Here is a 125567-nt window from a genome sequence, read left to right on the forward strand (position 1 = left end):
ACTTAAACGATCTCAGGAGTCCAACATCTGTCCATCCACCTCTTCAGTCCCACTCATCACACATCATCCATCATACGCTCATACCGAATGGTGTCCCTTTTCTAGCCCTCAGTTTAGTCTTACAGGCGGCGTGGTGGTTAACTCCATTCTCCCGACACCTACTGAGTTCCTTTTGTAACATTTTGTCTCTTTTGATTGACAGTTAGAAGGGATACATGAAAGATGTCAGGAGCAAGGAGCAACAAATGCCCATCAGGCTTTGCTTCCTGTCTGTAAGACACAACTAAGGGTGGAAAAAGAAAAAAGGGGAGAAGAACATACAGTAATTGAAGTTCATCAATCCCTTGTGCCGAGGAACATGATTCCAAAGCTGAGTGGAATAGAGAAGAACAACATGGATCACATCAAACCTTGTTGGACTGATTTAAACCAGGGTTGCCCCAAGTTGGGCCCGAGGGGCCAATTTTGGCCTGCCAAAAGGTTCAGTTCTTCCACCCAGATGTATAACGGATTACAAAAAAACCAAACATAACATTTTACATAGAAAATTATGCTCATAATAATGCTAATTACAGGCCTATAAATAAAAGTGTAAAATCATCCATCCATCGTCGTCTTACGCTTATTCCTTACTAGTAAGGGTCGCGGGGGGGGGGGGGGGGCTGGAGTCTATCCCAGCATCTACGGGCGAGAGGCGGGGTTCACCCTGGACAGGTCACCAGTCCATCACAGGGCCAACATACAGAGACCAACAACCATTCACACTCACATTCATACCTACAGTCAATTTAGAGAATCAATCAGCCTAGTCCCCAAATTGATGTCTTTGGACTGTGGAGGAAGCTGGAGTACCAGAGAGAACCCACACAGGAACAGGGAGAACATGGAGACTCACACAGAAAGATCCCGAGCCGGGGCTCGAACCCGGAACCTTCTTGTGAGGCCACAGCGCTAACCACTGCACCACCGTGCAGGCCTGTGTAAAATCATTTAAAAAAAAATTATTCCTTGCAATTTTATTATGTTTTCTTTTGGGGGGTAAAAAATGTTTTTTAATATGTAGGAGCTCTTGTTATTGTTATCATAATTAAATCAGGAAGCAGAATGACTGTAAAGAAAAACTTAACTTGGTTTTTTCAATTGTAAAAATTACAATATTTTTAAGTGGAAATTGTTACCGAGGTTCTTTTTTTAATGAGTAAATGTTTCTCAGATAATGTAACAATAAAAATCCAATCTTTTAAAAGTTTTGAAAAAGAAATTCCACAATGATTTATAAGTTAATGTAGTGTTGGTGTTATCACAATCATCTTTACTGAAAAGACCTGAGTAAAATTTACTTTGGAAAATGTAAATTTGCTTGTAAACTGTTTTTGTTTTTTTTAAGAATTTATTTGTAGGACTTGATGCTTATTGGGATGTAAACTTTTCTTTAGAACATCCTGTTCAATTCACTTGGGATTTATGTGTGGAAATTGTTCTGCATGTTTTTCTGAGTAGATTTCCAAAAGAAATCTTTTGTTTTCGGAGTATCAAATACCGAAGCTAAAACTAGAAGTAGCTTCCGCTCTATCAGATAAGCTGCAGATACTCATCAAACCCTCAGTGTATGTTACACAGTCATTGCTTATCAGCTCTTTGTGTGCTCCATACTGTATGAGGTACCTGTTGTTATTGTACTGTTGTAGTACTGCAAATAGTGGAATGCACTAGAGCTGGAATAGAGGAAGCTGCAGAACAAGTCCCACAGGAATATTACAGAAGTGCGTGTTTGTGTGTGTCGCGTTCAATTTTACACACATTACATGCCAATTTTATTAATTTGTAATGTAATCCACTGTTTTCCAAAATACTTTCATCTGTAAAATTAAAAGCCCAGCTCTCATGTTTTTCATAATTTTATTATATATATATTTATAATATGTACAGAAAAAAACAAAAACATGATCAAACTCAGCAGGGAGACAGCACCAAAGTGAACAAGCAAAAACAGAAAAGACAGGAAGTGACAGGCGAGCTGCTGCCGGGTGTTTTTATTAATAACCTAGTGAGTGCCTTCAATCAGCCCAGAAACATAGCATGTGCAGCTGAGAAACTCCTGCTCAACCCCAGATGAACACAAAAAAATAAAATAAAATAAAATAAAAAGAACCAAAGAAGAAAAGTCAAGCAATGTTTTCATCAGAATTACTTTCAAAAGCCCCGCTAGACATAGTTTTACCCTGCCCACTTCAGATTCCCCAGTCCCTCGCCCATGTCCCCTCATACATATGTGAAGAACACAACACAGTATACTGTAGTATTCAATGAATACATGAAATCAGCAGAATATCAAGACCTGTTGGAAGGAAGGTTAGACAATAAAAAAATCAGTCATTGAAGCACTAAACATCCAGTATATTATATATATATATATATATATATATATATATATATATATATTATATATATATATATATATACATATATATATATGTGCATACGTGTGTGTGTGCGCGCGCGCTTCAAACGATAACTTGTTTTGCATCAACTCAAGTGAGTGTGGTGTGATGCCTGGAAACCAACATGTGTGTAAAAAGCTCAGCAACGTTACACACAGCCCAGTCCTTTTTCTTTTTCTCTCTCTCACACACACACACACACACAGACACACACAGACACACAGACACAGACACAGACACAGACACACACACACACACACACACACACACACACACTTCCTTCCCTCCCTATTATTGTCAGATTGCCACACAGCCAGATGCGACGCACCAGTGTAGCATGACAGGGTTGGAGAACACGTCTGTAAGGAGGACCAGCCCTGTGTGAGTGATGCTGCTGTGATCAGAGGTCACATGGCTCTGGTCAGGTGCAGCTTCCTGGATCAGCAAAAATCTGGGATTGGGGTTCTCTGCTTCTCAGCCAAGTTCCACTTTCAACCACAACCAGGAGTGCAACTGAAGCCTAGGTGAGATTCCCTTATCTGAGTGGAGGGGTCAGTAAAGGAGGATGTCAAGGAATTCACTGAGTTGTGTTGACATGGTCGGAGTGGAGGGGAGAGTTGGGAGTTCATACCCGGTCTGCAAACCAAGACCAGTCAGTCCCTGAACCTCCAGAACCCCTAAACACAAAAGACTGCGGCCTGAAACAGAAGGCACTGAGGCTTCCGTTCAACATGGATTACTAAGAGAGAGTTATATCAAGGCTCTAATGCTACAATATCCTTGTCCATCTGAGCCTTCCACTGTCGTTGGATTTTCTAGTTCTTCATAAAAGAGGGTCAACTGCTGTGGCTCCGATCGCTTTGGCAAGACAAGACTTTTTAATGCCACATTCAAAGCCCCAATAAGGCCACGGGGATGCTCCTCTCCTCACATTCTTTCCAGATTCCTTGGAGAAACTGCTTAGAGCAAGTTGCTGCTGCAGCAGCGGCACAGGGAGCTGATGGAGCAGAGCTGGTTACTGGACTGCAGTACTTCTTGGTATGGCCCAGAATTTCTCTACGACTTGAGTTTCACAAACCTTCAAAACTTAAGAGATTTGATTAAAAAAAGTGGGGGAAACACTCTAGTGTGTTTCTCTCCAGGAATGCATTTTTTTGTCACATCTAATTTCAGGATCAAAATACTTTTACCAGCTGTAGGTGGGATTTTATTTTATAAGGCAAAGATGCTTCTTGTATGCTATTATTTAAAAGTTTTGAACAGACCTGATCATGTAGAGTCCAGTCAAAAAGAACTTTCTGTTCACTGTGACGCCATCTCACGAAACCTCACAGTCTTCGTAGTAACCAATCAGCAAGTTCTTCCAATCAGAAATGGATCTCATCAATCCACCAGGAGTAGTGTGGAAAAAAAAAGGGGATTGGACCAAACTACACCCTCTTCACCAGGTTTTGTTACAGTTAGCCTTGTAGTTTTTTTGTGTAATCCTGTTGACAGACAAGCGCCACTGACAACGCAACCTGTTTGGCAGCACTAATTCAACGGCAGGCACAAACTGAAGCCAGAAATGCAAGCGGACGTAAGCTTGTGTCCAAAAGTTACACAATGTTTGGTTTCTCAGGGAAGGAACAGCAGCTTTTTGTCAGAGCCAACAGACATCCCCCCACACCACATCTCCCCCCAGCTTCATCTGCTAACAAGCGCTAACAACCGACTGTCACGTCCTCAACAGGCGAGTTTCAGCACATTGTAAAAGTATCAATGGGAGAATAAAAAATAAACAAAACAATAAAAACAAACATTAATAAAACAGTAAGGATCCATACAGACATTGCAATTGCTTCTTTTTACCAGAACAAGTTAATCTGAGTGTGAAATCATGTCCTCCCTGTTAGTGTAGTGTAGTGTCATTCCAGGAATTCACAGAATAAAAGTTGTGTGATGTTTGCAGACCTGACTTAAAAAGAAAAAGTGAAACCTTATTTGACAGTTCCCATGGCGCCGCCTCCACACCGGCTCTGACATCTGTGCGTAAGGGTGGTGTCACACTCGGTCTCTTTCAGAAGCAAACTCTCGGTTCACTAAGCTGTGCAGCGTGAATACAGAGCACTCCCAAGTTCACGGCCTCTAGGGCTGAAGTGGGCTGTGGAGAGTCCCTTTTCTGTTGGTCCACTTTGAAGAGGACGGAGTTGGGTTTGCTTAAAAAGGACTGCATGTGAAAACACCCCCGCTGAGCCAGCAGACATGGTCCTCTACATCTCAAGTGTTGAGCAGGGAGTTTGGTTGAAGAATGGCTTGGTTAATGCTTCTGCTGAAACCAACTACAGCTCATCTTTGGATGTTAATCCCCCATACCCCAGGTACGGTAAGTAACTGGTTCAGACTTGAAAAAATGAGGGCATTGATCAAACAGACTGTGCTCACCTCTGAGGGAACGCCAAAGAGTCCAAAATGGAGGAAGCTCTCCGACCGCGTCCCAACATACCATGACATGGAGCTCTTCTCTGTGGCATTTCCGTACGGTTACTTTAAGCATCGCTACAGATGGCTTAAAGATACTGAGAGTTGCTTTGTGACCACCTGGGGGGAGCCGGCCTCAAAAAAACACCCTGTTCTACTGTCTGACTGTTTTTAAAAATGCACAAACGTTATCAATCAGTGTTAAAGTGGACTCGACATCCACATCAACTGTCAGCAGACCAGCCCGGTTTCATCTGTGAACCGAGCAACAATATGGCTGCTTATGAGGTGCAACTGTCTGAGATCTTTAAATTGTGGGGGTAGAAAGTGAAAATACCCTAGTCCCTTTCAAAAACTGCCGAGTCATAATCCAGAAATGAGGAAAAGGGAGAGAATGAATCGATAGCATACAAGTTCCCGGTGAGGTCGGACATCTCCATCTGAGCTCCCGTACACTGCCAGCACCCGATAGCTAACTGCCGACACTGCTCCCCTCCCAGTCTGAACGCGCCCTCGGAGAGTGAGAGGGACTGGGGAGGAACAGATAATTGCTGAATGGGATTACAGGGATCTTCATTGTTTTACTGCAATGATGGGTCACTTCCTATTGTGTACAAGCCATCTAGAGTGTATGACTCAAACACGCTGAACGTGTGTTCATGCCATTTAGGGGGACTTTTTTCTTTTTTAAAGGGGTTAGTGACCATAAGATGAAATAAGAAAAGACAGATGCAGCCCCAGGAGAAAGTAGACACTCAAAAGACTTAAAATCTCTTCAGCCATCCCCATACAGTGCATACTGTACGTGTGTGTGTGTGTGTGTGTGTGTGTGTGTGTGGATATGCTCACTGGTATCTAAACCTAATATTCCACTACCTCTACTCCAGTCTAAATCAATGCCAATCTTCCCCCATATCCCTTCTTTCCGTCCTCTTGGCAGAAAGTTCAAGTCGTCTCAGTCTCACAAACACACTCTCCTCTCGGTTGTTTGGTGGGTGAGCAGCCCTGAATTAACCCTCGCCAAGTTTCTACCTGTTCTCTCATCTTAGCACTCTGATGGTTTACTCCATCTACGCTGGCCCAGCCGTCTTCGGGTCTTCAGGCAGGCTGACAGCGGAGGGGTCAGGGAACTGGGTGTGGGCTACAGGGTGTTATGGGGGAATGGTCGGATGTGGGAGGGGCAACAATCATAGGAGGGAACACAGAGGATAAAAGAGGGAGATTTCAGTGGAGGTGATGGTTGAGATGGCAGGCCGAGGGAGGGGTCCTTTAACAGCAGCCCCCTCCTGACTGCCTGACAGGGGTGCTCTCAATTTTCAAGTTGGGCTTGTCGCCGCCAGCTGTGGCCCCGGGCCCCATGCGCTTCTTGATCTCTGCTGCCATGGTCATGAAGGCCTGCTCTACATTGGTGGCATTCTTGGCGCTGGTCTCCAGGAAGGGGATGGCCAAAGAGTCAGCAAACTCCTGCCAGACAGGAAGAAACTTGTAGTAACTCAGCCTTTCAAAACACTCAGAGGCCATGCTGCTAATGTGATCATCAAGTGGTTTTGAATATCATTGAGTGATTGAACTGTTAAATTGGTGTAAATTCAAAGAATTTGGGTTGAGAAAGTTAAACATTGAAATTGTCTTAGGTTGAGATTCATATCTATATTCAAAATCAAGAACATCCTAGGGGTGGGACAAAATATCAACACTGCAGTATATCATGATGTAATATTGATACACTGGTGCCAAAAACTTTACAACTGTCCGCTCAGCAGTGCAAAAATTCCATCAACACATGCAAGTGAAAATTAGCATTGGACGCAGCAGTGCGAGAGAGTTCTGACTCCAGGGGCTGGATGAAAACAATTTATTTGTGCAGCGAGGCCACGACATCTCTTTTGTATTGATGGAATCGTAATAAGTTGCAGTCATCATGGGGGGTAAAGATGGTATATTTTTGCCTTTCATGTCTGATCTAGTGCAGAGAGGAAATATACAAATAAAATATAGAACACGTCTGAGGACTGATGCACAACAGGGAGGCATGTGAGGAGACTTCAGTGCATCTGGCCTCTAGATTGGCAAAAAAGCCCACATTCCTGAATTCTGACACAAGCTTCTTATGAAAGCTTTTCTCTCTCTATGTTGGTAAAGTGCAGTATATAAAACACACAGCTTCTCTGTTTTAATCAACATTACAAGTAATGTTAGCTTATTTGTCACAGTTTGAGCGCCTGAGCACCAACTAGTCCGAAAACCCTTATGACATACAAAGAATTATTCATCTACTCATAATGAATGAATCACCTTTTTGAGGGTCGTAACCTGCACAAAAACTCATGAAACTTGGCACTCGGATCTAACCTGATGAAAAATGACCTATCTTATGGGTCTTGCACATATACTTGCAAAAGTGCCTCGGCACCACCTTTAAATTTGTGTTTCATGTACATGTCTGAAATTCAGTAACCACGTGTAACATGCTAAGTCCTGCATGGAATTACTGCTGCTCGCAGCTTTCTCATTCCCAATTAATCCTTTAAGTAATTGCATTACAGGTTACAGGTTTGCGTGATTGAGGTCAGAGTTCACTGGAGAGGGAGGAAGCTCCACTCTCTTTACATGACTGCAACCAGAGAGAGGTTATTTCAACGGGTTAGGAATATTGTTGAGTACAACACAATCATATTGGGATGAAAACAGTTCACGCTGGCTCCTGAGCTGTGAGCTGGGAAGCTGAAGTATTAGGAAATGTTTTTCCTTGATATCAGTAAGGAAAAGCATTTGACATGATGTCACTCAGTTAGGATCCAGTCAGTTACACAATCATAGCGGATGAAACAGAGTCTGATTCTGTTGCTTAAATACCTTCAAAGACTCAGAGCTTTCAAGTGTGGGAGTACTTCAAGATCAGTACAGCAAAAGTACAGTACTTCAAACACTGTCCTGTGCACTGTGCAAAGCTTCGATAGTGAAGCACAGTTGCACAGGCACAGGCACAGAAACACACAGGCACCATTTAGGAAGGCGCAAGGCCTGAAAAGACCAAATGTCCATAAGAGTTGTCTGTTCCAGTTTATTAAATGACCATCAGTTAGGAGAGCGCTGGTTATTCTGTATCTGCACCTCACCATTATTGTGTGTTGACTGCAACATTTCAGCTGAGAGCCATCATCTCTTGCATGTTGCACTCTGTTAAACACACAGATCTCATTCTCTATCTTTAATGAGGAGCTTGGTAGTAAAATTTAGAATCTTGGATTTCTTTTGGTGTTCCACTACTGGCCTAAATAATATGCCCTCCTTTTCTGTATTTTTAATCATATCGAAGATGCTAGTTGAACCCAGTTTTTCACTTTTAATGTTAAGCATGTTGACATAGTGTTGTCAAACTAAAACCAACTTAAATGTAATGATTGGTCGGATTAGTTTGGAGGACAATGAATCAACATGTAGCTTAATGTAATGATACATTAATTACTAGAAAAAATAGTCTGTGGTGACAGATTTAACTCCCATAGTACAGTAATTGGGGCACATAAATTGACATCTCCAGGGCTGACACTTTTTTTGGTATTGGGCTGTTCATTTGATGCATTACTAGAATGAAAAACAGAACAGTTTAAAGAGACACTCACCTTCAATCTAATTTCAAGGGTTAAAAGCGAGACAAGTGGCCTCTCCAGCTAATAGAACTAGTTAAACAAGAGCTTCGCTCCCTCATAGAGGCCAACAGCATCCATCTCATGTTACTTCATACCTTAGCTGTTGTGTAGTCCACTACTTTCTTAGTGGTCAGGTCACACTTGTTGCCCACCAGAAGCTTGTTGACATTTTCACTGGCGTAGCGGTCGATCTCCTGGAGCCACTGCTTAACGTTGTTATAGGACTCCTGCACAAGGAGAACATCAGCATGACTGAAGTCATTGCAGGTAAGATCACAGTTCGATTCCTCTGAACTAAACTCCAACTCTCTCTAAACTTGAACTTGGCATTCGCCAACTCTATCACAACTATTCAAGCAAATCATGAGTCACACAAAGCAACATATCAAGAAAAGCTGCACAAAAGGAATTTAACATGAATATTTCCAAATATCAATATATGAGTCAGTGAGGAGTAAACAGAAAAACAAGCCACATGGAACACATGAGGACAGAAGACAAAAAGTGATGAAAAAAACAAAATAAAAGCTTTAAAACCTGGTAGGCTTTTTCCCGTCCCAGAGAAAGAAGTATGAAATGCTGACCCACCTGATCTGTGACATCATACACAACGATGATGCCGTGGGCTCCACGGTAGTAACTGGAGGTGATGGTGCGAAACCTCTCCTGACCAGCAGTGTCCCACTGAGAGAGAGGGCGTAAAAGACAGGAACTGTTAATAGCAATGAAGAGTCAAGAGTGGATTCTCATTGAAAAAATGTGGCTTTGTGTATTCAATATGTAAAATCACAACCTCTCCATTTGTTTTAGAATCAGAGGCTGTTTAAACTCTTACGTCTTTGTTGACTTTAGCAGAGTTATATATATATATAAAATGTAGAGTCTGCTGCTGCTGCTGAGGGGTCCTGCTTGTTAGCCTGTGTATGTCATACAGAGGCATTTGTATTAAATGGATGCAGCAAAATAATCTGCTGAAAATTTGCTTAAATTTGCTTTGGATCCAAACTAAGCACTTCCAATGTTGCCTGTTGTCTTAAAAAATTCTATATAGAGCTTCGACAACTTGGAATTTGGGCGAACAATTTCTGAGTTGAGAGAAGTTTATTGAATAGTGTCCTGCTCAGATGTTGCCAGTCACAAACAATGTAAATACTGCCTTTGTCTTTAATGATGTGAGTGTAATTTTTATGCATGTACTGACATTTCATCCTCCTCTTTGAGTATTTTAACCAAACATAGCACTATGCCAAAAAGTACTGGGGAAACCCCAGAAATCAAAAAGAACATGACCTCCTTCTTCCTCTCTTGACCAACCTGGTCGAGTCAGACATCCAGGCACCCAAGTCTGGTCTTGCTCAAGGTTTCTTCCTGTTAGGAGTTTTTCTCTGCCACAGTTAACAAGTGCAGGCTCGACGAGGTACTGTATGATGAATCACTCTAAATTCTGTCATAGAAAGTCCAGACCTGCTTGTGTCCTCAGATAACCCTTGTATTGATTTGCCAGTATCTGAAGCAATTTACCTGGTTGACATGATTCAGTGCACATGTGATGATTCTGACATAACAATTTGAGAATGAGTAAAATAAACTGCTGTCACTGTTTGAGTGTCTTCAATGATCCACATGGGTTAAAAGTCCTGGGAGGGCTAGCTGAGTCAACATTTGTTGATGACTAGAAGAGCAACTGCTGCTACTGATGATGGCCAACTTTGTAAGAGAGGATGAGGAGGATTACTGCTCGACAAACCAACATTCTGAGCTAGCTGAACCAAAAAAACGCAGATGAGGACCTAGAGGTTTTGGAAACCTGCACACCCACAACCATTCATTTTGCTAACTAGCGTGGCTCTCTCAGCTCCCTAATTCACCACAGAGAAGAGAGCTAGACTCTTGTCTGACTTGAGGGACAATGGACAATAAGCATAGGAGAAGATTCTGGGAGATTCCTTAATGCCAATGATTTTGGGTTAATGTTGCATAATTACCAGTTCTTGTCTATAAAATGGTGCAATGTAACTGAATTTCAAGTTTTATTCTCTAAAACAACAAATTTCGATGATCAGAAAAACAATATGTTTTTGTTTTGCTGCAAACATAACAGGCATGATTAGTCCTGCTTTCTTACTTGGAGGAAGGAATGGCCTTAGGTCTCATGTAACTTTCAGTATGATGCCTTGGGGGATTGTCTGATGGAAGAACAGGTCTTACATACCAATTCATACCATGTCATGTGGCCTACTTAGACGCTTTTTTTTAAGTGATTTATGAAATAACATATTGATTTTTTGGAAACTTTTATATTGACAACATGAAGAGGTTGAAAATGATAAATGATGATGTATCATAAAAAATAATAGTCTATTTCTCTTGACAGCTGTTTGGAATTATTTACAAAATGAATGAGAAACTGTAGTTTTACTTTAATCTGTATTTATGTTGCAGAGCAGTCTGTGGATCCACCAGGATGACTGAGAGATTGCCTGTGTCCTGAACTAAAGCATCCAGTTACAAACAAACCAAGCCTCTACGTTTTGGTAACAATGGCTGAATGTTGTCACTGTGCGTTACAGGGTGAGTGTGTCAGGAAGTTTCACATGCGCCCTCACAATCTGCAGTTTGATGGTCTTGCCATCCAGCTCAATAGTGCGGATCTTAAAGTCCACTCCAATGGTGCTGATGTAGCTCTCTGTGTAGGTGTCATCCTGCAGGAAAGGTGAGGGAAGAGAGGACTGGGTCAGGCTAAAGTTCTGAGCAGAGGAATTGAGACATATCTTCCAGAATGAGACAGAACTACTTACAGCAAAGCGAAGCAAAAGACAGGATTTTCCTACTCCAGAGTCTCCAATGAGCAGGAGCTTGAAAAGATAGTCACTAGAAGAAAAACAATCAGGTCAGGGCAGGAAATATGCCTTTTAAAACACACACACACAAACAACCACACACACACACACACACACACACACACACACACACACACACACACACAATTTCTTAATAGGATACATCCACGTTTGTGGTTTTGGTCTTCGTCCATCTAGAAATACAAGAAATGGCTCAGTCTGGGACTCAACAGATTGTCTGAACAACTGTTCATCTGATCAACGTTGAGGGTCTCAAGTTGTGAGTGAGATGACAGACAAGCCTGTGATGCTCAGGCAAAGAAGGCAGAATTTGGGCACTGCGCTGATTGACCTCAGTCAGAGAATCTGGGGAGGTTTTGTGACCCACAAAAAAGAGGCAATTCTGGATAAACAACTTTTTTCAATCAGCACAGTTGTTTTAAAAAGCAGTCTCAGTCAGTCAGTCAGTCCCAGATGCCGCTTTCTTATTCAAACACATTTGAATGTGCTTTGATGTCTCTTAATTTAGATGTAAATGTTGTGTTTTTCTTAAATGAAGCTTTTTCTTTAAATAAGTCTCAGTCAAATTTCTGCCTTTATTGATCAACTTTATTTCTCTCCTATTCTTGAGATGGAAAAAAATCTAAGGACCTGAAACCTGAAGTCACATTTTACAGTGCGTCAGTAGGTTTAACCTTAGTCTAAATAAAAATGTGTTTGGCAATATACAAATCTACAGCACATCATCACCAGGAGTTAAACAGCATAAACCAGCCCCGCTCTCGTACAAAATCTAGATTTAGATTAAAAGTTCTAAAATAAAAAGATTGTTAAGTTCTTTTTTGAGAGGTTAAATTGCAACTTTAGGCCAAATAAAGAAAATGGACTGGATTATCCAAGATTAACAGTGAATTCTAATGCATATTCGTGGTATTTAGCAACTCCATGGGACTAACCTAAGATTATATATCCTCAATTCAAGCTGGCAGCAGACAGTGTTTTTACCTTGCCCGACTCACAGGTCCTCACAAAGTAACAGAACGACATTCCCACTCAATCACTGAGAGGGAAAACAACATCACATGAATTTGACGCACGGCAGAGACAGCTGTTGAGAATTGCCCAATGCCTGTGCTATTCTCGAGTCATAGGAAAGTGAGATCTGCCAAGCGTCACTTCCTGAACCTCAATAAACCGACAATATCCCACAAACACAGTAAGCAACAGCCCTGTTGCAACAGAGCTACAGCTTGTGTTGGTGTAGCCTGATGCTCAGGGAGTGGGGGGGCATCACGTCAGAACATCTTATGATACGGAAGCTGTCAGCAAGCAATCAGAGCAGCATTCGTGCCATTTACAGCCATATGCAAGTGATTGCGATACTTCCTCTTGTCAGACGATATCAACAGCTGTTGATATTTTCCCTGTTGCCATTTTGGCACATTGTTTAAATGTAACTGCGGGTTCATGAGGCATAAAGCTAAGATTTGCACTGTTTTTTTGAAAAATCCCATTTTGCTATTGAGTCAAAGGTATTTGCCACCTTCAAATGGGGTCGCGTTTCAGAAGTTCATGAGAAAAGTCTATATGAAAATAAATACATTCATAGTTAGAATATGAATAAGATGCTTATAAATTATGCATTATTTATTAGAGTATAATATAATTAACTGCCGACAAAGCTATTTGGTTCAGAAAAGAAATCACAAAGTGTACTTAATCTTGGCAGACCAGGCCTGGCCATAACAAAGTGCACTCACTACAAGAGAACATGTACATGGTGTACTGAAATGCAAACATAATTACAAACATTTCCTTTCACAGGTAAACAGGAATGTCACCTCGAGATGTGTAGGTGTTTTCTGTTAAGACACAGTTCCTAAGAAATGATAGGGAGGTGGCACACAGCTGTCGGCCCTGAGACCACAAGAACAGGAGACCGTTTGTCTCAGGACAGCAGGTCAGACATCAAACATCTGCTACCTACACTATTATGTAATGTGTGCAGCAAATATCTAGTAAAATGTTCTAATTTTAATGGAGGATTTACATTTTTCATTTTACATTTCATCAGTATCAGTGTCAGAGGAGAAAAACTCACTGTTGACACATGAACATAGATGTATCATAAAAAACAGAGTGGTAAACAAAAACCGTATTGACACATCATAATCCTGTTTATTTTTTATAGTGGATATGTTAATTTGCTTCTTCTTTATTGGTATATTCTTATCAGCCAGATTTTATTCAATAACAATACATTACCAGAGGGGAAAAAAAACAGACACTGAATATCATTGTTTTGTTTTTTTGTTCAGTTTCAAGAAAGCCTGCCATGAACCCAAGGTACCTTACTGCTCATCTAAAAATAAAACAATTTAAAAAAAATCTATGTTTCAGGATTATAAGCATATTTGTAATTTGTGTTTAACACAAGATAAAAGTTACATTTAAAAAAATCTAATCATTAACTTCAATTAAACGTGTTTATTTAAAGCCAGCCTGGTGTTGGGGTTTGCTTCGTAGTATTGTCGTGATATGCTGCACTTTCATGTCGGCCTCAAGTATCAGACATCGGCCTTTTGGACTTCCCAACAAGCTACATCGGCCCTTAGAAAAACAATATCGGTCATCCGCTAAATTCAATACTGAGCAGAGGCAGGAAACCGATAGGCTGCGGGACGAGTGACATGACTAATTAACGCCGTGTAATGTTACTGTCAGCTGCCATTCGAGTCCAAAATTGTTTCTAGTGAAACGTCAACTCCAGACGTTTTTAGTTGGGGTTTTTTGTTGTTGTTGTTGTTTTTTGCTTCTTCTGTTTTTTCGGTTTATTCATCCGGCGACCCATCCAGTGCCACAACCGATGTGGTGGTGAGACACGAGCCACCGGTCAGCTGACGCATGAGAGATAACACATCCGCGAGACTGACACATGAAAGAAGCTGTCCGCGCCCTGTTCACGAGACCTGCTAGCTAGCTGCTGTTTGCCGTTACCAAGAAAAAAAAACCCTATTCAAGCGGTTGGTAGTTTTAAACCATTTAACATATCAATACGCCTCCTGGTTGAACACAAACGCTAAAGAATGGATTGTTTAAGTAGAACTTACTACTCAGGATTCATGGTTCCACTCTGGATCTGTTTTTCTGTCCGCGACTCGTCTCTTCCTTCCTACTCCGGCACAAAATGACTTGAAGGTCCGGGTATACGAGGCACTTAGATGGCTGCTTTACCGTGTCCGTTTCCGCCCCGTGATCGTTTCTGTGTGTCCAAGCTTTATTATCTCATGTAGTCTTGATTCTAACTGACATATCCCTATTTCCTTGAGCTTGTTCAGTATATTTTACTCCTTTTTCTCTGCCGTCTGTGTCCGTTGCCTGGTATAGGATCAAGATGGCTGCGCAGGTGCGGTAGTGACGCAGGATGATGTGGCGTTAGAGACAAACGAGAACGCTACAGAGCAGAGCAGGGACTTGTAGTTTAATTACGAAAAATAACTAAAGCGTTAAGGCCACTGCTCCCGACATGACTCACTGGGGTTATGATGTCGTTTTGATGTCAGTTACGGAAGAAGAGAGTTCCTTTATTTTTACAAGACAAAATAGTACTTTGGTAAAAGTAAAAGTCTCCATTCAAAATTCAATTTAATGTAAAGAAGTATTTCATAATGAGTTTCTCTAGAATTGTTTGCAATGTTCCAAGTAAACCTGAGATTTATATAACCCCCTCCCCCCCATAAATAGATCCAACCTGTTCTGCTACTTCTTTGGGATTCATACTCATTCTGTTGTTCATTTTTAATGTAGCAATATTTCATATTAGCAATAATGATATACTAGTCTGAAACCTGCTGCTGGATGACACACTGTTTTGTTTATCTGTGTGTCCTTGAAAAGCTGAGCTGTTGCAACTAATGAATCTTTGCTGTATATTTGCCATCTGGTATTTATCTTTATTGTTGCATTGGTACAATTATACCATTTAGAAAAGAGTTAAAGGTCCCATATTCATAATGCTACTATATCTAGCAACACCAACAATTTAAACCAAAGCCAAAAATCTAATTAAAAAAACATGGCGGAGAATTTACAGAGATAGATTTTTTAATTAAAAAATTCCAAATTAGCAGTCTCACAGACAAGTGCAGTGAAATTACACTTATAGTCTTATAGTACACCTAACAGTCAAATAGAATGTGTGAAACAGCAATCTTCAGGCAATTGATGATGTATTTTCAAAACAGCATTCAATATGAAACATGAGGAAAAAAACATACAGGCCAAGGAAATGAGCTGATACATCGTTCAGGACCTTTTCCTCGTTTTGACACAGGTGCCCATACACGCAAAGAAAATCAGACAACAGATTGCTTGACCGTGACTCAGCACCTCACTTTACGGCATTTCAGTTGCCACCGCAACAAAAACATCCATCCATTCATCCATCCATTTTCTAACCCCTTATCCATTAAGCCTGTGGACCTTAATCTTTAAGATTTGATCTTTGACTTAGATCTCTAAATTCTCTCTCTCTGATCTGACTTTCATCTCAACTTGACCTCTGACACCCTGATGACATCACAAAGCATTCAAAGCTATCTAGAAAGAATTCTGTGTCATCTCAAGATGCTTTCCAATCAAAATTCCACCTACAGGCAGTAGGTCATGAAATGATCACCTCCTTTTATGATGTCATTATGCATACAATCCCATCCCTTTATCTATTGCAGTGTCTCATTCATTTTTATTTTTTTGTGATTTCTAACTTCACACGTCCGTGCAGTGGTTTACATGAGATACACCATTTTGGTTCTCAGCTATGGGTGGCCACACACTGCAGCTTCTCCACCATTTTCTTCTTCTTTGTGCAAACCGGTGGGTGGCAGCTAGCTTAACAGTGCATCACCACCACCTACTCCACTGGGATGTGGACCTCCATTGTCTTTGATTACATAGGAATATTGAAGGCTTACCAGAGCTATTAACTGCACACCTAGAGCTCTGTGGTCTGGAAAAAAATGCAACTTCCTGAGTACTCCATCACTCGACTATACTGAGAAATATATGAACATATTCTTTTATGTGGAGAGTGCAAAATGTACTTGTCAATGGGGCTTTTACTGGGAAATGTGATCTTTTGATGATCGATTGTGGGACTTGCAAAGCATCCCCCAGTGACCTACACTCAGTGAATGACCTAAACTCGCTATGGCAAAAGTGCAATATAAAGAGAAGAGTTTCTGTCACTATTTTGTTCTTTCGCAACTTAGAAATAGAGACAGATCCCGTTCGGGAACCTTTCCGCCTTTGGATGACCCCTCTCACCTCTGGAAATATCCCTAAATGTTTTATGTGCCCACTCAGCATCACACACACACAGTTCAAAATGTCTAATTTTAAAAAAAGAATTACATTTTCAAACTTATGCGCACACTGCTTTGTGAAAGACTATCTTATTACCTAACTGTTGTGCCAGGAATAAACATCAAGTAGCCATCTTGTTCGTCTGAACACTCATCTCTAGCTGCAGCAGCACCCACAGGAGCAGGCAGGTAGAGATTTCCCCATTCTCTTGCAGAGTCTGTCTGTGGATCCTCAATGGCAGCAGCTGCAGAAGCAACCTCCAGGCCCTGGTTAATGTAGTTAGCTTCCTGGCTGGCTTCCAGGACCGGCAGCTCAAACAGAAGTCCTTTCAATTTCTCACCCAGTTCCTTGAAGTCTGGCCTTTGGGCCGGGTCCTTCTCCCAGCAGCTTTGCATAATTGAATACCTGTGTTTGGAAAGGATGGACAGGAGATGAACGGATAGGTGAATAAAAATACACATATAATTAAAAGAAAAATATATTATCAGTATTCATACATTCTAGAATTAACATATTTTATGTATAGAGTGACTCCTCTAGGGTGTACCCGGCCTCTCGCCCGAAGGCTGCTGGGATAGGCTCCAACCCCCCCCATGAACCTTAACAGGATAAGGGGTAGAAAATGGATGGATGGATGTATATAGTGAACATATAGATATACAAAAATACAATTGTTTAGAAAACACTCTAAATATCGGGAGGAGTTGGCGATGGTTTTATCTTTACAGGAAAACATGAATATTGCTTTGTGGTTGTATGCCTCCGTGATGTTTGACAGTTAAATACTCTCACTTCATCCTTGAGTGTCAGAGGACATCTGAACCAAAGTTTTAGCTGTTATGATCTAGTATTACCTTTCCACCTCAGGTTTTCGCTAATGGGGCTCCAAAGCTGCATGTATCAAAATACATTGCCTATATCAGGGGTGTCCAAACTGGTCCAGTAAGGGCCGGTGTGGCTGCAGGTTTTCATTCCACCCAGCAAAAGCAACACCTGATTCTGTTTAAATCAACTAAGCTGTGTCCACACAGCTCATTTGTTGGATCAGGTGTTGCTTTTGCTGGGTGGAATGAAAACCTGCAGCCACACCAGCCCTTACTGGACCAGCTTGGACACCCCTGGCCTATATGGTCCAAGTTTAGTTTGACATGTTTAGTTAAAATTGAGAGGAAGAAGCTTACAGTTTCTGGTCACATTCCTCATGTGGTTTGAGTCTGTGTCCAGACAACAACAGGTCCAGCAGTTCGTGGTTGTGGACCCCAGGATAGGGAGTCCTACCCCGGGACACAATCTCCCACATCGTCACCCCAAATGACCACTGCAAGGACAGGAACAACAAATATTAAGTGTCACATCCAATCAGGAATTGGGGGCTTAAAAGTTCTCTTGCCCATGTGCCTCTAACAAACAAGATTCCACATAAGACCCAACTCACCACATCACTTTTAGTGGTGTAGATGGACTCGGACAAGCTCTCCAAGGCCATCCACTTGATCGGCACACGGATCGCTACTTTCTGACGATAATAATTGCTGCTGTAGTTTTTTTTAGACAGACCAAAGTCAGCCACACATACTCTAAAGTTATCAGCAAGCCTGTGGATTGAGAAAGAAAAAGAATATTGTGATAAGGCCATTAGGTTCAACATGTTATTTGAATATTTGGTCCCTAAACCTACAAGGTGAGGCCCTGATTCTGTTTCATTTCAAACTACACAGCTTCTTCTCCTGATACAAGCTAAAGCTGAATACCAATGACTGAATACAGAGACCCAGTCATATATATGAACAAGGGGTCCTTGATTTCAAGGTCCCCCAGGCTCAAGCCTTACTTTCTCTCAGTAGGGCCATCTAGTGGACTCACATGCAGTTGCGTGCAGCCAAGTCTCTGTGGAGAAAACCCTGCGAACTCAGGTACTCCATCCCAGCGGCGATGTCAATCATGAAGCGCAAGAGACTCTGATGTGGCACAAACTGAGAGAGAGAGAGAGAGAGAGAGAGAGAGAGAGAGAGAGAGAGAGAGAGAGAGAGAGAGAGAGAGAGAGAGAGAGATTAAAAATGTGCAATATTTTTCATGGGATGATATAGGACAAAACAAGACAAGACAAGTTGCGATAAGATAAGAGATTAAGATAAGACAAGGCAAGACAAGTTAAGATAAGAAGAGGCGAGAAAAGTCTTGACAGATAAAATGAGATTACATAAAAAAAAACAAGTAAAATTACATTAAATCAGGTAAAGTTAAGATAAGCTCAAACAAGATAATAAAAGAAAGGAGTTAAGATAAGACAAGGCTAGATAAGTTAAAATATGATAAGACAAGACATACAAGTTAAGACAAGACGGGCCGGACAGGACAGGACAAGTTAAGTTAAGTTAAGTTAAGTTAAGATAAGATAAGATAAGATAAGATAAGATAAGATAAGATAAGATAAGATAAGATAAGATAAGATGATAAGATAAGATAAGATAAGATAAGATGAGATGAGATTAGATGAGATAAGATAGGATGAGATAAGATAGGATGAGAAAAGGCAAGATAAAATAAAGCCAAACAGTATAGCAGTTAGCATATAGATTATGTAATTACAACTAAAATAAGGTTAATAGATTTAAACTTAAGCACATTTATGGGCTCTGTCCTCTGTGGTAAATTGCACTGCTCAATATAGTCTTTGTTTAATAAGAAATAAATGATGAGTGATATTCTTGGAAGCACAGAGAAGTGTATGAGACAGCAGCCCTGCCTCCTGGTTCCAATTCTGGGTTGTCCTGGTTTAGGTTCTGTAAAAATATGAGAGCTGCTCCAGCTTGCCTGGGATAAGTGCTGTCTCTCCTCAGGATTACATTATAATGCAGGACTTCATACAGTATCTCACCATCGGAATATCACCGTAGCGTGTAGCAATGAGGAAGCGACGCAAGTCTCCATGTTTCATGAAAGGCAGAATGACTAGTGGGACAGGAAGGGGAGAGTCCTGTTCTCTCTGTAGTGTGACCCCTGTAGGACGATCACACCAAACATGTGTTATTATTTCACAATGCTGTGACTGATTGTAGTGGTAAAGCGCAACAGTGAGTAATCTAGTAAAATATAGATTTGTTTGGCTTTGATATTTCTTACCAAGTAGCCCGACCACGTTATCATGGTGGAAGCTCCTCATGAGCTCTGCCTCTCCCAAAAACTCATTTAAGTCTTCTTGGCTGTAGAGTCCAACTACAGGACATAAAATAATGAGTTGCAGCTCAGAAAAGATCCGATGAGGTGCACTCATTCAGTACCAACCTCTCATGGTCTTCACAGCAACCTTCATATCCATGCCTTGCTCTGACGTAAAGACTCCTTCGTAGACTGAACCAAACTCTCCTGTAGAACAGCAAAGGACATACTGACTCTCTCTTTTTAACCCCTTGACTGATGTCTGTATGTTCATCCAGCTGAGTTGTTCGCGCTGAATAAGTCCACGGTGCTGAAGTGGCAGGCAGATTTGTAGTTGTACCTTTTTTTCTCTCAATCATGCAATAATGTCAGTTTTGCCTTGAACGGATTGTATTCTCGGAACTATATGAGTCAGTTCAGTAGCAGGAGTACCCCCCCCCCCCCCCCCCAATTTTAAGCTTATTTTTATTCCTTGGTTTTTAATCCAGCATGAGAGTTGTGTGGTCTGTGCTTGTCTTTAGTTTTCTGAATCACTGGATTTTTGTGTTTTATGTTGTTTTTTTAATAGGACTTTAATATTATTTTCTTATTTTATATAACACTCCTCTGTTTTTTTCTTAAATGTCTTTTTAAAGAGTAATAGCAATAAAGTGGATTGGATTTGTTTTATTGCTAAAATATCTACAAGACACAAACAAGGCAGCTAATATCTCTGGAGAAAAGAGAGACGCAAAAAGGAAAGAAAAACATTCAATTCTTATGTAAGTGTTCACGTATAGATTGGATTTAGAATTCAATCCACATCCAAATGCAGTTTAAAGGAAATGAGCAGAAATCACATAATTTCTTGCTTTTTTCAGTTTTGTTTTGTTTTTGTGGTCCACATTGTCTAAAATGTGGATAAGACTGAGGCCAGAGCTGCAGAGACACCCCGCCGCTGCCCCCTGTAAGCTACTACAAAATTACATCCATATTTATACGACCATTCTGTGCTGCTAACGTTGCTACTGTACCTGTATAGTATATATTTTTGAAACAATTGCAAATACATATTCAGTTTTGGAAAGGTAAAACTTTGAATTATGTAAATTGAACCACGGTTGTACTTCAACATTTTAAGATGATGATGGGATCATTATTGATAAAGAGAAACCAGCAGCTGACCTTTGCCAAGCTCCTTGCCCAGCGTCAGCCTGTCTCTTTCAACCAGGACTTCATTCAGACTGGCCAGGAGCCTGGGACTGAGGCTTCCCAACAACTGGACCACCCCCTCTTCCTCTGGTGCACCTAGAAAATCACAACATCATAAAAACGTAAGAGCTTCCTGAAATAAAGCAGTCTTTAGCGACAAATATTTTTTCGCGTAACATAAAGTCATGTTTGGGGTAAATAATACTTGTTGTACTTTTGTGTTTTTTCTGTGTTTAAACCAAGGGACGATCAGTTTGATGTCCAGCTCATCTCAGACCTTTGTGACTTTGTGGAAGAAAAACATTTTTTTTGAATGGCAAATAAAATGTTTTGCTGTGTCCAGCATTAGTTTGTTCCTAGTACACTGAGGTGATGAGGTTGCGAGAGAATCATTTTTGATGGGTCTTTAAACCTGCAGCAAGTATTTCCAGTCCTTACTTCCTGGTGGATAACAACAAACATGTCTGTTAAATTCAGGGACAATGAAGTTAAAGTAATAGGACACTTACTACTATTGTATGAGTCTACAGCCTCCAGCTGTGGCTGATATCGGTAGGTGACAGAAGGGTTCATTGGCAAAAGCTCCATATCCAGATTAGTTCTGTGGGAAAAATGGGAAAATTATTCCTTCTATCTTTATTTTATCATAATGGGCATTAAACTTTATGTACATCAATATGATAATACCTTTTAGTCAAGTGTGATGTTGTGGAAAAACAAACCACTCTATTCTATTGAATTAATGAGTAAATTGCAATTACAATAAAACAAACTTTTTTTGGAGGGGGAGGGGATATCTGGATAATTCAGAAATGCAGCACCACATCCCTGTTGTTCTGACAGTTTCTTCCGTGAAAACAGGGCTGTTTCTCTGAATTAACCACTGAAATATCCAATCGATTCAGTAAATTGTTATTATTATTCATTATTATTATTTGCTGCCTTTTTTTGTTGTTTTGAAAAAAAAACAGCAGGTTTTTTCAAATGCAGTAGAAATTTAGGTTCATATTTCTTTTAAGAATAGTTTTCTTAGTAACTCACAAAAGCAGTTTTTTCCCAGTTAATTTAAAACATTAATAATAATAATAATAATAATAATAATAATAATAATAATAATAATAATAATAATAATAATGAAAGGAGCAGAGACGGTGGATCTGTTTACCTGAATTTACGGGAATTTCGGTGTACACACACAGTGATGGGAATAACAATGGAGAGCAGCAGGCTGACCAATATAACTGCAAAAATCAGCCACAGATTGAGGTTTCTCTGGTGCTGAGGAGCTGGATTTAACTCTCTCTCTGGGATTTTTACCACCGAAATCTCTTTGATCACCTCAGGAAAGGCCTTCGCTGTAAGAAATAGATAAAGTGAGACATGCAGTACTTTAGATGTGTATTTATACTACCCTACAGCACTTCAAGAATCCTAAAGCTACACTCGTCAATATATTCGTATCTATTACTACCAGTTTACAATAGATCAGCTGTTGAGATTCAGTCCCCAGTTGGAAATTTCAAACAGAGCCTCCCCCCTGAGGTCTGACTGATGTCATTTGGAAACCTAGAGACACCTGACAAACCCTGAGATCACAATTCAAAATGGCTGCTCCATGCATCAGTCATGTGAACACTTTGAAAATATATTGTTGGGAGCCTAATTTTGTACATTACATCAATCGCATACACAGTGCTGTTCATATTTTATCTGTAGACATGTTGGTACCATGTTAACATACATAAAATACCACACAGAATGTGGCAATCTTACTTTCTCTCTTTGTTTGCAAATGGATACATTTTCAAAGTCTTGGTCAAAATAGCTCTCTCATGTACAAAGGCCATAGCAACATTTGAGAAATTTGGTGGGCTGAGTCAAGTCTCTCTGTCCTTATATATTCTTATTCTTATGTATGTAAATACCTTTTATTTTTATCTCTCACCTCATCATGTCTCTGAACCGACACAGCTTAAGACTTGGGCAGAGTATATGATGGTCTGTCTACAGGTGATATTACATGTCCTTACTAGCTTATACATTTTTTTATACCTCTTGTTGTTTTCTTTTTTTTTGCTTTGTTTTGTATGGTTTCTTAAATGATTGTCATTCTTCTTATCTTTATTTTTTTCGTACATGGACAAAAACAAAAAATACACTTTGTACACAACTAACTCACAGCGACTGAAACTATGCAAAGTGATGTCATGCCCTAGTTCACTTTTCTGCTGTGCAGTGTAATTCACATTGATGATAATACAGAAAAATGGGGAATAAAATGTTGCAATCGTCTGCTGTCGCTGCTAACAGTTGTTTCTTCTTTTCCCTACTTCTTCTTCCTCTACTTGGCTGTGGTAAACTCAGGCATGACCTAACTCCTTGCTCTGCCCTCTAAGTTCCATGTCAAGTCGGAAGTGTCATTCATACCACCCACGACTCACCACCAGTCCCAGTTCAATGATGGGGAGAGCATTTGGATTCGGAAACATTTTGGATTCCCAAAGAAAAGTTCTGGACTTGCCTCAGTACATTATTAATCTCAGATTTATTTGCTATGCGATAAATATCATTTGGATTGTAGGTTGTTGTTTTTTTCCTTCTCTATGTTCCATCTCTTTCCCACACTTGTCTATAACATGTCAATATTTTCTAGCGGCGCTAACGTACATCTTTGGATAGTGATAGAGGCGCTGGATGGAGGCAGCCCCCCCAGCTGGGCGGATAGATGATTCCAGGCCTGCACTGACAGCCTGTAGTCATTCTGTGGGTTTAGTCCTGTGATGCTGATGGATGTGCCATTCAGTTGTGCTGAGTCAGGAAAAAAAAGCACGTCACCCCCGCACGACTTCCACCGACTGCCAACCTCTGCTTGTGTCTCACACTTGACTCTATAAATCACTTCCTGTCTGCCTCCCCAGTCATGAGGTGGGTCCCACATCACATTTAGAGTGGATTCATTGTGGGGAAGTGCTGTTACATTCACGGGGGCAGATGGAGGCTCTGTGGAAGACAGGAAGTGAAGACGGTGACGTTCACAAACTCAGACATGCATCCTTTACATCCTGACAAGAAGCTGAAATAAATCCAATTCAAATCTTTCATATTCAATCTCATGAAGTAGTTTCATATTTGGGTGACAAATGTTGCTTCCCGGTATTTTCTTACTGGTGCAGCCGAGGTCATCGGGGTCATGTGGTAAACGATTGAAACCTGAGAAGCAGTCGCAAGTCTCCGATCCCTCCATTTGCGTGTGGGTGTGAGGTGGGCACAGACGGCATCCCCCGCTGTCCTCAGCTGGTTTGTAGAAGCCCATCACACATGCTGTTCGCATAACATAAAAACTCAGATTCTCAAAAATACAGTGTCTGTACAAAGCTTTTTTATATACTTTTTGGATGTGAAATTAATTTTTTTCACATTAAAAAACATGTCCAGCCACACATACACACTCATGAATATCCCTAAATGATGAGTGAAATTAAAAAAAAAAAACATGCCTTCATAATTTTACATGTATGATGTTTTTTTTAAAGGTTTGTTTGTTGTTCTGGAATGACTGGTTTCTTGAAATCGAGCACACAAAGGTGCAAGTGACTGTGTAGAGGCAATGATGCAGTCACAGCCAAGCAACCAAGAAAACAAATTGGTCCTTCAAAAACTGCATTTCCCATCAATGTAGCAGATACTTGTCATTTCTTGTCGTTTCCATTAGTTGGAATAATTGAAGTTAATTTTGTCTTTGTTCTCTGTCTCTTACAGTTTAATCTTTATACAGTACTTCCAATCTATCTATCTCTAGTTAGTCCATCATCAGTATTTTTACTGATTTTATGTTACATTTGACATTTTTCAACAAATTATAAAAGTTTGGTTTATTCAACTCTGGCTAAACTTCTGGGGTCTACTAGCATGCTAGCATTTCTCTCTGTTCAAAAACACACAGGAGTAAACAAAGCCTCGTATTAGCGAGCGAGAGAGTCTGAAGTGTTGCTTGTTCGATCCCTCACTTCCCCCCGAATTGTTGTTAATGAGGTAAGCGCCGCACGCGGTGGCCTCCATCATCAGTGTCATATACGTCGAGTCCTTTTACCAAACACGTGTCAGTACTGAAGGGTAAGATGAGCAGGTGAATGAAGAAGTAAATGATTGGTTTCGTTTTGCTTCTGAACATCCTCCCGCTGGATCATTTAGACCGTGAAACACGTACAGCTTTACATTTTTGTCACCCTTGCTGCGATTATGAAACCAGATATTAATCATTAATTCAAAAGTTTTTCCATGAACAAATCATTTGGCCTTACTTATGTTTTTTTTTGTTGAAAATGAGGAACAATGATGAAAGGCCATATGTGCACATTGTCTGATAATGCGTATTGAAGCCTATAAAGTAATAATTGTTTCATTTCTCAGTGTAACTGAACCAGTAATTTAATACCTTTTTGCCTTTCATGGAATGAGCTGTTAAAGTATTATTGCATTGTAGCTACATAATGTAAGAACTGCTTCATTCTTTGGTGTAATAAATGCCAGTAACGTGGTAATAATCGAATAAACTTTCTGAACTAGTATCATTACATTATAGCTGCAACAGTTTGCTTGAAGAAGAGTGTTTAAAGGGTTAATTCATTTGAGAATACAAAATCCTCAGAGAGCAGCAACTGTAATGGTTGGTGTCCTGACACTTTATAGCCAATTAATCAAACCTCAATCAAGTGAAATGAGGGTTGGGCCGATATTACAACATAATGAGACCTGAAAATGTGTCTCTATGAGTTTTTTAAACTTATTGATTGAGGATAAAACAAATCAAGAGTGTGTTTCTCTAGTAATTAAAGGAGCCGTTTACCTTTACAGGCGTTAGTCACGTTCTGATGTCCAGGTTTGCATGTGCACCCCCCCTGCAGGGGACCCCACACTCCATCTGCCCCACACTCCTTGAAGGGTGGAGAGACCTCTAGAGCCCCCTCCACGCAGGACCCTATTGAGGGCTCCGAGCCAGCTTCCGTCCTCCCAAACCAGACGAGGTCCTCTACGATCTCAGGACACATCTTGTAGTAGAGTCTGATGGACGTGACCAGCACACACTGGGCCGAGTAGGAGAAACCCAGATGGAAACCTTTGTGGCTGATAGGACCCAGGTCCAGGGCCCTGCTCCAGTTCAGATGGCTGGGGATCTGGGCAGTCTTGACTGTGTCAGCAAATGGTCTGGAGGTCTGGAGTTTCAGGGCCGGCCTTCCGTTTCGAAATATTGAGAGAGAAATATCTGTGTCCATGACGTAAACCTGCAGCAGGCCGAGCTGTCCTGATGGTTCCTCTTCCTGAGCAAATGCAACATCCATCAGAAGATGGCGAGCAGCTTGACGCTCCATCCACGGACTCAGAATAGTTCTTGTTGTGCCCCCCGTGCAGGTTTGGAGCACCGGAACGAGACCTTTACCGTCAACTCTCAGAGAAATTTCATTCCACTGCAGGGAAAGATGCAAAATCATCAGTGAAAATGTATTAGGATTCTAGTTATATTCGAACGTGATGAGTCCTGTAGACTAGGGCTTTTTAGCATTTGCTGATTTGTACTTACACAAGTAAGAATTGTACTTATTATAAATTACTTATACATTCTCATTATTACACACTTATACTTAATATTCGTATGTAATTATACGTAAAGCCACTGCTATTACATACTTATATTCACTGATATGTATGTATTTATTATTACGTACACTAACATATCATAGTTATACAATCTTAGAATTCCATACTTATACTTATTATTATTACATATTTACACTTGTTATAACTTACTTGTTATAACTTACTTACACATACTTATTATAACATGCTTGTACTTACTTGTACTTACTCATTATTACTTTGTTATACATTATTATTAGTACTTTCTTATACTTACTCTTATTACCTACTAACACTTACATATACATACTTACTACATACTTATACTAACATACACTTACCGACTATAAAATGCTTACTGTGCCATCATACTTACTATTATTACATCATTTTACTTAAAGTTACTGCTAGTAAGTATTATACTTGCCTGTTCTTTCTTATATTAATTTCTTATACCCTCTTATAACAATCTTAAAATTCTTATTCCATAATTCTACTTACATCAAGTCACTATTATTACACAATTCTACTTACATGAAGTTACTTTTATCACATACTTATACTTACGTAAATGTGATAATGCCATACTTATGCTAACTTATTGCTTACTTATACCGTATATACTTATCATATAATATTTACACTTACTGGTGCTTACTTATTTTTCCCTACTTTTACAATATGATTACTTAGGATACTTATAATTACTTTTATTACATTATTATACTTAATTAAAGAAACTAGTTTTGCATATTTGTACTTATATTTACTTATCATAACTCGCTCATACGTTCTTATTATAGCATACTTATACTTACTCTTACTACATATTTATACTTGCTTGTATTACTCATTTATACCATCTTATTATAACATAAATATACCCTCTTGGGAGGGGGGTAATAAGAAAAATCCTTTCAAAATCCATATTTTGATTTACAAAGTTCTGAAACTATACGAGTTGGAACTTAGCTACACCTAAACTACTCATGATGTTGCACTGCTGTACATGATTGATGATGATGATGATGATGATGATGATGATGATGATGACAACGACGATGATGATGATGATGCCGATGTGATGGGGTCAAAACTCTCTTACGCCCGTCGTACCTGTTTGCGCGGTTGCGACGTCCATCCCAGATGGTTGTGTTTGTCAGAATGAAATATCTCCACTAAACAGAGAAGAGAGAAGAGCTGGTGAGTCACTGGAACTCTTCCTCACTGCAGCAGAGACCTTTATCTTCTGTTTCTCAGCTCAGCAATTCTGCATCTTCGCCTCATCAGGGTGGAATCTGACTCTGTTCCTCTTTCTAAATATAAGACTGTTTCTGAGGATGTTTGGTTTTCAGAAAGAGGAATGTGCTGATGTTATCTTTCATTTTAGTTTAAAAAAATAGGTTAATATGCTGATTTTGTTATTTTAACAAACACAAAGATTCAACTTATTCCCTTTTCTCTATTGTCATTTATGATTGAATAGGCTTTTATTTTTATGTAAAAACAGGATTTTTTTTCTTTTTTTCTAACAAATGTAAAATTCAGTTAGTCAATTGCTGTTTGTTAGAAATATGTAAATTAAACTTAGTATCAAGTTTGCAACTGTCGGTGTCACTTCATAACAGATACTCAATAGGTTGTACCTAAAAGAAGACAATTAGAAGATGGGAAGAAAAAGAGTTCCGTGTTTTCAAAACACTTTAAATCTACTTTCAAGAATTCAATGTCAAAATTCCATCCAGACTTGGAAAAAGGGATAAAAGCAATATTACAATTATGCTAATGAGTAGTTAATTTAATCATTTTTGTTTTGGGGAATTATGCATTTGCTCTTAATCATAGTTTCCAACTATTACTATCCTAATAATTATCCTGTTATCAATATTCCAACTATTATTATTATCATTGGAAGAAGTTGTAGAAGTAGAAGTAGTAGTAGTGGTAGTAGTTGTAGTAATATTTTTTTAAGAACTGGAAAAAAAATAGGAGACAGGATGTCTAAAACATGCCATTTCATGTAGTATAAGTATTAAAATGACTTCAAGGTAGGATGATTATTCTCTAAATGCTTCCAGTGAAGTACATAATACTACCATGACAAGAACCTTTTCACAAATACTTCTATATTTTTAATTGAAAGTGAAGCCTTGAACACTCACCCTCCTCTGCTCGATACTGAGTGTCACAGACGGTGTCCAGCGTCCACATGAGCAGCAGGAATAATGTCCAAGCAGCCATATTCCCAGTTTCCCTGTGTTATGATCTCCTGCTGTCGCTCACCCCCTCAGAGGGTCACGAAAGTCAGTGTTTACATGTAGTTATGATTTGACTGAAGAGGAATGTCAGTAATTAAAGTGCCGACACGAGCCCTCCTCCTCTGGAGAATACGCCCATTTAGTTCAACCCAGCTCCTCATCCAACCTGCTGCTACTTTAAAAAAAAATACTTCTAAATAGTAGTACAATTGAGTGGTAGTAGCCCTTGATATATGAAAGATGAAGCTAAGCTGTAAAAAGTTGATTTTATAATTATTTTTGTCACTGAAGGCTGTTTTCTCCAGAATAAAATCAACCCATCAGAGCACTGAAGCCATGTTAACTGATGCCAAATAAGGTCAGACATACACACACCAATTCATACAAGAAGTGAAAAATAAAAGGCATGTATTAATTTCTCTACACGTTTGACTTTAACGTGGTAAATATGATCCCTTCAAATCATCATAAAGAAAAATATTATTCAGCTTTTCTCTTATTTTCTTCATGAAAGAACTTCTAGTGGCCAGTTGGAACATTAAACTCCACAGATGTTTGCATGTTCGGCTCATTATTGTACAAAAGATGCAACAACAAATTGTTTCGCTGATACGCTGCAGATTATGTGATTTCCGTGGTGAATAAATTCATTCAGTCCAGCAGTGTTCAAGACTTTCTCACTTCCTCTTTCTGTCACTTCTTATATTGTTGTTTTTTTTTTAAATGTGGACACATAGGAATTTTTTCTTTTAAAAGAATTATTAGTCACCTATGAGTTATATGAAATACAAGTAACTTTTCCCACCAAATGAAAAAAAATGTGTCTTTGGCTTCACAAACGTTTAGTTCAGCATAATCGAAGAAGTCTTGTTTGAAGTTTAAGCATAAAATAAAGAGTTCTGGCTTCAGATGTTAACTATGGATGGAAACAAAGGAACCAATATTAGAAATAACTCAAGTATTCTGATCTTCTATCTCTGTTGTGGCCGAACGGGACAGAGATTATGCTGTGCTTCGTGGATGTGGCGGGACCATACCATTATTACCCAGAGAGAAGTCTCCAAACCAGACAAACCAACAGCTGGAGCCTATCCCATCAACTTTCAGGTGTGAGGAGGGGTTCACCCTGGACAGGTCACCAGTCCATCGCAGGGCCAACACATACAGACAGACAACCATTCACACTCACAGTCACACCTACGGTCAATTTAGAGAATCAATCAGCCTCGTCCCCAATTGCATGTCTTTGGACTGTGGAGGAAGCTGGAGTACCAGAGAGAACCCAGCAGGAACAGGGAGAACATGGAGACTCACACAGAAAGATTTACATGGAGCCGAGGCTTGAACCAGGAACCTTCTTGCTGTGAGGCCACAGTGCTGACCACTGCACCACCGTGCTGCCATATCTGAACTTATGTTAATCAATTACCCTACTGTACATATACATGTAAACTAGTGAGTTTGATTAAGCTAATAATTATAATAACAATTCACATCAAGTGAACACAATCAACCCAAAAACATAGGCCTCAACACCAGATTTCCACTTGACACTGTGTTGCTTAAACTATTGCAATCGATCCAATTAAAGCAAACGGAAATACAAGCTGAGTGGAACACAGGTTGATGAGGGGAGAAAATCCAGGAGACCTATATGGGCATTCAAGTCTTTTTTATTTTCCAAACTTTACAAATTGTGCAAATGTAACTTAAAAACAACAAATAAAAAGTTTCCGACAGATGAACTCTTCTATCGCATGAGTGACGGTTAGTGCTGCAAATATGGCAACATGAGAACTGCAAACTTTTGCAAACAAAAATAAAAACCTCTCAGGCCCACACAATGAAACTAGGTCACACAACTTCCTCATACTGAAGTAAAACACACAACACTTCAACACAAATGCTGGAAGAAGGCGATCTTTAACTCTGCGAAGACATGGAAGTAAAAATTCACTTTTTTGTTTTTTGCCAACGTTAACATTACGCTTGCCAACAGTTGATCTTCTGTTTTCCCATGCATTAACATTCAAATCTTCACCTTCAATGTTCAATTACAGACAAACTCATATATATATTTTTTTCTCAATATGTCAGTTAAAATAAAAGTGCAGTGCTATTGCAGTACAATTACTACAGATTCTGCAAAAAAGGACAAGTTTGGGGTAGAATATATAAAAAGAAACAAAGATGTATCTGATTTTTTTGCTGTTTCTGATGTATCTTAAAATAAATAATAACACTTGTATATGATAATTATTTTAATTACAGATTACTTAATGCTTTTTGCATCTAAATCCCATCAGCCCCAGAATATCGCCTGACTTAGGCTGCTGGCGACACCTAAAGAGCCTGAAACAATCACACAAAGTTGCTGTTGTGACTTGTTTTCCAATTTGTTTAACTGTTAACAATTATGAAACTAGTCCTCAATTAACTGTGGCAAACTATCGACCACAAGGCAACCACTCTTGCTAACTCGCTAGCCTGCGCCGCTATTCTCCATCCTCAAGGTTAAACTTACTTTCAAAAATCAATAAAAGGCAACTTTGTGTTATCCTTTGTGAGTACATTTGACTTTGTGATCAGAGGTAGGATAAACGCCAAAAAATGAAATTGACTCTAAATATCAAGTTTTTAACCAATTTTGGGCATCTAAATATTTTATCACAAGTGTGGCTTCAATACATTTGATATGCCAAGAGAGTTCCATCATGCCCAAGGTGCATTTTTTGAACAAGCATGCCATCTATGCCGCAAACTTCATCGTCACCATAGGGGGGAGGGTAGAGTACAAAAGCCCTGAGATTGTTCTCTGACCTAACTGAAAATCAGAATATTTCCACAAAACTTGCAGAGCTCAAATGTATGGCCCTAAAATTCCTTGATCTATGGCAGCATGGCACACCACGGCTTTAGCATGTTAGACACAAGTCACAAAGCAAGCTTCTCACCTTCAGACATCCTCTTTCTTATGCACAAATGAAAACATTGTGCTGGCTGTTATCTGCGATGAAAACATGCAGTGAAATTGTTTTTGATGCGACGTAGAAGCAAAGCAGAATATCTATCAGGCTGTTTTGAAATGGAAAAACAATCCATTTTATTGTTGGTATCGCTTTGATTTTATTGTTTTGATTTATGGGAATGATAGTCTCTGCTGTTGCTATACAAGGTTAATCTGCCAATTAGATAAATAATATCAGCATTTCTCATGCAGGCTTTACAATCGCAATCTGCAACATTTTCACTTGCTAACTTTGGCTGCTGAACATGCTGGTTTACAGAAGAAAAAAGACATTGACTTTGTGAATATTAAACCAGCGCTTTAATCTTTGGTCAAATGGAGTCTAGCGGAGTTCATCTCATACTGGTGAAGAGTAGAAATACCTTCACTGGTTTCCTTCTTTCAGCTCATTTCTAAACACACCAGTCAAAGAGGACTGAACACCTTGGACAACATCCTTGATGTTGTCTTTCTGGAAGTCGTACTTGGAGGTGGAGTGTCAGGAGGGCTCAATGGAATCACTGCATCACACATTTCTCTTTCTGCTGTCTAGCGTACTTCCTCCTGCGCTGCTCCAGACCTCGTTCCAGACGCTCATCTTCCTCCAAAGCTCTGAGGACAACAAGAGAGGAGGAGTGTTCACAACCAACCATGAATGCTCATCACGCCAGCCTTATGCTGGATACAGGCGTACGTAGACCAATCAGCTGTCAGTTTAGGAGTAACAATGATGGCAGCTTCTACAGACGTTACCATCTGTCAGTAAGCAGATCTGTACAAATCAGTGTTTCCTGGCCCGATTCAGATCTCAGGCCCAGTTTCCAAGTAACAGACATACAAAAATGTGAAAACTTATTTTATCAAAATTTTAATGAGTTTGCCACTGTATTTTTTTATGATCCAACCACTTTACAAAAGACGTTTAAAATATATGTCCTCCATAGCAGAATGGATACGCCCATACTCTATGTTTCTGTGCTAGCCGACTGATTTATTTCTAGGTAGAGTATTTCCATGTATTTTTTGGGGTTAAATACCATTTTTTTGGACTATTTGCACTATTCAGTAGTCAATGTTGGTGGACTCTCAGCTCTCACAGAATGATGCTTTCAGACAAAAAGCTCTAATATCACAGTGTGCACTCGTTTCTCAGCACCACAGTGCAATGGGCTGTTGAACACAAAAGTTGTAGTACAGCAAAAATACAGTGTATAGAACTTAGATCCACTGAAGGGACCAAAACATGACTCTAATAAATACCATTGTTGTTCCATTACTAATGGATGTGTAAGTAATTGTGTCTTTGACACACCAACTTTTAGGGAAAGTCTCTGTAGAAGAATTTTGTATGATGAAGGAATTCGTCGGACACAAGAGGCAGGCTGGAGACTCAAAGGCGGCTGACGCTGGACACTTTGCTGGACATTTCCACCACAGATGTACAAGGTTGGCTGTGAGATGAGGTCAAGTCAGCTTCCCCAGAACATCTGAGTCCAAGCCCTCATAAACAGTCATACCAGTAATGTCAGGCACTACCAGTAACACCTAAGTGGAACATCCGGCACAATGTGACCTGCCCTAGTAGTCTAAACACAGCTATGCATCAAGATAACGCTGGGGTCGCAAGTGTCAGCTCTACTGTCAGTAAGTATTCTAACAACAAATTTACTATTATAAAAGAATTTATGGAAGATGCATCGGGTTCACTCCCAGCCCCGGGTCAGGGCCCGGGGTCTGATCAGCTCTTATCCTTCCAGACAATTTACCAGGATGAGGCTCAAGGAAGTTCAAATAAAGATAAAACTCTTTATCAGTCTTTTATTGTCCATTATCCTCAAAGCCAGAATTGAAGATAGAGACCCTTCTCTAGGGAGCTGAGACCAGTGCTAGTTAGCTTAGCACAATGAATGGTATGGGGTGGGAAGTGTTAGCATGGCCACATCAAAAGTCCTCACACACACGGTTCTCCAAAACCATCCTCATTAACACAACAAGGATTGTGAGTAACATTAACTTGATTTATGCAAAGATTCCATTTTATTACTAGATATCATCATTTTCCTATCAGATATCTAGCCAGAACTACTTTTCTGACTGGGTGTGGGGATTTGATGCAGCAACTGAAAAACTTCAGCCCACAATTTAATTTGTTGAAAACCAGCAGAGCTAGCTGACTATGTAGGAAAGGATGAGGAGGGTTACTGCTGGATAAACCAACATTCTGAACCTGAGCTAGTGGCAACAACCTAGCTGCATACAAGAGGACAGGCGCCCACCTCTTCAATTTACAGGAGGACACCTGACCTCCGTGGTGGAAGTTGTTATCGTCATTGCACAATCCTTTCATTGTTGAACCGGTTTTCTCTACTACGATGTACATCCTTCCCTAAAGAGAAATAAAGCCCTCAACCAGCACCCTGAGTGTGTCTCACCCTCTCTCCTTAGCGTCTATGTTATGGACCAGTTCATCTCTTTGGTTGACCAGTGACACCAGCTCCTGGAGCAGCAGTTGCTCTCTGTGTTTATGCGCCGCAGTCTTCTGCCACTCTGAGGAACAAAAACGAGGATTATTGTCAGAAAATTATTGTCCACAAAAAATTTATTTTCAAAAAGCTGAGATTCACATGACTATCAGTGTCTCCTGATATTATCACACAAGTCAATACCTCCAGACTTTGAAACCCCAACCTGCCTAGTCCACATGAGGGCTCTGCCCCCTGACTTTTTCAGTCCTTTACCTTCTCCTTTACTATAAGTCTGCATACACCTGAGGGGATAACCAACAGTTCATAGTGTTCTGGCACTACATACTAGTTACCATGGTTACCAGAGTGTCTCCAGGAAGTTTGAAAGAAAACGGTCAAAATTTAATGCCAAGCAGGAAAATGTGCCTTTTGTTTTCTTATGGATTGACACATTACCCAGAAAACACTATTTTAAAATCAATCTCACTACACACACTCACTTATGACCAGTGGAGTGTTTTTTTCTTTCAGGTACTTAACTTTAGTGCAATGTTGAGGTACTTGTACTTTATTTGATTATACAAATTTTACGGGGGACTGGCGATCCTGTCCAGGGTGAACCCCGCCTCTCGCCCAAAGGCTGCTAGGATAGGCTCCCGCCCCCTGCAACCCTTAACAGGATACTTTTGGTTAACAGCATTTCATAAGAAATATTATTCTTAGTATTTTCAACACAATTGCAAACGTCCTACAGACGATGTACTTCCTCCTTTAGAGCCTGCTAGCTTCAAAAGGGCACAATGAGAGCAACGTGACTGGAACACATACAGCTTTAACATGAGCTTCAGAGGTCATCATTTCAAGGACCGAAAGTTAAACATGCAAACATAAAGTAAACTATGTACTTTTACTTTTGATGCTTAAGTAAACTCAACATCTTATTTTCCTCTATGTGTATTTGAGGAGAATTTTGAACGGAGACATTTGCAAGAGTTGTCTGGATATTTCCAAATTTACTTTAAGGAAATGTCTACTTCCTCCACCTCTAGATAGTACATGTACGTACATTTACTCAAATTAAACTTCATTTTTATGTTTTCACGATTGAAAGTGACTTCCAGGGAAAAATGCACAACTGTAAAACAGTGCTCTAATTTCATATTCTAACTTTTCTTTCTTTTTTATGTTGAGCTAGCATGCGTTATCTTTTACATTTAGTTCTTATTTCTATAGTTACCTTTTGACTGTATACCAAACATATGCCCAGTTGTTTCTTTATAAAGTTGCCTAACCAACCAAATTTTGAGTTTGTTGTGAAACATGGACTTGCTGTTGTCACAGTGATGTGAGAGTGCAGTCCTCCTCCTATCATTTCAAGGCCTTCAAGCCTCTACCATTCAATTAGGTCTGTGGAGACCTCATCTAATATTGTTGGGAGTGCAAAACATTTGGCACCAAGTCCTGCTCCTCTGTATCGCATGGTATATTCTACATGTAAGAAATGTGATGATATCACAGCCTGGTTGGGTTTTCATAGTTTAAACATTCAAGTCAGAATATGTTGTCCACAGCACCTGAATCCTGTAGAAGTCACTCCATCCTGAGGTGGCTGGAAGCACTACATGTTCAATCACGCACAACCAGCAGATCAAGAATTAAAGTCACAGATTAAATTTTAATTTGTTCCAAAGTTCTCCAGTTCATGCTGGTGAAGTCTCCTGCAACTCAGTGGATGGTAACACTCTCAGGTACCACACAACAGATAAACATCATGATGTTACTGGGCAGCATTGCGACTGCAGTAGCCATCTTTGGACTGTGAGAACCGTGTCTAGTTTGCCACTTCAGACCTAAATTTTTGTATTCTCATGTTATCTGCTTATCTCAAGGTCCTATCTTATAAAACACTCTTATCTGCCAGCTACAGTGTCATTCAGAATGTTGCAAAAATAACAATAAACAAAGAACCCTAATCTTCTTCCAACTGGAGTTTTTTATTTCATCATTTGTATAAAATGGTTCCACATGATATAACAGGACACAGCCAATAGGCCGGCTTGTTAAGGGCCTTCTCACACTTGGCAGACTGTATCATAGCCCAGCACGATTGCCCCCAAAATTCTGGTTCACAGCATCTGTCTAGCAACCGAAGGGTCACTGGTTCGATCATGACTTTCCCCAGTGACTGTGTCAGAGTGTCTTTGAGCAAGATATTGAGCCCCTAATTGCTCTTGATGAGTACCGTAAATTCTGGACTATAAGCCGCGACTTTTTTTCGACGCTTCATGCCCCGCGGCTTATACTCCGGTGCATCTTATACGAGGACTTTACCTTCACCCTGGGGTGTGGCGGGCAGCGGCAGTGGGCAGTCATTCCCTATTGTTCCTGATGGTAGCTCCAAGTACAGTACTTAGGGAAATTCCTAGCCAAATGTTATGGTAATTTCTCTAAGTACTGTGCTTGGAGCGTCCAGTCCGTGCCGCAGTGCAGTGTAAAAAGAGCATCACGCGATATTTTCAGTCATTTGTACTCACCCTCAAGATGGAGAGCAGAAGAAGGAATGCTTATGATGCAGCTTTCAAGTTAAAGGCAATCAATGTGGCGGTTAAAGATGGAAATAGAGCTGCAGCATGTAAGTTTGGCATAAACGAATCGATGGTGAGACGCTGGAGGCGGCAATATGACGAACTGACCCAATGCAAAAAGACAACAAAAGCTTTCAGAGCTCATAATAGCAGATGGCCCGGACTTGAAAACGCTCTGGAAGACTGGGTCAACACGCAGAGAACGGGCGGCCGAGGTGTTTCCGCCGTGCACCGCGGCTTATTTACCGGTGCGGCTTATACGTGTACAAAGTTGATTTTTTCCCTAAAATAAGCATCTGCAGCTTACATAACGGTGCGCTCTATCGTCCGGAATTCACGGTAGGTTGGCGCCATGAGTGAGAGTGTGTGTGCCTTGTGACACACCTGTGATGAAATACAACCAAAATACCAACAAATATCAGTGAGAACATAAGCATTCTCAGGCCCAGAGCAATGTGGGTACAGGTCAGGGGTTAGTGGAGATGGGGCACAGTGGTGCGTTGGCACGGTGCAGGGAGACAAGACCAAATGAGTGGCTGTCAGAATTAATGAACGGAACTGCAATTGTGTTCTTGGGAGTGATGTCAGACAAAGATCCTAAAGCCATACCTTCCAGAGCCATCATGTCACGCAACTCTTTGTTTAATAGCTCAAATCTTCTTTCCAAATCGTGTTCTTCCAACCTGTCAATCAAAAGCGAGAAAGAGAGTCAGCACAAGATTGGTAGCGTCAGCCACTGTGTTTACCCAGACATGGATTCTTCTGTGCGGATAGAATTTCTACAACAATAAAGAGCAATGCTTGGAATATGTGTAACAATGACCTTTAAATAAATTATACTATAAACTAATATTTCTTTCTGTTCATGCTCTGAAGAATGTAACAGCATTTGTATTAGTATCTTTGTTTATTAATACACCATTTTCAGAAGATTTTAAAAAAATGTTATTTGATAGGTTTTAAGTGTCTTTTTATTAGATGCAGCAGAAGCGGTAAGAGCTGATAACTGCCAGAAATGCATTTTGCAGATTATGATGGAGTCGCATAAAAAGTGACCTTTGACCTTTTTGCATATCACATGTTGTCACTTAATTTATTCTGTTATAATTTTATTGTCATGGACACCGTGCCCACATTGTGTGGCATTTTGTCATTATCAGTCTGTTCCCTGAGTTTTGGTTAAAAATATTTTATGTGCGTTTTGATCTTTGACCATCAAAATCTAGTTTGTCCATTAACATTCTCCAAATGACATTTGTACCACATTTGAAGACACTGGCTGCAGGATTGAGCTGAATGAAGAGCTAAACCATGTTCCATATCTGTAAAAACATTAGTTGGTCTTTGTTTTATACTTTGATACTGGGATTATTTGGCTACAGGACTGTGTGATCATGCTACAGATTATTAGGGCCTGAGCCTGAGGGTACTTCAGGGTACTTCAAGACCCTATTATGTTTGCTCGGCAGAGCAACACATTAGCAGCACTAAAAACACACACTAAACAGTGTCCCAGCCCGGAGCCGGTTTTCACATACACACCATTCAAAACCTGGTACTGGACTGTTCTTGCTCTCAATGAGTGTGCGCAATATGAGCATTATGAGCATAACGCGCATGATCTAATTTCACCCCCTGAACATGCATGAAATTCGCTGAAATTCTGCACAATTGTCCAGTCTGGCTAAACATTCACTAATCAATAAACAAAAAAACAAAAACGTCTATAGCGCCACCTAGGGAGCCACACAACTACAAGATAATTTTTTTATAATTTGGAGCGCTATAACTCCTCCCACGAATGTCCCACAAACATGGGACCAAAACCGTTGTACTCGTCTCCTCAAGACAAACAATTCATACACTCTGACCCCTCACCTATCTCCAACAGAATGTCCACAAATTGGACAAAACTGTCCAAAAATGACTTTTTTTACTCCCCGAACAAAATCTATCTCCTCCTAGGGCATTAATGGTATCGCTTCCAAACTTTGCCACATTAATCACACAACTCTGCTCTTCAAAAATCTTTAAAGGTTTTTATATGAATTACTCGGTTTGGATTTTATAAGCCCTCAAAGTGGGGGAGACACGTTTCACCTTACAAAGAAAGTCTATGGGGAAAGCGTGTCCTCTCAGGGTACATACTGTCAAACAAACACTTCTCACGTCTACACCATACATCCCACAGCTTTTACAAACACACCACTGCATTCCTGACAAAAATCCCTACAAAAATATGGTATTATGTGTCACTCTTGACCAACGTATGCCGACTTATTCAGCTTTTCCACACTCCAATTCTGGTGCTCCTCCACTCTCTCCACTCTAGCACAGATCAAAGACAGAGCAACGGGGGAGGGGTTCTTAAAGGGCCAGCTCTCAGCTCTGCTCTCCACTCTAGCACAGATCAAAGACAGTGCAGTGGGGGAGGGGTTCTTAAAGGGCCAGCTCTCAGCTCTGCTCTCCACTCTAGCACAGATCAGAGACAGAGCAGCGGCAGAGGGGTTCTTAAAGGGCCAGCTCTCAGCTCTGCTCTCCACTCTAGCACAGATCAAAGACAGAGCAACGGGGGAGGGGTTCTTAAAGGGCCAGCTCTCAGCTCTGCTCTCACTCTAGCACAGATCAAAGACAGTGCAGTGGGGGAGGGGTTCTTAAAGGGCCAGCTCTCAACTCTGCTCTCACTCTAGCACAGATCAAAGACAGAGCAGTGGGGGAGAGGTTCTTAAAGGGCCAGCTCTCAGCTCTGCTCTCACTCTAGCACGGATCAGAGACAGAGCAGTGGGGGAGAGGTTCTTAAAGGGCCAGCTCTCAGCTCTGCTCTCACTCTAGCACAGATCAAAGACAGAGCAGTGGGGGAGAGGTTCTTAAAGGGCCAGCTCTCAACTCTGCTCTCACTCTAGCACAGATCAAAGACAGAGCAGTGGGGGAAGGGTTCTTAAAGGGCCAGCTCTCAGCTCTGCTCTCACTCTAGCACAGATCAAAGACAGAGCAGTGGGGAGGGGTTCTTAAAGGGCCAGCTCTCAGCTCTGCTCTCCACTCTAGCACAGATCAAAGACAGAGCAGTGGGGGAGGGGTTCTTAAAGGGCCAGCTCTCAGCTCTGCTCTCCACTCTAGCACAGATCAAAGACAGAGCAGTGGGGGAGGGGTTCTTAAAGGGCCAGCTCTCAGCTCTGCTCTCACCCTCTGATCAGACTCAGGCTTCTAACTCCTAAACTACAAGGCCCAGGGATTTGACCAAGACACCCTTGGATTGGGGCTGGTGTCAACGACGCGGCCGCAGGCTCAGCCCTAACAACGCTGCTTGCAGCTTTAATTTGCAATGTATTTGATAGCCTTGCGGAATATTTACCTAATCATGTATACACACACGTTCTTGACTGCAAATGTGTCAATCGTCCAGAGCTACCCAGATCGCCTGCAGCCTTGGTGTGTCTCTGAGATCTCACTTGTTTCTACAAGCCCTGATGACGACTGAGTAGAAACGAGTCTCAGCAAAAGCTTTTTCATTTTAATTTATGACTCATGATCTAAAACAACATACAAGTCTAGTCTCTTTTTTCGAGACTACTGCAGTGAAATAGCACTCCTCGACTAACCTACTTGTACTTACGTTCTAATAAGAGTGTTATACTGCCCATGTTTGAAGCAGCATGTACTGTGAGAGCCTTACAGCAGTTGCAGATGATCCTGCCTTCTGATTAATGCATTCTTCTTGTTGACCAGCGTGAACCATTCCTGAATCAACCTCTCCTCCTCCACCTTGTCACTGCCTGTCCGGAAAACATGGCAACACAATTCTGTTACAGGTTACAGCTGTCCCAGTTTAATTAGTACCCTTAAATTTCTAAGCTTTATACATAGAGTAATAGTGAATTTTATTGTGCAACCATCTGAGGCCATGTAGTACTTTACTGCAATTTCTTCAATATTTCTTTCAGTCTCTTGTCTATAATGCACCTGTTTCCATTAGTTGTCTTAGCTTCCTCTCCACCACTGCAGCTCTGGTATCGATATGGTTTTGTTCGGCTTCCAGGGCTTCCATTTGACTCAGCACATACTGGCTGGGGTCCTGGATGCAGTAAAACACACACACACACACACACACACACACACACACACACACACACACACACACACACACACACACACACACACAAACAAATTTGTTAATGTAGAGCAACAATGCTTAATAAACTATATGCAATATTTGTAATTATTTTAGCTAAAGCTATAACTATTATGTGTGCACACTAAAAGCTCATGAGAGAATCAGGATTCTTCATATTCATGATCCTGACTTAGACTGACCTGGCCCTCCGGTCTTCCCTCCTCAACCACAGCCCCTGTTGTCTCTGAAAGTCAAACACACAAATTAACAAGTGAGAGTGTTTAATGAATTAACCACTTACAGTTTTTTTTTTTGGTTTGTTTTTTTGTTTTAGCTTGGTCACATGTTTTGGTCACATTTACAAAACTCTGCACAATGTCAGTGAAACAGAAGTCTACGTAGACTATATTGTGAACCATTTCTCATAAAAAGCATTCAATGATACACTTCCAACCACTGTCAGCTGCTAATCCTGTTTTCAGGATCTCGGGTGGAGCCTGTCCCAGCAGTCGTTGAGTGAGAGGTGGGGTTTACCCTGGACAGGTTACCAGTCCTACACTGGGCCACATACAGACAGAGAACCACTAACAGCTTCAGGCCATTTAGAGTCTCCAATTATCCAAACAAGCATATTTTGGCATGTGTGACGAAACTGGAGAACCCAGAGAGAACCCACGCAGACACGAGGAGAACATGCGATGCAAACTCCCGCCACTATCCCGCCTGCAAAACTCAGTTTCTACTTGCAGCATTTTTTAAAAAATATCTACAAAATCTATCAGCAAGCAGCAAAGGGTGTGTACAGCATGTTCTCACGTACTTGTCATGCACAGTTTTTCACAATCATTGCAACACTTTTCTTGATACTTTCCACCCTTTTCTAAGAAATGTAAGCATTAAAGCCAGTCTTCAAACTATATTCACAGTTTCATTTTTCTGGACTTTACTTTTACATTTTCTATTTTGTGAGATTTTTTTGAAATGTAAAATGCATTTAGAAAAGCAATATACGTTTTTTTTCTATCGAGCTAAACGCCTTGAACATTGTGTTTTCTTTTTTTTTGCTACAGTTTGTAATTAATGCTCAGTACTGTTTTTAATTTGACTGGCATGGATGATGTGGCAACATTGCTTGGTTTGTGTGTGAATTTATTGTGAAAACTGTGTGCCATTTTGAATAAAACAGTGAAAGATTTTAAGACATGTATCTTAATGTTTGTGAAACACTGCATTATTATTATTTGAAGTAGTTTGTAGTAACCCATCCAGGACGTAGCCCGCTTCTTGCCCAATGTCAGCTGGGATAGGCTCCAGCCCCCCCAATGGTTAAGCGGTATAGAAAATGGATGGATGAATGAATAAATTGTAGTAGTAGTAGCAGTATTACTCCAGTTTTTGTCAGTAAGTTTGATACATTTCTTGTATCTAAATTGAAACTATCTGAACTTCCTAAAATTCCCCCAAAAAATGAAAAAAAAAAAAAAGCAAATAGCAAATCTCTGCTTCTACCTATAGGGTCAGTTGCGTATGTTGATCATAATGTAAGCTGCTTGTTTGTTTTGCGAATGTATGCTGGATTCATTCATTGCTCTCAGGTGAATCTTAAGTGGAGTCAGTGGTCATACATTCTTTTTACATCTGCTACGCTGTACTGTAAAGTACAAACAGTTACAGTGTACAGTTATGTTTAGCATCCTACTGTTGTAATTGATATATGTTGTACAGAAACAGTGCAGCTGTGGGCATTTTCAGTCATTCGGGATTGTCTTTTTTCCATTTTCCATTTTTCACATGTACATTACTGCAAACTATATTCAAAGATAAATAATTTTGAAGCAAATTTCATCTTCATTCTCTGTACATGATGTTACCATTAAAGGAAAACATGTTCTTATATTATAAAAAAACACTGATTTATCTGAATAATCATTCAAACTTCAAAAACGGAAGTCCATCATTTATGTAATGCTCCTTGTTGTTAGTGTTTTTGTGGTTACTGTATTATGAGAAACAATGCATGCTTTCTGTTAAAGCATCCATGATATTTTGCTTAGTTTGGAACGAGTGCCAAGTGTTTTGGTGATTTGAATGAGTTTAGGAGATGAGACTAACAATTAGCCAAGATGCATATTGGTAAAACAGACTATATGAAAATAAAATAAAAAAAAAAAAATTCAAGCAGATAACAGTTGTAAATCATCATGCCCAGAAAAAGTTAAGAAACATTAAGTTCCTCTTTAATTTATCTAAATAAAAGGGAAAAAGGCTTACAAGCAGGCAAACGTTCTCGTTTCCATCTTTGTTTGAATTCATCTACAGGTTCCTGCCTTCATCTGCACCAAGAATGAAGGCTGACAGTGTTGTGCATGTGGGATTTACTTTAGAATGAGTTAAAAAAAAAATCTAGTCAATAAAAACTTCCCTAAGGCTACCAAAAAAAAAACCCCTTCTAGTAAGGCTACAAAAAAGTTCCCAAGAACAACTGACCGGTTTCTGACGTCCTTTGAGTACTTGCACTATCTTCTTGTCCTGCAACGCCCTGCAAAGGCCAAAGGAGTTCCTAAGATGTAGTAAAGCCAAGAAGAAGAAGCTAACAACTATTAACAGGAAATAGATGAAAAATGACAACAGAATGGAAGACTGCATCATACCACCGTTATGTCTCCGTCATCCATTGAGCCACTCCTCTGCTGAGACCTTCGCTTCTTGACGAGATCTGCGTCTTTCACATGAGAGAAACCTGACTTGGACAGGAAATGAGTCCTTGGTGGTGCCACTGGTGCCTTAGATCCACTAGCCCCAGGAACTTGAGACCCTTTCGTTCTGGGAGGTGGAACCACATCCTGATTGCTTTTACTCTCCTCTGCTGGGCCTGTCGTCCCATTAGTCTCCAGAGTAATACCCTCCTCCTGAAGCCTCTGGGCGCAGTAGCGTACTGTTGCCTCTGGATCCTCTGGCGTGTCCCGGTCTGCCGCTACTGCATAGCTGGATTCGCTGCTGTCTTTACCTATATGAAGCACACTGAGCTCCTGGCCCATGAAATGGGTGCGGATCTGGTTGAGGTAGGTCATGACAATAAGACGGTCCGGCACTGTTGGCATGACCATATCTGAGGGCTCCATTAGCCTGGAAATGCCAAGTTCAGCAAAACCATCGAAGGCCTGTCATGAAGAGGAAAACAGATGAATTTGTTTAAATCAAAATCCCCAACCGAGACATAAATTCCTTTTCTATGATGGAAAATATTGATTTAAAATCAACAGATAACTAATTGATAATCACCTTTCTGTTGTTGCGCTTGATGTCATACGGGTCCAGCAATTCATAATTACTACATAAAGAAACAAGATAAATTAAGAGTGACAAAAAAGCTTTTTTTGATCATAAACTGCAAAAAGAAAGAAAAAAGACAGAAGTGAACATAATTGGATGAATCAGTATGCAGGCAGTGCTGATAACCACTCTGTGGAGGAGACCTGTAAATCCCAAGATAGTATCATGATAAAGCAGAGGTTCCTAAACTGGTTTTCGGGACAGTGTTGGGGGCACGTGCGCACAACAGTTTCAACCACCTCTGAGGTTACTGGAGGTTGTGAGTCTCACCTTTACTTTAGACATAAAGTAATGTTGAACAGTTTGGTAACCCCTATAATAAAGCATACCCTGTATCCTCTATTTCATGTCCACATCATGTCCACAATAAACATCATGATGTTTACAGGGCTTTGAAACAACGGAGACCATAACCTCATTGGTAAAATGCTTTCTGAGGTAATGGAACGAATGAGAAACAGGATAATTTCCTCCAAAACCTCGACAGAAGTTATTTTTGCAACCAGTCGCCCCCCAGCTGGCCATGAGAAAGAAAGGTCCACCTCTTTTACACAGTCTATACTCTTAATTTCTACTTCATATGCTGTTACTCACATCTTTTCTGGACAGAAGTGATGTAAGATGGCACAAAAGGCCAGACCATTCCTCCAGGAGGTGCTGAAATTGGTGATCTTCACTCCCTTGTGAGTCTGCGTTACCTCCTTACACCACTCCAGGAGAGACTGACTGGACGTCACTAAGCCTGGACTGCCTGACAGACTCTTAAACACAAAAATCTAAATTATTACACTGTTACTGTAATTTAAATTTCACATACTGTAGGTCATTTAACTGATGCTTTGGAGTCTGAAGAATGCTACAACAGAACAATAAAACATTTGATAGTTCAATGCCTTACAAATTGTTAAGCAATTGCCTAATAACAGATCTAGCAGACAGAGTCAGTTGGATTTGAGTAAATTATAATAAAAGATAAGTGTAATAATTACTCTCAGTCTAGCTGATTTCGAGCCAGCTTTGTAACTGGTTAACCTAACCACATTAGTTTATTGCTAACTGACTGCTGCTGTGTGTAAATATCAGTGTTTTCAAAAAAAGAGCTGAAGAACTGTGGTGGAAGATTTAGCAGGCCAAAAATCCAAAACAAGCTTGGTAGATCTGATAAGAAATGCTTGCTGAGTTTGGAGAACACTTGGTGGGTGTGTCACTTGGAGTAACACATTATAGAGCATACATGTTTTGTTCCTAATAGCTACATAAAGCTTGAACATACTTCGCGGGAGTCAGACTGATCTGCAGGTGTTGCTGGAGCAACTTGTGACTTGCTGTTATAAGAGCCGCTCATAAGGTCACCAGGTGGTACAGGAACAAGCTGACCTGAAGATTCTTCTGTTCTTTCTCTTGGCCTAGAAAGCCATACAAAAAGAAATCAAAGTGATAAATAATGGCAATGAGTGGCTTGTTATTGAGGATTTTCAAAAGCATGCTGTTAATGGAACCCTAAATGTAGATGATATTATGTATTGGCTTTTCTACAGAGTCCTGTTTCTTGACCACTTGGAGAGCGGGTGGGCCGAGATCACCCTCAAATGAGCAGCAAAAAAATAGAAGTTCACTTTGTATGCAGGAAATTATTTTTCAAGCAAAATATAATTTCAATCTAGTATGATGGAAAGTATATGTGAAAACCATATAAGAGGTGTGAATATAACAAATTATTAGATCTATAACAACCATCAGTGTCCATTTGAAATGCTCTGGAAAAGTTCTTAAAGGGCACACCCATAAAATTTTAAAGAACTAGGTTGTTTCCATTGTATCTGTTTACTTCCAGAGCTCCTGCTTGTATAAAAGGGGTATGGTGTTGTTAGAACAGATTTAATTAGTCAAGATAATTTGGATATTTTTCAATAGGCCCAGGCCTGTTCAAAGTATGAGTAGGTGGGCCGTGAAGAGGGAAAGGTTGAGACCCCCTGATATAGGAGGTGTGAAATATCATCACTTTCCCTTCAGACTACTGACTAAGTGACAAGACTTAGTTTAGTAGGGTATACTAGGAAACAAATGATGTATAAACGAAAGGTAGGAGTTGAGATTGACCATTACAACTTTCCAAAGCAACAGGGATACATTGACATTGATTAATGGCCAAGAATCGGGTTTCCATAATTATATAGGCCCTACTGTATTTTGATGGATATACACAAGGTGAAGCCTGAACATTTATGCACAATGGGAAATGTGGGTGCTCTTAGAACTGTCTTTTAGCTCAACATGGTCACAGCCAGCAAAAACAAATAAACACTCCACCCACTCAGTCCATAACACTTGCTTAACACCACTGTAGTATATTTCAGAAAGATAGCAGCCAGCTGTCAGGAAAATCATTTTTAAAATTTATTTTAATTAATGGCCGTTACCCACTCATACCTTAACAACGCTTCCACTTAGGTAATTTTTCAGCATTGCTGTGATTTTTTTTAACCATAGTTAATATTCATCATATAAAGCAATCTGATGTTTTGAGCTAAATGTTAGCATGACTGCAGATAGCTAGCGAATGTCAACTTGCATGGAATGGCATCAGCCTGTAGCTAGTTTGTTCAAGTGTTCAAGCCTAAAAAACATGACACTGAGTTGAACACTATTGCAGTCAATCACAAAATAGCCTCTCCAAGTTTAGGTGAGCTTTGTATTTTCACAGCATTTAAGCTGAACAGTTGCTACTCAGAGGGTGTAACCACTGTGACATCACATACATACTCTTTAGTAAAGAGAAAGATCATGCAAAATGTACATATGTCTTAGTTAAAGAGTGCACCCACCCACGCACCATAATGTTCATGGACTATCCTTACCTGGTTTCCTCTAAACAACCAGCAGCTACTACATCTACAGACACAAAGCCAAAGTCCAACTCTTCATCCCTCATTTCCTTCTGTGAGTTCATTTCCATTGATTCACTGCCTTTATCATCCTCTACATGCAGCCAGTCATCCTGAGCAGATATGACAGAAGAGGCGAAGGACCTATTAACCTCTTCCTCCAGTTCGTTTTCAATGTCCATCATCTCAGGCGCCGCCTCTGTAGCTTTCTCTAAGTCATCTGTAGCAAAGGATTTATCCGTTAAGGTCCAGCCTTTCATGATTTCATCCAGTACCTTCTCTGCTTCACTATTTTCTTCTAAGTGTGGCTGAGAAAATCCTTCCTCCTCCAATACTGCTCGCACTTCCTTTTCCAACTCATCTGCAGCATCATCTTCACTATTGACTGAGACGTTTCCTTGATCAGAGGTCACACTTGTGTCTAGTGGTGTTGACTCATCCTTTTTGTCCTGGCTAGTGACAGATGTATCCTTGTTATTTCTCTCAGAGGATTCCAGTTCTAAAGTACACGTACTGTCTGCAGGTAGTGTGGTTGGTGGAAAAGTTGCGCTTAGACGTTTCTTGGCTCGAGGTAGAGGAACAGGTAAGCTTGATTGCTCATTCTGTTGGAACGGTTCTTGACTGGTAGTGTCAGTTACTGTGTGGGACGGACAAGTAGGTGGTGAGCTAGAGCCTATATTGTCATCTGTGAATGAACCACTAAGACGTTTCTTCACTCTTGGTTTTGGCACAGGCACGCTTAAGGTCCCTGGTGTGTTTGCACTATCACCATCCTTTACTTGAACCTTACCCTCAGGTGTCAATCTGTTTCTCCTCAAAAAAACGGCAGCAACATCATCCCTTGATACAGGAGGTAGATCTCCCAGAGGAGGAGGGGGAAGGCCTTTTCTGTGTGGCCCCATTAACAGTTCTTTAGGACAAGCATGGCTTCCTGCCAAGGCATCCTCTTCAAGGAAGGCCTGAGATGTTTCTTCTGTAGCTGTGAAATCATCAGGGAAGGAGCCACTAAGACGTTTCTTCACACGAGGCCTCGGGATAGGAAGAGTTGGCTGTTTGTCCTCATCATCTTCTGATGTAAGAGAAGATGTGTTCATATCAACAGATGTGCCACCAACGATATTTGACAACTTAATTTCTTCGGTATCACTTCTTACAGCATTGTTGAACTGGAAGGGTTTTATCTCTTTGTATGGGAGACAAATCTTTTTGATGATTGAGAAGGAAACAGTGTCCTCAACATCAAAAATCTCTGGTTCTGCCTTTGATACAATCACTTCAGTTCCTTTTGTTTCTGAGGAGGACATTCCAGTAGGGCAGGTCTGACCTGATATTTTTGTCTCCTGAACAATAGAAGAGATTTGTTCTCTATCCTTTGAGCAGACCCACTGTGCTTCTGCCTGTAGTGTCAAATTCCTGACCACTTCTTGAGAGTGCTGTTTGGTTGTTTGGTTTTTACAAGCTTCAGGTTGAGCAGGGGTCAGTTCAGCGGTAAATAGACTAGGTTTTTCGATTGCAATTGAGACTTCAGATATTCTCTCATATGGTTGCAGATCTGAATCAGATGTTCTATGAACAGCTGCAGGAACATGTATTTTTGTAGACACTGTGTCTTTCCCCCTCAGAGGCTTACAGGGGGTAGTTTTCAGTGGAGCTTCAGGAGGCAAACTACCATCTCTTCTCTTTACACGAGGAGGGGGGACAACATTTCTGGCTAATTGCACAGGTTGAATTTCTCCTTTTTGGCTATGATCACCAGTGTATAATACAGTATGCGCATCAGGTCCATCAAGAGGACTGTCACTGTCCTCTTTCTTTATTCCACAAGATGGAGAAAGGTCAGTCTCAGACTGTGTAGGAATGATCTCATCAGCGACATCTTTCCTTCCAGACTGGATTAGAATAACTTCGGGAAGGTGCTTGACAGCCAAACCATTGGATGTTTGTGTGCGGTCTGGTGTTAAACTGTCTTTTCTTCTGAGAGGTCGGGGTGGAATGGTGCCTTTTTCTTGATCACTGTCTTTCTGTCGAGGTTCTGGAGGTGTTCTCTTTGCCTTCCTGCCTCGCTGAGTATCAGCACTGTCAGCTTGTAGGTCAACCTGATGAATGCTTGAATCAGCTGTGTGCTGAATGGTATCTGTCCGAGACTCACTTAATGAAGGCTGCAAGGCAGTCGCAGAAATTTCCTCTGTCCTCATTTGTAGGAGGCTTAAGGACAAGAAAGGACAAGCTTCAGAATTTGCTATTCTTTACCTTGTCATTCAGTTGTACCATGCAGACTATAGCCCAACCAACTGTTAACCTGCATGACCAAATAGACAGACCCAAAACATAGCTACAAGTTGTAAAGCACACCTGACAATCCCTTTCAGTACTTCGGTTTACTAACATACATGCGCACAAACGCACAGACACACTGAAACAAAAAGGAAAACAATTGCAACCTATAACATAGATGTTCAACACAGCAAGAAAGGTAATCCCTGTATTACAAATCCAAATCAGAATGCAAATCCTTAGAGCTATTTCGAAGAGTTAAGCATAACAATTACCAGAGTAATAAGAGAACATATGCATAACAACAGTAAATGTTATCACCACAGATGCCAAACATAGGTCACACCGTGCATACACTGAAGTGGGGCATTTTCCCCCAGCACTCACCCTGTAGCCAGTTGGGATGTAGTTGGCACTGTTCTACCCTCACTTCGCTCTCCCGCAGTCTGGTGCCTTACTAACAAACTTTCAACGTCCGCTGATGTTTCAACAGAGTCCTGCCCATTTGTATGATCAAACATATCGTCCTGTTCCTCAATTCCTTCACCATCTTCCTTTGATATTTCAGTAATATCTGCCTCAGTTAATGGTGGCCATTTCTTCATACTTGCACAAGCCGAAAACCCATCATCACTGTCTGTAGTCGGTGATGGTGACACTAATCGATCACCTACCAAGTCCCACATATAAAGCTCCGCATTTGTTGGATATGTAGTGCTATGTTTGGTGTCAAAGTCCTCAAACTGGCAAACTAAGGTATCCAACTCCTGAGTGAGAGCAGTTTCGTCTGCACGACATGGAAAACTCTGATCTGTAGGGGTCACAGTCCTTTCACTTGGGTACATCGCAGAAGCCTCCTCGAGTTGTTGATTAGCTTCAGCTAAAGTAGAGCTGGATGGCCCCAAAATGGATGCTACTGTTTCATAACTGTGAGAAATGGATATAGTGTAAATGAACCATGCAAAAGGAATATGGTGTCAATACACATGTACTGCAGCTAATAAAACAAATTAAGAGTTGATTAGTGAAGTCAATACCAGTCCAACAGCAAGTCAATAATCTAAATTCAAATTGAATGATCATAACAGGACTCAATCAAACAATGTACATGGAATGTGATGTTTCACATGTCACAAAATTCAGCCTCATTCAGAATTAACAGTAATTATTGCACACTACATTTCACGCTGCACACTAAACTTTCAAGCCAGTTCACACTTACCCTTTGTGGAAAACATCCACAATAGTTTTTACTAATCCTGCAGTTTCTTGCTCCTTTGCTGCTGAAGATGATCCTTCTGTTTTGTGTCTTATTGCTCCCTCTGCCTCCAGTACTTCCCAACCTAAGACTCCCTCTGGGTCTGATGTGTCTGATCGCTTCTTCGCTGTTTGAGCTTCCTCTGACTTTATCCTCTCTATTTGTGATTCACTAAGAACCCAAATAAAAGGACTTAAAGGCATGGTATTCACAGAATCCGTGCAACAATATAATACATGTAAATAGTCTTGCAAGAGATACGGAAGATTACCATGCAGTGTACTGTATAGTCATGTTTGTTTGTTCAAGCAACCCAAATCACAGCAAACAATGCAAGAGGCCACTTCGACTTACCCATCATCTACAGACAGGTCTATGTTTTGACTTGCACCTTCTTTGACTTTCTCCTCTGTCATAAAAGTAAACAGAACAATTCAAGAAAGGAAACAGTACAAAGACAGATGAAGATGGCCTTAAGGCTAAGACTAGAACTGTCTCACCATTTACAAGTGCAGTGCTGGGGTTGGCAACATGTGTAGAGGGACAACCAGAATCTTTAGCCTCTTTGAGATAAGGTTGGGTGGACTGTGGTTGAGGCATTGATTGTGATGTCAGGTTTCCAGTGGCAGAAAACAATGAACAAGTTTGTGTCTCCTTCCTTATTAGATTCAGCTGATTGCTTGGGAAGCCTGGAATTTGTGTCAGATGGGGACATGATGGAGCCATTGCTACCATGCAATTCATTTCATCTTGTTTAAGTTCCTTTGGCGCTAGAAGTTCTTCAATGAGATACATCCTCTCATTCTGCGTCTTCTCAAACAAGGGCTTGCTGTGTGTTGAAGTATTTTGTATGTTCATACATTCAGAGCTAAGCATCCTTGCTGATGGCAAACCTGGGATACATGAAACACATGGAGCAGATGTGTATAAGCTGACCATGTCTGATGGTTTGTTCACAGCTTCAGCAGAGGGAAAACCATGTACTCTAGCCATTCTTGGGCAGGAGGTTACCATCGTCACCATGCTTTTCACATTATGTTTTTCAGGCTGATCCTGTCCAACATGTTCCATAATCATTTCTGACCTCTTCATCTGATGCTTTATCACAATTTGCTTTGTTTCAGGAAGCCATCTCACATCTGGGATTGTAATAATTGATGCAAATCCAGTGAGACTTGACGTACTCGGGCAGCAAGGTACCAAATCTACCATGCTGGGTTCAACTCTTGATTTGGTTTGAGGTGCAGAAGGGAACCCCGGGATACTGGAGACTTCTGGGCAAGATGGTCCTATGGCCCACATTATCTTAAAAGTTTCCTGGTCTTTAACTGGACCATCTATCATAAAGACTGTCTCCTTTGGAGGCTTTTCACACAAAGTGAACGGCTCAGAAAGCCACTGGAATTTATAAGCCTCTTCACTGGATGCAAATCCAGAGAAACGTGATACTTTGGGGCAAAGAGGCAAAAGATTAATCATATTGTAAGGGAGAGCAGATGGGAAGCCTGGAATCTTTGATGCTCTTGGGCAAGAGTGAATGATAGCAAACATGGTGTTTATTTTGTCTTTTTCCTTTGGTGAGCTGGTAATTCTGAAATGAATGTTCTTTTGTGGGGTGTGCGTCAATAAACCCAGCTCGGCATCCCATCCTTCTTTCCTGTGCACTTCAAGTGACGAAAATCCAGGTATGGCAGAAACAAGGGGGCACAGCGGAAGGAGGTTTACTACATTTGGGCCATAATACACAACTTTGGGATTTGGAATAGATGGGAAACCAGGTATACAAGATGCTTTAGGACAGGATGGTACACAGGAAACCATATTATTTGTTTGTTCTTTGTAGTCATGTGATGTGTCATATGTGAATTCCTTCTTGGGTAGCCTCTTCAACAATGACCCTCTTTCTGTTACCCACTCATTACTTATATTTCCATTAAGAGATGAAAATCCAGATATTTTAGAAACTTGAGAGCACATTGCAAAAAGGCTGATAATATTTGGTGTATAATATACAGGTGGTGGATACGGATGAGAGGGAAATCCTGATGTCTGGGGCTCTTTTGGACAAGATGGTACAAGGGAAACCATTGCTTTCATTGTTCTCTTATCTGTGTCACACCTATCAGTCAGCGTTGTCTTCATTTCTTTCACCCTTGGTTCAAATAGTGGCTCCCTGCTTACTGTCCAGTCCTTTGTCTCATGAGATGATGGAAATCCTGGTATTTTTGACTGAGAGCTTAAAAGACTGACCATACAAGGCTTGTAAAAAGCATCAATCACTCTGGTATGTGATACAGAAGGAAAGCCAGGGATACGGGATTCTTTTGGGCAACTTTGTACAAGAGAAACAGCTCCTTTCATGAATGTGTGTATTTTGTTGTTCTCCGGTGAAATCATATCATCCTTTTTATTTTCTCTCTTCCACAATGGCTGATGAAGTGTGATATTATTCCAGTTCCTGCTGTCAACATCTTGCACAGATGGAAAACCAGCCATGTTAGAGACAGCCGGGCAAGAGGGGAGGAGGTTGACCATACTTGAGTCATTATAGATCACTATAGGTGTCATAGTAGATGGCAACTCAGGTGTACAAGCTGCATTTTGACAAGCCGTAGCTAATAATGACATGGCATTCATTTTATCATCATAAGGTGCAGCAACACTGAAAAAGAATAAACTGTGTTGTGTTACAGATGGGAACCCTGGACTTCCAGCCTTTGCAGGACAAGTCGGCATCAGTAAAAACATTTCTTTCTTGTTCTTTTCATCTTCCTTTGATGCATGTGTCAGAAAAATACCCTTCATTTTAGATTGTCTTTCCCAAAGTTGCCCTTGATTTATCAGGCACTGCTTTTCATTTACAAGAAATCTGGATGGCATGCCAGTAATATTCGTCACACGAGGACAGGTTTCAAAGAATGAGGACTGTTTGTACTCAACAATAGGATTCCCATTATCTGGCACATATTGCTCAGTACTCTTAATGGGAATTAAAGGCTTTGTTTTTATCCTTTGTTCAAATTCATCTGCATGTCCTCCTAACTGAAGAGAACACTCAGGTGTTGCAATTTCATTATCTTTTGATTGCCTTTCCCAAGTACACTGGCTTTTCTGTTGGCATTCAATCAGTTGTTTCGTACTAGTAGGGAATTCAAATAAGCCACTGGCTGGTGAGCATATACTTGTTTGATTTATTTTTCTGGTCATCACTTCCTCATCAATGTCCATCATCATCAAAGGGAGACTTGTCATCATGTCAGAACTGGAAGATGTTGGAACCATAAAGACATTTTCCTTTATCATTTCCATTGCTTTCTGTGATGCCTCTCCAGCCACCACTGTAGTTGTCTTTGGTAGTTCCTCCCACAAAATGGCCGTGTCTGTAGGACACTTTTCAGTAATTGCCTTTGGTAGCTCCTCCCACAATATATTTCTGTCTGTGGGGCATTTTTCTAACTTCTGGTCAGATGTATTTTTTGGGGTAGATGGGAGTTTTGATGCATCAACAGCCATAGGGCATGATGGTAGAGGTGAAACTGTGTTTTCGTGTCTAAAGAGAAGGTTACAGAAGTTACAGTATTAGGAAAGATATAAAGATATAGAAAAGTACAGAACTACTTAAGAATAGTTCAAAAATAGTATTAGATTACAGCATTCCCTCTTGGTGCAATGTATCTCAATCAATAAGGATATTGATTAAGTGGATCATACCAGAGTAAAGGTTTTTTTACTTACGGTGGTCAAGTTGGAAATACTCTTCCCCATTATAATTAGATGGGTATTTTACTCTGATGCATGCAATTTCTGTTTATTCCAAACATATTCCAGCCTCTATTAAAACTAAAAAGCAGCACACCTGTACAGGCCAAAGCTTCATGCAACAGCATTTCTTTAAAGCTATAGTGCAGAACAATAACTAACAAAATAGTTTTGGGTGTCTCAAAACATCCATTCGGTATGCTAACATTTGAAGGCCAAGAAAGTCACAAGATAAAATTATTCATCCAAATTTAGGATAGCAAAGGGATGTCACCACATCTGCAAAATCAGTACATGAAGAAATGTAGATATATTTATCTGGTAGTGATGAACTTCTTCAGTATTATGTGGAATTATTTGGTGAGGGCTCAAATTCAAGGGACGGCACATGGACTTATATGGAAATAGGATGCACTATAGGTTTAAATGGATTCTACAATTATTGTTAGAACAGGTAGTGTTACTACTGAGTGAAAACACTTCCAATAATTCAACAGAAGAATTTTTAAGGTACATCCTTCTAATACTCAAGAATAAAATATATCAGAAAAAATAAAAATCATTTCGTTGACCTCAGATGAAGAAGATGCTGGATGCACCACTTCAATGATTATCTCCATTGCAGAAAATAATAGAGTATAGAGTGGAATTCAGAACCTTCTCAAATATTTCAATATTCACCTTCACTTCTACACTCAATTTCATTGCATTGTTGTAGTGTATTAATATCAAACTGCCATTTTTTTCTGCTGCAGTTCTGTTATTATTTTTCCTTTATATGGCAACCCATTTGTCTCAAGACCACTAGCACAGCAATTCCGTAAGAAATGACACATAGTAAAGAGGACATTGTATACCTGAGTCAAACAGGCATCAGGAGTCTCTCACTCTTTATTACACTCAAAATATTTAACTCATACTAGAGCCACTCTGCCACGATGCCTAATCCCTTTTCATGCCCAGCTGTAACATCATCCCTACAGAAAGGTGTTTCACTCTTCTGAGGGCTCCAAACCCTTCTTATCCGAAGTAAAATAGGCAGTTTCTTCTGATTTGTTTATAGTATTACCTATCCCATAAAATCTTTAGTACCCTGTTGAGAATCCATTTCAAACATTGACACGAGCAGAAGAAGCAATATCTGTCAGTTTGTTTAACGGTTTTTCGATAAACACATATGCAAAATGCAAATTAAGCCAGATGTTGTTGCTATAGTGCAGATGCGTATGTGTGGGCTTGCATCACATCATTGCATCACTGTGCATACCCATACAACCCACCTCTTCCTGACACTCAATAATAATGGCATGTCTGGAGTGGCATGCCACATCCTGCAATGCAAGTTTCTGAAAACACAACCGAAAGGTAAATATTTAAAAGACAACAAAATACCCGACTGTCATCAAAGATACAACTCCAACATCAATTCAGTAACTCACCCTTTTTCTAAAACAGCTACTTCGTCTTCCTCAATTGGTATCCAAAAGCCCTGTTCATCTTTATTTATCTCCAAAGGTGAGTGCACACGACTCTTCGCTTTCTTTGTGTCCAGATCTATTCTGATTGGGCTGGCTTCATCCCATAATGTCTCATTAACTTTAGATGATGGCTCATCAACTTGGATTTCAGAATGAGGTGATGGGAAGGCTTTGACAATGGCCTTGAAAGGACCAACAGATGACTTTGACTCATTTGTCAGTCTTTCTTGTGCTTCCTCTGGTATGTCTTGGTGATGGAAGACAAATGGTATGGATCTGTCTTTGACAGAGATATCTTCTCGTGAGAGCTGCTGATCGATCATGTTATCTCTTTCAGTTTTTGTACTTTTTGTTGCTGTTTCCACCAACAGTGGTGTTTTAACTGGCCATTCCTGTTGTTCTAAATGGTGCAGATGGATTGATGGTGATCCCAGAATAGAGGACTTCTTTGGACAAGAGGGCACGGTATTTACCATATTTGGAAGCTGTTCTACTTCAGGCTGTTGATCTGCTCTGAAGCCAGAACTTACAGTAATGTTTGTCTTAATTATATCTTTATGGGATGATCCATAATGTTTGTGAAATGAACTGCATTCTTGCCTCTCAACCCATGCCCCTGAACAGCCATAAATGTTGGAATCAGAAATTAACACTCTTGAGGGAAAATCAATGATACCTGATTGTCTTGGGCAATTTGGTAGTAACTGTACCATGTCTAGCCTTTTTTCTTCTATCGTACCAACTGCATGGAGTTGTAAGGCAGATGGAAATCCCGGATTCAGTGCTTGTCGTGGACAGGATGGAACCATACTCAGCATTATTTCTTTGTCCCTGTATGAAAGCTTCTTTGCACTAAAATCTTGGTAAATAATTCCAGATCTTTTAATGAATTGATTTTCCCAAATTGTGTCCCTGTCCACATACCAGCCATCAAATTCCTTTGCCATATTCCTTGCAGGCAGACCTGGAATGTTACTATGTTTTGGATAAGTTGCTAAGCACTTAAACATGCTGGGAGATTCCCTTATCAAAGCATCCAACTGTCTCTCTCCTGCCTTAGACGGAATTCCAGGAACACTCGAGCGTTTGGGACAGGGTGGCAACATTGATACCATAATTTTAATGACTGCCTTTTCTATCAAACTTACATTATGGTTAGTATGTATTATGGCCAATTTTCCTGACTTTGCTGATGGTCTTTCCCACATTGATCCTTTGTCTACCTTCCATTTTACTTCGGCATATCCACGGTGGAATTTAGAGGGTATTCCACAAACTCTGGAATGTCTTGGACAAGTAGGCAGCAGACTGATCATGCCTGGTACACCTGCCAGTACCTGACATTGTACTGACGGAAAGCCTGGTGAACAGGCTATCAGTGGGCAGGAGGGCAGAATTGATACCATATTGATCACATCACAGGAAACCTCAGTATTCTTTAAATGTGATGTCATGACATACTTCTTTGATGGGAGAAGTAGTGATTTTCTCTCCATTAGCCACTTTGATTGTTCACTGATGTTTCTAACTGGCATTCCAAGAACTCTTAATTCCTTTGTACAACTTGGCAATAAATTCACCATAGATTCACTATCACCTAATATTCGCGTCCTAGCAGACGGAAACCCAGGTACACTAGCTTTCTGAGGGCAAGAGGGTAGTATTGCACTCATAGTTACTTCCATGTTCTTATCAAAATATGGAACAGCATTTAAAATCAGCACTTCCTTTTTTTTAAATGTACTATCCCAGTGTAAGCTTTTATAAGCCAACCACTTTTCACAGATAGATAAATTAAGTTTTTTTCCTGTCTTTGAACAAAAGCCTGGGATTCCACTATACCTGGGGCATGAAGGCATTACATCAACCATACTGGGTTCTCTTCGTGGAGCAGAAGGTAAGCCATAAACGTTAGCTTTTTGTGGACAACTTATCATCATACCTACCATATCATTAAAGACGTATTTTTCTGTCTGTATCCACCTAAAAATGTTAGCTTGTATTTTCTTCTCTTGTCTCTTGCTAATCACTTTTCTCAATGAAAACCAGTCTTTGGTCTCCGACTTATTGTGATTTCGAGATGGCATACCTGGTGTTAACGCCTGCTTGGGGCACATAGGCAGAAGACTTACATTACTTGGTAAGAGTTCCTGGGGGTCTGATCGAATAACCTCATGACAGCTATTTACACCGCCCAAGAGCAACATTGCCACAGACCCCAACATTTCTTTTTTCTCTAGAATCTGAGCAGCACCTGGGGACATATTTTGAATGACCACATCCTCCTTCTTTAAGTGCTTCTCCATGAGAATACATTTAGCTTTATCCAAACCTTCACTTTGAGTACCAACTGGCTCCTTTGAGGGTAAACCAATAACTCTGGTTGTTTTTGGGCAGGTAGGCAAAAAGCTAGCCATGCTGGGATCTTGTCCTAATGCAGATAGAGAAACAGGCACACTGTATTCTTTTTGTTGTACAAAAGGAAAACCAGAAATTGTTGGCCTCCTGGGACAAGAGGGTAACATATTGACCATATTCTTCAAAAGTTCTTCACCCTCATATGAATTTTCGGTAACCAGATGACAGCGACTTCTCAGTGGTTTAACGAAAATCAATTTCCTCAAAATCTTCCAGTTGTCTTTACATGCTTTGACATTTTCTTTAAATGGCATACCTGCAATAATTGTCTGTTTGGGGCATGCAGGGAGAAGACTTGCCATGTTTGGAGTACTTTGAGTACTTTGAGATTTCTGGAGTGGTGCAGAGGGAAACCCCGGAACACTTGGCTTTCTGGAACATGTTGGCAACATGGCCACCATGACTTTAATCATATCAGTTTCACAAACACTATGTTCCAGTGAGATGCAAAATACTTCTCTGAAATGCAATGGTTTGTTCCATAGAGAGATATTTCCCTTAACACACTCTTTATATCCATGAACGATTTCAACAGACACCATTCCAGGAATCCTACTTTTTTTAGGACATGTAGGCAAAAGTTGAGCCATATTCGGCTCTTTTTTATAAGTAGATGGGAATCCAGGAATACTAGAAGACTTTGTACAAGACGGTGTTAAATCCACCATTTTTCCAATTTCTATACAACCATCATAAAGGGAATGGACAGCATCCAAATATGGGAGAGGTGGCCCACTCTTGTTGGGTAAGTTGTTGAGCAATGAGCTCCTGTCATCAGTCCAAGCTATAACTTGTGACCAATGACAAGATGGCATGCCAGGAACACTGGAATATTGTGGGCAACTTGAAAGTAACTCCATCATACTTGGCTCTCTCACTGTTCCATCATTCTGAGCTTCAGGCTGTAAAGGGGTTGATAAATGAGATACAAAATTCTCTCTTGGACACAGTGGACCAAGCTCCACCTTAGATACATAAATTGTTTTTTGTTCAGTACTTAGCGTAGGGGTTGATAGGACATACTCCTTTGTAACTTCCCAATTTCTCTCACATGATGGTGTCTTATCAGTAGACCAAGCCACATTTTCAGTTGCTTCTTTCTCAGTGGAATGTTCCGGGTCCAAACAAAGCACATCAGTGCTTTTTGTGGGAAAGGATGCAAGATTCACATCGAATTGATCCATGTGTTTTGCTAAAGTGTTTGTTGTTAGCTCTTGAGCAGTGAAAAACACCATCCTGGAGTCCAATCTTGAAGTTTCTTGGTCAGAAACAGCAGTGTTGCGTATGACTTTCTTATCCATAACGGGTATTGGAATAGCAGGGCTGATTCTTTGAGTCTCTCTTTGCTGCTTCTCCTGCTGTGAGCACTTTGCAATTGACAATACTCCTGACTGAGCATTGGGTATTTTGTTCTTCGCCATTGAAAGAAAAGCAGAGTTGCCATCTCCAAGATTCGGTGTGACAGAGGGAGACATGCTGTCATTTCTAAAGGAGTAGGGATACCAAAGATTGGTGCCAAAAAAAACACTCAAGTGTTTGAGAAAACTGTTAAAAATTCCCTGTTTAACCCTACCAATCTATATATTTTTTCTCTTTTGCATTGGAAGTGTTTACAATGATACAAATATCAATGCATTTTAGAACCACAGACTAAATTTGTTATCTAGAATGTTAAATAAAAAAATTGCTAACAACAAAAAATGACTACAGATTAAACTGAAAAACCACCATGCCAAACTTACCCCAAATCCAAAGATAAAACTTCTTTTTTATGGGCCATTCCTATGCTTCCTATCCATTTTGCATCTGAAGTTGTAGCATTTTGAGGCGAGTGTAACAGCGGTGTCTGGAGGGATGTGGAAGTAAGTTGGGGACTTGCAGGCGAAAGGGGCTTATGTTGAACAGGCTCTGGTTGGGCAATTTGATTCTCTAACTGAATGGACATCTTGGACAACTGACTTCTTGGTGTAATCCCCCTGACAGTGGTGGATGTGTTAGCATGAAAATCAGGTGCAGTGGTGAAGGGAGGAAGTGTTGGCTGAACGTTAGAGAAGGTCCTTGTGGGCCTCGGTTCTGTAACATCCATCTGTGTTTTTGGCATCTCAAAATATTCTAGCCCTTTGACAAGGGATGTTCTGGGGCTAAGGGGTAGAAGTGAGGCCATGCTCTCAGGTCTGAGGGACAAACAAATGAAGATCAAAGTTATCAGGATATGATGGGAAGAGCCATCATCGCAAATCCAGGCCACGATCACAGATTTCCACAGAGCAACATACAAGCATGTGAGCAATGTGACATTAAGCTAAATCTTGACTGGATAATCAGATGGTCAACAACCTCACAAATATTTTGTAACATTGTCATTAATCACCAGGTCTTGCCAAACAGTTGTAGACTTTAAAATGCTGTAACAATGCGGTTAGAACTTGCCATCTGGGAAACTGGGCACTTTCCCATAGGAGCAATGTACCTTTTGGTACAACACAACTCAAACAGTACATACATTTTTCATACAGTAGATCCACCCATTGATTTTTTCTTTTTTAATCAAACACCTCCCCCTTTGGGCTCTGTGTCATTTTGCTTAACATTCAAAAGATAAGGGGGACCTGATGAGGGTCTGTCCAGCAGGATAGTGGGTACAGTGAGAAGGAGAATGAAGAGATGGGAGATAGTGCAGTTAATGTAGAACCTGGAACCCATATACACAGCGGGAATTTGTACTTTAGAATTTTGTTCATGAAGAGAAATTGCTAAATCAATGTTGAGCAAAAAACTTGACATGGAAAAAAGAAATCGGGACAGAAAAGAAGGATAGAAAATATTGTGACCTTTCCCAAAAAGGAAATTGTAGACAAGGTTTTCAGAGGCAGCTTTCAACAGATGCAAAATGGCAGTTAAATTATTTCACGATTATGACCGTAATCTTTGTAGCTCTTCAGCATTATATGACCATCATGACCATCTCACGGCTGTAGCAACATTACTGTATTCTAAATACCTATTATTTCTATATACACAGCAACAGCGCACAGCAAACTCTTTTAACTAACACCAGTCATGCAATGCACCAATATGTTCAAAGAAAATGTTTACCCTTGAATGCTACAACACTGTTAAAATGTTGTGTACTGTGTACAATTGTAAGGAAACAGCCTTTTTTTGTATTTAAAAAAAAAAGCAGGTGGAGGAAATTGATGTAACATATATAAGAACACATTTTTTATATAGTTGAAACAGTGATTGTGCAAATGTGAGAGGAAACATCTGCAATATGAGCAGCAACACGCATAATGTTTTCACACCTAACCCACCCATGTTCACATGTGTTGTAAATGATTTTCATGAAGACGTAAAAAGAAAAAACTGAACGAAGAATATGAGGCATGTGGAGAATTCTTTTAAATTAAAAAAAAAAGATCAACTTCTTGGATATACTTTGAACCAGAAGTTGATGGTATCCACTGTAATTGTGTTGGAGTTCACAAGGGTTGTTCACTGGCATGCCAATCACACCAAATACTAAACACACCAAAACAAACAAAAGGCAGCCTTTTATATTGACTCACCCTGGTGAGGCTCTGACAACTTCAATTCCAAATGATGCATCCCTCATGCGCTGTGTAGGCCTTGATGGCTCTGGCCTCCAGCTACCAGGGGCTCTGGGGTCAGGGGCTGAACAACATCATATCATGTTAACTATGTATTCACTGTATCACTCATTCTAATGCACTCGATTCTGTGTTCATGCATACTTGTAGGGGTTGTGCACTGGTTATCCTCTTCACTCAATGTGCTCAACTGTCTTTTGAAATCTGTAGGGAAAGTAAGAAATCCATCTGTGATCATCAGTGGGAAGTTCATTACCCACCACACAACCACAGTATGTACTAAGTATATATGTAACCAGCATGAAATAAAGTGCTTTTTAGGAAACAACCAGATGGGGGAGCCATGTGCTTGACAGAAAAGTCAGATACGTGTCATTCATTTCGAGTCAAATGTAATCAACCAAGACCAACAGGAAATGTTCTCCTTTTTGATTCTGTACCTGCATCTTGGTCAGTGGGAGAGGCTATGGCAATTTGGGAAAAATGAGGCTGAGGCTGAGGAGGTGGAGGAGGCCCAGGAAGTGCAAGAGCAGAGAGAGGACTTAGAGGAGGAGAGGGAGTCTCTATAGCAGGGGTGGCCTGGGGTTTCCAGGAAGGAACAAATCCAGGCCCTTTTTCATGTTTCTGCTCAAAAGACTGACCAGTGGGCAGACAAGATGAAGCTGACAGAGAGGAAGCGCAATGAGGGGAAGGGATGATAGAAAGGGGGAAGAGAAAGAAGGAAGAGGAGAGGGAATGAATTTGGGAAATCACTGGCTGTAAGAACACTTTCAAAATGAGATGGTCACACAGTTTCTTCAGTGTTGTGTTTGCAGCAATTACTTAATTTAGTAGGTACTTAACAAAGAGGTAGGATGGAGAGACGATGGAGGTGCAAGTGCATTAAACGGAAAAGGACCAATAGCATCAGCAAAGAAGGAGCTTGTAAAAAAAATGTCACTACATCCCACATGCACACTGAAACAAAAATGGCGTGACCTACTAACAGGTGGTGTATGTATCCAATGTTGTATAACATTGATCCTTCTGTGAGAAGAACCAATGAACTCCAGAACTCCATCAGAAGAAAGAGTGTGTGTGTGTGTGTGTATATGTATGTATGTATATATATATATATATGATTTGAAAGGTTGATGGTGCTAGACAATGGAGCGGAAAATATAGCTTCAGCTGGGTTACAGTTTAAGCAGCATTACATGGCGTCTCTATTCTCTGTCTTTTCTGCAGCACTGCAGGCTGTCCAAGATCCCCAGCAGATAGATGAAGAAACTTAGGAGAGAGGGTAGGCTCAGCTAGAGGGGCCTGAGATTTACGAGGCCTCCATTCACTCTGCCAGGAAGCTGGAAAATAAGAGGACAAAGAAAAAATATGGGAGGGCAGAAGGAGAAATACAAGGAAAGACGTAACAGGTGAGCTACATCCTAAAAACCCCAACATGACCCCCACTATCTTCCTGACCCTGTACCTGTCTCAGGGGCAGATGGGAGACTGGTGGGTCTGGTGAGGGCAGAGGCCGGGTCCTCAAAAGAGTGAATTAGGGGCTCTCTGGGAGCAAATGTGGGCAGTGGCAAAGGAGAGACTGAGCTGAGAGGTGCTGAGGAGGAACTGACAGGATGGAAGGAAGGAACACTCTGTGTTCTCCAGGAACTGGGCAAAGCTGAGAGAGGAAGATGTGAAAAAAATTAAGGAAAAGAAAGAGAGGGGACAGGGATTAAAAAAAAAGTGCCATTGAGTCCTATTTATATCCCTTCTTTTGAATACAAGGACACTGTACTCATCAAAGGGACTGGAAACTCTCAACTATATTACTATCAGGCATTATCAATGACTGATCACATACTTGCATTTGCACATGAAACTGATGCTTCAAGAATCCTATGTTTCACACCTTCAAGCTAATGCTCCAGCTCACAGTCATTAAAGCGAAACTCCACCTTTCGAGTTCTCAAAAATAAGTGTTGAGCTCACAGTGATATATTCCCTCGGAGATGTTTCTGTCATTATTAAAATCTTTTTGGACATTTTTGCTGCTGTTAGCCATCAGTCTCTGTTAGCTTCAGACTAAATATATGTGGCCGAGTCTCTGCATTCTCGAGTTAAAACAAATTTATGCAAGAGGGGAATTTTTATTTTTTTTTAGTTTAAGACACCTATTTGTGAGTGCTTGAAAGGCAAAAAAAACTCTTTTTGGATGATGTATATTTATGAGGACAGGAACTAAGTATGTGATTATTAAATGACTGCAAAACAACCACAGAAGGAAAAGTCCCAAGTTACTTACGAAACAGTTCAGTTTTTGTGAATGTGTGTAATAATATCATTAGTTACACCCATATTAACATCACAACTTCAAGGAAAATGAACTAAAACATGAGCTGAAATTCAGCATACAAGTTATAAAAGCAGTGGCTATGTAGTTAGCAAGCTGGCTAATGTAGCAAATGAGTGAAAGACAGGGGTGTTCAGTTAAGTTTTCATATAAACCTCAATATGTGTCTAGGCCTCCTGACATATCAGTCCGTCTCAATTAATTCCATGCCACCTGTACTACATTGTTAATTATCAACCATTCAGCTGTTGGTAAGTGTCCAACCACAGTTTTGTACCTGTTTGTGAGGTGTCAGCAAGGGTGGGAGAATGGAGAGATAGATCAGAGGAGAAGGTAGAGGAGAGGACTTTAGGAGGGGTGAAGGTGGAAAAGGCCTGGGCCACGGAGCCCTCAGCTGGAGACATGTCACTGTGGAAACTGTGGGGCCTTCTGGGCGCTGAAACGGGTAAGCAGGGTACAGAAAGAGAAGAGGGAAGGCGTAACCAAAGGATAGAAGCACAGTGATTGAAAATTGAGGCAGAAACAGATGAGTATAATGGTATGGAAGGAACAAAATTGATGTCAACTCTATTCAGTTTTAAGACGAGGCTATAAAAACCTGTCTCAAGTGAAGTAACACTTTCTACACTGCCTGGACAGAACACAGGTGGTAAAAGTTTGAATTGACATTATGGAATAATATTTTACGGCTACACGGTGGTGCAGTGGTCCTCACTGTCACCTCACAGCAAGACGGTTCCGGGTTCGAGTCCTGGCTCAGGCACGGGATCTTTCTGTGTGAGTCTCCATGTTCTCCCTGTTCCTGCGTGGGTTCTCTCTGGTACTCCAGCTTCCTCCCACAGTCCAAAGACATCAAATTGGGGACGAGGCTGATTGATTCTCTAAATTGACCGTAGGTATGAATGTGAGTGTGAATGGTTGTTTGTCTCTGTATGTTGGCCCTGTGATGGACTGGCGACCTGTCCAGGGTGAACCCCGCCTCTCGCCCATTGATGCTGGGATAGGCTCCAGCCCCCCCGCGACCCTTAATGTAGGAATAAGCGGAAGACAATGGATGGATGAATAATAATCAGCATTCATGCTCCATCTTTGTCTCCAAAGATTGATGAGTCACCTTTAACAGACATACATTTCCTGTGCCAAGGTGATGTTTTCACTGCCTTCTGTTTGTTTTCGTCCGTTTGTTACCAGGGTTATGCCAAAAAAAACCACTCAGCCAGTTTACTTGAAACTTGTTGGAGAGGTAAAGCATGGGACAAGGAAGAGCCTGTTGCATTTAGGATTGGATCTGAATCACAGGTCAGGTCCAAGGATTTGCATGCCTGTGGGGCAGAGGCATTTTTATAGGTGCATTCCTCCCTTTCCAGTTAATGCAATATCTTGCCAATGCTTCGAGGAAATGTCTTCATATTTCTTACTCAAAGACAAACTGATACGATTTTAGTGGTCAAAGGTTTAAGGGCTTTGTTCACTGTCACAGGCATACAACCCTGTGCTGTATTTCTATTTTTCCTTTTTTTAACATCATGAAGTACTATATTTTTGGACATTTCCTTTTACAGGAGTATCATGTGGATTTACATGAAGGTGATAGTGCAAAAGTAAAAATATCTTTTAATTTTTAGGGTTTTGTGTGGAATTTGACAAAATGTTTGTCCAAGAAGCTCTGTACATAAAAAAGACAGTAAACTAGACCACTACCAACAAGGCACTCAATCTCCGATGTTGTAAATTAAAAAGCCTTTATATGACTTAGCACACTGGACATTGAGTTCCTTGTTTTTGGAAGCCTAGTCTATTATCTCTACGGTACATGTAACAATAACTCCACAACAAAGAGGAAGAGACTTCGTTTTTTACTTCTCTGTTAAGCCAAGGCATTGTCCTTTTTCATTACGCTACTTTATTTAAGAAGCTCTAGGCTTAAGTGAGGTCTGCGCTCTGCGCCAAATGTGCTTTTAGTTTGTAAATGCTTCCTTTCTAACATATTTTATCTTGAGGTGCTGTGAAGTTACCTTCAATAAAACCCTGAAGATGGTTTAAATAAATCTACATTCAATAAAAAAGGGGTTATTTCCATAAAGCTAGAGGATTTTAAAGGGACAGCTATTGCATTCTAACGTCATTGCAATTAAAAACACATATATTACGGAAAATGTACTGAGCGTAAAAGTAGCATCTCTTTCATGTATGACATGATTCTGTTGTTATTCTGATGGAATTAGAGCTGTGAAAATTTAAATTATAAGACAAAGAGGCTACTAAAACACTATACACGTATAATAAAGACACAAAACACAGGATGAGGAGCATCTGCTGATACCTGATCCAGAACTGGGCTGGAAGATTTTGGGAAGTGCAGGAGGATGAGCTTGTGTAAAGGCTGGCAGTGAGTAGGCATAGAGGGAGGGCCGAGCCTCACGGGTAGTGCTCGGTGGTCGCGTATGAGTTCGCAATAAGGTGGATGGGATAGAGGGGTCTTGAGGTACAGGCAGAGGAGGATGAGATGGAATGGAGATGGTAGAGGAGATGCCAGAGGACCTTCTCTGATCCACCTCTGGGGTGACAGATGAAACAGGGTGGGGGAAAAAAAAAAGGATGGCAGGAAATACATGAGGAGGAGTGTTAAATGAGGAAGCTATAGGCATTAAAACACACTCAAGATGTAGATGAAAATGAAAAGTTGGAATGAGGGTCTTAAAAGTGAAGAAAATCTGAAATATTTAAGACATAAACTCCACTAAGCTGTTGTGAGATAGCATGAACAGTAGGATTTTAAATGCAAATGATGATCCAGACTAAACAGTGTTGACAATAATCCATGAGAGTAATATTTTACAAGTTATAATGCAGTAATATAATACACTACCGATAGACTTTCAGTAATATTTTCCAGCTACTATGTAAGTAGCTTTAGTTACACAACATACACGTGTCTGAGATTTGTTTACAGAGATTATTGAATTCGGACGGAGCACATTCATCAACATTTGATGCTACTGCTGATATGTTGATGAATGTACTCTATGTGAAGCTGAAGTAACTCTCCACATCAAAAGGTAGTACTAGTGGTTTAAGGAATATACTCAAAAGTGATGATTCATTGGTATGGATGGGGGCTGGGCGTGTAGCATGTAGCTGAGGTGATGTCACGCTACTGCCACTCCTCATTATTGTATCACTTAACAAACCTCAGCTGAGTCTAGGGCAGGTACACTGGTGTTAGAAGTAGAGTTACTTTGGTGAAAGATCAAATTTAGCTTAGCTTTAGCTACAGTGAGTTAACTAGAGTCCGCAAAGAATGGAGGAGGAGGAGGGAGCACACAGACGAATGGACAACGTGACCGAGGAGTTATTGTGAGGTCCAAATAAGGTCAAAGGCAATCTGGGAGAGAGAGAGTGTGTCATTGCCAGATGTAAACAAAGATGGTGGCGCCCAAGTCCAGACATCAGCTACTGCAGCAGAGATGCCCACAAAGGTAACACTGGATGAAAATGAGTATCAACAAAGACTTGATCAATGAGATTCTTCTTTGTAAAATCTTAGTCAGAGATACCCCTTGTTTCCATGGAGACAGGGTTCATATATAGGTCAGTGGGTCAAACTGAGCCTTTGAACTGCAAAAACAAAGGAATATTGTCCCATCAAATTCTAAAGTGCCCAGCTGTACTTACTCATTACTTTCAAATAACAGTATCTCCTCATTTATTATGACTCAATATCAATGAATCATATTTTGAAAGTACTTGTCCAACACTAGTAAATAAGGCCCTACCTTTGAGGCCTGAGTCAACTGCAGGCCTCCAAGGCAGGTCATGCACTCTTGTAGTAGAAGAGCCAGAGGCTGTGATGGGAAAGAAAAAGGAAAAGCAGAAAAACAGAAAGTTGAAGTGAAAGAGGAAACTGAGCTTTAAATATAAAAGACAAGGGGAAGCAGAAGTTTGAAGATAAGCGTTAAAAGCCCAACAGACACAGAGATGAGACTGACCAAAATCCTCTCCCACATGACAGCGGCCTGGTGTCAAGCAGGAAACCCCCATCCCCCCTGCCCCACCATCAGCACCATCGGTTACGTGTTCCTTCTATTCTAGTTCATATTCAGGAGAACCTTGGAAACAACTGCAGGATGATGCTGGTGTTCATATGTTTGTGTTTACACAGCAGATGTGTGTGACCATGGAAGTGTATGAAATAATCTGGATCAAAAAAATCGTAACAGAAACGCCACAATGCAATAAAATCACCTCATTTCAATTTAAAACTCAATGGCGATAAATTCAATTCGATACGATGATGACATCATGACCTCTAAATGACCTTTTGCTTTCTTATTTTATCAGTATTGTCACAGTCACAGATTATCACAAACCGCTAGCATGTAGTTTTTAATTGACTGTGGAAAGCCTGTGACCTCCTCCCCCAAACTGCTTTCTAATCTTGAGTGCTTTTACAGTCTAAAACTCCTTAAGGTGTGTTCACACCAAACGCGATGCGAATTTTTCACGCATTAAGATAACATGTAATGTCTGTAGAGAGGTAATGTAGAGGTGCATAGACGCGAATTTGCGTGTATTCTCGCCAGACAGCACAAATGGCACAAATTTTGTGTGCGTCCACGCACAAGTTGAAAATATTCAACTTGAGCGACAAATTCGCTTGATGCTATGTTGAGAGAGCCGATCAGCATTTAGATTCCCCTGGCGTCTGTGACGTCACTGACATCAATGGTACGCCAGGACTGATGAGTCGGAAAATGGAAGAGAAACTCGTCGTTGCAGTTTGTGGTCACCAAGAGCTTTATGACACTACGTCACCTAAGTACAGAGACTGGCTCAGTTCCTGGAGAAGGCGGGGAAATTCACCCAGCTGTGTGCGCCTCCGGATTGTGTCATGGATCGAGAGACGGCGGAAAACCGAACGCCGCCGTGTCTGGATTTCCACCACAGGTACAACCGAGCAACGGTTCTAACGTCAGCCATGGTGGATAATGGAAAGAAATGGCAGAAATAGATTATCCTCGCTGTGGAAAAACTAACTAACTTTCATCGACTATCAATTCTGAATGTCAGTGTTGAAGGGAATCTTACTAGTAACAGCTTGTCCAGTTCCAAAGCTGGCCCTCCTTTCCTCAGGGACTTCCTCATCGCTGTCATTAAAATCATCTAGATTGCCAATATCACTTTGCTTCATGCTCATGAGACTAGCCAAACTCTGCATGTCCTCATCTCTGTGGAGAGATATCAGGAAAATCAGATTAAGGCCTTAAAAAGCAATTACAAGTCTTTGCTCTGCGCCTACAATTGGATTTCTGGTTGATGCTGAGATGACAACTTACGTGGCTTTGCCCTCCTTAAGGAAGACACAAGACAAGCTGAGTTTCAGTGTGGCTTCAATCACTTTAACAGACAGCGGTTTAAACTTCAGCGTCAAGTCGTACTGCGCCGGCGTGGCACTGGCAAACTTCTTCATGTTGACGTCGGCTGACGCCAACACCTTCCTATGGCCTTTGGTCTCCTGAGAAGTCAACAAATGGAAAGGAAGGTCAAACTTGAAGAAGAAGAAGAACACCTTCAACCAGGGAATATCTTATATCAAAGCTTCCTAATTCAACACAAATTAAGTGAATAAATTACTATTAAAAATGTATAATATCTGAACATTGAGGCGATTTTGGCTTTTAAGTTGGAGAGACTGAGGATTTTGTTTGTCTTTCTGTCCAATGTCTACATTTTCATTCCCACTGTCTCACTTTGTCTGTGTCTTCTTGTTATGATTTGTTCAATTAAAAATCAAAGTTGGGGGAAATACAGGACTTAAATTGTACACTGCATTACATTTTCTGTAAATGGAATCTTTTTTAAAGAAGAAAAGCCAAAATGGATACTCACATTTTCAATGACAAAGGTCCAGTCTTTGTCCTCAAACTCCTCTGCCGTAGGTTCCTTTTGACAGAAATATAGTCACTGGATGCCTCATTAGCGCTGTTGTTCAGCCAGATTACAACTGAAGCAACCCAAAATATTTATTGTTTTGTAACTTCATACCTTGAAGAGAGTAACCGTGATGTCCAAACTCTCTGGGACCTGCCAAACCACGAGGCCTCTGTAGGGGTTCTTGATCCCCGGCTGCCAGCCATGAAGCTGTGAGGACGAAGTGACAGAAGTCTTAGTGATGGTATTTATGATGGCCTCTCTATGTCATCATCTGTTGGCGGGGCTGAAACATTGACTGCTGGAGGTGACCCTGCTCTTAACAGTTGGGTAGTGAAACGAAGTATACAACAGGACTGCACAATTTGCAGAAGTTGCCGGTCCTTAATTTTTTTTTTGTGCACGGATTTGCCCAAACATACACATTTTTGAGTTTAGAACCCAATGAATCAGCAGCCTAGTTTTCATGTCACTGTGAAGCAAATCACTTGAAAGTATAAAAAAAAATGGAAAAGTGAATTAGATGCATTTCCATCAATTTATTTATTGGGTCCGAAGATAGTGGTATAGGCAATGTACCCTAACGTGGCTGTAATAAAACGAAGAAGAAGTAAAGGTCAAAAACCAGAAACACAAGTGGTCACCCTGGCCATGTACTCATTACTCTGTATATTTATTTCACTGATGAGACTGAGGACTATTCTGGGCACCACAGTGGTCCACACGTGTCTGTTGTTGCTGTTACCAGCCATGTCGTTGCGCGCTATGACAACTTCAGCTGTCATTGGAGGTCAATGTGTCGGAACTTATTGGCAAATACACTCTTTAGCACACAAGTCAAAAACCACCTCAAACAAGCATGCATTTACAAATCTGAGGATTTTTTAAATTAATTGTAGCACTTCAATCACCCTTTAAATTCAATACTTTAAAAAGCGCTTAAAAACAGGGGAACAGAAACCCAGCTAATATCTTCCCCAAACAATTAGAGCCCAACCTGTTCTCTTCTAGGGGTGCATGATATGAAAACTTCGGCTGATGTCAGTGACCGGTTAATCGCTGCACTGTCCAATAGCTGTTATTTATAATAATCTGTATTAGAACATGTTCCTATGATATTTACCTTTTATAAATGCAAAAAAGAACATGTTGACCATGTGATAATCATCATTTCTCAAATACTGTTACTACTTCATATATTTCTTGGTACTGGAAATAAATAAATAAATAAATAAATAAATATATATGTGTGTGTGTGTGTGTGTGTGTGTGTGTGTGTGTGTGTGTGTGTGTGTGTGTGTGTGTATATATATATACACACACATATATACATATATGTATATATGCCTGTTGTCCCCTCAATAACTGATTGTCCATCACCACACTCACCCTACCAAACTTTTCTGGTTGTTTGTTCAACCAACTGAACAACTGATAAGAATACTGATCTCCTTGCAACAATGACAATCCAGAACTTTCCTAGTATTTTGGCCATTTTGGCAGGTGTGACAGCAGCGGGTTACCATGCTAATATCTACTTCCTTTTCTTACCTTTGTGCTGTGACGTCTGCTTCTTCGGATCCACACCACTCTCAATTTGTCCGGTTGCCTGGAATCACATGGACTTTTCAGCTAAACATGTCTTGATGCACGTCACCACTAGTTACAGTTTATCAGCATGAAATAGCATACAGATACTTGCATTCCAATAATTTAACACACACAGGAATATGGTAACAAGTCCCTGCCATCACCTTTCACTTCCTATTGCAGCTTGACTGATGACATTTTGTGGATATAAATAAAATGCCACAAGATACAAAGTGATAAATGCTAAGGACAGTAAACACTGGAATAATTTCTAACTATTAACTTAACAGGAAAATAAGAATCTTTGTCATCTACCATGCATCTATAAAGAGTGAATAAATTCTATCCTCAGTCGGCTGCCACGCTGGTCATCCTTAAATGGTGTCATGCGGTATTCAGGCACCCACCAAAAACACACTGATTATATAACTGGGTTAACCTCACCCAAACACGCACGCACACACACACACACACACACACACACACACACACATACACACAACTTTTCCTCAATTTCTTTGCTGTTTCCTGCTTTAGTGGTTTGATTGGTTAAATGAAAAAAATATGGATAAATATTCAAGCTGACTGCAGATTCCCACATTTGGGTCATACAGCCTTGTTGTTCTGTGACACAAAAAAAGGAACACAACTTAATCGACAATGTGATGAAACTGAACATTTCAGTCTCAGGTGCCTTTCTGTGCATGGCCTCATGGGTGTAAGAGCCTCCGTGTGACAAATTTCAAATGTGTTCAATGTGTTTCTAGCTTAACAGCATCATGACAAGCAGGTGACTAGCGTGCTTGCAGTGTTTTTGTGGGAAAGTATCACATTAGACAGTGGTCAAAATCCCAGCTAATCAGAGGGTGGACCCAAGTAAGCACATCCCTCTTCTTGTGAATGTCTGGTGTAATCTCTATCAGTAGTGTTGTCCCAGGAGAAAACCTCCTCTACTGTGGCATCAATAATCCTGAAAATCTGGTTGTTCAAACAAAACTTTTAAGTCCCTGATCAAATGACTGATTTCTCCCATGTATGCTAAGATGGTGACTGCTGTAATGTTACTGTTCACCGTGATTGCTATCTCAAAATAACTGTGTAACACCGGGGTATCACAGACTGTTGGAAACATGTATTTCTTGTTTGCTGAAATGTCATTAATGTCCTCTTGAAGATCCAAAATGCATTCATTCCAAGGTGTGTTAAATAAATTCATGCAATTCCATTGGCATTTTCCTCCAAAAATGTTGAAATATCCTGAGTTCCCTCAGGGTTTCCCTTTGAATTTTAAGGGACAGGATGAAGGTCTGCACATCCCAGCTCCTAGCCACTTTGAAATTTGAAATCCAAATTGATTTGAAAAAGTTTGAAGCAATCATCTTTCACTGTGTCTAAAAGTAGTGTGGCACACCAAAAATGCAGAAAGAGGTTTTATAGCTTCCCACTTCAGCTTTTAAATGGAGATGAGCAGCCACACCAGATGCAACAAACTGCACCGAGGATGTTACATCTGTTAGCGCTGCAGAAGCACACAAAAATGAGCAGATCTCACAATCAACTGACACTTTTGCTGACTGAATTGTTTGAATTTCTGAGCGAATTCTGTGTGAAACACAAAATCCATCTCTCACTTTCAGATTAACCTCCAAATAAAGTTGTTGAATCGAGCTGAATTAAATGCTAATTTATTTATCGATCATGTGACTACATGTATTTTTTTTTGGTTAGATCTCAGCTACAATCTTTTATTTAAAATTGGAGGAAATATTTTAATAGATGGGACGGCACGGTGGTGAAGTGGTTAGCATTATCGCCTCACAGCAAGACGGTTCTGGGTTCGAGTCCTGGCTTGGGCATGGAATCTTTCAGTGTGGAGTCTCCATGTTCTCCCTGTTCCTGCTGGGTTCTCTCTGGTACTCCGGCTTCCTCCCACAGTCCAAAGACATTAAGAGGGGACCAGGTTAATCCAGACTCTAAATTGACTGTAGGTGTGACTGTGAGTGTGAATGGTTCTGTCTCTATGTGTTGGCCCTGCGATGGAATGGTGACCTGTCCAGGGTGAACCCCGCCTCCCGTCCAAAGGCTGGTGGGACAGGCTCCACCCCCTACCCCCCCGCTACCCTTAACAGGATTAGTGGAAGAAAATGGATGGATGGTTTTAGATAGATAGATAGATTTGACATTAGTATTAGTGCAGCATGTACGCACAGAACAAAGGTAAAAACATAAATCTGGCAGCATCAACTGTGAAACATTATGAGCCTTAGAGATTAGTGCTTGTTGAACCCTGTTGGGAACAGAGTGCTTCCTTCTTAAGTTCCACGATGTTCATAACTGAGGCATGAATTAGTGAGAAAGGTGTGAGAGAGAGAGAGAGAGAGAGAGAGAGAGAGAGAGAGAGAGAGAGAGAGAGAGTGAAAGAAACATCCTGATGGAAAGACATGGATGCAACAATGAAATCCTACACCAGCTGCACTATTTATCTTGTGCCAGCCCAAACATGTGCACTTTTTTTTTGTAATAGCGCCGTTGGTGTATTGATGAGTGATATACAGAGTGTGATTTCATAAAAGGTAAATCTACAGAACACAAATATTAAACTCTGGTTTCATCTGTTTGATGTGTTTCACTTTTACAAAATGAAGGAATTCTTCTGACAGAGGAGTAGTTTTTCGCTCGACTATCTAAAGCTTCTGATAGTCCTCTGCCCTCTGGATGTGTTCTTTACTGATCGGTTCAGGAAGGCGGCCCGTCAAGCTGATCCACATTTTACGAATTCTTGTAACAGAGCGAGGACTGCAGCCTGTGATGTCCCTCATACATCAACCAGGAGGTGTATTTCTGTCTTAATAAAAAAAAAAAATCAGATCCGCTTAACCCAGCATAAATGGTGTTGTTTGGTTTGGTCCATCTTTGAGTTCCAATCTTGACTGACATCTGCCCAGCTACTGTCAGCTGGCGAACCTGTTAGTGTGTTAGCATTAGCATTAGCCTCTATATTTACAATGAGGCCACTGAGGCTTCAAAAAAACGTGGGTCCTCCAAATAAAATTGTTGAAATATTCTGGATAAATATGTTTGCTTGCCTGAAATTTGGAGCGATGTCACTCACACAGCTCATATTCAGATGCTAGATTCTGCAAAAGAACATGTGATTTTGCGCAGATATTCTTTGGTTTTCCTCATCATTTTTTTTTAATCACTACACATATTTCTCATCTCAGCAAAGCAAATGGTCCTTTGCATTATCATGAATTTTTTCTTTCTCCTTGTATTTCAACTTGTATTTTTATGCACAAACCTTAAAAAAATACATAAAAGTTAGGTGAGAAGGATCTTATTGAATCCAAGAATTCTTCTCCAGCTCTTCCTTGGTGTCTTTTACAAAATAATAAACCGGCATAACTATAAATGCAAAGTTTCCATACTTAAAACTGACCAATTGTCTCAAAATAAAATAATAACTATCCATCAGTGGACTCATGATAGAGAGTTGCTGATGTGACTCGTGACTTTCAATGTCACACAACACAAAAATGATTAGAACTAGAACAGACACTGTTTCAAAGGCAGTAAATGCTTAAATATTTCCTAATTTTACACAGACAAATGGTGAGGCTGTCTCAAGTGTACGCCAATAAATCACAGCTTTTATTAATTAATAAAATTAGTCAAGTTTTGTCGTCCTTTGGTGTGAAGCTAAACCATATTTTATTGTGCTAAGATTTTTTTAAACTGGTAATAAATTGTGTCTTAAATACGTCATATTAGTGAAGGTAGTGTTTTGTTGATTTCTAAAACACTGATAAGCTGCAGTGACAGTTAGTTGGATAGATTTTTGTCATGTGCTTAATGTCAGTTTCTCATCATATCGCAGAGGCACCAGCACACAAGATTCAAGCCCTGGAAGCAGCTTTGCACAGCACAGCAACATCCCAGGATGAGAAGTCACATCTCAACATAAAGTTACCAGTGGGTCCCTAAACAACAGGCCAGTGACTGACACACAGGTTTTAAACAGGTAATGGTGACAGTGTTGGAGGAACCAGTTACTGACAAGTCAACAGATGGTGTTATTTTCTCAGTGCTACACCACAGGGTATGTTGCTACTCCATAGGGTAAGTTGCTACACCATATGATATACGCTACACCATTGGGTATGTTGCTTCCCCCTTCATGTTGTTATTACACTGTAGGGTATGTTGCTACACTGTGGGGTATGTTGCTACACTGTAGGGTATGTTGCTACACTGTAGGGTATATTACTACACTGTAGGGTATATTGCTACACTGTAGGGTATGTTTCTTTCCCCTTACTGTATGTTGCTACACTGTTGGATATATTGCTGCACTGTAGGGTATGTTGCTACACTGTAGGGTATGTTGCTACACTGCAGGGTATATTACTACACTGTAGGGTATGTTGCTACACTGTAGGGTATATTGCTACACTGTAGGGTATGTTTCTTTCCCCTTACTGTATGTTGCTACACTGTTGGATATATTGCTGCACTGTAGGGTATGCTGCTACACTGTAGGGTATATTGCTACACTGTAGGGTATGTTGCTACACTGTAGGGTATGTTGCTACACTGTAGGGTATATTGCTACACTGTAGGGTATGTTGCTACACTGTAGGGTATATTGCTACACTGTAGGGTATGTTGCTACACTGTAGGGTATATTGCTACACTGTAGGGTATATTGCTACACTGTAGGGTATGTTTCTTTCCCCTTACTGTATGTTGCTACACTGTTGGATATATTGCTGCACTGTAGGGTATGCTGCTACACTGTAGGGTATATTGCTACACTGTAGGGTATGTTGCTACACTGTAGGGTATGTTGCTACACTGTAGGGTATATTGCTACACTGTAGGGTATGTTGCTACACTGTAGGGTATATTGCTACACTGTAGGGTATGTTGCTACACTGTAGGGTATATTGCTACACTGTAGGGTATATTGCTACACTGTAGGGTATGTTTCTTTCCCCTTACTGTATGTTGCTACACTGTAGGGTATATTGCTACACTGTAGGGTATGTTTCTTTCACCTTACTGTATGTTGCTACACTGTTGGCTATATTGCTACACTGTAGGGTATGTTGCTACACTGTAGGGTATATTGCTACACTGTAGGGTATATTGCTACACTGTAGGGTATGTTTCTTTCCCCTTACTGTATGTTGCTACACTGTTGGGTATGTTGCTACACTGTAGGGTATGTTGCTACACTGTAGGGTATATTGCTACACTGTAGGGTATATTGCTACACTGTAGGGTATGCTGCTACACTGTAGGGTATATTGCTACACTGTAGGGTATGTTGATACACTGTAGGGTATATTGCTACACTGTACGGTATGTTTCTTTCCCCTTACTGTATGTTGCTACACTGTTGGGTATATTGCTGCACTGTAGGGTATGTTGCTACACTGTAGGGTATGTTGCTACACTGTAGGGTATGTTGCTACACTGTAGGGTATGTTTCTTTCCTCTTACTGTATGTTGCTACACTGTTGGGTATATGGCTACACTGTAGGGTATGTTGCTACACTGTAGGGTATGTTGCTACACTGAAGGGTATATTGCTACACTGTAGGGTATGTTTCTTTCCCCTTACTGTATGTTGCTACACTGTTGGGTATGTTGCTACACTGTAGGGTATGTTGCTACACTGTAGGGTATATTGCTACACTGTAGGGTATATTGCTACACTGTAGGGTATGTTTCTTTCCCCTTACTGTATGTTGCTACACTGTAGGGTATATTGCTACACTGCAGGGTATGTTGCTACACTGTAGGGTATGTTGCTACACTGTAGGGTATATTGCTACACTGTAGGGTATGTTTCTTTCCCCTTACTGTATGTTGCTACACTGTGGGGTATGTTGCTACACTGTAGGGTATATTGCTACACTGTAGGGTATATTGCTACACTGTAGGGTATATTGCTACACTGTAGGGTATATTGCTACACTGTAGGGTATGTTGCTACACTGTAGGGTATATTGCTACACTGTAGGGTATGTTTCTTTCCCCTTACTGTATGTTGCTACACTGTTGGGTATATTGTTACATTGTAGGGTATGTTGCTACACTGTAGGCTATACTGCTACACTGTAGGGTATGTTTCTTTCCCCTTACTGTATGTTGCTACACTGTTGGGTATATTGCTGCACTGTAGGGTATGTTGCTACACTGTAGGGTATGTTGCTACACTGTAGTGTATATTGCTACACTGTAGGGTATGTTGCTACACTGTTGGGTATATTGCTGCACTGTAGGTTATGTTGCTACACTGTAGGGTATGTTGCTACACTGTAGTGTATATTGCTACACTGTAGGGTATGTTGCTACACTGTTGTGTATATTGCTGCACTGTAGGGTATGTTGCTACACTGTTGGGTATATTGCTACACTGTAGGGTATGTTGCTACACTGTAGGGTATGTTTCTTTCCCCTTATTGTATGTTGCTACACTGTAGTGTATGTCCCTACACTGTAGGGTATGTTGCTTCCCCCTAAGTGTATGTTGCTACACCATATGGTATGTTGCTACACCATAGAGTACGTTGCTACATTGTAGGATATATTACTACTCCATGGGGTACACTGCTCCACCATAGGTTATTTTGCCATATCGCAGGGTATATTGCTACATGTATCGATTCTGAAACCACAGCATCAGTTTAATGCACAAGTATAAATCAAGCCTAACTATTAAGATTAATCTCTCTCATCCTGCTACCTCTTCAAGGTATTTTTTTTGTCATGATTATGTCACAATGTGGTACACATTTGGCAAGTATCTTGAGTATCTACTTCAATAATTTAAATTAAAAAAAAAAACTTTTAGTCCGGCCATCAATTTTTCAAGAATTTTACATTTGAATGCCTCATGTCACTGGAGCAAAGCATGTCTTTTAACGTGCTACACAGTTGCATAGCTGATCAGAGTTCAAAAGTAACTTTGCTGTTGACCAGACAAATGGCTGGTGGAGCATTGAATCTTTAAAATTCACCAGCCACTTAGTAGATTACTAATCTTGAGCCCTGTCTACACATCATACACACTTGAACTCTGGGATTTCAGGTTCCCAATTTTAGACGGTACAAGGATATGCATCAACATGATAGTTCAGAATGAACTCCACAAACACTTCCACAGACAGAGAAGTGGGCGAATGTCACTTAAAATGAAAATGATGTTCACACAGCATGTCTCCTCCCTCATTGTCACACACCACACACATACACACACAACTCCACAGGCTCATAACTACCTCTGGTGACATCAGTGTACAAAACAGAAACCACCTGACTTCTACATTTCTAGTAATTAAGTACAAGTTTACGGAGGACCTTCGCGATAATGTAAGTGATATAATATAATCCTCAGCTTTAGATGTGTGTATGTATGCATGTATGAAAAATTGACAACATATCATCAACAGCAACAACCCCACCACACATTTCCACATCATAAAACAACTCCTCTATTCTTTCTGTCTTAGACTGACAATGGATTGATTCACTTTCCATATATTTTATGTGTCATAACTACTACTGAGTGCCTTAAGGGAGATTTAAACTATGACACAAGAACAAGTAGAGAGTATCACTAATCACACATGGTTTAACTGGGTCTAAACACACTCTCCGACGGGGTGCGTCAGATGCGTGTTGATACTGGTCGGTGTGTATTATACTTGCTGGGGAAGTACATAAACAAAGTGACAGGAGGGTTGGCCACTCTGTGAGCCAGAGCTGGAGGATTGGAAACTCATGCTGACGGCACAGTGACTAACGATCCTGGAATTAAAGGCTAAAACAAGACAGCTCAAAGAACCTGGCCTCGATGGTCTTAGAAAATTCTGACGTAGAACCTGATCAAACATGAGGGTCCTACGAGTACAATATATATATATATATATATATATATATACACACACACACGCACACACACAGCCATTTTCTTCCGCTTCTTCCTGTTAAGGGTTGCGGGGGGGTTGGACCCTATCCCAGTGGCTATGGGCAAGAGGCGGCGTACACCCCTTGACAGGTCGCCAGTCCATCAGCCTAGTCCCCATTTGTATGTCTTTGGATGGTTGGAAGAAGCCGGAGTACCAGAGAGAACCCACGCAGGCACGGGGAGAACATGGAAACTCCACACAGAAAGACCCCGTGCCCGAGCTGGGACTCAAACCCGGAACCTTCTTGCCTTCTGTGAGGTGACATATATAAATATATATATACTAGTGACATATATAAATATATATATTATATTTTTATATTATACACACTTTTTTATATTATATTAATATATACTATATATATATATATATATATATATATATATATATATATATATGTATATGTATATATATATATATATATATATATATATATATACACACACACACACACACACACACACACACACACACACACACACACCAGCTCTGTCATAAACACACTGAGCTTCTAGTAAGGGGAGGAACAAAGAGGAAGTCTGTGTGTGTGGCGGTGCTGAGTGAAGCTGTGTGTCAACTGCAGGCGAGGACGGCACCGTTGGTATCGGTACTTTTGCAAATGAGTATCTCATCTGAATACTAATTCTTTTACTGAACAATATCTGGGTATCGATACTTTTGATAACCCTAGTTCTGGTCCAGATCTTCACATTTTGGGGCCCATAAGGTGTATTATCATTATCAGCAATATTACTACTACTTCTACATTACTTCGGCTACTTATAATAATAATTCAAAAATAAATCACTCACTGTTAATGGAGTTTTCTTATCATAGTTATGAATATTTATTGTCTGATATATCAATAAATATGATGTATCTAATTATCTTTAATTATGAAAACATAGTCAATAATATAATTATTAAGATAAAATACTATAAAGAGTGATTTACAGTTTGGACCCTGTTTGGATGTTGGTGGTGTGAATGAGCCACTCCCCTGTTTACCTGAAGGACCCGGTGATACATTGATAATATATTGGTATTATATTGAGAGTGGTTCTTTCCTAGTTTTAAAGGCTGCATTGCAGTAACATTGTGTAATTTTGTGAACTAACAAGATTCTCTCACTCACATAGCCATTCTACCAACATTCTTTTCTGATATACAAATATTTTTACAACTACTTTGGCAGATATTTAATGATATTATCTGTATAAAAACAAGTTCAAATTATATTTACATGACTAAAACACATGTAAACATTGTAAACCTTCAAAAAACGTTTTTCTTCATGGGATTGTTTCCTCATTATTTATGACACATGTCATAAATGACAAGACGGATAGCAATGACTTGCAGATGTTATCATGCACCCCCCCCCCCCAAAAAAAATGATCAAACTCATCAAAATTCTTCACCGTTTCCCCCACTACACTGCCCCCCACTAACACTATCATGTCATCCCTCCAGAGTTGGTTCATGGGTGCAACCGTTAAGCTTAATATTAATATTAAAACAGCAGAGGCGGAAATGATGGGGCGTGCGCTTGCTCTCTCTCTCTCTCTCTCTCTCCCTCCCTCTCTCTCTATCCATCTATCTATCTATCTATCCCTCTATCTATCTAGCTATCTCTGCAGACTCCCCAGTGGTTCTGTATCAAGGAGTGTCACCGTGTTTTCATCAAACTCAATAGGAAAGGCAACAGTTGAGCCACATCCGGCCATCTTCACCCAGAATCAGCAGCCCGGAGCACAAGTGTGTGTTTGGTTTCTCTCAGTAATAATGATGATGAAATAGGAGGAGCGGCAGTAACACTCATGGTAGTTGGAGTATGACTGAACTGACTCTCCTAAAGTCGGTTTTAACAGTGACCACCTGAGGAAAATAAAAGCCTGAATATTTCTGATGGAGTTTGGCACTAGTTTCTCTAAGCATGCGAGATGACGTCAGTCCCTTTAACTGTTTTTCTATCAACTAAATCATCTTGTTATAATCATTACTCACCATTTATTGGTGCATTCTATCATCAATTCGTGGAAGGAGGCAGCAAACTGGAACTTGGACGCTCTCTTTCCCACCCGCTGAAGACGCTTCCATACCGAAGTCATTGCCGCGTTGTTGTTGTTTTTTTAATGATTCTTTAAAAAATACGATTAACCGACATGAATTCGGTGTGTCCGAGCTCCTGCGACCCTCCTGCTGGGACTTCACCGGGGATACGCTCCACCTGCCCCGCTGAACACCTCTCTTCTCCGGCGACGTGAACGCACCGCTGGCCGGTGGGTACTCAAGCTGCTAAACAAACAGACGCCTCAAGTGAGAGTTACCATGAAGCTAGCCGGGATACACCGGAAACTGAGAAATCAGGATATTCACAATAAAACCAAAGTCGAGAATAGTTATTCTAGAGTGCCGACACTTTTACCTTGGTAGACCAAAACTCCATTAAATGGTGGACTATAAATTATATTGTCAAAAACAACTTTCTTCCTTGTACTAATAACTCTGCACCTTTATTTTATTTCCTAATTTCCAGCACCAAACTGACATCCTGCAAATAGTGTCACTCTACACTCTGGTCAAGTTTCAAGAACATTATAATTTGAGATCCAGCACATTTAAAGAACATTTTTGCCTCACAAAAAAAGAATAAACAGTGGATTATATAATATGATGTATTTAACTATGTATTCTAACTATTTTAGTGTTAATATCTGTTTTTGTTACATTTTATTTTGGTTGTTTTGGTTTTTCAAATGGTGGGCAAATCTAGCAATTTTGACAGGCTGAATTTGGCCCCAGGCCCTGCTCAGGTTTTCCCTGACATGAAACAAAGGTGCCCTTGAAAGCTTATTTTTGATTAGTATTCTTTGATACATTTTTTTAACAGCTTCGAACTCCATCATTTGCATTTACATATATTCAGAGTTCTAATTTTTATACTTTTTTAAATACTTAGATTTTTTTTTTAATGGTAAAAAAAGGTGAAATTTTAAAATTATTCCTTAATAATTTGGCTCTAAAGTGTGCTTTGGGGCGAAGCTCTGGCAGCTCTATGGTTGCAAAATGCCAACAAGATGAAGTTGGAGCCTAAAAATGGGACTCCGCCCACCAACGTGTGACATATTGACTCAATCTAGTCAGTGACGTGTGTGAGGGACACATACAGTGGCCAAAAAAGTCTTTCCAACTAACAAACAGAAGTCATTTAAAGGATTTTTCTCAGAATCACTTAAACCATAAATGACACTTTCAACCATCCAGTTCTTGATCCATCAGGTCCATTCAAGTCTGGAAAGTTCAGAAGAGACATCAGATTAATGGGTGTAACAGGAAGTACAAGAAGTAAACCAGCAGGAAAGCAAATGAAATATTTACTTTCATTATTCTATCTGTTCTATTTTTATGAAGAAGACAATCCTTTCCTCTTTATAATCTTCAGATGAATACTAATAATCCATATAATTACTCTCTCAAAATGTATGAATTATCACTTTTAATACTGCATTGTGATATGAAACACCAAAACAATCTGCACTTCTGTTGAGCATGACTTCCTGTTTCACTCGCATTTATTATTGCAAGCTTGATGAAGCTAAAAGGAGATAATCTGTTTAACAAGTGGCACCAACAGTGACCTCACGGTCTCCAAAATGACGCCATAATCCTCCGCATGGTGCCTTGTTGTTGATTATGTAAAGTCACTAAAGCTTAGAAATAAAAACCATCTTAAAATATCTAGAAGCGGTTCAACTAGAAAATGAAAGTTTCAGTTTCTCTGTAATATTTAGCCTCATACTACTGGAGATATGAAGATATTGACTTTGCTTAGTTCACATACAGAACATTACTTTTCCTCTGTCCAAGGTTACAGACGTCATTTTGTTTTATATACTCATAAATAACAGAAGCAAACCGTCTTCCCTGCCTCACTCGGACTCCTGCACAAGATATCAAAATATCAGAATGAAAAACACATACAATAGCCAGACAGTGATTGACTGGTGTGTTCACATTAATCCGAATATGAAATAAAATAAGATAAACCTTTATTCATCCCTCAGTGGGGAAATTGGAAATTGAACTGTTACAGCAGCAGAAAAAGTGCAGAGCAATAAACAGCAGAAACCATAATAAACTACAGTAAAAAAAATGATAACACACTCTCATAAAATGCAATCAACTACAATAAATACTAGCAGCAAAAGTCTAATAAATGATCAGTGGGTCAAACAGGGAAAGACCCCACTCTCCCCATACAGGCACAGTGCGCGTGCGAGCACACACACACACAGTCTCACACACACACACACACACACACACACACACACACGTACACACACGCACACACACCCTCATCAGGATGTCCAGTTGAGTCTATTTATAATCTGCCACTGACACATAGAGCAGCTGTGAATATAAAGTAGCTTCTGAGAACACAAACTTCACAGCCAGATCACATATCAAGATTATAGATCTTCATTTTATGCATAGTCATAAACATATTACTAAAAAACAGGCCTGTAATATAAATTTCATGGCAAATATTAGTGGAGTACCATGTTCACGTCACCATTGGTGATGGAAAACTGTTAGATATTGATTTTTTACTGTTTTTTAGTATTTGGGTCAAATTGGAAACCATTTTGATTCATTTTCATGTTCTTTGTTATGATCTTGATGTAGTACATGAGGACATACTGCGGTAAATATATAACTGAAAGGCTTTTCCAAATGTTTTTTTTTTAACGTTAACATGTATTTTTCTGTCCGATCAAAATGTGATTACCATCGAAACCTGTTTTAATAAAGCTTAAATCATAAAAATCCAATATGCATAAGTTTGTATGAATGTAATATTGAAAAGTCACACAATGCTAGTGGTTTAACAAAATATTCATGTACCAAATGTGTCCCAGTTGACCCACCTCCTGTTCTGTCTTCACATCTGGGCTGCATGTGTTCTTATCTACTTCCAAACTTTCAATGCATCAGCAGGAAGAACATTTATGCTGGTCACAGAAAACGTACAACCCAGAAACTCTTGTTCTGAGTCACACGAGGAAATCGTGTCGTATCTGTGTTTTATTTACTATGTGGTGATGTGATGTGAAAATACAATGATCGTTCAACTCCACAGCACCGTATGAATGAGAAACCAAACGACACCTCTTTACACTGGAAATGTTCCCAGGAGATTACATGTAATGTTCTTTTGAGGAAGTTTTGAATACGTTCCTGGAATCAAAACATAACTAATAATAATAGCAATAACAAACTTTGATCTTTTTAGCAGCTTTCACACAAAGATTGCAGCTCAAGTGCTTTACAACAAAGGGAAAAAAAAACTTTAAAATCATATTAAATGTAGGTTAAAATTCTCCAAAAAAAAAAAAACTTTTCCAAAGATTGGTCAAGATTATAGTTGAAATATTATCAGAGTCAGATTTTTAAAATGAGTCAAACATGAATGGAACAAAGTCATTAGATGCACAAAACCTGCAGACAAAAGTCATAATAAATATCTTTTTTTTCAGGTATATCTTCCTAAAATATGGCACAGACTCAGTCGACCTGCAGTATTGGACGAGAGCACGTTGTCTCTCCGTCACACGCTCTCCTCGTCTCCATCTGTTGCCGAGTGACAGAGCGAGTCTCGTGAGGCGTTGTATCACTTCCTCTTCAGAGTCCTTCGATTCTCATCCAGCTGTTTACTCTGCAGGCAAAGTGGGAAACAGCTGGATTTGGAAGGGTAAAAACACAGCAGGAGTGCAGGAAGAGCTCGGGCGGTGGGAGGGGTCTCCACATGGGGGAATTGTAGATTTTTTTTAAAGTTGGTGTTTTGCCAACAATCCATGGTGGTGAGGTCATGTTTATTTGGGAACTAAACAGGGAATAGCATTTCCTGCTTCCTCTGGTTATCTGAAAATAAACATAATTTGAAAATTAATGGATTATGTCACAGTCAAGAGGGGTTTTCCAGCTCATACCAAGGACACGTGAAAATCTTCATGATTCATGAAGTACAAAACAGTTGCAGCCTGTTCATATTATTAGACTTATTCATTATTATATCACTAATTTCAAGCCAAGTTAAAAAAAAATACAAATGCAACATTGCTGAACAAAAATATCCTGTTTCATATGGGTGATATTGTCTCAATGCCATCATGTAAGAGGAGGTTTTATTACACTATTATTACATGCAATTGTCACTGTTTTTAAAAAAAAAATTTAGTTTAATATCAAAGCCATTGAATTATTCATTGTCTTTTAGAGCTCAGTCATGTGTATCTCAATTGAGGTGTGTAAGACATAAAGCTAGCCTAGCTTAGCATTACATAGGAAGCAGGGATGCAGCAAGCCTGACACTGCCCAGGTAGAAGTCCATGTGAAGACTGTCACACTACAACACCAGCTATACCATCACATTTGCTTCCTGGAGGAAAGGTGGAGTCAGAGATGTTGAAAGTCACTTCCAGGAAATGTCCTAGTTTGTGAAAAGAATAAATTTAGAGCCAAAAAGCTGTTGGCAAAATGACAAATGTCAGATACATGTGCCAGCTAAAACAGCCGCATCTCCCTTGAGGCCCAGCATCTAATTCAGCCATTTCCCCAGTTTCAGTGGAAGCCCCACATGGGTTAGACCTGATGTGTCAATCATGGGACCTCAATGGGCTCAGAACTGAGCTCATAGTTTAGAAACTGCAGAACCCAACTAACTGACATGCTCATTTCTACCATGCTTATTCAGACCCCAGCAAGCCACTCATGCGCCCCATTTGGATTTGTGTCGTTGTACTTTGTCCAGTCATTAATAGAACATTTCCAAGCCCAAATGTGATGTTGTCATTGAGTAATTCATTGTTTTTCATGTTTTTTACAAATCAGAATCTCTGCTGTGAAAATGGTGCATTCATTGATTTTATGAGCTCATTTGAAAGAAGCTATTGCCCACATTTGATTGGGTCTTGTTCAGTGAACCACTACAAATATAGACTGAAGGCAATAATCATAAAAAGTCGGTGACTCTCCGTGTGGATCTCATTTTGATTAATGTGTACACAAACTCAGATTGCTGGATATATATATATATATATATATATATATATATATATATATATATATATATATATATATCAAAGTAACTGCAACTGTATGGAAGTATTCAAGGAAATGAAGTTACTTGTCAGCAAGGAATAAATCCACTGCTTTACATAAACAATCACGACATATACCAGTTATTTAATAAGCTCCTCTTCCATTTATGCTGAGCTAGGCTAGCCAAGCCATTAGCTAGCTCCATATTTAAAGTGTTACTTCACCCAAATAGATTATTTAATAATAATTTAATTATCATTTCAAATACTCATAGTAAGTTGTCTAACGCACAAAGATTTTTTTTTGTTTTTTTTTGCCTGCTACTGACATTTTGGTGACTCTAAAATGGAGAAAACATGAGCCATATTTTTTTAGCTTAGTGCTAAGCAGTGATTGTAAACAACAGCAAAAAGTCTCTTTAAAAACTCTTAAATGTATTGAACAGTAAAATCCACAGTCTTTATCAAACAGTATGTTTAGTAATCCATACACATTTTGACCTCAGCCAAAAAAAACAGGACATTATGTTTAAGAATATGTAAACCGATGTTGTGCTCTGTGTAGGAGTCCGTCTCTGTTAGCTTCCAGCTAAAAATATGTGACAGGCAATTTCTGAGCTCTGGAGGCAACAAGAAGTCATGTGAAAGTCGGGGGGAGGGGGTTTCCTTGAGTCTGAACCAGCAAAGGAAAATAACACTTATAGATGATGAATTGCTTTAATACTTTCGGAAAGGCAGCAAATTCAGGACTATCACATTTAGACTTTTGCTCTAAATATTCCCACTGAATACATAAATACACCAAAATTAGGGCAGTCAGGCTTTTTATCTGCACGTAACTGAGTTAAGGTCACGACAGACGAAGAAAAACATTAACATCTATGTACATATAGCAAATGCAAAAGTGATACTAAAATAATATATTTAACAGTGAGTTTTGATTTAACTTCTAGGTATTGAAGATCATGTGCTTGAGGTTCATCCCTGTTGGAGTAATCAGATATGCGTCTGCATCATGCCATGCAGTTCCATTTCTGACCTTTGTAAATATAGCCTGGCTAAGCCAAACACCTGTGAGCTGTCTGTCAGAGCCACATGGAGGAGAACAGGCAATAACACAATATTAATAAGGTCACAGGACGTGGCTGTCCCTGCAGCTGTGATGCAATCATCTAGGCTACACTACAGTCACGTGTACAGCCTCTAGACGCTGAAAAGGATTATTGAATTATATGCCAGTAAAGGACATAATGTTATGTTCTTTGGAGTAATGAATATTTTCTTACCATTGTAGTAACCGTTGAGCTAGAAGAAGCTAACAAGATTTACAGAGTCTTTGAGGGGCGGCACAGAGTTAGTTAGGATTCTCATTGGTTTCAATTTGAGTAAGTGGGTGAGTTTTAGAAATACTGACAAGTGCAGTAGGATTTGCCTATCTTTATCTTCCTCATGATCTGTTTATACAAGCGTTTGCCCCAGAAAGTCATACTTAGGCCAGATGCTTTCTGTTTCAGCTTCATGTAAAAATACTTGTCAAAAATGTCACATTTCTCATAACTGAATTTCAGTTTTTGATCGAAATACATTTAAGGAAACTGTAATAAACTGTCTTCTCTTTTATGGAAGGTTTTGTTGTTGTTGTTGTTGAGGCTTCTCAACAGAATTGCATGGTGAAAATTAGGTTTAGGAAGAAATCCTAATGCTGATGGTGTCATTATTCTTTAACAACACTGTACAATCAACATTGACTTCATAAGCTTCTGGAGAAGAAGTTGCACATCTCCATTAGCCCTGTAATGGAGGTCAGGATGGTACTGGACAGGTGCTACAAACTAGTTGCTCCAAAACCTTGTTAATACTGGAAATTAAGACAAGAGGCCTGGAGTCCTTAAGGCAGATGGTGTTATTTTGTATTAAATGGGGAGTATCAATATTACCATCACTGAGCTTGATTGAAATTAACTACGTACATTCAGATGGATCTTAACTGGTTTACCAGGTTGTAAAGACATGCCACGTAAAGTGAAAAAGAACAGGATCACAGATCGATCCCTGTGGAACTCCAGATAGGAGTTGAACAAGATCTCAATGAAGACCTTAAAGTGAGAAGGCTCAATTTCTACAATCCAATATTTATCAGAAAGAAGGGTTAAATGGTAGCTAGGCTTAAGTGTAGCAGTCAAGGTTGAGTTCTCAGTTTTGGCAGCCATCACGAGGATGTCTTTCTAGATGATCAATTTATAATTCATTCTTTTCCTATTCAACAGGAAAGCCTAAATTAGAAAATTAAAATCATGTTGTTATTTCACCATTCTTTAATGATTCCAAGACCAAAAAAAATTACTTTTAAATTTATCTCAAGTCAAAAACAAGAAGTATGGAGGATGATAGGATGGATGATAGTGTGTATGGTGCCACGATCATAAACTTGGACTTGAACATAAGGGGGTGATGAACAGAGTGAATGCCGTCTTCTTCTTTCACTAGACTTCATACCCAAGTGTTTTTGCTGTTGTCTTATGTCATTCTGTTTCATCCATGTTTTTTTTTTCTAAGGCAGCTGAGAATTTCCCTCTAGGGATAATTAAGATGTCTTCAAAATATTGAATTGATATATGTTGCTGCTGGTTGGGTAACACATCTACCACACCCATCAAGAGAGAAAACATTTTGTTAAGCGAAGACTTTTAATGTTGCATTTTCAAAAATACAGTATGTAGTTCACATCTACTTTTGTTAATGTTGACAAAGTGTAAGACAGGACGAAGGACAGAACTTCCTGGCCACACAAATGGGAAGCAGTATTTTTTTAAGTTCATTTTCTGATTCTTGATTGTTGATTAATTGAATATAAAAAGAACAGTGCACTGATCCCAAGGGTGAGTGAGCGCCTCTTACAGGAATTTCGGGGAATTACAGCTGTAATGATGATGACTGACATCGCCCTCATCATTGCCAGTGAAAACAATCATTGTTAGTGTAAAGTATGGTAGTCATAGCAGCAGGTGACCAACAGTGACAATTGCAGTGTCCCCTTGAGGCAGCTGGTGTTGCTCACGTGGTCTGATAGGCAAAGGCAGCAGTTGTCAGCTGTGGTATTTGAGACTGATGGAGCTCTAGATGCTCATGTTCCCACTGACCAGGCATCACAAGGGTGCAATGACCATCAGTCATGTCTGTGTCCCTGCTGGAGGAGTGAGAGGGACCACAATGGGGACACTCAGCAGTGACTCAGCTGAAAGCCCCACACCAACCAACTATCAACAGGCCAAGACTGAATAGTTGTGCTGTTGCTGTTCTGTCAAACCTCACTACAGCCTGAGAGTTTTATTGGAGAACCCACAAATTTATGACTGCTAGTAAACTACTTATCCTTGACTTTCATTCATATTTTTATTTACACCATCTAGAATGAGTGCCTCCCATTCTGACATACATATACTGAATTAAATAAATAAATTATTGTGTATATATATATATATATATATATATATATATATATATATATATATATATATATATATATATATATATATATATATATATATATACATATGTGCATACACACACACACAAAACTGTCTGTCTGTGTGTTGCTGTTCAAGGACAAAAGTTCATAATGCCAGTCACAAGCTCAGATTCCTCACAGTAGCTCGCCGTGCCTTGTACAAACACACAACTGCAGTAAGAGAACACAAAACAGGCCTGTGTTGAAGCTGCAAGTGAAAGCAGACTGCACTTTGATATTAGAGTAATATTTGATGCAAATTTATCATCCCAAAACTCAGAGTCGATCTATTTTCTGTTTCTGTCGGTTGTAAAATAAACTTATCTTAATGGATATAATGACTTCGAAGGGACAGGCGTCCTCCACGATGGAACTTAGACTCTAGGGGGAGTCTAAGTTAGAACAAGCCCCCCCCCCCACCTCCTGAGAGTCAGGGCTGATGGGAGTGGGCCTCATTGTCTTGTCATGACATCATGTGTTGTTTCAGTGGTTTTCTCCTCTGCTTTTCCACACTTTCTTTTTTCAACAAACCATTTCTCTCCAGTGTCTTCACTTTCATTACATTTCCCATGTTTTCAGCCTTCTTTTTAAATGACGTCCACACACACACACACACACACACACACACACAAGCGGGGTGCCTCATGTACACACACGGTGAGTGTTGATAGGGCGAGTACACACCAAACTTATCTGCACCAGCCACAGGGAGGTAGTGAGATGCAGGGACATGCTTTGCATCACAGTAATATTGTTAGGAGAGCTGAGCTGAGACCTGCTGTCAGCCTCTGCTGGAGACTGTTGACACCTGCTGGTCAAACGTGGACGAATCCATTTAGTTTGAGCTGAAACATTTAGCTGCAGTCACTGTAGTCCAAGCAGCGGCGCATGATAAACTCATCAATTCATACTTAATAAACTTTTGATAGCTGTAAAATGATAAATGCCATGACAATATATAATGAAATTGGTACTGGTATTGTATATTAAAAGAGATTAAAAAAATTCAGTTCATTGTTCAGTGTTCACATTTTGATATATGCAGTATTTTGTAGAGATGGAATCTTAAAAGAAGATTAATCAAAAAAATATCTTACACATCGATTGTTAAGATTACATAAAATGGTTGCTAATCAGTGGTTTTTTTGGATGGCCATTACATAATAGCAATATACATTCATACGTATGTATACACATATTTATGTATATACATGTGTGTATGTATATACATACACACATGTATATACATACACACGTTTATACATACACACATATATTCATATATATAAATATTTAATAATTGCTAATTTACATACATGACACATCTAAAGCCAAAATTGTATTAAGAAAAAGTAAGAAACATTACTTATGAATTCATAATAGTAGAATTAGTTAAAAACATTTAAATAATTACAAATTGCTTATTTATTGAAGGTTACTATTCTGTATTTATTGATTTGAGATGATTCATTTTACAGAAAATTAAGCTTCAGCTACTCTTGAAAAACTCAAAATTTATGCGTCTGCATAAAAAAAATTACATTTTATTCTCATTAAAGAAAAACAAACAACTTGAGTAGTTGTGCTTAACAGTCTCTGTCTGTAGAAGCCTGCAGCAGTCAGTCACTTCCTCGGAGCCTGGAGCCTCCACCCTCTCGCCTACAGAGGGAGATGAAGGGAGTAGTGGGAGCATGCCCACCTGCGGACAGGTTTGCCCACCCTGCCAATGACAGGAAGTTTGTGTGCATAGGCGCGTGGAGGGATGGCAGGGAGAGCTGGAGTTGGAGCAAAGGTGGTCTGGAAGGGACGGCGGCCTTGACAGCGTCGGCCCATTTGTCTCCCACCGATGAGGAAGGAGAACGCTGGAGGTCCTGTCTGAGGAGAGGTGAAGCGAGCTTTGGGGAAAACATCACGAGAGAAGCCGGCCGAGCGCTGGCCTGAGCGTGAGGAGGAGGATCTGGAGCGCTGCATGGAGGATGAAGAGGAGCGAGCCAGAGACCTGATGATGAAAACAAAGACAATAAACCCTCCTCATAATTTTGTTTTCATGAAGGTTTCACATAAGCCAAGCAAGCGGATCATGTACCTTCCTGAGCCGGTAGCAGCCAGGCTGGGTGGGGCCGGATCAGTGCGGGGACTCCCATCCTGCCTGGGGCTGATGTTCAGGTTGGCTGTCAGCTGCGGCATCTTCCGGGTGGTGTCAGTGTTGGAAGTGGGTCCGGGGGGCTCTTTCCTGGCATCACTGAGCTGGGACAGAGTGCAGGGAGTGTTGCTGCCAAACCCGGGTCCGGTACTAAATCTGACAGCCAGGCTGTCCCCAAAGAAGGAGTAGAGCTCACAGTACATATCAGGGAGAGTGACGGGGGCCCACTCCTCCCACGGGCAACCAGCCCCCCCTGCCTGAAGATGGCTAGCAATTCCTAGGGTGGCCTCTGATAGAGGCTCTGGAGGGGGGCTGAGTCCAGGGGAACTCACCCTGTAACCCATGGCACCTGACACTGAACCCAGAGGACCACTGGAACCCCCCTCTGACGGCTGGGACAGACACAGAGCTTTCATCTTCAGTAGGCGCTCAACTGCCACCTGCAGGACACATGGGGCAGCATCTTTAAACAGGTGCCAGCTGCAGGGAGGTGAGATGTGGCGCTTGACTCACAGGATATCTGATTAGTCCATTAATCAGGGTCTGACAGGTACTTTTATGTGTCTGCTATCATATCTATATCCTCTAAAGTTCACAGTGCTCATATAATGCAACTGAATAAAAGGCCTCCATTAAGAACCTATCGCTGGTAATCAAAGAAACCAGATTTCTGCTACGTGTTGACACGGTTTATCTCGGCCAGTTCAGGTGCACTCACACTTGTTTGCCTTGTACTATGCTGAAGCACCACTGTCCCGAAAACTGTTACTTTGGAACCCAGTTGACACTTAAACTCTGAAGATGTGCGGGCACTTGTTTTTCTATGTACCGGTATCACAGGTACTGGATGTTAGTAACACGTGGAGTGACAACAGTTGTAACAACAGTGCACCACAACTGACACCCCCACCCAACATGGACCTGAATGGGTACAGTTACAACATGCTCTTGTTAAGGGACTGCTAACATGTTTGCTTGCAACCAGCTGAAAAGTGAGGCTGTTAGTCAGTTAGACCCGGAGCTAGCATGATCTGAAGCTGAAGCTTGAAACTCTCGCTGCATGCTAAGTACGTAATATTGCTTTACTTAAAAGGAGCTACGCTTAGTTACAACAATTGTGATGGGACTTTTCCAGATGAAGACAGGCAGTCAAACCTACCTCAACCCTTTCTAAGAAAAACTGTGTACAGCAGGTGCTTATTTTTAAAGGGTTAATGTCATTGTTGTTTTGTAAACTGTTGTTCTGGTACCAAACAAACATCAAGAATAGGGAAAATCCAGTGGCTTATGCAACAACTACCAGTACCAAAAAGGTGACAAGTTTGCAACTTATTCTCGATGTTTGCTTGGCTTTCCATGTAAAGCAAAAAAACACTAGGCCACCAAGTCCACCTCGAGGCTAGTGGGGGGGTTGGGGGATCGGCAATAAATTTGTGTCAGTTAGCGTTTAGCGAGGAGAATGGTGAGACTGACCAGGATGGCTCCGTAAACTTTGTGGCCGTCCGCTTTGACCTGAGCATTGGACACAGAGTAGTCATCCAGCACAGCCTGGAGGTTGGCCCAGTAGGCAGGAAGGTGTGGAAAGAGCACTCTTTCAACTGCCTGCTCACACACACACGCACGCACGCACACACACGTAAATGTTACCTTAGATAATAGAGCTGACTTTTGTACAATCGGTGAAGGAAATAATATATAAATGCAGAATGGACAAAAATGATTCATCTCATTATGCAAGAAAATCAGTTATTTTAGGCTGTTAGTGTAGGAAGACTGAACCTACCTTCCATCCCAGGGCATGGAGACCCACCACAGCTCCATAGTGGGAACAAAGGGGTCTCACGGGGTCGGACAAAACCTTCTGCAGGGACAGCAGGATCTGATGGTAGAGACCGCTCACCAGGTCACCATGAGTCCTAGAAGTTCAGCACATTACGGTTCAAGAGTTGGCGCTTAACTCTGTGAATGAAATGCTAACACGTGTCTGGCTGCTTTGGAGTTCCTCTTTCTCTTTGCATGATGTTCATGTCTCATCTCATTGGTTAACATCACAACATGCCGCAATAATTGTCACACTGGCAGAAAAAAATAAAAGGCCAAAAAGATGGGTGTGCTGGACTTAGCATCAAGATGCCCGTTTATCAGCTCCTACATTCACATCAGTCCGATGGTGGAAATATGTTAGTCATGATACATCGAGTCAAAATCTGGCCGAATTCATGATCCTGCTTAAGAGTTTGTTCAGATATTTTTGACACATGGACAAACAAACCTCACAGAAGCCAATCAGGGGCAATTATGAGAAAATTAAATGTATTTTGCTGAAAATGAAGTAGAAGCTTTTGACTTCTTAGCTCTGAAACTCAATCAGAAATCCAGCTAGTCAAAATTAGTTGTTATGGTTCCAAATTCCAAGTCAGCAGGTGCAAGACTCTCACCAGAAGATGTGGCTAAGAAGCAGGGCTGCATAGTCCCTGAGGGTCCAGTGGTCATTGAGCGGGTTAATGGAAGCAGCCAGAGGCTCCAGGATGCAGTACATGACGCTGGAGACCAGACTGCGGACGTACGAGCCCAGGTACAGGTAGGGGTTCTGGACCAGACTCTTCACCATATGGAGGAGCCTGTTGAGCTGCTCCAGATCGTGACTCACTGACTTCACCTGCGACACAAACACCCGCACCATCAACTCCACCGTTAACAGGTGATTTTAGGGACAACAAATATGATCACAATACTATTCATGATGTAAATAAAACTCCAACAAAAAGATGTCCTGTGGACCTGGTCTGACTCACCCCACTGATGACGTACACGAAGTACGGTAGCAGTGCAGCAATTTTAGAGTTGGACTGGAGGTCCAGCAGTGCCACCTGGGACAGACAAGACACTTTAGAGATGAGATACTCACAGTCCAGCCAGGCAGGACACTGGACTGGGCTAGTGTACCTTCATGAGGTGGGGGTCCTCTCCCAGGATGGCCCGTGTGATCTGCTGGTAGTACTTCAACAGGTCGTCTGATAGCGTTTGTACTGCAGTAGGAACTGTGAGAATCCATGAGTCAGTCAAACAGACAGTAGAGAGTGGCCTCATACAACACAGACACACATTCTGAATGAAAAAAATGGTAAATGGTAAAATGGTAAGTGGACTCAATTTTATACAGCGCTTTTCTACCTTAGCGGTACTCAAAGCTCTTTACAGTGTCGTCTCATTCACTCACACACTGATGGTGGAGGCTGCCATGCAAGGCGCCAACCTACTCATCAGGAGCAATTATGGGTTCAGTATCTTGCTCAAGGACACTTTGACATGGTCACTGGGGTCGAGGATCGAACCAGCGACCCTTTGGTTGCTAGATGGCCACTCTACCCCTGAGCCATGCCGCCCACAGAAAAAAGAAACACGAGAGATCTGAGTTACGAGAAGGTCAAGATGAATATGTTTTTGGACGAAGAGTTAAGATTATTTAGATCACCTGTGCCTTTTGTTCTTCAGAGCGGGCCAGTGATTAAGCAGAGTGTTCATCTTTTTATTGTACATCAATAAAAGACTTTCAGTTCAATAAAACAGAAATAAGAATGGTTGCTTCAGATAGTTTCAATTTTTGTTCGATGATATAAACTAATCATTATAAATACCACACTGATGAAGTTTCAAGGGTGTTTTTTGTCTTAATATGTCTTTGATGGAGGTAAACATGGAGATGCAAACTTCCTGTTGGGACTACAAAAATACTAGGTCCCGACTGATGTGGATTTTTTGAAGCCGATGCTGATGCCGATTATTGGAGGAAAAAAATCCGATAACCGAGTAATCGGCCGATTTTTTTCAATCAAATTTTAAAATTATGTTGATTTAGGTAATATATATATATATATATATATATATATATATATATATATACATACACATATATATATATATGTATGTATATATATATATATGTATATATATATACACATATATACACATATATATACACATATATATATACATATATACACACATATATATACATATATATACATATATACACACATATATATACATATACATATATATATACATACATACACACACATAATCATATATATACATATATACATAATTATACATACACATAATTATATATATATATATATATACACATATACTATATATGCATAATTTTATATATATACACACACACACATATATGACAAATGGCTGCTTTTGAGCCTTTCAGACTTCTACAAAAATGTAAATTAGAGGCAGAAATTTAATTTGCTGATCAAGCAGCATATTAACACAATAACCATCCTTACCATAAGGCCAACAACAATGAACTATTAGCTTTTTAAAATAGTAATAAGAACAATAATAATGTGCAAAACAGTGATTCTAACATCCAACTGTTTTGTTCATCATCTCACATCTTTGAAAACAAACAATGAAAAATCAACTGCAAAAGAATGAGGTATTTTGTGTGGGGCAAGAATTATAAGAACAGAATTAAAATATTCACAAGCCCCTACTGAACGTCAAGGCACTCTTGATGGTGCTGTTGTTTTTGTTTTGTTTTTCAAATAAAGTGCAAACAATAACGTTAACGTACAACTCTTTTGCTCATCTTAGATTTTTGAAGCAAACAATAAAAACAAACAACTGCAAAAGAATAAGGTAGAGAGGGGCAAGAATTATAAGAACAAAATTAAAATATTCACCAGCCTTTCCTTTCAAAGTGAAACCATGTCTTAGTCCCTGCATTTTATTTCTGAAAAAATCAGCGATTATTGGCCAGTTTAGGCCGATTACCGATTCTTCTCAAACGGGCTATAATCAGCCGATTTAATCGGCCGGCCGATGAATCGGTCGGGCCCGAAAAAATACCTCATCGATGCAGCCCTGGGTATAAATGCTGAGATTGAAAAGAAGCATCGTGCAGTTTACCTGCTCCCTGAGGTTCAAGGTTGCCTTTTCCATCCAGGTACGACACATTCACTAACAGGACAGGAAAACAGGAGACGCCATGAGTTAAAGTCGTACCCTGATTCAAAGACGTGAAACTTGGACTGTCAACATCAAGGAAATATCAGTTTGTGGGTGAGAGCTTGGTACTGTGCAGTTTCAGTACCTTGAGCAATATCTTGACTTTGATACCAATTCCTGAATGTTACTTTTTTTGGATACAGATTTAAATCCTACTTGATAGTATTGATGTATTTTGATTGGTGTCATAAAAGTATTAAATTTAGTACCTCACCCAAGTCAAGACAGAACAGTTTTATTTATATAGCCACAATCCTAAAAAGTTAGCTCTCAACACTTGAAGTGCTCAGAAACATCAAGCAGTCCCAGGCTCTGTGAGAGTGAGAGTGGGGTGAAAGGGAGTGAGAAAGACAAGGAAGGGAAAAAAGGTTTCCATCTAAATGTATGGCAAATTTTACCCCAAATTTTCAGACACGCAGCTATGGAAAACATAAATTCCTACTGTTGTACAAATATCAGGCATTAATTCATGGAAATAAGCTGAATTTGACAAACTCATTCTTAGATCTACTACTGTAGAAAAAGAAGGCACAAACTTTTGTTTTTAATGCACAAAAGGATGGAAAAGGATCTAAAGGTGGGGCTCTTGAGGGTCGTACCTCGCACCATGGTCTCAGCACAGCCCTTGGGAATGTTAGTGGCCAGAGCCAACTCAACCAAGTTGATCTCCCGCTCCTCAACAAAGAAAAGCTCTCCTTCTTTCACCGAACGGAAAGGGAGAGCGTCTTGGGCCCCGTAACCACAGATGGCCTGGTGAACACAGAGATAAAGAAGCTAAAGATGGGGACTGACGAGGAAAGACTACTGATGTAGAGCTCAGAGGAAGAAGCTTTTGTTACCTCCACGTTGCTCCAGCGCAGCGCCCTGTTGAAGTCCTCTACTGTCAGCTTCCTCCTCTTGGCGTGTCTCATGAACTGGGAGCTGCTCTGTGTTGTTACAGAAGCACATCCAGACATGTCAAAACATAAACGATTATTACACGACTATTCTGGCTGAAGTCTAACTCAAATGTTTCTCCCCTTAATCCAGGCAGCGCTCACCTGTGTCGCCTCCCGCAGCCGGTAACACACATCCTCAGCCAGCAGAGCAGCAACATCATCGCCGAGTTCAACGCCTGCACTCTCGGCCATGAGTTTGATGGAGTCCCGGGAAACTTCAGCGAAACGTCGCTCTTCCCGGTCCGCCATTCTCACGGGGACTGATATTAGTACAGGGACAAAGGAGAAGTACTTCATGTTCTACCAGTGGTGGACACCATGGTAGGATGGTGAATACCCAGATAAAATGGTACTCATTGTTATCATTATTCAAATTTCCACTTCTGTCAAATTAGAGGGGTATTTTATATTCTGTTCATTGAAGTATCAAAACTAAAAGTACACATTCTACATTATGTTTGTGTATTCCAGTGCTTGAAAGTGTTGAATCCTCGAACCATCGATCTCTGAAGGTCATGTTAAAGTTCATACATGTTACAGGATTGGGAAAACTTAAGGTTAGGAATGTGCGATATTATCAGCACATTATCAGTATTGGCCGATATCATTGGGAGCAGAAAAACTGCCGAGATATGCCGATGAAACTAACTTTTATTAGTAAAGGTAGGCATCTACTGTACTTGCTGGACTGAATGCTAATGTGAGTACGCACAAACTGTCAGCGGTGTTTATGTTTTGAAAGTGTCAGAAACCGATAGAAAAAGCTGCTATTTGCGATTCACTCTTCTTGCTAGGAATATGGCATGCTAACGGTAGCTTGTTATGCTAATCATAGCTTGTTGTGCTAGAACAGCTTGCATGTTCATCTCAAATCCAGGGCAAATGTTTTTCATTGTTCTTTTCATTAATTACAGAAGAGACCTGATAATATTTGCTGTTAGGTAGTTGGAGGTGTTTAAAACGTCTATATCCAGGACAAATAAATGGCTGAGCTCCAGGAAGAGAGAAAGAAGAACGCTCTCCTCCAGCAGGGAGAGGACTTCACCCCAGGACGTCCTCCACAACTATGAGAGATGACTCGCGGGTGACTTTTAGGTCTGAGCAAGCAGCCCTAAAAAGAAGATGGCAGGTCAGATGGTACAACTGAAAAAGAAAGCCTCTGTGGAAGTTGAGGGGGGTACAGAAGCTTGAAAAGTCCCTCCTCCTGAGCCAGGGCCTCTTCAGAGCTAAGCTCCGGCTCCAGTGCTCTCTCGTTGGAAGAACTGGGCCACATCATTATGTCCGAGCAGGAGGTTCTGAAGCCTGTGAGGCAAGAGGCTCATGCTCTCCATCAGAGGCTTCAGGAGAGATGGAGACTCGGGAAAATGAACCAAAGAAAGATGTGCCAATGAAGGGAGGTCCCCCACCTGCGTCAGGGAACTCTCCACCGAAAGCAGAGAGCCCCCCACAAACAACTGGGAGCCCCCACCATGAATTTTTCATCGGAACGCCGCCGTTCGCAGATTCGTAACTTCCTGATAGAATGAACCCAGAGAGAACCAATACAAATCTACGTAATTAAGTGTCAAGCTGGACGTTCTAAGCAGTACTGATTGTTTAACACGTTAACCTGACACACGAATACGGATTAAATAGGAACCTGCTTTCCTTGCGGCTCGCTAACACACTGGAATCTGCGTTCACATTTATGGCGTATTTTAAAATGAAACAGGTGAATTTCAGAGGTTAACTTCAATCAGTTCTTCACTGATTTTATTTCATATGAAATAAAGTTAAATTCACGTATGCTATGTTGTACTTGATGCTAACATGAGCTAAACCTATTAAAATGACAACGTAGCACCGAGCGTGCTTGAAAAACAACATTAAGTCGATGCTGCGCAAAGTTTTTCATTTAGAGCAAAACTCTACCTTTGTGTCTAGATCCTCTCGAGGGTGGATATCATTACTGAAGTTCGCATGAACGTTGCATTTCCACGCCAGGACACATTCCAACAACTAACGTCACACCACAACACTGCCAGGTTAGCAAGCGCGATAGAGGACTTCCGGCTTTGAACTTCAAAATAAGACGGCCCTCGGGCGCTTTCTGCTCATTTTATCACACATGAAATAAAAAATAAAGTAAAACAAAAACAATATGGAGAAATAACTTTAGAAAAAGCCAACTGGTGCAATACACAGAGTTTATAGAGCGAATGTGTGGGTTAAGGGTCCAACATCCGGGTTATTTTAGGCTACGGTTCGGTTAAAATTGAATTTTTTTGGTCAAACCTTTATTTAAAAGGTGAATTGGCTTTAGTCATAGGCTGTAATGGAACGGTCTCTAAGTATCACACTGTGAAAACGTTATATTTTCCAAATTTTAAAATCTAATGCAATACTGCTCTGAATAAACAAATTTCAAGCAGCAAATCAGTGCACCCTGACTTTTAAAAAAAATTTTAGATGAAGAGCTTCATTACTTCAAATGCATGATGGTTTTAAACAATTTTCATTAAAAATTATTTGACGACCCGCATTTGTTGTCCAAGTGTGTAAAAAAACAAAAGTATAATGTAAAACTGGATGTTTATTTAAATGTGCCACATGTCCCTCTAGAAAATCTCAGATCAAGTTTGGTTACGTCCCCCCCCCTCAAATCAGAATTTAATTTGGAAAAGCTGCACAATGCTCTTAAGTCATTGTTCATTCCATGCAAACAGTGAAGTGGGACTGCAAATCCAGTTTGTTACCGATTACTGTTCAGCTCCCACACAGCATGGGATTTTGAAATGGTGCTTCATGAACTGGTTAAATATTAAGTGTTATTAATCTACTGAAGGAAAATGCCACATTACTCAAAACCTAGAACAGGTGGAATACTATTCAAACATTTTATAGGATTCACATGTCTATTTTGAACCTGTACCAGTGTATATTTTAACATGTGGGACAGACATAATGCACACCTCAGGTTTGAGAGTTTGCCCCTCAAAAAAAACAACCCAAACACCCTCATGACATTCCACAGGTTTTTCATGACTTAACACTGGTTTTAGACAGTCATGATGTTACACTATGCAGCACTTGGTCCAGTCAAACTAAAGCTGGTTGCAGAGAATTGCGAGTGCCAGTGCTCTTCTAAACAGTCATGGCGGTGAATCCACACTGCAGTCAGTCTTGAACACAGCCAGTTACTATGAAGCATCACTGCATGGTACCTTGGACAAATTCTGTAATTGAAATTCATAGAATACAGGAAAAAGTTAGGGTTAAAATTAGTTTATTCATGGTGCTGAGCCCAGATATTTCTCCCTTCATTAATAAAGTATGTACAATAGTTAAAAATTAAGTTACACTCATAAGCTGCACCTGTAGTGACTCAAACCATTGTGACCAGAACTGTTCCAGCATCTGATCCACTGAAGAGGTCAGGACTGCTTGACCTGCTGACAAGCACTCAAGCCCAAAAATATATATATAAAAATTTTGGTAAAAGCCCAGCAGTAACAAGGCTTAAAAAAAAAAAAAAAAAAAAATCTAAAAAAAAAAAAAAGGAGATATTTAGCTGTGGAGTTCAGTGCTGATGCTGGTTCAACACCGGGGTCTGTTAGAGGGCCCGGCTTTTGTCCCAGATCTCTTGGGCCTTGCTGCTCTCCAGCTGCTGCAGGTGCAGTGCCAGCGGCAGCAGCAGGTCACTCAGGTGCTGGCTGGAGAAGGTGAAAGCATTGTGGGCTGTGGCCTCTGCAGATGGCGTGGTCAGAGGGGAGTTGGAGGGGGGGGAAGAGGAGGTTGAAGAGCTTGGAGAGGTGGAGGTAAATGGAGAGGTGGGGGAGGGTAAACCTGAACTGCCCAAGGACAGCTGGTCTGACATCTTGATCTTGTTGGGGAGACCATGCTGGAAGCGACAGCGAGTGCCGTACAGGCAGAAGCCAAAAGAGCTGAAGGTGCGGCACAGAGCCCCTCTGGGCTTCCACTCCTGAGCCTGTGGTTGGAGCTGGGGGCTCAGAGTAGCTGGGCTCTTCTCATCAGGTGATTCCTGAGGAGCGCTGCCATCGCTGCCCTCTACGTGCAGGAAGTTACAGCGGGTGCCGAAGGGACAAACCCCGAAGGAGCGGAAGGTGCGGCAGGGCACATTCCTCCGGCGGCGGAGGGCGGGACGCTGTTCAGTTTGATCATGGACAAACAGGCAGCGGCTGCCATAGTAGCAGTAGCCGCTAGTGTGGTAGCTGCGACACAACTCTGTCTTATACTTGGGGTGGCGGAAGGGAACGTGGAGCTCATGGAGGCCGTGAGCAAACTGACAGCGCTCAGCGTACTTGCAGATGCCAGTGCTGGAGTAGCTGGTGCAGAGCTCTGTCTTGTAGCGGGTGGAGCAGACCCAGGGGATGAGGGGAGGGGAGGGGGACTCTACCAGGGGGAGCAGGGCTTTGGCCAATGAGACACCTCCGTCTGACTCCTTACTGGACAGCAGGTTGTCCACCAGCTCCTCGTCTTGGTACTGAGGCAGAAACAGGTCATCACTGCTGGCCTGGAACAAACATCGAGAGGGGAGAGTCAAAGCCATACCAGCATTTGCCTGCAGATTTGAGAGCCATCAACTCTGAAAGACTGCGCCTAAAATTTATAGACAAGTCCATTTACAGCACCTCCTACCCATGATTCAAAGCTAAAATTGTCACCATGAGTATTTTGCACAGTGACAGTCAAATATGTCAAGTTGTCAGTTAGCGACGAGTTTGTTTCATCCAAATAGGACCTGTGGTCTTGTTTTTAGTAAATGGAGATGAACAATGGAGGTTTACTCCTTCATTTGTGATACAAGACTAACAAAAAAGGAACTTGTCATGTGGAAAACCTAAAGACGCAAGTCCATCGTCTCCTGGGAGGGACGAGCTTCACGTAGCGAGAGCACCAGCTCTCCACCAGAATTCCCAAGCACGTCCTTCAGAGTTTAGCGTTTTTCTATAAACACGGACTATAAATCAAATATAGGAAGCACAATCACAGGTTACTGAAGTCACTAGGCTTGTTACTAGGTTACAATAGGACTATTGCCTCAGTTTTAAAGGCCTCAGTTCAAGGATTTTTTCCATAGTCTTTTGAAAGTTAAATACTCCTTGTACACACACAGTTTAGAAAAACTCAGTGTAATTTTAGAGTAACAATATTTGAGGCCAACTGTGTGGCAGTCATTTGTTACAAATAAAAAGTGAGTTTTGTCGCCAAATTAGAAAGTCATTCCCTCTAATACATATTCTCAAACACACAAAGAAGCCCTAGCTATGGTAAAAGCATTTCTTTTCATTTTAGAGGCTGCAGAACGTTTAAAAACAAAACTCAAACGATTCGACAAGCCTCAAGTCTCTCACGACCACCCTTGCGACCCAAAGTTTGAAGACCACAGCACCGGAACACAAATGACGTGTTTGCGGTCTCATCAAAAATAGTCACTCTCGAAGGTGAAACAGGAAGTGATTTTCAACAAGAGCAGCTCATTGGTTAACTAAAAAAATACGATCTGCTGACACTGGGTTAGACTTTTTGTTTTCCAGCATGCGAGCCTGCTCGGCATCATAAGTTCTACTTTACGGCGGACCCAGTAACAGAGCTACACACCTGACTCACCTCAAACATGTCTGAAGGCGGACGGGAGTCACGTGCCGTTGGCGGGCTCCTGCGGGGCAAACCAGAGGTCTGCTGCCGACTTCTTGTAAGACAATAAATTACAAAAACAAAACAAAAAAGTGTCGTGGCTGGTTGTTGCGTGGTATGGAACCGCACACTACTGCTCTGTTGCGGCGCCACTGACGGTAGGGAGGGAGGGAGGGAGGGAGGGAGGTGAGGGAGAGAAAAAAAGAAAGAAACGGCTCTCCTGTTTTTTTATAAAGCTCGCGCCTCCCAGTTCAAACGAGCGTCAGGTGTGCGAGAGCTCCGTGTCGAACGGACAGCTAGAGCGACCAATCACGTGAGAGGACAGAGAGGAAGGGGGTGGGGGCAATCAAATTCGCCCTTTTAACAACGATGGTATTTACATATATACAGAAGTGAATCTTTAAAAAATGAAATAAAATGGCGTTCAGTACGACAGGACCCCGGGTGAAGTACCCGTTCAATTGTTAGTTGTATTGTTTTAATCACGTCATTCAATTTAATCTACCTGCTTTTTATTTATTTATTTTTTTACACAATTAGTATCCTTTACTATGACAATAGGCTGCACGGTGGTGCAGTGGTCAGCACTGTGGCCTCACAGCAAGAAGGTTTCTGGTTCGAGTCCCGGCATGGGATCTTTCTGTGTGGAGTCTCCATGTTCCTGTGTGGGTTCTCTCTGGTACTCCGGCTTCCTCCCACAGTCCAAAAACATGCACTTGGGGACTAGACTGATTGATACTCTAAATTGACCGTAGGTATGAATGTGAGTGTGAATGGTAGTTCGTCTCTGTGTGTTGGCCCTGCGATGGATTGGCGACCTGTCCAGGGTGAACCCCGCCTCTCGCCCATAGATGCTGGGATAGGCTCCAGCCCCCCGCGACCCTTAATGTAGGAATAAGCGGAAGACGACCATGGATTGACTATGACAATATTTAGCTACCAGCTAGAACAAATTTAGGGTCAATCCACATTTTCTTCCGTCGTGGCCTCAGCTTGTCCTGTAGAAACTGACACCTCAGTAAGAAGTTGTTAAACCAAACGTTCTGATTAAAAGCCGTCTGACAGGAAGACAAATATTTCGTTGAATAATCTTTGTTTAAACTGTTCATCAATTCGCTCCAGGGAAGCTACCATTAAATCCCAGTACAAACAAGAATATCGACGCTGTTTCCTGTTTCTAATCTAAAATAAAACTATTATAATCTTGCAGATCATAAAATGTTCTTCAGACCATCAATGAGGAAATAATTCTGTATCTATTATGTAGTACTACTGTCTTGTGTCACAGTGCCTACCAGGTATGGAGATATTTGTGGCCATAATATTAGGAACATTGCAGTAAGATGCCATTGAAAAACACCTTTTATCAAGATGTAGTTAAATTAGTTACTCCTCTGAAAAAGTGCAACCGCAAAGCCTATATATTGTTTTGCTGAATTCTAGAATCATTTTCTTATTCTGCAATGTTTGATAAAATGTTTATTATTAATTATACAATTCAGACATCATTTAACTGAAAAATGTCAAATATCAAATCAAAAATCATAAGGAAAACTTAAATATACTAATTTCAAGTCCAAATAAAAACACAAGGTTAGTCTGAAATATGATAAAAGTCCATTTCAAAACCTGGAACTTCATTTAGCCAGGCCAGGACCTAATATGCTGAGGGTGGGGGGTGGGGGTCCCTCAGGACCTGCGACATAGAGACATGATGGGGGGCAGGGTTCCAAGTAGCGGACATCTGTATTACTGGGCTCCTGTGTTTGGTGCTTCACACCATCTGCTGGCTACAACATCACCAGCACTCCCACAGGCTGCTGCAACTCTATGGAGAGTGAGAAAGAGGTGCAGAAGGAGCAGAGCTCTCAGCTGGCTTTGTATTTGAATTGAGAGAAAAATAAAACACTGCTTTTATTACAAATTAGCCACTTTAGCAAGTTTGTACACGCGGGCTAATTTAGGAACACAATCAGAATGGATCTGCCGTGAATTATTGATTTGAGAGGAAACAAAAAAAGACTAATTTTTAAAAAAAGTTTAATTTGAAGTAACATCAAAGTGTTGAGGCCACAGTGCTGCAGTGGTCATCACTGTGGCCTCACAACAAGAAGGTTTGAGTCCTGGCTCAGGCACAGGGTCTTTCTGTGTGGAGTCTCCATGTTCTCCCTGTTCCTGCTGGGTTCTCTCTGGTACTCCAGCTTCCTCCACAGTCCAAAGACATCAAGAGGGGACGAGGCTGATTGATTCTCTAAATTGACTGTAGGTGTGACTGTGAGTGTGAATGGTTGTCTGTCTCTATGTGTTGGCCCTGCGATGGACAGTTGACCTGTCCAGGGTGAACCCTGCCTCTTGCCTGAAAGCTGCTGGGTTAGGCTCAAGCCCCCCCCCCCCCCCCTTAACAGGATAAGCAGAAGAAAATGGATGGATAAAATTGATTGTTCCTAAATTTGAACTGAGTCTTGTGGGTGGGGTGTAAATGTGTAAGACATGATTCTATTGGTGTGTCATTTCTCTCAGCTGAGCTCCGCCCACAACTCAGATTGGTGACCTTAGGGTGGAAAAGTGACACCAACATGGAAGTACAGGGAACTGAAGTTAATCCAGTGGGTGCATATTTAATATGCAGGCGCTATCTTTGAGTCAGTATTAAACAATTTCTTGATTGTACAACAAAGATACAACATAACTTCATAACCAGAAGCTGGCGAAAGCTTTTCCTTTTTAACTCTGATCCGTCTCGGTTTGAATACAAAGCAGAGGAGAAATATCAATCGAGTGGCCCAGCTACAGCACAAGAGACTGTCCGGAAATAATTAAAAAAAGAAAATCACAAATCATAAGGAAAATATACCTCCATCATTCAGATTGACCAACAGAGGGAACACTGTCCATTGTCTCAAAGCCGGAAAAGATGGGTATACTTTTCTCTGCTGTGCTGCATTAGGAGGTGTGGAGCCATGCTAATTAGCTTAGCACAATGAATGGGAGTGAATGTGAAGTGTTAGCATTCCTCTGTCTTTGCCAGTATCGATGTAATTAAGGTTTTAGGCATATTTGTAGTGACTAAATTGAAAGTTGGGGGATGTTGTGATTTAATCATCAGCCACACAGCTGGAACTACTTTCCTGGCGGCAAAGTGATTTAATGACTGCTGCTGCTAAAAAGATGGCACGCTCCTTTAAAGCTGAACAACAAACACTTGAAAAAGAACCTGGCTGACCACGAAGAAAAAAAAACCTTTATTTCTTTTCTTATCAAGATACATTAAAGGATACAGAGACATTGGAATAAAAAACACTTGAGAAAAAGTTTCAATTGTAGCATGTTTGTCTCTCCACCATACAAAAATCAGCACCCTGCCCCCCTTTTTAGTTCCCCTCTGGTTCAGATGACCAGCCCACCCCACCCCCCTATGAAGGAGAGCAATGGTTCACATGTACAGTCCCCTATTAGAGCCATCTCCACAATCATGGAGCAGAATTACACACTTTTTGATGTAAAAAAAGTTTGCCAGTTCTCCACTTCTCTTTACACAGACTAGTATTTGCTACAAACTCAAACACTTCTATTTCTTTTTTTTGTCCATTTTTTTTTTTTTTTAATCGGAGAAATATAACAAAGCCCACATTGGGACCGAACTTGCTTATAAAACCCTTGTAACGTCACGGCGGTGGGATACAAAGGAATTATAATGATCCAATCAACAACTTTAGTAACTTGTCCTTTCAAAAAGGTACAAACAGGGGGCGCTAAAATGAACGTTCACAATGTTGTTTGATTGAGCAGAACTTAAATCCATATTTTGAGGGGGAAAAAAAAAAATCAGTTTCACAGTAGACTTCAAAATGACATTTTTTGGCCCCGATTTTCAATATTCTGCTTCCTTTACAGACTTTAATCGACGTTCATTCATCCCCAGCCGAGCCAGAGCATCATCAGAAATGCTTCTGGCTCAACAGACAACAGATGTCTTTTTTTCTTTAATTTTGTTTTTTTTTGCACATTATGGCTTCATTCTGCAGACTCCAACATTATATAGCTCTGAGCCACATGTGTCATCATGGCGAGTCACACAGTCACTCGTGCAAAATCCATGGTGACCCACAATCATTTGAATTTCCTCGGAAACAACACAATCTCTCTTAACCTGGATGACTATGGACCCCTCTGAGCAACCGGCCTCCCTCCCTCCCTCCCTCCCTCTCTAATTCCACAGAGCGTCCACACGCGACGGGGTAACGGAGGGACCGGTTCACTTCTCTCTCCACCTCGTGACACTGGACCAGAGACGAAAACGCAGCTCGACAGCAATGACCCTTAGTTCATTTTTCATAATTATATTTCAGGTGACGTTTTGCGAAGGTGGGACGGTAGAGAAGTATACCGATTACAAAAGTGTTAAAGCAAGAACAAAACAGGTTGGAGCAGTTAAACCAGGATCATTATATCAGGATTACATTCTAGGGATTAAAAGGGAACACTTAGTTTTAATATTGTGCCACCAGTGTCAATAGTGGAACATTCTTTCCGCTTGTTTCAGTAGATTCTAAAAGATTTGATGCACAATTCAATTCACAGAAAAATATATCAACAACAATTAAGGTTGCTGATAAATCTTTGAACACTGCATTTGGACTATAACAAGTAATCTACTTGGTATTTTTTTGGTGACCGTGATTGTTATTAATAAAATGATTTAATTTAAATCAGTAATGACGATCAAGTCTGGCTGACACCGGCTACAGTTACATGGACAGCAACAATCTGACTAATGATCTTTAATTAAATTAAATTTTTAAAATGATGAATTTCTTACAGAAGAATCCACAGTCGGAAGTTTCCTTCTGGGATTGGACTTGAATTTCTCTTTTTTATGTTGGTACAATTTGAGTGTTTTCTTGTGATACCGCTCAATAACCCCCCCCCCCCATCAGAAAGGATGAATAAACGGCACTAAATGTGTTATTACTTGCATTGTAAACACTTTATAAACCGTTAATTAACAATATTTAACGGCTTATAACCTATTGTCCCTTACGTCAATGCCGGGCCACTATTTCACAAGATGAAAGTATTCTATTCTACAATGTTGCCTTAGAAAAAAATAAAAGTAGTATACTCTGCTTTCTTCTTGCTAAATTGTGACCCATACATTGATATATGGGAAATTAGGTTGTCTTTTACTACTGCTAATGGTTTATGAAGTATTTACAATGCAAGTAACACATTTAGAACCATTTATTAATATTTCAAAGGGGAGGTAACTTACTTGCTAACAATGCTAAAACAAAATTTCAAGGTATTTGCAACAGGCCACAAAGCGGTTTGACCGCTGTATGCATTGCAAAAACTCCCATTAGGACTTGATAGCGGGATTGAATTGTAAACGTGTCTACAATACCTTCAACTACAATCAGAATATTTCAAGTTTTAATGTGATAACTGCTTTTTCTCTCCGTGACCTTCCTCAATGGACAATGTTGCACAATGCAAGTGTAACTAGTGATATTAATTGTATTCCGCTTGACCTAAATCCATGTTCTCGACTTGTTTTGTCCTTGCTCTGCATTTTTGAGCCGTGTGTGGGAAAATCGTTGATACTAAAGAGTGAAGTTAGGATGAAAAACTAGGATTTATTAACCCGTGTTATCAGGTATAGATGATGGGAAAAGTTTCAAGTTACAGAGTTGACGTTCTAGACAGCGAAGGGCAGCTCTACTAACAGGTCTCTGAACTGAATCAGTTGAACTGGTCAACCTGTGCACAGGTTAGTGAGCCATTTCCAACGTACCTGTGTGAACGCACAGTAGCACACACGCACGCGCACACACACACACACACACACACAGAGCGTAATAATGGAGTGTATGAGTAACGTCATTCGACCTTCAGCTTGCCAGAGCTGTCCCAGTCTCTCTCATGTCATCCCACGCTGCAGGTTGTCATCCCCTCCGATGATGATGATGATGATGATGATGATGATGATGCATATATTTACACAAAGATAGAGACGTGGAGGAAAAACAAAGTGTGCTTTATCACCGTTGTTTCAGGAGGAGAAATATCTTGATTTAAATTACACATTTAAAAACAGGTTGCTTTAAAAAGGAGAGAAAAAAATAGTTAGGATCCGGAATAAAACACTACAAAGCCCAAGGTGTGTGTTTGTGTATGTATCAGTATGGTCGTGCGTGTATACTTGTTTAATATGAAATGTGTGTGTGTATATGTGTGTGTTTTGGGGGATAACAGGACTAAAGAAAAATGACACTGGAAAAAAAAAAAGGGGGGGGGGTAAAAGACTACAGGTATGGCGTACTGTGCTTCCTGGTAAGTGACAACCCAGGCACAGACCCTTCCCAGCTCCTTCCTGATCCCCAAGTCCTGTTAAAAGAACCCTCCTGTCCCTCCCCCTCAGTCCTCCAGGACAATGGGTTCACTGGTGCTGGAGGGGAGCAGGGGCATGGCCAGGGAGCGAGGGGGAGGCGGCAGCTTGATCCGGACTGGGAGGTGAGGTTTCCTTGCTGCACGACGCATCTCTGACTGGGTCAGATGTTTCCTCAGAGCCCTGTAAAAACAACAACAACAACAACACCACCACGTCAGACAGGAGCTGTGCTTCCACTTAACTGTCTGAGGAATTTGGAGCAGGCAATAAAACAAAAAAGCCAATAAAGAAGGTTATATAATGCTGCCAGAAGATGGCGCAATCGGCAAAGATGCAAGTGGTTGTGAGGGAAGCGAAGAGGAGCTGTCTGACAGTGACGAGGATCTACTCTGAGTTCAGCACATAGCTGTTCAGATATCTTGCTATTGTCCTGACTAAGTTTGGGAATAATAAACAACGGCAATTTAAGAGCTGATTTGTAAATTAGCGTTTCCATTTTCTGTTTTGGCATTTACAAAAACCTCTTTGTGCGAGCATAAAAACTTTTTTGGCATGAGGTTTTCTTTTTTAAGAACCTTTTCTGATGCGATATTGATAAATGCGTCAAATCGATGGAGAATCAGACAATCGACATTCATCGGGCGAAAGACTGATGACGAAAATCTGCCATTTGGCTCACTTGAGTGAATTAATTAAATTACGTCCATGGTCTTTTTTCAAAAGTTGATTCGGTTAAGTTTAGAACTGAGACTCGCGCACTAAGGTGTGACGCTGCCATCGCTGCAGCCGCTGTGTAAATCACATGACCACTACGGATGACTTTGACAGTCTTGTAGGGTGAATTTAGTTTCTCGCACACTGACTTTTACATTACATCCTCAAGCCTTGTTCCACAAAATGAAGTGTACAAGGACTATTCAACATTCACGGGTGGATGGTAGGACGGACTATTTCTTGGCCAGGAGAGAGAACATTCCTGGAGCCTCTAATGTGTAACCTGCTGTCACACATGCGTGAGGTGTGTTGGATCACCGAGCTCAAAAGAGGCAGGTGGCCAGGGTTTAATGTGAACTAGAGGCATCTGTGACTCAGAGCGTGTGGACGGATTCAGATTCAGCAGGTGTGTCGAGCAGCCATTCCGTCCTCTTATTAAACACGCTGATAGCAGGACTGAGTTGAACGTACCTGGTGTCCTTTGTAGCCACAAACACCACAGGGTTGGGAGCCTCCCCCTGGCTGACCTTCTGCCGCTTGATGACAGACTGGGAGGTGGTCCTCATACCTGAAGAGTACGGCCTCCCGTTGGCTGGGTAGGGCACCCCTGAAGCCTGCGAACCAGTGAGAGACGAGTATAGACTTGAGAATGATGAATCAACAGCCGTGAGGAGGGTGTGTGTGGTGTGTGAGCGTGACACTAACGCTGTCGAAGCCTCTCTTCCCAAGCAGGCTTTGGCCCACGCGAGGCTGACTGGCCTGGTTCCTGTTGATGGGGGTCGGGGGTCCTCTGGATGCCTTCAGTTTCAGAGGAGCTGAGATGGCTGCAGACACACAACATTGTTTGTTCACACTCAAGAAGGAAGACACACAGCAAACAGAACCACAGATGAATGTTGGCATCCTCACCTAAATCCTTCACTATGGTGGCCAGAGACTGTCGAGGCACCAACTTGCTCTTTAGGGTAGTTTTCGTAGCTTTGGGCAGCCTAATCATACCTGAGGAGACAGAACAGTTCCAGTCAGACCCCTGAACCAACATCCTATGACACACTCATGAGTCGTTGCTTCCAAGTCGAGCCTCTTATGCTTTTTCTCTCCCTCCCATAAATACTTGAATATTCAGGTTCTCGTGAATCAAATTTCAGGGAATTTTACAAACATTTTCTGATTTTACCAAAAGATAATGAAATTAAAAATTCCCAGCCCTTGAAATTTCCAGAATTTAAATGACTGTATGGACCCTGATGAGCAGAGGACATGTCAGTGTCTGTACATACACTCAGCTTTGACAGCGTTGGCATTGATGGAGGCGTAGGGCCGGCGTGCAGCACGGCGAGGCTGCAGGATGTCCTCGCAGACCCGTCGAGCGATGCGCGTTAGCTTGGTGGTCTGCAGTATGAATGTCTGGCGGTTCTTGGCCAGCAGTTTGGCTCGTCCCTCGTTGCGGGTGAACGGCGACATGCCCTGGACCTCCTGGCGGGTCATGTGACCACGGGGGCCTGACTCCTGGTGGAAAGGGGAAGACGATAGCTTTCGTGAATAGCTCACGAATGATTTTGGTGCTGCTTCTCAACATGGCGAGAGAACGAGACCTACAGAGCCAGCTCTAGCAGCGCCCTCTAGCTGTGTGGGTGTCTTCAGGCCTCCATACTTCTTCCAGTAGATCCAGCAGGAGGCACACAGTCTGCACTGCATGTTGGGAGGCCCCCAGGCGTACCACTGAGGTGACTGGGCCGCTAGAGGGGTGACAGGATGGGTAGGGTTGGTGGGGGGGTTATTAAAAGACCACAGTCACTAATTTCACATCTCAAACACTCCCACAATGTTTGTAGTTGCTCCTGTTTGTGGGAGTTTTGCTGGCTTGGAGGATGGAGCATCATCGTTGGTGCAATTGTGAAAACACGCTGTCCTGATGACAGAGATGAGGTCATTACAGAAGCGACCTCCAACTCACTCTAACGAACCCATGATATGATGACAGGTAAACATTTAACCAGTGGGGGCAGCAGCACAAGTGTCAGGGGTTCTTGAAAGAGGTGTTTTCCCTTCTCTCTTGTCCCGATTTTTAGCATTTAATTTAATTGAAAAACCAAACAGGTATCAAATAGACTCTGAGACGGAGGAAGAGGATATACAACAATGCTAACAGGAAGTATAGCCTGATGAGTATGTGTAACTCTTTCCTCCTGATATTTATTGAGTAACTCTTGCTCACTCACCCAGACGAGCAAAGACTTTAATATAAGTGGTACACAGTAGCGAGAAATGACACATAATCACATGAAAGCACAGATTTCATGAATAAGGCTCAATATTCATACCGCTGGCACATCACTACATCCCTAATATGAATATTTCTATATTGCTCTGGGGGCTTCAAGTTTCACCCTCAATCAAGTGAACGTTACACCCTAGCCCACGTGACTCCTGCTGACACAAATCCAGCTGGAAGCAGAAAGCAAATCACACTTTTTGAGTGGAGAATGTCCTGAAACTGTGGTGTTGTCCCACAAACATATTTTGACGTGCCAGCTCAGATGGCGTACTTACTGTGGCAGCTTTCGCAGCTGAGTCCTTTCTGAAAGCCTGCGGCCCCGTTCATCCCGGGCTTGCTGCCTGGCACCATGATCTGATTGGGGTTGGGTTTGGTGCTGGTGAGGACGGAGACAAAGACAGACACAGAGAGAGACAGAGAGAGAAACAGACAACGAGAGAGCCAGTGAGAGAGAGCGAGAGCGAGATGAGTTCTCTTGAGTTATTTCTAGCTTGACAACTCTTTCGTGTTGCAGTTAAGAGTCAAACTCACTAGGTGGGGATGTACACCTGCTTCAGCTTGCTGTCCGCCTCTGCTGCCTTTAGTCGTTTCTGAAAAGAATGATCAACAGTTTTGTGAGGCGTGTGAGAGAGATGAGTATTCCCAATAGCTGGTGTTGCTGTGTGCTAACCTGCTGGATGTAGCGGTCTGTAGTCTTCCACATGTAGTAGAACTGCACCACGCTGGCTAGAGACTTCCAGGGCAGCTGAGATAGAGGAAGCGCTGATGTGTTAGTTGTGGGATGTAAAATAGTTTTTGAGTAAAATATCATTATGCAACTTGTCAGGATTCTAGAGGAGAGGAGCTTACAAAGTCCTGGCGGATGTCGTTGAAGTCTTTGCCGTATTTCTCCAGAGCTTCTTCAAACAGCATGGCCTCCGAGGCGCTCCACTCCTCCATCTCGTCCCGACAGAGCACCGGACCCCCCTGAGGCACCAGCGTGGACATGGCTTTGGCCAGGTCATAGTTGTTCTTTTGCAACGTGTCCATGGCGTGGAACTAAGAGGGAAGAGAAGACACGGAACGTTACAGCTTCATGCTAGCAGATTTTCTCCAATCAGCATTCCATTCTGACAAATACTGAGTTTTTGAGGCTTATATTTGGGAGTTAACAGATTAAAAAAAAATGTACTGATATAATGTGCAAAATATATTTTTGCTCCCTCAAATGTATATATTGAACACTTGTGACAAAGATACGTTTTTGAGGCAGAATCATTTACACTTCAACGATAAACTATTAATAAACAGTAACATCACTTCATATCACTATCTCTCGTAATAACTAGAGGCTTAATAGCATCTTCGTTTGGTGGGGATTGCCACTAAAATCCCACCGTTGTTGGTTCAATCATTGTTCGTTGGTTCATGAATGCTTTCATTTGGTTACCTGATGGAGCAGTAAAAAAAAAAAAGAAAGAGCTGGTTTTCCTGATCACATCTTAACATATTACGAAACAGTCTGTTTGAATCACTTCTGTGTCTCCATCAACTCATTTTGATTGGGACCAACAGGTCTTTCTTAAAAATTGGAAGAAAAAAAAAAGAAGAAGTTTTCAAGCAGCCAGTGAAGGGCTGAGTCCCATCTTTCCAGGGTTCCTACAAGTTTCAACAAGTCAAATTTAAGACCTTTTTTAAGACATTTTGAATGAAATTTTAGACCTATTTGTGACACCATATGATAGCTTTTGGTCATCAGTGGAATGGTGGGATGTGCTTCCCAACACACAAGTGCTTGTTGTGGTGCTGAACCAAGTAGATCGATACATGAAGAAAGAATCTCCAATGATGCATGGCAGCACCGACCAATTTGAAAAAAGACAGATACAGAATTCTCAATTTCACCATTTATTTTGGCATTGAAAAATGAACACTGCCACACTCCTTCCCTACAGACAATGCAACTGGAATAGGGGAGTGAATTGAAAAGTAAAAAAAAAAATTTTTAAAAAGTGAAAAATTACTGTGTAAGAATTAGTGTGTATATCAGTGACATATGTTGTATTGTGGTACCAGGAACCCGGGCAGCGGTAGCGGAGACCTGGGTTGCTGGAGGAGGTCGAGGCATAGCAGCAGGTGCTGTGTCCGCAGGAGACGATGTCAGATATCTGGCTCGATGCAACTCGTGTCTCATGTTTACCAGACTTCACATGCAACTCCAGAGCCTTTATCCCTCATGTTCCCAGTTGGACATTTTTTTGCACAATGTGCAGCGGGCTTCATGCAGATTTCCAGTTTTCAGCCAGCATTTAAATTCTTTTTTTGTCCAGCCATAGATCATTGAATTGGCACTCGCCCATTTTAGATACCCGATCAGACTCACCGCGCACATCCACCACATGTAACCTGCTCGACTTTCTGTGCAACACAGAACTCAGACCACACGAATGTGATATGCAGCATTCGCATTTCTCATTTTATTGGTTCCACCTTGAATAATTTTTCGTTCATATGGTCGAACTGATTTCATTGTCTGACACTCCTGCGGGAACATTTTTTTAACGCGATAGATCTAACGTAAAGTCAATTTAAGACTTGGCGCCTCATTTTTAAGACCTACCACCAAAATTTAAGACTTTTGAAGGGCCTTAAATTTCGGATTGTTGAATTTTAGACTTAATCTGAGATTATGTAGTGTGTGTGTGTGTGTGTGTGTGTGTCTCACCAGTGTGATGTCTCTGGATGCTGCTGCCGCGCTCATATGAAGGCTGGGCTGGCGAATGGAGCTGCTACAGTCCAGGGCTCGTGCGAATGTCCCCACAGCTCTGTAACAAACACACACACGCGGCTCACTAATCCTACAAAAGCACCAGAGATCTTTGAAGAAGATGAACTTCCACCAGTGGCCACTAGATGGAGTGTCGGTCTGATAGACTCATTAATGGGCTGGAAGATGTTTCTTTTTAACAGAAAGCTTCACCTGATTTCATTTGCTTGAGTGCCGAACCATATTCTACTGTTAGATACGCCCAGTGCTGAAGTAATACCACCATCACATATTGACCACTGATGCTTTGCTAACCAATTAAACATGTAGGCAGCTCCCCCTCTCTTCTGCTACACTATGAAGATGCATCATAGCTCTATGCAGCAGATGATCAAACTTGTCACTTCACACATTTCCTACAGAAAAGCTGCCCTGTGGATGGTCGAGTCACATGTTGCCATAGCAACGGGATGTGGTGACAACACAACTGGATAAGAGGAGGCAAGGGGTCGTTACCTTGCCACAACCAGGAACTGGTCGATCTGAGGGTCCTTGAGTTGGTTGTTGGGGTCCCACACCTTGGTCTCCAACTTCTCCTGGAGCCTGTTGTCTGATTCACCTGAGAGGGGGAGGAAGTGGCATCAACTTATGGGGGGTCACTGGTGTAATCACCTGCTCATCTGCAGCTAGTGTCTCCAACTCACCCTCAGCTAACTTGTCAGGGATCTCTGCCTGGTACTTCGAGCCTACCCGGATCTCTCCCTGGTCTGCCAGCAGGGTCTTCTGGACCGGGTCGAACACCAATGAGTAGAAGAAACAGTCCTGGATAGAACACATGACACAACAGGTTTCAGCCGCTTTGTTCTTCTGGTGCTGTGACATTTTTTTTGAGAGCTTAAGGGGTGGCATCATACCTCTTTCTCTAGGTAACCGGCCAAAACATCTGTTTCATTGAGGAGGGTGACGTTACATTTCCCCCTGGAAACACAGCAGGGAGGATGTCAGAGTTTCAGGTTTTTCTACACCAGTCGGGTTTTTATACGTTTTGTCAGAGAAAATCTTCACCTCGTTCTTTTTACGTCACTATTCAAAGCTAGCGCCGGTAGGTGAGTGTATGGGTCCCAATTGTCTACCAATATAAAGTAAACTAAGGACAAAAAGTCCTAAAAGGATCAGGCCACCAGACTGAAAATCTCTCTAGAATGAAATGCTTAAAAAAAAAAAAAAAAAAATCAACAGAACTTCCAGTTCGCGACCCTGGCCCCTAGGTAGCGTGCGTTACCTTATGTGAGTAGCAGGTAGAGATTCAAACTGTCGAGAGAGGAAGAGTTCTCTGTGTTTGAGCTGGTGTTTCTGCTGTTCCGACAGGGCTGGCTGCTTCGACTCCTCCTCAAACTCTCCTGTAAATACACAAACACGTCAGCATCGGCGCGCTTTCTCTGCTGACCTCACGAACATTACACACAACGACTTGGTTTTGGTTTGCAACCAGCAGGTGCAGGTCAAAACCCTGCAGGCAGGAAAATATCAAAGTCTTTTGGAATTAATCATTTAGAAGTCAATTTTTCATCAATTTTTTTTACCCTTAATAGGTTACGAGGGCCTGAACAATCACAAGCATGAGGCAGAAATGATCTTACAACACAATTCTACAGTCGGTAACAACAAGGCCCCCAAAACTTATTCCATCTGCTCCCTTCATCGTTTCACAAAGACACTGAAAGTCTTCAATGACATGAGGAGTCTTCTTTTAATTTCTGGATTATTCACTGCTGGTTATTCAGATTCCTCTGTTTCGCGACTACTTGCGGTCTGTTTTTATTTGTTGTTTTATTAATCATGTTATCTTTTCTACAATTACTCAGAAAATCATCAGTCACTTTGCAAAACCTATTAACTAGTTTCGTAAAAAGTAATGAAAATTAAGTATTTCGACACAGGGTGAGGGTGAGGGAATCTCGCAGTGTAAGGAATGAGCTGCTCTCTGGTCTGGTTGTACCAGCAGCTGAGTTCAGTGCCATGGGCCAGACTGCAACAGCAGGGCAGGCTGATGCTCCCGGCCTCTTTACTGTATGTCTCTTTTGGGCTCTGCAGGCACCTCACCAGTGTCTTTCACACCTGGTTGATGGATGCTTTGCACTTTTGGAAAACTTGAAACTTAACAACTTGCTACTGTAAGTTTCTTCAGAAATAAATCAAAGCCTGTTCACAAAGAGGAGATGAAGACCATCTCAGTGATACCGGCCCCAAGGAACCTCATGACTCTCTTGCTCCACCTCAGCTCCAGGCTGTGTATGTGTGTGTGTCTTTTGTTCCTTTTTTAACGATAAACTGATTTTGTTTGGGACCAACAGGTCTTTGTTTAAATTTTTTTTTTTAAAAAAGGTATAATAATAAGGGCTGAATCACAGTGTGTGTGTGTGTGTGTGTATACACTTTCCCTTCAGTGCTCAGTTCCATTCAATCATAATCCTCATAGTTTCATACTCAAGTAATGTGGTTAAATTTTCACTTTTGAGGCCAATTTTTGAAACTTGATTTACATTTTCATATCCACAGGGGGATTATTTTCTTACTTTGCTTTTATCCATCAGATTGTTACTTAAGCAGGTCTTTTTTTTTTTGGTTGATCTTCAATACATAACCAGGACACACAGGAGCTGTCTGTCATCAAGGGGAAATCTATAACTATGACCGTTTTCCATCCAAGGACAAAGTTATAATTGGATTTAGAGTAAACTATGCAAATGTTACACATTACTGAACCCGTATGCCACCTATGTTTCAGAGTACAGCAGCTGTGTGTGTGTGTGTGTGTGTGTGTGTGTGTGTGTGTTCGGCCACTAGATTGCGCATTCCTAATTTCAGGCGGGTGAGTAATTTGTTGCAAGCTGGAGGGGAGGGACTATATCGCTCCATCTCGGTGGACTCCGCCCCTGCACTCAGCCACAGGAAACCCTGTCAGTGAGGGCAAGAAGGAGAGACATACTGAGCGAGATAGTGAGCGAAAGGGACGCTACCTTAAGCCACACCCCTTTTCTGTTAACCTCTCAACCCCCCCCCACCCCCCTGTCCGGCTAGTCCCTGCCAGACAAAGTAGGAAACCCTGTGTACCAAACCTGAGGCGCCCATCCCCCCACCCCCCAACATGTATCCCCAACTCCCGACACACACACACACACACACGCACACACACACGCAAAAGGAGAGACCGCACATAAACATAAGGAACGACAGGCACTGAAAGCGCACACAGTAATCTCTCTCCCTCTCACACACACACACACACACACACACGCACTCAGAGTCAGAATTAACCCGTTGTGTGCTGTGGCCCTTAGGGACAGATCAAGGGCCTTTTGTTCTCTACAAAGAATTTGTGTGTGTGCGTGCGCGCCCGCGCACATGCTTAGCGGGAGGAGGGAGTAGATAAAGAAATGAGCAGTTGCCGCGAGAAGTCGCCTGCACATTTCTTCATAATGGGAACAGGATCACAGTGTGCCAGACGAAGTTAGACAAGGTCACACACATCACTTTCTGTCAAAGACGGGTGAGAATGAACTCCGAGCCGGGGTCCACTCCACTCTGACAGTTGGAAACACACCACTTTCTCTCAATCCACGTGAAGCCGCGACCCCCCCCCCCCCCCAAAAGACACTTAAAAACCTTCCAGAGTGAATAAATCTGTAATGCTGCCGTCGCTTTGAGGTGATGACAGGGAGAGCAGAAGCTCTGATGAATGTCCAAACGCAGTTGGAGCCACGTGGCACTGAAGTAACAATGACAACTTAATGTTGCCTCCAACCTGCACTGTAATCACTCATTTGACTCCACCAGAGCAGAGCTGTTGTCATGATGATCAGCAAAGTGGTTTGACAAACTTTTTAATGCAGAGCTGTACCCTTTTATACCGGGTCTGAGCAATATGGCCCTGAAAAATGAAAACTGCACCAATGTCAACATGTGGCGCCCAACACTCATGATAAAGAGCTATTGGTGGTTCCTACGTGTTTCAACTGGTTCAATTTCAGACTCTGAATCTAATTTTAGGCCTATATCACGGCTACACCAGCTCAAACTTGGCTGCTAGCTTGGTGTTCGGTAAATTCAACAAGGGCTGTAAAGTTAGTGAGCACTGGTTCCATGTTTATTTCATGAGAACTGCTGTGGGGAACTGATACAGACTATGACCATACTGCAGCCTAAACAGTTCCCTTAAACACGATGTGATACAGCTACATTGCTATCACTGATGAAGCTGTGAGCTCTTCCTCGTCACTAACGGTGCATTAGTTTGTCATTCAGAATGTGATCACGTTAAGAATTCTGAGATTTAAGTCACAATTCAATCCTACTTTAATCTCAGACATCCAGATGATATCACCAGGGTAAAGACGGGATAGCGGATATCAATATTAGGGCTGCACCAACGATGGCAAAAGTTGTGATATTGAAATTGCGATCATTGTATTGTTAGAACAAAATAGGTGTCAATGTAAGACTTACAGACACGGGAAACTATCCCAGCTCTTGCTCTCCTTAAGAATGCATTTAGCTCGCCCATCAGCTGATCTCTCTCTCTCAGCTCATCAAAAAACAGCCCTTAGTTCCTCAGATAGTTAAAACTGAAGCGTTGAAAATCCACTGTGTTCCTGCACGATTTGACAAACATACATGTGTTTGTCTCGAGAAATACACACAAACGCCTAAATATGCCTAAAAGACTTTGCAAACAGATGAATCAAGCTCTCCATTGGTAGAACCTCTTTGCAGCTCCCCCTAAACAAGAGCTGGAACTCAAACCGTCTGGAGAAGGAGGGAGCGCTTCATTTACAACACAAGACAAAACACAGCACCAAGAAAGAAAACTTCACCTGACCTTCCACTGGCACGAAGGTTGTAGATTTTGCATTTTTGGGTGAACCATCCCTTAAAGTACACAGCCAGGACTATAAGCCCTCTCATGACCCCCTTAGATCCTCTGTTCAGAAGAGGCAAAACTCCAAATACCTGTGTGTTTATTTAACTTAATACTTGCAACAAATGGATACAGCGGTTTATTTTAGCCATGTTCAAAAAGATCGACTCAGTTAATTAATCACAATTCTAAAGTAATAAAATTATTAACTTCCGAAACTCAATGCTTACTTTTCATTTGGTAACAGCGCGGTTCTACCTTTTAACTGGACGTGATTTTAGACCGTTAATCCCTTGATGGCACTCAATTATAAAACCATGTGTCAGTATGGATAGGGTAGACCTGCTGTTGTTGGAGGACCGCAATCGGCTACAGGAGTGTCGTATCACCTCCTCGCTGAGCAGCTGCACTGCTTCACATTCACATCATTTATCTAACACGTGAACATTTCTAGGGAGGTCCTGAATACTTTTTTGGGGGGCTTTGAAGCTTTGGTATTAACTACCTGCAAATAATCGAAGCTTCAGTCAAATCAACGTTTAATAGAATGCACACTGTAACCATAGAAATTTCAAGTAAGTGCAACGGCTCAGCAGCAGTTTTCAGGTGATCAACCAAAGTGATAACGGATTTGTGATTGACAGCTTTGTTTGGCACTCAACGTTTTTGTGCTCATCTCTGTATATTTGGAAGTTCTTCCAGCTATATTTTCAACATCTTGCCTGTGTGGCGTTCTTGAAGGCCTGGGTGCAGAGCTGTCATGTGTCAGCAACAGGTTCAGCGAATTGCTGGTGACTTCAGATGAGAGCTGCCATTCATAAAGCTATGAAGCTTAAGCTCTGTATAAGAATAAGTCATGGTCATTCGCGCTGTGCATCATGAAGAGTATACCTTATTTGGAATGATTGATGTAGACGAATGAAAAAAAAGACAATCAAATACTGATTTGTTAGATTGCTATGAAAACGTATGAAGCTTTGAAGCCCTGAAGCATTCCGGTCAGCCTTAATAAACTCTGCAAATGAGCAGGAGTGTTGATTCAATAATGCGCCGATACGCAGACGGGTTGATGTTCCCATGTGCACAGTGGTGATTCTATGTTTCCTGCACCACTTACCGACGCATATAAGCACAGCCACATGCCCCTCCCACAATTTAATCATCATCTATCAATGACCCATCATTATTGATCAATATATATTGAAAAATCTGCTGTGGTTTGATTGACAACCCCGATGACCGCAGTGATTTCAATCTGAATCGTGCGTTCCCTCTTCCTTTTATTTCCCTTTTTCGTCTTTCAGATGAAACAAGTTGGTTCCGTTGATCAGGTGATGGGAGGGTTTCAGTCTCCCGGTCCAAAAAGTTCCTCTTCTCAGCGGGTTTGTGCTTCTCCATGCTGTACAATCAAGGGGCGAGGCATCATCTGAATATACTGGAGCGTGACATTAAAATAAGGTGCAGCATTTTATCAATGACCGGTCATCTGAAAGCACGTGATCACTGAGGTACAAACGGTTTCATAAATCTCACGTGAGTCCAGTTGCAGGATAATTCTGGAGCTCAGGTCTGCGCCAGTTTCTGGGCTTGATTGAAAAATGAGGGCCATTGTTGTCACATAACCAGCGGACATTCAGTATCTGTGTTTAATGCTGAGTTGGACAGTACAGCAGCATTAATGCATCCATTTTGAGGCGTGTGTGTGTGTGTTTGTGTGTGTTTCAATGTCTTTGTCTGGAGCACCACAGCCCAGGAGATGGGAGGGGCAGCTGGTGTTGGGTTGGGGTAAATGAGTGAATCTGATCAGGCTTCTGTAAGCTGCATGCCATTAGCACCCCCCCAACCCCACACACACACACACACACACACACACACACAAACACACCACCACCACCACCACCACCTCCTCCTACTCCTTCTCTCGTCCGCTGCCTCATTCGGTGTGTGTGATCTCACAGAAGACAGGGATGGAGCTTATGGGCTGATCAGGGTGGGGTAGAGGGGGGGCGGGGCTGTCCTTAAACACTGAGATAATACTACACAGACATTTTGAGACCTCAATATTAGCATTCACACCAGTGGGGTGTGAGATCTTTGACTACCTCACACTCTGATCCAGTGGTGAGGCTAAAGGTGAAACCTTCACATGAGCAGTAGAATATATGATGAATTGACCAGAAGCAGCGGAACATCGCTAATATAAGCAATTTTTGGTTTTCTGATAAGATATCACAATAGAGGACATCATCACCATGCAATTACAAAATCCTGGAACTACTCTGTGAGCTTTCAGCACAAACTAAAAGTTACACCTCGTTATAAAACACTGGAGTTTCTCTGCATAGTGTTTTGGTGTCTGAAAAGCCTTAACATTCCTACATCCTATCATCACACTGAACTTCCTACATCATATTAATGAGGACAGAACGCTTGAAATCGTGTTTTCCGGGTTTTTATCATCCCATCACGATCACGAACTCAAAATCTCTAGCTCGTATCACATCTTCGATTCGTTAACTTGCTCAATCTTGCAAATGACACAGCTTACAAATGTAAACTTCTTTTTGGCTTTTTTTTTTTGGAAGCACTCAACCTCATCTCACTTACTTGCTCGTGTCACATGAGGACAACTGAGCCATCTCCATGGCAACTGAGTGGGGCTGTCAAAATTAACCAAACATGACATCTGAAAATCCTGTCTAAAAGAACACATAGGCAGGAATATATTTGAGTGTCTATTTTTGCACATTGTGTCCATAAAAAAAGAACCTTACTACTGTACTACTACACTATGTATAGACTAAGTGTGGGTATATTTGTCAGCTCAGCAATTTACCTGCAGTTTAGGCAGGCTGAGTCATGGAAATGAATACTTACTAATAATTAGCAGTTAATTAACAGGCGATGGCTCATGGGTGGTGGAATAATATGTCATTATTGGAGAAAATATGATATGAACCAACATGTAGTGAAAGGACACGCTACTTCAAGGTAACTATTTGCACGTCTATTTTTGGTGCGAACCGCACACATCACACAGAGACTCCTGCGTTGTGCCGTATGACTGGAAAGGCCTGATGGAGGTTGGAGGAGCAACACGTGCAAGCATTCAAGATATCTTTTTAAATTCTGCGCAAGGTTCCAGTTACTCACTTGCATTGCTGTCAGCCAGAGTGTTGAGGTTGCCTGAGATGTCTCGTCTTCTGAACAGACACACCACCTTGGCCTCCACATTCCCATTGGCTGTCTGTGGGGGGGGGCAATGATCGTGAGTCAGTAACATACAATAATAAAGCACTGCTCTGAATACAACTCTAATAGTCATCACAGTAACCCATCACCAAGCTGTTCTGACCAACTTGGATATGGATCTGGTTGAACCACCTCATAAAACCTCATGTCATTTCCTGTTCCCACCAGGTGGCGTTGTGAATAATCTACTCCCGCATTTAAGGGGTTCTTCCCTGGCCAGTTGTGCATCCCTACAACAACTTTTGTAAAAATCAGTCAGTTTTTTTTTTGGTTTTTTTTTGCCGTAATCCTGCCATCGGACAAACACACACCACCAAAACCACGATGACCTCCCTGGAGCAGGTGATAAATCATAAATAGACTTAGACTGAACTAAATTAAAAAAACAACTAAATACACATCTTGGTATTAGAAATCCAGTGGCATTGTACCAACACCCAAACTTCTGGTGACCTCCCCAGTTCTCAATGGTAACAGTAACAATGTCAAGCAGACGAGCCTCTAAAATGATGTATGAGTATGTGGATTAACACCAACTCTTATAAACCTTCAAAACATTCCAGCAAATACAGTATATTTACAGAGTAATTATTTCTACGACTTTCTCAGTAGAAGGTAAACCTGTCAAGGAAGTTACTGACTCTTATTAAACACGGTCCAATAAATGATGTTTGAATGTGAATTTATGTTAACAGTGACAGAAACGAAGTAAATCAGACTATGACAGTATGACCTTAATCTCATTATTTACAATAATTCTGTTATCAAAGTAAAAAAAAAATGCATTCATTCATTAGTAAAACAACAAAAAAATCTTACATTTTGTAATTATTAGTGAAAAATTCAGATGCAGCAAGTCATGCTCACAGTATGTTTCTGTTGAGTTTGTCACACGTCA

The 125567-nt window shown here is 41.0% G+C and overlaps 6 protein-coding genes across 19 annotated transcripts in view; all 6 read right to left on the reverse strand.

Annotated features, from left to right (window-relative positions):
* Nucleotides 1–1882: 1882 nt before the first annotated feature.
* On the reverse strand, nt 1883–14808 carry rab1ba (zRAB1B, member RAS oncogene family a). Its single transcript, XM_086196611.1, has 6 exons — nt 14505–14808; nt 11353–11425; nt 11161–11256; nt 9143–9238; nt 8650–8781; nt 1883–6365 (listed from the first exon to the last, which is right to left on the reverse strand). The coding sequence occupies exons 1-6, from the start codon at nt 14516–14518 to the stop codon at nt 6171–6173; spliced, it is 606 nt and encodes a 201-aa protein (XP_086052737.1). The 5' UTR covers nt 14519–14808; the 3' UTR covers nt 1883–6170.
* Nucleotides 14809–15466: 658 nt separating this feature from the next.
* On the reverse strand, nt 15467–29049 carry LOC147238298 (tyrosine-protein kinase receptor TYRO3). The gene is made up of 15 exons (XM_086197951.1): nt 28905–29049; nt 27859–27920; nt 25955–26573; nt 24274–24429; nt 23776–24108; nt 22274–22463; nt 21618–21709; nt 21082–21204; nt 20044–20124; nt 19882–19974; nt 19637–19758; nt 18622–18731; nt 18194–18353; nt 17940–18076; nt 15467–17163 (listed from the first exon to the last, which is right to left on the reverse strand). Exons 1-15 carry the CDS (start codon nt 28981–28983, stop codon nt 16851–16853), a joined length of 2670 nt encoding a protein of 889 aa, XP_086054077.1. The 5' UTR covers nt 28984–29049; the 3' UTR covers nt 15467–16850.
* Nucleotides 29050–30661: 1612 nt separating this feature from the next.
* On the reverse strand, nt 30662–82332 carry ehbp1l1a (EH domain binding protein 1-like 1a). Of its 12 annotated transcripts, XM_086196588.1 has the most exons (32): nt 82021–82332; nt 71996–72053; nt 70559–70654; nt 70403–70456; nt 69850–70028; nt 69602–69741; nt 68290–68358; nt 64791–64949; nt 63650–63841; nt 63381–63524; nt 62625–62846; nt 62329–62388; nt 62143–62248; nt 60316–60747; nt 56117–60058; nt 55958–56023; nt 51419–54468; nt 51273–51327; nt 50883–51089; nt 50048–50587; nt 47360–49591; nt 45775–45907; nt 45096–45262; nt 44451–44499; nt 43820–44329; nt 43656–43707; nt 41369–41412; nt 41018–41129; nt 40731–40830; nt 37667–37740; nt 34440–34554; nt 30662–32619 (listed from the first exon to the last, which is right to left on the reverse strand). In XM_086196588.1, exons 1-32 carry the CDS (start codon nt 82122–82124, stop codon nt 32526–32528), a joined length of 13557 nt encoding a protein of 4518 aa, XP_086052714.1. In that variant the 5' UTR covers nt 82125–82332; the 3' UTR covers nt 30662–32525. The 12 variants fall into 12 exon arrangements, 11 of the variants coding, with proteins under 11 accessions (XP_086052714.1, XP_086052715.1, XP_086052716.1 ...); XM_086196589.1 differs by lacking the exon at nt 68290–68358; XM_086196590.1 differs by lacking the exon at nt 64791–64949.
* An 8372-nt stretch (nt 82333–90704) lies between these two features.
* On the reverse strand, nt 90705–100798 carry taf6l (TAF6-like RNA polymerase II, p300/CBP-associated factor (PCAF)-associated factor). Of its 2 annotated transcripts, XM_086197890.1 has the most exons (13): nt 100645–100798; nt 98836–98993; nt 98635–98721; nt 98395–98545; nt 97697–97747; nt 95714–95808; nt 95563–95637; nt 95206–95426; nt 94551–94683; nt 94241–94369; nt 93100–93207; nt 92711–92871; nt 90705–92623 (listed from the first exon to the last, which is right to left on the reverse strand). In XM_086197890.1, exons 2-13 carry the CDS (start codon nt 98980–98982, stop codon nt 92284–92286), a joined length of 1698 nt encoding a protein of 565 aa, XP_086054016.1. In that variant the 5' UTR covers nt 98983–98993; nt 100645–100798; the 3' UTR covers nt 90705–92283. The 2 variants fall into 2 exon arrangements, with proteins under 2 accessions (XP_086054016.1, XP_086054015.1); XM_086197889.1 differs by having other exon boundaries at nt 92711–93207.
* Nucleotides 100799–101646: 848 nt separating this feature from the next.
* Nucleotides 101647–104543, reverse strand: cth1 (cysteine three histidine 1). The gene is made up of 2 exons (XM_086197243.1): nt 104344–104543; nt 101647–103246 (listed from the first exon to the last, which is right to left on the reverse strand). Exons 1-2 carry the CDS (start codon nt 104350–104352, stop codon nt 102326–102328), a joined length of 930 nt encoding a protein of 309 aa, XP_086053369.1. The 5' UTR covers nt 104353–104543; the 3' UTR covers nt 101647–102325.
* Nucleotides 104544–107765: 3222 nt separating this feature from the next.
* The window catches only part of mta2 (metastasis associated 1 family, member 2), a 29020-nt gene continuing 11218 nt past the window's right edge, over nt 107766–125567 (reverse strand). Inside the window, exons 3-18 of one of the 2 annotated variants that reach the window (XM_086197794.1) lie at nt 124571–124664; nt 117782–117899; nt 117414–117477; nt 117204–117321; nt 117016–117118; nt 116458–116557; nt 114603–114791; nt 114424–114498; nt 114285–114343; nt 114029–114129; nt 113075–113214; nt 112756–112981; nt 112385–112474; nt 112181–112299; nt 111947–112089; nt 107766–110941 (exon numbers count right to left, since the gene is read on the reverse strand). In XM_086197794.1, the coding sequence (XP_086053920.1) occupies nt 110788–110941; nt 111947–112089; nt 112181–112299; nt 112385–112474; nt 112756–112981; nt 113075–113214; nt 114029–114129; nt 114285–114343; nt 114424–114498; nt 114603–114791; nt 116458–116557; nt 117016–117118; nt 117204–117321; nt 117414–117477; nt 117782–117899; nt 124571–124664 (1893 nt within the window). In that variant the 3' untranslated portion in view covers nt 107766–110787. Of the gene's footprint in view, nt 110942–111946; nt 112090–112180; nt 112300–112384; nt 112475–112755; nt 112985–113074; nt 113215–114028; nt 114130–114284; nt 114344–114423; nt 114499–114602; nt 114792–116457; nt 116558–117015; nt 117119–117203; nt 117322–117413; nt 117478–117781; nt 117900–124570; nt 124665–125567 lie in introns of both variants that reach the window. The other variant, XM_086197792.1, reaches the window with a different exon arrangement.

This window comes from Aulostomus chinensis, chromosome 24 (assembly GCF_037954235.1).
Source record: "Aulostomus chinensis isolate RoL2024-O1b breed Wild chromosome 24, RoL_Achi_v1.0, whole genome shotgun sequence".
NCBI lineage: Eukaryota > Metazoa > Chordata > Actinopteri > Syngnathiformes > Aulostomidae > Aulostomus > Aulostomus chinensis.

Excerpts from the sequence above, each read along its gene's own strand:
- taf6l (XM_086197889.1), bottom strand. The coding sequence starts at position 98,982 with ATGGCGGACCGGGAAGAGCGACGTTTCGCTGAAGTTTCCCGGGACTCC. Across the intron at positions 98,722-98,835 it reads GGCTGCGGGAGGCGACACAG|AGCAGCTCCCAGTTCATGAG; the intron begins GTGAGCGCTGCC and ends GTAACAACACAG. Across the intron at positions 94,684-95,205 it reads CTTCTTAGCCACATCTTCTG|GACTCATGGTGACCTGGTGA; the intron begins GTGAGAGTCTTG and ends CTGAACTTCTAG.
- rab1ba (XM_086196611.1), bottom strand. Across the intron at positions 9,239-11,160 it reads AGACCATCAAACTGCAGATT|TGGGACACTGCTGGTCAGGA; the intron begins GTGAGGGCGCAT and ends CCTCTCTCTCAG. Across the intron at positions 6,366-8,649 it reads TGGACTACACAACAGCTAAG|GAGTTTGCTGACTCTTTGGC; the intron begins GTATGAAGTAAC and ends CCTGTCTGGCAG.
- LOC147238298 (XM_086197951.1), bottom strand. The coding sequence starts at position 28,983 with ATGGCTGCTTGGACATTATTCCTGCTGCTCATGTGGACGCTGGACACC. Across the intron at positions 26,574-27,858 it reads CGTCGCAACCGCGCAAACAG|TGGAATGAAATTTCTCTGAG; the intron begins GTACGACGGGCG and ends CTTTCCCTGCAG. Across the intron at positions 21,205-21,617 it reads TGTAGACTCATACAATAGTA|GTGCACCAGAGGAAGAGGGG; the intron begins GTAAGTGTCCTA and ends GTGATTTTCTAG.
- ehbp1l1a (XM_086196588.1), bottom strand. The coding sequence starts at position 82,124 with ATGACTTCGGTATGGAAGCGTCTTCAGCGGGTGGGAAAGAGAGCGTCC. Across the intron at positions 62,847-63,380 it reads ACAGAGAATAGAGACGCCAT|CTTCATCTTGTCTGCCCACT; the intron begins GTAATGCTGCTT and ends CCTCTCTGTCAG. Across the intron at positions 56,024-56,116 it reads GTAGCTGTTTTAGAAAAAGG|AAACTTGCATTGCAGGATGT; the intron begins GTGAGTTACTGA and ends TTGTGTTTTCAG.